At 39.2% G+C, this 112,145-nt stretch overlaps 4 protein-coding genes across 6 annotated transcripts; all 4 read right to left on the bottom strand.

The window, feature by feature from the left end:
• Positions 1 to 642: 642 nt before the first annotated feature.
• Positions 643 to 1,254, bottom strand: LOC111601327. The gene has a single exon (XM_023317856.2). It carries the CDS (start codon positions 1,252 to 1,254, stop codon positions 643 to 645), a length of 612 nt encoding a protein of 203 aa, XP_023173624.1.
• A 4,975-nt stretch (positions 1,255 to 6,229) lies between these two features.
• On the bottom strand, positions 6,230 to 7,969 carry LOC111601315. Its single transcript, XM_023317840.2, has 2 exons — positions 6,625 to 7,969; positions 6,230 to 6,541 (listed from the first exon to the last, which is right to left on the bottom strand). The coding sequence occupies exons 1-2, from the start codon at positions 7,813 to 7,815 to the stop codon at positions 6,440 to 6,442; spliced, it is 1,293 nt and encodes a 430-aa protein (XP_023173608.2). The 5' UTR covers positions 7,816 to 7,969; the 3' UTR covers positions 6,230 to 6,439.
• A 22,435-nt stretch (positions 7,970 to 30,404) lies between these two features.
• On the bottom strand, positions 30,405 to 79,746 carry LOC111601341 (transcriptional regulator ovo). 3 transcript variants are annotated; one of them, XM_023317871.2, is made up of 5 exons: positions 79,113 to 79,741; positions 78,914 to 79,045; positions 36,270 to 36,899; positions 32,969 to 33,103; positions 30,405 to 32,362 (listed from the first exon to the last, which is right to left on the bottom strand). In XM_023317871.2, exons 1-5 carry the CDS (start codon positions 79,684 to 79,686, stop codon positions 30,999 to 31,001), a joined length of 2,835 nt encoding a protein of 944 aa, XP_023173639.2. In that variant the 5' UTR covers positions 79,687 to 79,741; the 3' UTR covers positions 30,405 to 30,998. The 3 variants fall into 3 exon arrangements, with proteins under 3 accessions (XP_023173639.2, XP_023173638.2, XP_023173640.2); XM_023317870.2 differs by having other exon boundaries at positions 30,405 to 33,103; positions 79,113 to 79,746; XM_023317872.2 differs by lacking the exons at positions 78,914 to 79,045; positions 79,113 to 79,741 and adding an exon at positions 43,005 to 43,624 and having other exon boundaries at positions 30,405 to 33,103.
• A 17,062-nt stretch (positions 79,747 to 96,808) lies between these two features.
• On the bottom strand, positions 96,809 to 98,146 carry LOC111601328. The gene has a single exon (XM_023317857.2). It carries the CDS (start codon positions 98,144 to 98,146, stop codon positions 96,809 to 96,811), a length of 1,338 nt encoding a protein of 445 aa, XP_023173625.1.
• Between the last annotated feature and the right edge of the window lie 13,999 nt (positions 98,147 to 112,145).

Genomic DNA, 112,145 nt, shown 5'->3' with positions numbered 1-112,145 from the left:
ATCATGGAAACTGTTCTAAATTTAACATTATTTTATTTTGTAGGAAAAATGTTATTTACTAGAAAATAACAAAATTCTTGTGAGTTGAGTTAGAGTAATTGAACAATGCTCTCCTTCAAGTTAGAATATCTTGAAGAGATCTTTAGGAAACTAGCTAAAGGGGACGTTAAATTCCTTTTAACTGCCAGCCAAATTGTGGTATTATGGAGTCTTATATAGTACATGAACGCCATTTCTTGGTGCTGTTACAGTTACTGTTAGTTGTTGGAGACATTATTAATAGCATACTTTTTAGGACTGATGTTGATTAATGAAATAAATGATTGCATTTCGTTAAGAATTATAGACAATTGCCAGGGGCCTCAGCCTTAAGTTTGCCGCTTTCGGACTGCTCAATTTTCCTTTGGACCACCATATATGAAAGAGTCCGAGTCGTTGTTATCAACGGAGTCTCTATTCATTAGATCGCTTGCATTCGCATTTACTTAATGAATTTATCCATTGGCAATTTTACATCCAAGACTTGTAGAGTCATCCAGTGGCATTATCTTCAGCGACATAATATTGTATTTCTTCGCCAAAGGACGGCACAGACAGTTAGAACTGTGAAGAAGATTTGCCAAAGAATATGTAGTATTTTTGTTATATATGGAAAAAAGTACTGTGGGTGAAGGTCTGGAACCACTCGTATTGCTCCAGTTTCGTTTGTACCCACTCGCTCAAGAAATAAACGCGGACGGGTACATAGTCGCCAACTTCATACTCATCGGAATCCTCGTTTGGGTTTCTGGCGCCTCTCTCGTTGGACAGGAGTACATCGACGACAATGGTGGCATGCAGCAGGTACGTGACGCCGTTGGCTAGAGCACAGACGGCCTGAAAGTGCATATAGGTAAATAATGGATGCACTGGCTTCTCCACACCCAAGGCGTCATTAACATAGGCGTGCAATATGTTGGAGTCCGCAACCTGCAGTGTCTTCAGCGAAATGCTTACGTACAGCAGAAAGCCAACCACGCTGCGGACGATTTCTTCGCACAGCGACAACGGGTGTGCCGTGCAGTTGTTGATGCTCGCGAAAAGGATCAGCACCGTGAAAGCGTAGAAGCAACCACAAAAGAAATAGTGAGCCACTTGCCTCTGGAGTGATAAAGCTTCCAAGGGTTGCGATAGAAAGCCGCGTATTTGAAGGAACATGAGCACCAGGTTTAATACGGTCTCTATTGTGTAAAACTGAAATAGAACCGCCCGCATTATTACTTGATCTTAAATACTCTTCTCCGATACGAAGCACACGTACACATGTATGCACACACATATATATATATATAAATATATATATATGTGAGTTTAGTGTTTTGTATTCGTGTGTAATGCTCGTCTGACAGTTTGCGTACAGTATGTTTGACACGCTTTTGTTGGCTCCAACTGCTAAGGCAGTTGAAAGTGCTTCTCGCTCATCATAAAAAAACCACTTCACAGTTGCCCCGTTGCCAATGTTGTGGCTGTTCTTCGGGTTGTTGTTGGTCCTCGTCGTCGTCGGACTGCTGCTGGTGGAAACAGTAGCAACATTTTGCTGCCAGTTTGATGTTGTTGACGGCCCGTTGACGGCGATTATGTTGATGACGCGCAACACACCAAGACCGCAACGAATTTACGCGCAATTCTCCATCGCTCCGCCAACTCGAGTGGCAAGCGGTAAGCATTTGTATTTAAATATACACAAAAAAAAGCAGCGAAAATGTTAGAACACATTTAGTTGAAACAGTTAATAAATACTATACAAACGCTATCGATCGCATTTCATTATTCCTCTCACATTTCGTCGTCCAATTGCAATGGCAGCCATTATTGAAGTAAACTTGCCATTGCTGCCAGTGTTGCCACCTCTGCAATTAAACTGAATGTTATTTCGACTGTAGACATGATTTTTGTTCCTCTGCTGTTACAGAATTAGCTATCGAATGGGTAGCAAAACAGAGCGGTCTCCAGCGTAGCTTCAACTTATGTTGATATTTTCTGTCCTTGCTTCATTTTAATTTAATTAATAATGCCTCCTCGGTGTTTTTTTCTTTCTACTGTATCAATTGGACAATCGGACTTGGAATGAGTTTTTAACATTTTCGCGCTGGTGTATGTTGATGGCCAAAAACACTGAACCCACACTCACTGCAAAGGCAACAACAACAACTATGCAACGACAGTAGCTGCAGGAACATAACAAATCAGTAGCCGTTCCTGTTGTTGTAGCGGTTATTGGTGTTGTTGTGGCTGGCAGCCGCTGTTTAGCCGTTGGATGTGTGCAAAGTAAAAGGGTTAATTCATTTGGCTACAGTTGAAGAGCCATTCTGACTGCGTCATCTTGCCAAGAGACGTGTCTTGTGGCTTTTGCTGTTGGTGTTGTTTTTGTTGTTGCGGCTGTTATTATTTGCGGTGGCGGCGGCTGCGGCTGCGGATGCTGCAATTTTGACAAGCGTACAGCGCTTAAGCAAGTTAAGTGGTTGCGAGCAGCACAAAAGCCGTTCGGCGTTTGCATTTTGCCTTTGCCCAAGTCGAATTCCAGGGATTAACACCGTCGACCAGCATCTAAGCTACAACACAGTAGTCGACTCAAGCCATTGCCAACGTCATCCTGAGCGTCAGAGTCATAATTAGAGCTGTGCCGCATCGTTCTGAATAAGTTCGGTTGAGTTTGAAAATGAACTAACTGAGTGGTTCAGGGAGAATGCGTTCATTTGAGCTGTTCTGTTTTCGATTATTAATATCGGAATAACTAACGAATAGTAATCGCTCATGACTCACTCATTAGTCTATTAGTCTATTATTCATGCGTCACTAATAAAATTGAACTAGCGAACAATGTTCACGAATCTCAAATGATCTCAACAAATTGAACTAGACTGATCAACACTATTTATCCAAGCCAAGCTTAAGCACGTGTTATTCCCTAGTGGTTCTTCACGTCTCCATCTCTCTCTCTATCTCTGCTTCTTTATTATAATTGTTATTTTGATTTGTCATCGTTTTGTGTACACAGTGCGGCACACGTTACCCAGTCCTTAAAAGGGGCGTGTGTACTTGCATGTAATGTGTATTAATGTGGAATGTGGCTCAGCTTTGGCTGCTTTTGCAATTAAGAGTGTTAAAAACTCTTATGTAATTGTCCGGGCTACCAAAACGCTCCAGTTACGCCCACAACCCAGGGGCCTGGCGGGCCACCTGCCATTACAGTAAAATGTAAGTGCATAAATAACAATTACAGCTGCACCAACAGCACCACCGTCAGCAACAACAACGAACGCTCAGGTGTCAATTGGGGGCCGCGCGTTGTCCGGCGGCCATTTTGCAAAGCGCATTTGCTGATCGCCATATATATATATCGACATATAATGCCCGTTGATTATTATGTTTACACTTGGCTTGCAATTTCATGGGCTGCAATCATATTGGACAACAGTGCTGCTCCAATATAATGAACCACTCGAGCCAAGAAATCTCAATGCAAATCAACGGCAATTAATAATTCATCGCCCGCTGGGCTCCTAGCATGGCGTCATAGCAATTATATGGCCGGGGCTGAGAAGAGAGTGTCAGGGAGAGAGTCTGAGAGAAAAGGTAGAGATATCAGAGGGAGAGCAGTAATGTAAATGTACAACGAGGGCTGCCTCTATAGTGCTCAATGACCAAAAGATGTATTGGTTTTATACGCAAGCAAGCAGATTTAGACTTACCATAACTCATGATATAATATAGCAATAAATGCACGACCATTATTTAATAAGAAAAAATATGAAAGTAAATAAACTTTAAGAAACTATAATAAAATATTTTAAAATTCTTATCAGTCCACTGAATTTAACATCAGCTTGAACACTATGCAACACTGTTCACCATCATTACTTGGCATCGATATTCGATAGTTCGTGTCTATCGCTATTATTACAATGGATAGATAGCAGTTTAATTGCTTTGCGACTTTCTTCAAATTTCAGTACTTTTTAGTCCATGCTCGTTTATCTGTCCATATCTCTGGCTATATTCAATAAAATAAATTTAATATGCAAAACAGCCGGGCAACTGCTGCAGTGGCCGCCTGTCGTTCAATATCAGCAAATTTGCAATAAAATATTTGTCTGGCTCCGGTGTCCATTCAAAGTCTGCGGCTTGGTCTCAGCTCCAGCAGTGGGTCGTCGAGTGTTGGCTACTGAAAATTATTTATTTGCACCTTTCGCCGCCGCCACCGCCACCGTCGTTGCTGCCGCTGCCGCTGCCGCAGACGTCGCTATCGCTTGTCTGCACCGCCTCCTCCATCTCCATTCTGCCTGGATTGCCCCAGTTGGAGCTGCATTTCCATTTGCTTATCAAATCGCTTGCATCGTGCAAGAGAAATGCAGGGCAAATATAAATATTAGTGAGCTGGCACCTACGGCTGCCGGGAATGGAGGGGCGTCAACACATACACCGATATGCGATCGGTCTACGAAATTAGGCGCTAGCAAAAACCAAAAGCCCCTTCGGCTATTCCAAGCCTGTCTCGAGCATGAAAAGTGTGAAAACGAATTAGTGCACAGGCAACAGAGCAGCAGTCGGCATTGCATCGCGGGGCAAAGCGTGTGGGTCGAACATGTAGTAGGGCAGTAAGGCGCGAAGAGCGACAAAGCGGCAAAGCGACAAAGTAGCGGAGAGGGCATTTGAACCATCAACAAAAGCTATAGACAGTTGTGGGTATATAAAGTGTACCGTGTGCTTCTCGAAGTACTTTCTTGAAGATAAATACTGACAGAATTTTCTATGTGAATATTATATACTAGTATCTAATATATAATATATTTATATACTAGTACTAGTATCAGCAATTCGTTCATTGAAATTAGTAAATAAATAGTAAAGAATAACAGCCAGAAGGAGTCGTGGCACAGCCCATTAAGTAATGTATGTTCTTGATCAGTTCGACGATCTGATTCAGAGGCCTGTCAGACTGCCCAGCAGCTCTCCGTCTGTCTCTAGGTATGAACGCGTCAATCTCAGAACCTCTTTAGCACGCGCAGAACAAGCTTACCTAAGAAACCCGACAGCAATTCCCGTTTCAATTTATTGTTTAAAAACGGTATCAAACTTCAATTATTAAATAAATAAATTATATCTCGTACGTCATTGGAACTAGTTTCCCAATTTTGCATTTATTTATTTGCATTTGTTTTAGTTTTGATTTTTATTGTATTTATTATTTATTATTTATATTTGACCACATGGTTCAAACTGAAGCTCAGCTGCAAATATAGCCAACATGTGGAAGGGCTTGCATTTTTACTAGACTGATCAATATATTCCATGTGAATATTTCCTTCAGAAGTTATTAATCAAAACGTGTATCCAATATGCGATCAAGTGGTTTTGGTTGGTAGAGGCGACAGCCAACAAGTTCTAGGTTCAAACTATTGAATAAATATTAAAAAAAAAAGCAGATAGCACTGGGTTTAGTATATCTCCTAGTCGGGCACTTACATGTTTTTAATATGAATTTAGGATTATTAAGCAACAGTTGTCAAATATTTGAAGCTCAAATCTTTTACCCAAAGTCGAACGAGAGATCAAAGAAATACAAATTTCTTAACATGAACAATAGCAAATGATAATGTTAATGATAGTAAAAATGTAATACAATTTGGTGCAGAAAAGCAGAGACGACTATAAATTCGATTTACCACGATTTATTAGTTGCCTGAGCAGTAAAATTTCTGCAATTATGTTTACATTGAGTGACCTGAACTATTAGAGCTATTACTATATAGTTCATTGAAATATCTAAAGTTGGGCAAGTGCCTAGCCTACCTGTTAAGTCGGGCTGCCAGCTGCATGCTTGGAGTGGAACTCTCAACAGCTGTTTGATTTGCCGCAACAACTTATTCGAACACATGTTGCATGCAGCTTGTTCTGCACTGTGCTCCACAAATGCCAATCAAAGTTGAATTGTCACTTATACATGGGCGCCCAATAATTATAACAATGGGTGGGCCATACACACACACACACACGCACACACACACACACACAGACCAGACACACGCATACTCATGCACACACAGCTGTAAACTGTGACATGTTCACAAATTTGTTAGCATTCCACGTTGTTGGCCGCTATGACAAAACGGCCGCCCAAAAGCGATGAAGTTGCCATGACAAATTTCGCTGTTGAAAATCGTGTTGCGTGTTTGTCGGAGTCCGAGTCGTAGATGGAGTTGGAGTTGGAGTTGTAGTTGGAGTCTGAGGAGCCACATTGCGTGGCGCATTGCGTGGAGTCGTGGCCACATATTGACAAATCACCACATGGCGGGCGGCCAATTAGCAATTGAACAGCAGCCGACGCGGATGCCGCCGCCGTGGTCATGGCTAAGCAGTGAAAGCACAAATGGTTGATGGTGCAATTGATCTAAAACATTTATTGCTGGGACTCGGCTTGAAGAAATATGAACTGCATATGCTGCATGTGACTATCCTCGAGAGGCGTTTCCAGCAATTCAAGCGTCGACTGCTTGCTAAACTGCGTGCAGGAGGAGGGGGAGGAGGGAAGGGAGTAAGAGCTCTCTCTCTCTCTGTCTCATATAGCGCATTGATGCTACTCACATTTAGCTCGAACTCCTGATGAAGGGGCTCACCCGCCGGCAGATAGAGCCCTAGGGGCGGAGTACCCAATCGCTCTATGCACCGCATATTGAAGAGATGAAAGAGCAGTTTGCTCGTCAGCTTTGTGCAGCCGATTAAATAGAGTTGGGTGAGCACCGGACTGCCATTGACGAAGTCCACCACCTGCTTGTCGGTGAGATCGGTGCAGTCACAAAATGCCGCATAGCTTAGCATGGGCAAGCTGCCCAGGGTGGTGATATCCTTGGCCCCGAAGTGACAATCGATCAGCATGAGGCCATCTAAGCGTCGACAGCGCTGCAGCTTCAGCTTGACCAGCCATTCGACATGGCCCAGGCGGCTGCCGTTGATCTGCAATGTTTTGATGTCGTTGGTTCGGCGGTCCAGCACCAAGGACATGGCCTTGAGTATCTTCTCGGCTGTATCCCCTTTCTGCTGCAGCTCGAGAAACATTAATTGAGGTAGTTGACAAATCTCCGAGGCGGTGCACTCGGTGATGACTGACACGGGCAGCGTCAGCTCCTGCAGCTTGGCACATTTCGAAATTCCGCTGATATCGGGCGAGCCACACCCTAACATTTGCAGGCACTTCAAGCGGTCACAGCCCGACCAGATTGCGGCGAGCCCCTCAGTGGAGATTTGTTCGTGCAGTGTCAGCCACTTGAGCTGGCCGAACTGCTCGAAGAAGCCCCACTGGATGGGCATGTGCAGCTCGAGGCGATGCAAATGTGACAGCAGCTTCGGCAGCGAGTGCAGCGGCCACTTGGCATAGCAGTCGCCTTTGCTGCTATCCCATTTGATCACGCACTCGTTAACGCCGGGCAGCTCCGAAATGCCGCTACGCTCCAGCAGATTGAGCTGCTCCTGCAGCTGATCGCTGTTGAAGCGCACACTGCAGAAGTGGCGGCGCATCTTGCGCAGAAATTGCTGCAGTGCATCGCCGAGCAATTGCTTTTGAAAATCTTGAAAGTCGAGACACTTGTAGTTCTCGCGCCATATGGCCACCAGCATCTTGGGCAGCTGCCGTGAGTTGCGTCTCACTGCCACCTGCTCGTCGATGCTGAACTTTTCTAGCACTCCGAGCAGTGCTACGGTTGCTTCCTTGCTTGCGCGCTTGTACTTGACCTGCACCGTCTTTGGGGTCGCCGGAGCGGCCAATGTGGAGGTGCTCATTGTGGGTGGGGCTGCTTTATCCTTTGTATGAATTTCTAAATTAGTGTAGTCGAGTGGATTACTGGAGAGGATTATTTGATGTTGTGTAAGAGTATATATGTAAATAGCTCCTTTTTTTTGTGCTTCAAGTATTTAAACGTGATTTTTCACTGCATGCTTTGATAGCCTCTTATAACAAAAAAAAAATAAATAAATAAAAAAAAAATAAAATTACAGCTTATATTTATTAAATATAAATTAATATATTTAATATTTAATTTAAACAAAAATTAACAAATATATAAAATTGCATTTATATCTATAACCCACTGAGAACATGAGAACTGCATAGAAGAGCACTGCTCCAAATTACATTTTGTTTCTTTAATTACATACATTCATACAAAGATACATCAATTTTTACATAAAAATTGAAACAGAAAAGGGAAATCGCACAAGGCTTGATCAAGCAGAAGTTGAAGAGCTTTAATTTTGATATGGATGCAGCTGACACCACAGCTCCACTAAAAAGTCTCCATTCCAGCCATAATCAGCAGCTGGAGTTGGGGCTGCGCCCATGCGATGCCTGTTAAATCAAATCATCGAAGACAGTAGCTCAGTTTGAATGGCTTGCACTTGTTGTTTGCCCTGGGGGTCTTCAAATTACCAGATGGCTGGATGGGCTGAACGGGCTGGCTGGTTGGCTGGTAGTTGCTGGCTGCCAGTTACCTGTTGCCTGTTGCCTGCTGCTAATAAAGCCGTAAAATTAAACGCCAAGCGGCCAGTGATAAACGCCCCAAAGATGTTTTGAATTGTTTATTTGCGTGCAAGTAATTGCAGCTCAGCTGAGGTCGAGTATTACCCCGGCTTGAATCACTAAAATTAAATATTGGGTGCGTAATCAGCGGCTTCTAACGAGCTGCCATTGCGGGCAGCTCAGTCATTTGATGGGCGTGGCAGCCGAAAGGCGGCATTTGTCAGCGTTAATGAGCCGCTAATAAGAACGCGCTGCTCATCAGACATCAGGCAGCAGGTGAAGCATTGATTTCGATAGCATCTAGGCTATGCTGTGCTAGCTGGCTATAAGCTCCACACTCCAAAAGAGGCGTCTTTTGGCTAATGGAAGTATTTAAAGCGCCAGCAAAGGAAACCCAACATCAAATAGAATTGCACCACATTCCCAAAACTAGTTTTTGGCCAAAATATCAACGCCCCAAATGTCGGACTATATAAATATACAGCTAAATATATTTATATTTTGTATTTATATTTATATTTATATTTATATTTGTATTTATATATACATACATGTTTCGTAACTATTTCTGCGTCTGGGCCTTTGTCTATTTGGCTCACTCGACAAGGCAATAAATGCTTGAATGGGCCAAGTGGACAAAACGCGTTTTGCATAAAGCTTTTAAGCCATGGCTAGAGATGCAGGCTAGGCAAAGACAAAAATAGATATACTTTAAAATGTTTTTATAACTAAGCAATTAATATTTATATTATAATAATATTTTACTTTCATGTTACATTTATCAATATTAAATCAAAATTAAATATTTTGGGAGTATTAAAAAAATTGACATAATTTTGATTCGAATTGAAATTCTTGTTCTTGTTCTTGTTCTTCTGTTAGGAATTATTTAATTATTTTTTACATTAATTATTTTAACTTAATGCAAGTATTTCATGCAAGTATTTCATGCAAGTTTATTCATATATTAAAACTTTTCTTTGAACCCATTGAAAATGAGAATTGTTTTGTGAACATGTTTTTAACATGCAGAAGGGGGCGTGGCATGTTGGATAAAAATTCTTCTTTAACCGAGTTGACTGAAGTTATATCAGTTCAAATATAAAAATCCGCGCTTGTGTGCTTTCGTTGCAATTCGTGACCACCAAAAACTTAGAGGTGGTACCTATCACCTTAGATATGGTACATGCATTTATCGATATATCATATCGCATTGTAACAGATGATATTCTCTAACATGGCAGACCCATGTAAATATTCGTGATTGGGATAAAGAGCAGCGTCGAACTAGCCATCTTCGTCTGTCCGTCCGTCCGTTCTTCTGTTCGTCTAGAGACTCTAAATTAGAAATTTATACTAGTGTATATCATATGCACTTTTCGGGTCGGGTCGTCTCGACAAGAGTACTCTGACTTGTTATTGAGTCACCAAGAACAATAAGCTCAAAGCTGAGCTTTGCTTGCATCCTAAAGAAACTCTGATGGAGATAGGCAAATATTTTTCTGATTTCTGTTTAAGCTTTTAAAATATTTTCACTGATTCACACAAATTGTTAGCATAATAAAAAAGTTATGCTTTTATAATTTGACTAAATGGCGAGAGATAAGCCACAATCAGATGAAACGATGGAGAGCTTTAGTTCTTGTGCAGCTAAGATCACGATATTAATTTATTTAGCTGTCAGTTGCCTGCATGAATATTTATTCTTTTCCAGAGGCTGAATAGCCGTTTTCTTTGTTAATGGAAAAGTGCAATTTGATAGCGACAGTTTTGTCGTCTGGCTGGCTTTTATCTCAGCTTAAGGCACATTTGCACATGTGTTCGAGCTGTCATGGACTAAACAATTGCAAAGGCAATGACAGCAACACGAACAGAGAAGCAGAAAAAACATTAAAAAATAAATCCTTAATTAACTTGCGTCAGAGCTGTTGAAAAATATTAATAAAACATTTCAATTTCCCTGTACGTATTTTTCTTCATTTCATTTCATTTCATTTTACCGCAAACCATTTTTCCGACTGACATTTAACGAGTTGACGTCGAAGTTGGCCCCAAACTTGTTTCTCGCTTCGGTAGCCGGGGAGTCCGAGCGTCTCTTAATTGATGCAACAGCAAAATGTTTTGGAAACAAAGCAGAGAGATATGAGCACGCAAGTGCCATAAATAAGAACCAAAATGAACTGTGCGGCTCATTAGCAGACGTCGCCGCAGCGAATGTCCAAAAAGTAGCGCGACACTAGACGCAGAGCTGTTGCCCTTGTGGCAAGTGCCGGCCGCACGCTGGCCTCCTGCCTGGGGGCGCACTAAAAGCGAATCACCTAGGCGCCAATCGAACTCCAAATGAAAACATTGCCGCGTCTCATTAGAGCCGCCCAGCAGGGCTGGCCTGCCTAATAAACAAAAATTTGAAACGAAGTTATTTAAATTTGGTTAACTGCCTCTACTTTGTAGGGGGTACGAATGCCTAGCCTGACATACATATAACCTCACGGTATTCGGAACTAAATTAAGGCAAGTCCAAGTGAACTTTGGATTCCTTTTACATTCCCTTACGCCCGCCAGAGGAGTTGTCTTGTTAGCTGTTATGCAAGTGAACAATGAAGATTCGGAATTATTTTAATTTCTTGTTAATTGCAATAATGAGCGTACTTAATGTTAATAAGTATGATAATGATAATGATAGTGTAAGTCTGAAAATGGGATTTACGAATATGGCATGTCATGAGAAGCCTTGACAATAGCCAAAAGTTATTTTATAAGAATTTGAAGCAAAGGCGACGCTAGTTCTGCATAAATTGTTTCATTCAATTCATCTGGTCCTTCGAGTTGTTACATTCCATTCATCTGGTCCTTCGAGCCACTCAGGTAAGATACTGAAGCTCGCTTAAAATAATAATGTTTTATAGCTCAATTTAAATTAATTTAAATAAATTAAAAAAATTCAATTTTTGAGGTTTTTTATTCGCAGGCTACAAAAACTGAATTTTATCTTTATAGTCTTAAGACTACACTAAGACACTAAGACAATATATAAATATTTTGCAACATGAAAAGTATTTAAAGCACTTTGGAATCCAATTGGAATACTATTAGTGCAAAATATATTAATGAATTAAGTTATTCAATTTTATTATATTCCACTTACACTCAATAAACTTTTTACGCTCTAACAAAAAATAAAAAAATATTATATGAATATTATATGAATGTGTTTTAAGTATTGGAGCTAAAATTCTTGAAGAAGAAATTAATGAGCTCATTTTTAAATTGTAAAGTGCGTTGAAAAGGTAAAGTCGCATGGAAAGTATTATTTTTTGTTACATAAATGGAATGTTTCTGAAAACGCGATTTCATCGAGGTCGTCACACTTCACGCTTCAGAGACTCGCTTCGAATCGCGCTGTTCACGGTTATTGGACACGCCATTTTATCACTCACGTAGAATCGCGGCCATTTTGTTTTGGAGTTTTGGGCAGCAGTAGCGTTACGTGGCTGTGCCTCCAGAGACTGAAACACGCTCCAGATCGCGCGCTCGTTAGCATTGATTTATGCGCCCAATTTGTGGCATATAAAACACGTATTACTGAAGAGCAAAGACTAAGCTCAGCTTGCTTACTCTCATCCAGGATGATGGCCGCAAATTGAATTGAAAATGCGAATTGCAAACATTTTGTAGCTGAGCTAATGATCAACCATTTACTTAGCTAGTTTATGACATCAGCAACAGCAACACCAACAAAATAATAACAACAACAACAACAACAACAGTGCAAGCGCATCGCTCTGTGGTTTTATGATTGCGAACGCCAAGGAGGACAGCGAACAGAGACGCCAATGGCGAAGCGTGTGTGGCATTTATGGCGCCTGTCATGTCAATGAACAGGACAGTCGGACAGACAGAGCGACCAGCCGGCCTTAAGCCTGGTGACAAAGTTGCGACAACAGTGAATGGTTCACAATCAAACAACTTGCCAGGAGTTGCCTCCATCAATACCACCAGCACCACTGGCCCCACCACATGTCCGCTCGCTCGCTCGTCATGCTAATTGCCATTTACACCTAAAACCACAATCAAATTGTAACAAATTCCACGACAAGTCTATGTATTCAAAGCCCCAGACACGACTCAATATATACCCTGTAATAAAGTAATAAAATAGAACAAGATACAAAGTATCAAAATTATTAAAGCTGATCTTTCCATGATGCGACCCTCAGTACGAATATACCCGTTTATTAAAATATATTGAAAGTTCTTAACTATTCTATACATATTCAGAATATTCAATATATAAAGGTTCAATAATATTTGTTTACCCTGAACCCATTGAAAATGGTAATAATTTGGTGCAAATGTATGTAACAGGCAGAAAAAGTAGTGGAGGACCCCATAAAGCATATATATTCTTGATCACGATGACGAGCTGAATTGATCTAGCCATCCAGCCGTCCATCCGTGCTGAGTGTCTGAGCCACAAAAGCTAGAGACTCTAATAAGAAGTGTATATCATAGACATCTTTTCTTTATTATTAACTCATCCTATTTCCTCATTTCGATAACCTATCTCATTTCCTTCTAATCGATCAAATCGATAATTTGGCTTAGTTTTTTAAGCCTAGCTTGAAAAACATAAATGTTTTAGACATCAGATTTACTGGATAGGTTTCTGTAATGACTATAAAAATTTTGTGAATTTTGAATTTTAGATACCTCCCTTTTCCCAAACAATTCACAAAATAAACCTATTTCAAATATTAGAGACTTGTGATTTGGCAAATACTTAGCAACTGAATGCCATAATTATGGCTTTAAAATTTCATTACGAAAATGTATCTATAAGAAAAGTTAATTTAACTACTTAAGTTTCCATTGTAAAGTCTCTACTGAGGCCCAAGCTCGTGCTTATGCATGTGTGTGAGTGTGTGTGTGTTGCTTGCAATGTGTGTATAAAATAAACGTAGACACTTTGCAGGCTTCAGGGTATTTTCTAGTTGAGCCGTCCAGACTCAGGCACTCTCACTTGCTTTAATTAGAAGCTCTGAGCAACATATTTGAATGCAGAAAAAAACCTAAATATAATTATTAAAGTGGTTTGTTCTAGCAGCTATCAAAATGATGTTCTCTGACCTATATCAAAGATAGAACTTAACAGTTGCAGTTGCTTTACGCTTGTATCCGAATGTCACATAGCTTAGATGCTTCCTAGTTAGACTCATAATCAATGCATTTGAGCACAGGCTCAGGCACCGGCACTAAAATGTATATGATAGCTCTGCAAGGTATACCCAACACGGCTCAGCAGTTAACATTTTGATAATAGTCGGCGATTTTACGAGTGCTGTCAGACCTTTGTCAGCGAGCAATCGTAAACTGAGCGGCTACGAAAGATGATGGAGCTTGAGCTTGGGCTGATGTTACAAAGACAAAATACCAGAAAAACGCCCGAGCTATCAATAAAATCGATTTTAATATGTAAATGATAGACAAAAGAAAACACTTCGGAAATTCCTGAAGACAAAAGGCCCCATGGCAACTGCGCCGTCAACAATTAATAACAATTTTGCGATAATATCGATCAGAGATAGTAAACTTTATCGCCAGATTGTAAAAATCAACGGCACGCTGTGTTATTGGATCAATTATTCAAAGCGAGACGGCGATCAACCAGTCGAGTCTCCAACTTTGAGCTGGCTAGGCAACTCTAATGAACACATTACATAAAATGTTGGTTTTATGCCCCACTTCGAGGCATCGCGTCGAGTTTTCCTCTGCTTCAGCGTTTTAGAAGTCGCGCCAATTAGAAGGGCTCCAAGATGCGGTTGCGTTTTAATGGCAAGAGACTCGAGCATCGGTCCGCGCGCTTTGGTTTTATTGTCTAGCTACTGATCTGTATCTGTGTATTACTCATGTTACCCGATGCTGGCCAAAGAAATGTGGCTGCGCCTCATCAGCCTGGTCATTACTTGATTAAGTTCATTTGCGTCGCCCAGTTGGGATGCAACTTGGAACCGTAACTTGTTGGAAAAACGATACGTATGGGTAAATAATATCAGAAAAGGCAACGGCCAACGGAAAGCGGACAGTGGGCCCCCCTTATGTGTGCCAAGTTGCTGTTACTGGGCATCATAAATCGCTGGCTTAGGTTGGCTTACATTTCACCTGCTTTTGTTGTGAATTGCCCATAGCTCACATTTTAATTGCACTCAAAATTCATGACACACATTGAGTGACTGAGTGAGTGGACATTGCACGGGAGTTATTGGCCACTTCCTCAAATTTCACTGGTGGAGTCGTCGTGCGAGCGACTTGTAATCGTCGAAGCTAAGCATGCGATCAAGTTCAGTGGGCTTCGATTTCGATTCAAGTCTTTTATTCGCTGATCTGTCTGCAGTTGAGCAGCTACTTAACTAGCGCAGCATGACTTATGAGCCACTGATTGCTGTTAATCTTAATAAAAAGTGACCAACTAAGTTACTAACTAAGCTAACTAGCTGGGGCAGACTTCTGGCTATGAAGTGTGATATCTCTCAGTCCAGATATTGAAGATCTCTTGGCTATGCTCACTTTTATAAGTGTGCCATCATAAACCAAGCTTAGTTCACTCTCATTGAGCTCTATTAAGAAGAAGAAGAAGATTTGTAAGTAGACTAGTTTTATCAAAATATGTCCATAGATAAAGCGTATCTCTAGCTGAAGTGCATTGAAGTAATTTATAAGATTTGATCTTATGTCTTTTGGTAGATCTCATAGATCACATTGCTGAAGAAACTCCCGCACAGTCTGTTGGCACGGAAGAAACTTAAAGACTTGGCCCTCTCTCTGTTCCTCTGTATCAGCTGCTCCCCTTGGAGCTGGGATCTGTCTGTTTTGGAGTTGTTAACTGTTTCGTAAGCCTTCATTCACACAAGATATGACGATCACGATGTTGTTTGTCTGATGGCCGTTGCTGCTGTCTAACCTCATCAATCATCCAAAGCGCCCCCAAATCAAATCTATTTTTGCTAATATCGCATAATCTTGATTACTCATTTCCGGCGCACATCTCACAACAAATTGTCAAAGGCAATCGCCTGGTAACAACAGCAACAACTGAACTAGTGAATACCCTACACATGAAAGTATATAATACCATAACCCTACATTAGTTATATGCAATTAATGAACAATATTTGCAGGAGATTGCGACATTCAGGACAATCAAGCTTAGAGGACAGAGAGCCAGACTTATGAGCCGACTTTTAATAGGGGCAGCATCAATATCAATTTGCAGCTTGCTTTACTGAGCTATTTGTTGCGGGCGTCTGTCCGTTAGATACTTTCTAAAACAATGGCATCTCAAGGAGTGCGCTAAGTACCACAATTGAGCGAAAAGAAATTGCACAGTCATTACAAACAGAGGCACGGACTCAGCCCGTCAAGCACTCAATAATTCACAAAGTAATAAAAAAATAAAAACTATAAGAAATGGAAAGAAAAAACTAAATGCTGAAAATCAAATGATCAATACAAACGACAAGGGGCAACAAGTAAAAGAGCAAAACGCGACGGGGCCAACAGCAACAGCAACAGCAACAACAACCACAACAAGAGCAATCGGGCAGCAAGACAAGAAATTGAAAAGCCACAAGTCATCTCAGCTGGTGGCTTAAAAGGCGCGTGCTAAGCCATTCATATTCATAAAAGAGCCACAGAGCGTCTGAGAGACCAAGCCGGCAAAAAGGCAAAACAAAAAGAAAAAAAAAACCAAGAAACCAAAAACAAAAATAATAATAATAAAAATTAAGGATTGTCAGAGAGGGCCTGGCGGGATCGCGAATGCGAAGCTGCCACAGATGAGGCTGAAAACTGGACTGCTGCCAATGGAGGCTAACAGACTGCGGCTTAGAATCCAGCCACGGCAACAGACAACAGTCAACAGTCAACAGACAGCAGACAGCGGACAAGAGACAACAGACAGGCAGACAGCGACTGGGACTGCGACTGCGACAGCTACGGACGATCAACTATCGCTGGTTCCAGTTCCGCAATGTCGCCGGGCGACAGCATCAACTCAACTCAACGTGCCCATAGAACATGAAAACACAGAACCGACTCGAAGCAAGATACGAGACTCGAATACTCTTTATAAATTAAATTAAAGGAAGTAACTTTGCTTCGATATGCAACTTTTTGGGGCAACAAATCAGCTTTAACTAAAAATGAGCAGGAAAACAAATAATAATTTTTATACAAATAAGAAGTAAAAGTTATTATAAGACCTTAAAGCAAATACTTGAATAAAAACAAATGCCAAACAATAAAAAATCGGTGACTTTTTTAAGTATTTTAACAAGTCATATTTTTGTCTGTCAAATTAATTGAATTTATTTATTTTCATTTTTAGGTTCATTGTTTTCAAGAATTTCTCTGAGAAAAAAACTGTTTATTTTCAATAAAGTTTCCGCTCTTTTTCTTGAATTTCCAAGGATTGGGCGCAGCCTAGTCAAAGTGTGAAGTAAATATAAAAATATAAATATTCTAGAAGAAAACTAAGTCTAAGGCCGAAGTCTAGTACCCGATGATGATGTTTACTATATGAATTATTTTTTAAAAAGTTGTTTAAACATTTTTGTGCTGTTTTATATAAATTATTATATATTCTTTTGCTAACTCGAAGTTTTTTTTTAGCAATTTTGTCCAACTCAATGACAACGTGTTCATGCTTTTCACATAGGGCATATAAAATCAACAATTCTTTTCTTTTGCTCTTGTCGTATTAATAATATTTGGTTTTTTTCTCCTTATATCGCCCCCTCGCTCTCACTCTCTATCACTCTCTGAGTTTTTAGGGATGGGCATATCCGATTTTTGTTACAACTAAAACTTTACGTTAAGGCTTTTGTATTGCTGTTGCTGTGGCAGTTGTTGCTGTTGATGTTTTTATCTTGTAGTCAGTCAGTCACAGAGACAGCCACTCCAACTGTATGTGGTTGTTGTTGCTGTTGTTGGCTTACCTTATGGATTGGCTTTGGCTCGGCCTCTATGGACGCTGTGTGATTTTACAGCTTGATTGATTGGATTAGGTACTTATGTTATTAATTTACTTCTATTTAGAAACAAGCAAGTGGACAATGGACATTGTTGCTCAGCTTGTGGCTTGTGACTGTGGCTTCCAAAGGCTTTTCGTCGTGGCTCTTTCAGTTTTCATTCAAACAAGCGCTGGCAATCCATGAATGAATGGAGCCCTGCGTCGCTTTGACAAATTGTAATTCAAAGATTGATGCAGCACTTCCGTTTGACCCAACTATATGAATCTATCGCGCTCAGCGAGTCTCAATGGCAGCATTAATTTTAGTTATTCTCTCGAGGTTCCTCTTTTCTAGTCAAGTGTAAACCAATTAATATTTCAGCTATTCGATGTCTTATTGGAACGGAGTCGTGGCATGGGCATTGCCATCGGCATCTCTGCTGCTCTGTTATCTGCGCCGCTTATCGAGCCCCAAGAAACAATCAAAGCATTTTCAACACTTTTCGATAATTGTAAGTTATATCTCGTCGGCATTTGCATTAATCGCTCTTTTGGCGATAGGCATCAAGCAAAGGCTTGCCCAGCTACAGATTTTCGTTAATTGATGCAACGGTACAGCCATCCGCGAGAGACACATCGGCTGACTGATAACCATCAACGGCTACAACAAGAGCTCTGCCACACGGCTGGTGGTCTCGACACCGGGCCAAATGTCAAGCTCAACAGGCCGCATCATTAGTGGAGAACTGCATACACGGTCGACGACAACGCCCCAAAGCAGGTGTAAATGTAAATAATCTCGGCCACGTTGACACTTACACACACACACACACACACACACACACTCACACAGCGAGCGGCGCACTCCACATGGGGCAGACAGTTAGCCAGTCAGCATTTGGCTCAATATCTTGTATTTTTTAATTAATTTTCGAAACGCATTCGACATTTGTCTAGCGCATATATTTCATAAGCTCATTCAAAGTAATTTCAATTAAAATTGGAAATCGAGTTAAATGCAAGTCGCCATTGAGCCATTTACCAGCTGGACAAAACCAGAGCTGCGCTCGACGTGGAGCCCCTGCATGCAGCTCGATGCTGCCTGGAATCCAGTTCCGTCTCCCCCAACACGACTTCAATTTTCAGCCTGCAGTCTCCTCTCATCCTCTTGTCCGCGCAGGCAAAGCGTAGCAAATGCATTTATCCATTTTGGGGACGTGGCTGACAAAGTAGTTGTTGTTGTTGCTGCTGCCTCAGGGCTTCAAGTAGGATGACTGCGCCACGAGCCGTACCCATTTTCCATTTCCGTTTGGGAAATAAAAGCGAACTCTATCTGCAGCTCGAAATCAAACTTTTTGGCAGCAACACGATCGGTTGAAATAAGGCATCTCCCTGCATTAATGATCGCTTATAGATCGCTTAGAGTCCCTGCGACTTAATCTAACCCAGATCTAAACTGTCAAGTTATATGGAAGTCAAAACGCAAACCTTTCAGCCTAGCACACAATAGACCTTTAAGTGTGAAGACGATCAGCATTAAGTATGCCAAATGCTGTTAATATACGTACATCAGCTAACGTAGATCAATGCTTAAGAACTGAGAACTAGAGAAACGAGAACAGACCATGAAAGCCTTGAAATTTAATTGAATTTGTGGGTGCGACGCTTATTTGACTTCATGAGAATCGCAGAGAACGTCGACATGCAATGATTACTTTTTCTATAATTATGCAGCCCTCGCTGATTGAGATAAAACACGATACATGCCTACTTACATATATGTATGTGTGAGTATTATAGCTATAGTAAGATAGTATTTAGCCAAAGCTGTTAAAATTAAGAAAATTATGCATATATCAATAAAATACTGCGCCTATTTAAGATCTGCCGAGCGTCTTTATGGGTACAGCCGGCTATAAAACCATTAATTGTGAGCTTTTACTTTATACCGATCTTAGAGGCCAATATACTTAGCGGTCATTCAGTGGAGTTTCGGTTTCATCTATTGCTGACTCTGAGCCACGAGCTCATTGTGTTTGGTTTGTTCTTTAGACTGCAGTGAAATTTGTAAATGAGACGCAAAAGAGCAGCATAAAATTAAAGGAACACCAAAAACGGCACACGGCAGTCGTAAAGTAAACGGTCGGAACTCAATGTCTGACCGTCGTAGGGGTTTCCATGCTTCGAGTGCCAAACCCAGATACCCAGATACCCAGCTGAACCAGACTCCCCTCTCCCCGCGCCTTGCTTCTCTCTGCCAGCTACAGCGAAGATCAGCTTGGTGGTGAGGGCCTTCTTGCGGGTTGCGTGTCTTTCATTTGGTGACATTCTCGTCGTTGAGTTGTTGTTATGGCCAGGAATTGTTGTTGTTGCTTGTCATTTTGGAAATTATATGTCACACTTTTGGCGTTAAAACAGGCACAAGACCAGCGCTGGAGAAGCAGAGCGACGACCCGCCAGGCGACCCGTTTTTAAAGTCCTGATTTTTATTGTCATGTTTTGATCTTTGTTTTTATTTTTTTTCTGTCCATATTTGTTGTTGTTGTTGTTGTTGTTGTTGCTGTTGTTGGCTTTGGTTGATGTTGTCGTGGAATGCGCATAAAAATTTTTATGCTGTCAGCGCTCGACGTCTGTTCAAGTTCAGCTGCACTTTTTGATGACACGCACACACACACACACACACACACACACACTCACTTAGTTGCTGTTTATTTTTTATGCATTAACTAATTTGTTTTTAAATACAATTCCAATTCGTAAATCTGTGACATTTGCGCACACTGAACGCATTCACATTTTTCTGCTCCATTTACTCAGCGTAGCGTTTAATTTGAAAATGAGAAAATTGGAAAATTGGAAAATTTGTCAGCAGCTCATCAAGGAAATCTGCTGGTCAGTGGTGTGGGTGGCAAATTGGTGCAGCGCGCTGTTTAGGTAGTCCATCAATCGTAGTTTATATGCCCAACATCCCGCATATGAAGATCCGCCCAAGACAAAGAAATTCCCAAACTGTGTTAATTGATTTTTGGTTTTATTTTCTTTTTCTCGTGTAGTTTTGACCCAAAAGCATTTATAAACGCTTCGACTCGGGTTTCTCGTTTTTGTTTTAGTCTTTTCCTCGTTAAAGTTGTCAATAAGTGCACCATTTTCGGCTGCTTATCAGCGAGGAAAAACTAACGAAAATCTATAAATACACAAGCTGGCAGAAACAATTTAAATGCTAATTCGGGTCTGACTGCGTTTTGTTTTCAAATGTTGTGATAATTACCTCAAGTTATTTTCGTATTTTCCTATTTCTGTGATGCACGTGTATTTTGGGTAGTAGTTTCCTTATCTATGTGCTTTACATTAAATACCGTTGGGAAATTTGTAAAGAAATGTTAATTTCGTTGTCATTGGCTGCGTGTGGCCCGGCACGACTAACTAATTGGTTTTCCAGCCAAAAGCTTAAATAAATTTCTGCCTAAATGGTAGATAACTGCAGTCAGCAGCTGCAGCAGCAACGTCTAAAGCTACATCAGCAACTGTTGCCCGCTCGGGCAAGCTTAACCAAGTTATTACAATTCTTGTCACCTGGCATGGAAATTTACAAGGGGCTACAAATAATTGAACAGCAATTTTCCATTTTCGCCAGAAATTGCCAAGGACGTGAGTTGTTCGAGTCGTGAAGTGGATCGTGAGAGGGGCAGCAGCCACAGCAGCAGCAGCAGCGGCAGCAAATCTAAATTGATTTTACACTGCCTGCCCGCAGGATACACAGGTCCACAAATGTTGAGAGAACTTCTCGAGTCGAAGTCGACGCAGATTAGCACTGCGCAACACATGTTGCTGTTGTTGCTGCCGTTGTTGCTCTTGCTGTTGCTGCTCATCAGCAACGAGGCACGCAAGTTGTAGCTACAAGTTGTACATGGCATCAGGGCTGAGCAGCCAGTGCTGCCTGCAAGATTTTTGGCGTTAAACAAAAATTTCTGTTCAACGGCGTGTCGCAATTTTAATTGAACCAGCCATTAATTAATTTCAACACGCCACAATTCAAGGGTGAGCTAAGTCCCCAAAGGAAGCAGCACAAATACGACCTGGACACGTGACCAGTAGCCAGCAACTCCACTGCACATAGTTAATCAGTTCGGGTTTCGCCTGTGGATTGACATAATATTCGCTACTTTAGACTAGCTTAGACTACAAATATAATTTTCAAATTTATAATAATTTACTGAATACAAAAACAGTTAATAAAATAATATTAAATTGTGGCATTGATATTCAACAATTCAGTTAAATTTCCCAAAACTGGAATACACATATAATTTTCAAATTTATTATTAAATTACTGTATACAATAAAAATAAATAAAATAATATTAAAATGTGGCATTGGCATTTAACAATTTTTGTTAATTTAACCAAACCAAAGAATACTTTCATTATAATTTGTGCTATAAATTATAAGAACAACCGAAGACATTATTTTATTCTAATTGGAATCTTGATGTTTGATATTCGATTTTCGATTTTGAATTTTAAATTCTTTATTTTTTCATTTTGGTTGTAATTTTAAGAAAGATTCTTAGCACAATTTGTTGACTAAGCTAGCAGCATCACAATTTTTAGAAATTCAAATGGCTTTTGCTTGTTATATAGAAGCTTTCCTATCTCCGAAGAGAATTTTAGTTAGCTTTAAAAATTACTACTTATGCCAAGTAAAGCTGTTGATTAAGAAGACGTTATTGAAAATAATTTATAATTAATAAATAATAAAATAATGAATATTACATAAAATAGCTTTCAATTTGCATAGTCTACGAAATATCGATTGAATGGAGTTTAGTCCAACGATAATAAAACTTAATCGCATGGATCTCTTGCATTGATAAACTTTATTACATTCACTTTACAGATTACTGATCACGTTTTCCTATCTAGTTAATCAATAGTTATTCGATTTAAGTGCTCAGCAATTTAGCTTAAACGCTTTTTTGAAGAGGTTAAAAAACTGATTTGATTTTATTTGCCATAGAATTTACTATATATATAGAGACAGATACATATATATATAGCAAGGCTCTCAAGACTGCTCGCTGCCCTAGCTTAACTTAAGCGTATTTCATGTGGCGCTTTCTATCTTTTGATGCATGAATCACTAAGAACTTCGTGTTGTGCCCAAGTTGAACATGGATGTGAGTTCTGACTCAGTTGGAGTTGAGTTGCTTAAAATATCAGCGGAAGAAACTGTCATTTCGAAGAGGCAATCTTGCACTTAGGCTCAGAGCTTGCCTAAAAGTCAAGCTCTCAATGGATTTGAGTGCGAGTTACCTTCTATTTGGATGTGCTGTATTCAGAAGTCTAGCGCAGAAATGTGTTTCACGTTGTAAGCAGCTCCACATTCTCGATCAGCTTAGAGCTGGCGTCCACTGCCACTCACTTCTGGCTCAGATGGAAGTGTATAGCGGGCTTGGCTAGCTCCAGCTTGGCCAGTCAGATGCAGATGCAAATACATTGCCAACACGGTCGCCCAATGTGGCGGCAATAATTTCAAGATTGATGACCGCGTAGTTCAGTTAACGGCAACGATCGACAACAGATCCGCTGAACGGGGCGATCAACCGTTGGCAGCCTTTGCATAAATAATAATAGACTTGTAGGCCAATTGTGCTAACATGGCTGGTGGTTAGCGTAATAATTCATTGGCCCCACGATGGGGCCATCATTAGGCAGTCAAAACGGCTACTGAATTTGTGATCGAGCAGCCGAAAAACAAAAAAGTGCAAAGAAAAGAAAAGAAAAACCAAGCCGACCGGCGATCGTCGATCGTCGATCGTCGATCGTTGATCGTAGATCGATTTGAGAGCCTGCACCTGAGCGAATCTTTCGCTTTGCAAATTGGGGCGTATTCGTTTGGGGATCTTGATAATCAACATTAATTGTGAATCAATGAATGCACGCCTTGGTCAATGGGGGGCGAGGCTGACTCCAAGGCCTCTCCTACATAATTGGTTCAAATGTGCGCAAAGCGCGTTGCCAAGTTTGTTTAAAAGACCATTACTTAAAGCGCATAATTGCTGCAAACAGATTCAGAGATTAATTGCAAAATCGTAGATATGGCGAGCTGCAAAATCTCAGCAGATCTTTTAGCTATGCCAAAGAACAGGACATATACAGAGTTGTGACAAAATATTCGAAAGTTTGCCGCCATAAATTGTACCGGCTAATTGCAGCAGTCCAACGCTAGGTGGCGCTAGCCACGAATCGTTAATTGCCGCCGGGACAAACTAATTGATGGCTGGGATCAGGAGGCAAATTAGAGATGAGTGCGTGATGGCTTTTTATTTTTAGCACGAACTGGAATTACTTAAATTAAAATAAATATTTTACCTTGATATTGCCAATATATTTATATATATCGTATACTTAAAATAATGCATTATTTGACAGACTTCCCTAGGTAATAACATAAAAAGATAAAAAGTATCGAATCGATTTTTTCCAATAGTAGAAAGTGCATTTTAAGCCGGTTTAATATGAAAGACGTATTTATATATATATATACATATATATATATATATTAAATTATACGATATGTATGATCTAAACTCCTTGGGCTGCTTTGAGCTTCTTCGTGTCACGATGCAAAAGACGTTATGTGATCATCTGCCATCCACTCGACAGATTCCTGAGTCCCCAGCGCAGACTCCATGACGCTATCTATTTAATGTTTCAGTTTTAATTCTGCAGCACTTCCTGTAATTACTTGGAGAGTGAGCGAGACACTCTCGACCATATCGGGTATATCGATGTTGGGCTTCTTTATGGGAAATTATTGCTATTTTTAATGCAAATACGCTAATTACAAACACTGATAAGCGAGCGGCTACCAATGCCAGCCTATGCATTTATCAGGCATACCAAGACTGTCGACTGGGCCCAAAGAGCGACTAGTTGGCCGGTTGGCCGGTTGGCCGGTTGGCCGCTTGGCTAGTTGAGCCATTTGGCCAGTGTCTATTGGCTGCGACTGTGGCTGGAGCTGGAGCACTGGCTGTGGCAGTGGCAGCGGCGCCTTTGGTCGCCAAACGCCCGCGGCACAATACCTTGACAAAGTGGCACGCTTCCGCAATGTCGCCAGATCGACCAGCTTCGAGTCCCCTCTCAGTACCCTGCCGTTCGCCGCCCAATGCTTCTCCCGATACTCTGGGCCATGCTCCCGTCTGTCTGCACAGCCAACTAAAATAAAACCGAAAATGAATTAAATTGATCTAGTTTCTTTATGGCCATGAAATGCTTCTGTGCGACGACAGACTCCACGCTCGATGCTCGACTATGAAATATGCGCCATAGATACGCAGTCTGGAGCTGGAGCTGGAGCTGAAGCTGAGCCAGAGCTGCATTCGGGCCTTCCACTCGGACTAATGCATTGGCAGCGCACATGATGAATTAGTTTTGATTAGGCAACCCCTCCACTGGCATTTGTGTACTTTTTCAGTGTCGCACAGGTCGTTGGCCATAACTTTCGCTGATCTTGGCATAATGTATCGGAGCTATTCAATTAGTCAAATGTCATACGTGGTGCGATATGCCTCATTATTAATTGCATTTCGGCTACCGACTGGGCATTGTTCATGCAGGCCTACTAACATTTTAGATACATCTCTAATATGCATATCCAGCTATGACTTGAAGATTGTTTTACTTCTTTAAATTCAACTATTTAACAAAGACGTATTATGGGTGATCCAAGTATTTTAAATAATAATTATTTCTTAGATTTCGATTAGATTCTAAATTAAATTAAATAAAATAAAATAACACATATTATATAAATATATTATAATAGTTTAATAATTAAAAAATATTATTATTAATATTCATTAATTATTAAACTATTATATATATATTATAGTATATATTATATATTTATATAATATAACACATATTTTATAAATATATTATAATAGTTTAATAATTAAAGAATATTAAGTAGAAATATTTAGTTTAATCTGCCAAACTGTCTTAGATACATAAATACTTTAAATATTAAAACTTTATAACAAATTATTTTCTATTAAATTGATTCGCAACCTCAGCTTAGTTTAGTATACAAATAAGAAGAAAGCAGTACACGAAGATAAGAAATTGAACAATTTTAAAACTATATGATGAAAAATTGTTAAGAAAAAAAGTTAAGTTTGAACTGACTTGGAAAGGACTTATAAGATTTATGGATATGCTAGGGAAAAGTTGAAAATATGATTTGCAGCCACACTCCAAATGTTTCCTTAGTTTCCTTGTGTGTGTGTTTTTTTTTGGTAAAATCGTGCTGTTGTTATTGTTGCTTCGCATTTGGAGAGCGAAAATGCAATTGTGTCTCGTGTTGCATGTGGCATGCAAAGTTGAGCTGGTAACTGCCAGCAATTCTATTCATTTACGAAATAAATCACTAACGGCCACTCATTAGCTGTTAGGCAAAGATATTAAGCCAAGGCCCACTAGAGATTGTCTGCATGACATTTTCTGCAGGAGACCAGGCCGGTTGGCGCGACTCTCACCCGGTCCGCGTGTGCTGTCTGTGTGGAGAAGAGAAGACTCATCAGTTGGGAAGTGACTGGCGACACCTCGCCCGCTGATAGGCAAAATGTTGGCGTTCCTCTTGGGCTGGGTGGCTGTGACGTTAAATGCTGGAAAGTTTTTCGACCGCCTCGTTCGAATTTTGGGTGCGATAAGAGATCGCACAGGCCGGCCATATATTGGCGCTACCGAACGACAAGTTGGAAATTGTCGCCGCTTATCGAGTCGAAATCAATTTGGCAACCATATCTGTGGCCTGCCATCAAGACAGCTAAACAACTTCAGTTGGCGCACTTAAAGCGACATTATACAGATGCCTGGGATGCGAATGGCTAGTTCATCACCTGTTCGGCTCCAAGGATTACTACTGTTGGCTGACTCAAATAATTTTGTTTACGCCTGTCATAAGCGGGCCAAACTTGGCTAACTGGCCATTGGTAGCCACAGCTCGCGGCTCAAATTGTACCGCAAGCACACAAATCACAAAAACTGCTCCAGCTGAAGCTGTAGCCGAAGCTGAAGCTAAATGTGAAGCTTCAGCTACAGCTGCAGCTCCTCCTCCCGATGCCCGCCCAGCGGTGATTGCTGCGCAGACAAGAATTTCTAGTTTGAAGCGAAGGCAAACCTTAACTGTGGCAGGCCGGGCCAGGCCAGGCCAGGCCGGGCTAGGCCAGCACGGGGCTAGGCTTGACCAGGCCGTCGAAGCTGCTGTGAAAGCATTTTGCATTTTAATACTCTTGCTGACTGTCAGCTAACTTTTCATAAGAAGCGAGGCAAAAGCCAAATGAGAGAGCTCGCTCTGAAGGCATTTAAGAAATTATTCATTTACTTTAAGAAACGATACAAATAAAATGTTAAAGAAAGTCTTAACAAGTAATAAAATATTTGTTTAATATTTATTATTATTGGCAAAATGGAGAATCTTTACCAAACAAAAACCTTAAAGATTACATTAAGAATACCAAAATATTGGAGGAATATATTGTATGAATAATGTAAATTGCAATGTATATAAATTTATTATTAATATTTATTATAATATATAATTATGACTGAAACATTGTTCTATCAAACAATATTCCAAAATGTTACATGTGTAATGAATAGTTTTATATTTTTGTCATGTGCTTCTGGCAAACAATATTAGTAATGTTAAGAAAGGTCGATTAGGGCATTCGGAACACGGCTTGGTTGAAGTTGCTTTCGTTTCTCGGGCATTTTTACGATAGAATTGCGCTCATAACTTTGGTCGGCTAACGTCGCAACGTCGCAACGTCGCAACGTCGCATCGCCGCGCTGCGTCGGCTGCTTGTCTTTGGCTGGCTAGGCAAAGCTGAAGAATTTCAGGCTCGACATGCGCCTGTCGCTGGCGGCTGCCGGCTGCGCAGTCAACGCACGGCACGGGCTCAGCGGTTGGGTAGGGGCAGCGGTTGCTGCTGGGTTCGCTAGTCGGGCGACTTTCGAGCGCGTGTGGCTGCCACCAAGTGGAGGAGCGCATCGTTTTAGAGTTTGGAACATTTCATTAGTTTTGAGTGCCGGCATATATCGTCGATGTGGTCGCTGGTCGCTGCTCGCTGGTCGTCGTCGTCTTCAGCTCGACTTTGGCTATTATTTTCAATTTTATTGCGGGCTTTTATTAGCGCTCTGCATTTCGTTGCTCATACCTGCAATATGGACAGTGCTTTATATGGCACATAGATATGCCTGATTGAAATGTATGTTGCTGTAATTTATATGGCCATAATGAAAAACACATCTGAATCTGAATTTTTCTCTTTTATTTGTTCAAAAAGTAGTTTGTTGCCAAATTTGCATATTGTTATTATCATTTTATATATTTATATATAGTATATTTGTTTTGATTATATGGTAGAATATACTGACACAAAATATAAACTTAGATCGAGGAAGATATATACATTTACATGTATATATGGATCGTACAAGAGTCGTTGATAGCAAAAAACTGATACAGCTACAAGTTCAAGGGAATTGATATATACGTATATGTCGTACATACTGAAGGGCTACCCTATATACACATGTAGATAGTTAGAACTAAATTCTTAAAGTTCTGATTCGGAATGCTTAAGATTAACGCAGGGACAGTCTTTAAAATTAGAGATGAGAATTGAGAGATCTTATTGTAAGTCTTGAAATGTACTTGTACTCGTACCTCTTATCTAATGTGCACACTTAAGACATTGAGAAAAAACATTAATACTGGATTTAAGCTGAATGAAAGAACATATAACATGGCCTTAACTTGACACATAAAAACATTTGCAATGCAACATCTATATAAAAACGCAATTAACTTCTATTCGGTTTTACTTTGAGCTTTTTAACTAATTTAATATATTTGTTATATTCATCTCTTGATTAGCTACAAATAGTTTTTAACTAGCTAAGAATGCATCAATAAATACATTTATCCAAATGTTCCAAATTCTGAATTCTATCCAATCTATATATTTTGTTTATATGTATGGCAGAAAAACTGTCCATAAGCAACATCAATAAATAATTCATTTGTTTCATTATGTCAGTATGTACATGCTACATTTAAATACATACGCACACAAATGTGGGACATATATTTCTTAGCACTTTTCCTTTAGGTTTTTGAATACTCAAGAATTAAATATTTTGACATTGAACCATGCATTGAATAAACAATATAAATCACAACGTTTTTAATTTCAGATTTAAATTAATTAGTTTTTTTTTTAATTTTTTATGTATGTATATTTATATATATATAATTTTTTGTGACAAATATTTTTGATTTTTTTCAGCTTGTTTTTAAAAATTTTTCAGCTCGAATTTCATTTTTGTCTGTTTATTTTTTTACTTATTCGTTTTGATGGCACATACGTTTCGTACATTTAAAAATTTAAATTTAATATTTTTTATATGTTTTTTAAAGGCTCTTTCGACCTGTTTTACTTTTTCATCAGTTTTGTACATTTAAGACATTCAAAATGGGTTTTCTTTTATTGAATATGCACTCTGAGAAATAATATGAATTACCAAAATTTCTTATTTAACTATATTTTGGAACTTGCATTTGTGCTCGATTCCAGGCTTAAAACTAAGTTTTGTGTCTCTTGCCAGCGGCTATGCAAAATATGCTCTTATCATTTAGGCATATTTTACTGTAGAATAAAATATGTAGCTCAAACCATTCGTTCCATTCGTCCATTCGTTATTCAGCTATCGTTGCTTAAGTGGCACTAGAGTTTCATGTAGTTTCTAACTTTACCTGGTTTGTTCGTTAGACTCTTAAGGCTAGATGATTGACATACAAATATAAATATATAGGTGTAACATATATATATATATTCAATATGTATATGATACTGAAAAAAATAAAGTGCTCGGCAATAAACATAGGAAGTGAAAGAAAAAAACAAAAATATGTTTTGTGTATTGTTTTTGTTGATTTTTTAAAATTGTTATATATTTTCGAAAATAAAATAAACTAATTATAAAAAAGGTTTCAACTTAGACTTAAAGCAATTTCAAACTAGAAACTAAAATATGTAACATATATTTTGAAAATTTTTTGTTTTCGGATCCATTGATGATTTCCCTTCAATTTCAATTAGAATTAGATTTAAATTATTGTTGCCGTTGATTTCGAATCAATTAAGGAAGTACAAGAGGCATTTTCAACACGTGATTCACAGTGTAAGTTTAGTTTTTAAAATAATAATATTTAGAACTAATCGTAATTTGTTGCACAAGTTCATTTGTTCTTGTTCCTTACTTAACACACATTCAACTTAAGTTCTTAAGTCCTGTAACTTATGACATGCACAAAAATGGCTCATTTATCTCTTAGCTTATTACAAAAAATGATATGCTAAAGTTTATTTTATTTTCTTTCTTTCGTTTTTCAATGTGTGCGTGTGCGTGTGCGTGTTAAACTTAAACACTAAGACGCTAAATAAGTTAATAATATACTTTAAAATGCTTAACTGCAATAAATTAGTTTCTCGTGTTAGATTCTCATTTGTTTAAGATTTTTGTGTTTATATAATTCGAAATGATCATTAGCTATGCAAAGTTGAAAAAGATTATAATTGTATTAAAAATTAATTGTTTATTTTATGTTTTTAGTTATAGGAAATTAAAATTAATAATTATTACACATGAGATCACAGTATTAGAGACATAAGTTAAATATTTGTAAATATTATTTCTTTTTAGTTTATGTTTTGTTTTTCCTTTTTTTTTAGTTTTAAGACTTTGTTGGGTTAGTAACTATGTTTTTGTTTGTTTATTGTTTTTTTTTTGTTTTGCATTTGTTATTGTTTTTATTTTGTTCTGTTTAGTGTGGCTGCTTGACGACGCTCGAGTTTAATTGTTTATATTATATTTAGGCTATGTTTAACATATATGTCTTGCGTAGATTTTGCTGCTAGCACAACCCAAAAATTACGTCTACAACTTTTGTAACTATTTAGCTAATTGTTTTTTTTCTTCTCATTTTTCTGTTTGCTATTTTTTTTGCATTTTTGTTTTTTATTTTTGTTGCTTAAATTCAGCATCAGCGATTGATTCCTGCGTGAGATAGGTAGTCGAAAGATATTGAACTTTTATTGTATTTTGTTGCAGTTTAAAGGCCTTGGCTGTACGAGTCCTGACTGAACAGTAGCAACTCGCTCGAGTCCTGACTATCCAGCACATAGTTGAACTCGAGCGAGCTGGTCAGCGGGGACAGTGTCTCATAGTCGGATGTCAAGGTGAGGTCAAATGACTGGGGACTTTCATCGATATCGATGGCTAGGCTGAGATCGATGCCCAACTCCTCAAAGTCCGTCGGCCGTCGTCGCTCGATGCTGAAATCAATCGAAGACGTTGAGTTCTCTGTGGCCTACATGCTGGTCGCACTGGAGGTCACGTTGGCCAAATCGGCAGCGTGCAGCAGATGATGGTGCTGATATTGCTGGTGTTGCTGTTGGTGATGCTGTTGCAATTGCTGTTGCTGTGCGGCTGCGGCTGCCGCTGCAGCCTGTTGCTGCTGTTGCTGTTGCTGCTGCTGCTGCTGCTGCTGCTGCTGATGTTGCTCTCGACTTAGCTTGGATTCCTTCTTGATACGCTGCTTTAGATGCACCTTGGCATGGCGCTTCTTCTCATCGGAGCGCGCGAATTTGCGTCCGCAAATGTCACAGCTGAACGGCTTTTCGCCTGTGTGGGTGCGTATGTGGGTGGTCAGATGATCGCTGCGGCTGAAGCTGCGCATGCAGATACGACACTGGAATGGCTTCTGCCCCGTGTGTATGCGTATGTGGCGGGTGAGCTCGTCCGAGCGGGAGAAGCGCCTGTCGCAATTCTCCACGGGGCACGCATACGGACGCTCATGCACGGGCGTCTTGCTCGGCCGATTGGGATACTTGCGCGGCTTGACGGGCACCAGCTTCAATGGCACGCTGCTCTGCTGGTACACTTGCGACAGTATCTCGTGCCCCTTGCTGGTGGATGGACTGTATTCGGCTAGTTGCACGGCAGCCGCAGCTGCGGCAGCTGCAGCAGCCGAGGCGCTCGAGTACCCTGTGCCATTTGAGTTGGGCTGCATATCCGTGTAGGTCTCCTGCTTGGGTATGAGCACGCCGAGCGCTGCATTGCTCGAGCTGGCCGACGAGGTGGGCCCAGGCAGCACCAGGGTTTGCTGCTGCTGCTGCTGTTGTTGCTGTTGCTGCTGGACAACTGCAGCGGCCGCCACATAGTCAGCGGGCGTATCCAGCCACTGGTATTTGGGCGTGCCCACGGAGAGCTGTGAGCGTACCGCATATTGTTGCTGCTGCTGTTGCAATTGCTCGTGGCTGCTGTGCAGCTCGGCGAGGCCCGCAAAGTTAGCAGTTGATACTGTGGCGCCCGTGTAAATCGATGTCTGCTTCAAGGGCGTGCAGTCCATGCTCAGACCCAATAGCTCGGCGTGCTGTGCAGCAGTCACTGCGGTGCGTCCGTCGTCGTAGGGCGATGGCGTGGCGGCGGTTGCTTGCTGTTGTTGGTGCTGCTGTTGCTGCTGCTGCTGCAGGGCGTAGTGGGCGGGCAGACTGAACATTGGCGGCTGGAAGAGCGACTTGTCCGGACTGGGCAGGCCCCAGCTGTTGCCCAGGCTATTTGACGGCGGCGACATCTGACCGGGCAGCACGCTCAGCTGTGGAGACGCCAATTGTTGTTGGTGTTGCTGCTGCTGCTGGTGTTGCTGCTGCTGCATGCAGTTGTTGGTGTTGCCTGTCGTGGTGAAAACGGCACGATATGAGATTTTACCAGGCAGTTGTTGTGATTGTTGTTGTAGTGCATGTTGTTGGTAGTGTTGCTGTTGTTGTTGTTGCTGTTGGTGTTGTTGTTGCTGTTGCTGCTGCTGTTGTTGGTGTTGCTGATGTTGCTGTTGGTGTTGATGGTGATTGTGATGATGGTGATGATGATGATGGTGATGATGTGGCAATTGTTGCTGTTGTTGTTGGTGTAGTATTTGGTGTTGTTGTTGGAGTTGGTATTGTTGTTGGTGTTGTGGCGAGCTCATATGCTGCTGATGTTGTTGTTGTTGTTGTTGTTGTTGTTGGTGACTGTGTTGACAGTGGCTATTGTTATTGTTGTTGCTGTTGTGCTGCAGCTGTTGTTGTTGTGAGTGTGTGTTGCCGCTGGTGCCAGCTGCTGTTGTGGTTGTTGCTGCGGGCGAGCGAACGCTCTCAGTGTTGCTAGTATCGCATGCTGTTTGCTTTGCTGTGGCTATGGCTGTTGTCGTTGCTGTTGTTGATGTTGTTGTTGATGAAGTGTGGTGGCTGTTGTTGTTGTTGTTGTTGTTGTGTAGTGGGTACATGTTACAACTATTATTACTTGATTCTTCCTTGACAATGGTCAACGCGGGGGGCGTGCTGCGCTCCTCCTTCAATGGGCTGCAAGAGGACAACACGGGACTGGAAGCGGAGACAACCTGCGGCTCCAGCGACAGATCTTCGGATGCAATTGAGCCTGCAATAAGGATAAAAATGGATTTCAGTTAGTTCCAGTTATGCTGCTACCTTCTGGTGCTTGATATTATCTAGGCTCGGCTTAAAAGCCCGATAGGAATGATGGGACTACTTTCTGCTTGCTTGCCTCTGCTCCTGCCTTTGTTCGATATCAATCACAGTTCGCTTGAACGGCCCTGGCATTGAAGTTAGTGTTATATGGGCTGCTGCTGCAGCTGGGCGCGCTTTGATTTCGCGGAAATCGAACAACACGGGAGGTCGCATCATCGCTCATCGTTGCTGCTGAAGTTGGCAAAGTTGCAGCTAGAGATGGCAGCCAACCACGACCAGCAATGCACGAGCAGCCAATGCGACTCTCTCAATTCATTCTAATTTAATCTGGTTAAGGATTATCGCATTAAATGTAATTGAAGACTGAAGCTACAGACTCAAATACATTTATTAAATGCAGAAAAATATTAGAATTATTTTTAAAGAATTCTATGAATAAGAAAAAAGCTCGAAAATTGGAATAGTTCAAAAGCAATTAATTTAGACTGCAAAAATCAAGTTGGAATGTTGCTTGAACAAAAGGAAAAACAAAGGAAACTTTGGGCGCTACAGAGAAGAAATCTTAAGCGAAAAGGGGTTTTTGCTTTATAAAGCAGATTAAAGGCTTATTGGGCAACTAGCGTGCTTATCGTGTTTGTCTCGTCACGCGCTCATCTCTAGCCAGGCAAAAGTGTCGGCCAGAAGACTAATTACGCGGCTACCGCTGGGCGCACAGCTCGGCTCGGCCCGGCCCGGTTGGACTGACTCTTGCTGGACGCCTTTTCTCGATGTTGTTGCTGTTATTGTTGTATTTTGTTTTTTGTTTTTTCTTTCATGTGGCCTGAGCATTGCATGCTGATGATGATCATTGTCATAGTCATTAATGCCACTGCCGTTGGCTTAACGTATTGATTGAGTTGCATTGCGCCTAATGTGCTGCGACATCAATCTCGGCCAAAGCTTTTGAGCGGGGTATGCGCTTGAATTCACAGAATTCTTTTTACATATATGTGCACACACACATGTGTATATGTATATATATGTATTTGAGAGGCAGCGGAACAGGCAAATCTAGAGAGAGGTCGCCTTAGTCATCTGCCATAATTAATGCTAAGTTTATTTGGCAGTGGCAACGCAATTTTTGGAGACAGCAGACAATGGCAATTGGTCTATTTGTTGCACCCATATCCCGCTGCTTGCCACTTGCCACTTGCCACATGCCACACGCATAACTCATCCAGTTGGCCATAAGTTATGCCAGCGGCCGCTGCCAAGTTTAGCGATTAAAAGCTGCTTTATCATTGTCCGGCAGCCAACTAGAAAATAAATACGCGTCTCCCCCCATCCAGCTAGAGCCGCCCGCTCGATTGTTTGCATGTATTATTATATTGTTCGATTTTATGTTTTCTATTTGCTAGATATATATATCTATTTTTTGTTTTGCTGACAATTTGTTTGCTGCGTGGGCCGCTTGTCAGGCGACTGCGCCAAATTTATGAGTGAAACTTTTTTCTTGGCGCGTCCGATTTTTAGAATTTTCAGCTACTCAGTTAAATATATTGCACATATACGATTATATCTACATATGTATATATGCATGTTGTCTGCTTTTATGCATTTCCAATTGCTCGCAGAGCTTCTAACCGAAAATCTGAGCCTGGACGGAACTCTTCTTGCAATTTATTTCTGTCTGCAAGAAAAGAAAATAAATATGACGCGAGCAATTAAACTCAATTGTTTTTGATAGTGCTCGGAAAATCTAGTATACTTTATTTGCTTTGCCTTAATTCAATTAGAAGTGTATTTCTTTTTTCATTTGTGCATATGTCATGCTCAGAGCTACACTCTATATATGTATAATACGATATAGTCGTTGATATCGTCTCTGGACTCTGGCGTCGTATCTCGAGCCGAGTAAATTGCGCTCGAAACATTGACACTGAACGGAAATGTTTAATACATGTGCCATTGTTCTTGTTGTTGCTATTATGTATTATTATAGTTGTTCTTGTTGCTGTTGTAGTTTTGTTGATTAATTAAGTGCCTTTTGTTTTATTGTGCAGTCTTAGAAGAGAGCGCTCTCGCGAGCTGCCTCTCTGTATGCAATTGAATTTATTTGCAATTAATAAAAAGCTATTTTATGGCTACTTTTTATTAATAAGTCCACATAGCGCTGAAGTCATTAAATGTCAAAAATGATATTGATTCGAGGCACAAAATCAAAAAATAAATATATATATATATATATATATATATATATATGTGTGTTATGTCTATATTTACCTATTTATGTCAAGCTCTACAGCGACTCTTAACACGGCCCATAATTAATAAAAGAAATCACAAAACACAAAGAAAATGGAAATCAAAATTTTAATAAAATTGGTACTTGAATTTTTGAATGTTTGTTTTTTGATTTTGAACTTGTTTTGCGTTTGTGCTTTTCTGTTGAATGAGTGTTAAAAAGAGAGCCCACGACAAGTGTGCTAGAAAGAGAGTGGCAGAGCGAGAGAGCTGCAGTTGCTGGCTGGCTTTCTGGCCTCGACTGAGGCTGATTTATGTAGCGGCTTAAGCCTGACAACGGATTAGTTGCATATTTAGAGTCCGCACAGTCTTTTCGGTCGACTGCAACTGCAACTGCAACTGCAACTGCAGCATGTAGCAGCTGCATCCATTAGCAGCGCTCAGATAAAGAAACTCCAAGCAAAAGTACGCGACGCACCTATCGCAGTCTTTCACAGACATACCCTTCCATTTGAGCAGCGCCAGCTATGCGAAGGTGTTTGTCGGGAGGGTGTATTATATATGCATATCTTATAGTTCATAGAGGAAGTTTCCTATGTATTTACGGGCTGCTTCTAAGATTATGAATGCGACTGGACTTGGATCTCAGTAAAGCTTCTGATTTTCAAGTGGGATGCTGACTGATATGGTCTAGCTATGTCACTGCTTGCTCCTAGTTAACGTAGCATAATAATCTTGGCAACTGAACAGTCAGCCAGGTTATGCAGACTTCTTTTCTGGCCCGCCATTTGCAAGTAAATGTTTTGAAATTATGTTAACTTTGTGCGCCGCATCAAAGTTTATGTAGGGAATTTGCCGCCCCTCCCACCATATTAGATTTGCGCTTTACTCACCAGTTATTGGCGGTGGTTCAACCACTGTGGATGGGCCAAAGAACGAGGGAATATCGCTTGATGTGGTTACCGGCGTGTTGAGATCGCCGGGCAGAGCCTCAATCAGCTGTTTCGCCTCCACGGCCACGCCGTGCTCCGTGGCTGTTACGGGACTCTGTTGGCTGGTATTCAACAGGCTCAGGTGCGACGCCGAGCTGCGTCCGCTGCTTGCGGCTGCTGCGCTGCCGGCAATCGGCTGCGCTGCCACGTTGCCTGGACTGCCGCCCTGTGTGGGTGTGGCTGTCTGATTGCGTGCCCGCAGCACCGAGTTGTTGTTGCTACTGTTGTTGTGATTGTGACTGACCGCTGTCGTGTAGTGCAGCAGAGTTTGGCCACTGCTGCTGCTGGCAACGGCGGATGAGCTGTTGCTGCTGCTGGCCGCACCGAACTGTGCGGCGCCCAGGTAACTGGCCGAGGGGCTGCCGCTCTGCGCCGTGCTGGTCTTGAACAGGCACGTGTCGAAGCTCAGCACATTGAAATGGGCCGCGGCGGCTGTTTCGGTGAGCAGGAATGCGTGATGCGTGGGCGCCACCAGGGTTTCAAGCCCTTCCATGATCATGGCCGCTGATGGAGTTCCAGGGGCTACGCCGCCTGCAAAGAAGAAGAGCAAAATAAATGTCATTAGGCTAAAGCTTCTCTTAGATACACTAATGTTATACTAAATATTGTGCAACTACCTAAAACTATTCATAGAGCCAAAGAATAACCCTGAGTATAGAGTAGAGTATCGATCTCCAGCTCCACTCCATACTGAGCACAGCTCTACAAATCGATAACAATTACTGATTTTGTGTATTAATTGCATTTCGCGCTGCCACGGCTCAATTAGGCGCATAAATCGAGCAGTGGCAATGCAACTTGTCGCCTGTTTTAATGCGTTGTGAGTTGCTGCTGGATTAAAAGTTGAAAAAAAGAGAAAAACTAGAGTCTGCCGCAGCGGGTGGTGTCGACACCGAAAATCGGGCAAGCTGGCTAGCTGTAAATTGCAGGTCGCCAGGCTGTTTTCAGTTTTGAAAAAATTTTTAATTGATTTGCCATGACAGCTGTTCAATTGCATAACACGCAGCCGTTTACCACAATTTATGAGCCACAAACAGTTTAATTTGCCACAAATTTCATGTCATGCGTGGCATCTTGCTGTCAAGACTTTCGTTTTTAGCCGCTCAAACTGGGAGCTGCGCCTGCGCCCACGCATCAGTGAGCAGTCAGCAGTTAGCAGTTCGCATTCGAGCTAAGCAATTAAATTAATATCGATTAAATTCTTAAGTGGACAGTGAGAAGTAGAACATGCGGCTTTCCCACAGCTGCACACCTCCCAGCAAGTGGGTCACCTAATGGCCACACATTGGGTCAAGCGTTGACCTTACGCAATGGCCAGCAGAAACTTGAGCGCGAAGTGCAGTTGCGCAATGCGTAATTAAATCTAAATATGCGATAAACTTGGCTTATAATTTGGCAAACGGCGCTGATTTGACTGCCCCACAGAAAAGCTGTGGCTGTGGCTGTGGCTATGGCTATGTGGCCATGCCAAGATCTCCAATATATCCAAGATCTACGTCAACCGAATACTGTGGCAACTGTGGCGTCATCTTCGAGTGCGTCTTGCGTCGCTGTTCGACTTGACCGCGTTGATTTGCATTACAAGTGCACTCGTGTTGACAGCCAGCTATGCGCCAAAATAACTACCGTGCCAGCAGTTGGCCGCCGACTGAACCCTCCACACACACTTGGCTGCAGCATCTGCAGCATCTTCGCTCAGCTCGCCTCGTCTCCAGCTGGTTTTGCTGTTTTGGCACTTTTGCTTTTTTATTTACATTTGATTTCACGCATAATTTCCGTGGCAAAGTGCACTCGAGACGAGACAAGCGACGGTCGAGCGAGCGACGGAGCAGTGAAATTACATTTAAGACACACACACACACAAAGACACATAGATACACCTACATATACAAATGCAGCTAAAGCTATAGCTAGAAGGCAGCGCGTGCTGTGTTTCTGTTGTCTGTTGCCTGTTGCGCGTTGCGCGTTGCCCGTTGCCCATTGCCTTTGTTGTTGTTCCATTCATTCATAAAATTATGCGGCGCAGTCAATAATTTTTACAGTCGATCAAAGATTTGTATCTGAATGCGAGTACCACATGAATCATTCACAGCTCGAACGGTGTTTGTTTTTTTTTTCATTTTGGTTTTTCAGTTTGCGTCGAACTGGTCCGCCGGCTGGCTGGCAGCTCGAATCTGAGCTCTGATCTTGGCCTCAGCTTCTTCTTCTTGTGCGCTTAATAACTTGGCTAACAATTGACACTCCCTTAAAAAAAAGAGAGAGAGAGAGAGGAACGAAGCTGCCAACGTTCAGGCTGTGGTTGTTTGTGGCTGTTCGTGCCGCAGACATTTACATTTTAAGTTGGCCTACTACAGTGAGCATTGCCTAAGTGCTACTGCTGCACAGCAAAGACAGAGAGAACAAATCCAATAAGCATACAAGCTAGTGTGCTATAAGATTAACACTTTAGGCGAGATATATATAGAAAGCAAAACATTTGCTCTACTCTTAGTCTAGCTAGAGCTACTAGCTCTATCAGCTTCAGAGTTGTCTAGTCTAGGCTAGTATCTATAGTTCTGCACACAGTCATTATAGATATGATATAGAGAGAGGCAGATACTAGAACAGATACACGAGGATAGATAGATATCGACTGATCTCTTTCGAAGGGGCTAGCCTATGGGAGGTGTATTTAGACCTGCCATGTGAAGCGCTTTAAAGTTAGACTCAATTAAACGGGTATATCTAAGTGTATCGTTTATTAACTAAAGTTCAGCTTAGTTGGTGCTCACTGTGTAAAGCACATACAAGCTTTATACGTACAGTAAGTCTTGAGTGTGTCTGTTGCCCGTTTCTTTCACTCTGCATAATTTTGCATAGCATTTGGGCATAGTAGTCGCCGTCTTAGTCGTCTTTAGACAGATCGAGTCGAGTGTTCAAGATTTTTGCCATGAATGAATATTGGCACACAGCTTCGAGCCGCAGCTCCGATGAGGAAGAAAGAAAGGCAAAAAAAAAGAATAAAAAATCTATACAACAAAACTAAAATAAAAATTGTTATGTTGATATTATTTTAATTAAGTTTTGCCGAACCGGTTGTTGTTGTTGTTGTTGTTGTTGCTGCGTGTCTGCGTGTGTGTGAGTGTGTGTCTGACTGGTGGCGCAGTTTCATTTGGGGTTCTGCTCTTCGAGTGTTAACAATTCGATAGATGGGCGCCAATTTGTTTAGCTTGGCAAGTGGAGCCTGAGCTCGAAGCTGACCCACAGTCAGGCCGAGACACGCAGACAAAGCCAGCGACGCGAACAGCTTCAATGCATCTTCGGCGCGAGCTGGCTGTGCTTTATTGTTGTTTTTAGGTATTTATGGAGGCCTCATTGAGGATTAGGTGGCGACCTTATCGACTTGGCTACTTAGCGGCTCCAAAAATAAATGCAATCTGTTGTCTTTTGGCTATTATTTTATGTACCGAGTTATTTTTATGCTGGTGTTGTTGTTGTTGTTGTTGTTGTCGTTGTCGTTATGCAATGACAGACAGCAGCAGATTTGCATAAAGAGCTGTGAGATTCGATATCTTAAGCTAACCTTGGGCAAAAAGCATCCAAGCAAATGCCCAAAGGCCAAACAATTAACAGCAACAAGAATTGCGGTTGTTGTTATTGTTGTTATTATTTTTATTGTTGTTGTTGTTGTTGTTGTTGTTGTTGCTGGTTATTAACATAAAAAGAAATTGGAGAAACGCCTTGAGAGGCGGCGTCATTAGTCAAAATGCAAAAGACGCGCAGTAAAAGTATCGGGCAGCAAGCATAGATACAAACATGCAACTCACATGCAACAGTGCAACAGTTGTTGCAACAACTCTCTGCCATATCAGAGAGTTGGCAGATGCAGGAGACAAAGACAAAGTCCATCATTCACGCAGCGGGCAGCATCGGCTCGGACAGCCTGCCATGGACAGCTGGACAACTCAGCCAGGCAACAAGTTAAGCAGTGCAGCAACAGCAACACCAACAACAACAGCAACAACGACAACAGCGGCAACAACAACTGCAACATGGAAAATGTATCTTATGCCGACGCCGTCTTTGCATGCGTAACACTTTGTCACACTTTTCATGCCAACAGCTTCGACTGGGCATGTTGTTAGTGTTGGTGTTGCTGCTGTGTTTCCTCATGAGAACAATTAATGAAAATAAACAGCCGCAGGCACTAAGGCAATAGCAACAACTGCGTTCAACCTCAACAGCTCGAAGCTTTTGTACCCTCTACAATAATTCATTATGTATAAAAATAAAAAAATAATAAATATATATATATTTATTATATATAAAGAGATTCTATAATGTATAAAATATAATATAAAATATAATATTTTATTTTATTATTTATTTTACTAGATAAGCTTCATTGCTGGAGAATCGAAGTCAAGTTCTTAAGGCTATCAAATGCACTTGGTATACTTCCTAGTTCATATATAATATACATTCATTTGATCCTAATGAGTTAATCTGGATCAGTTGTGGAGAGCGAGTGGGACACCCGCCTGTTGGCCGCATACAGGGTATTCAGATGTAAAAACAACATCAATGCTTATTTTTATAAAATTTTAAAATTATTTTAGTGGGCACTTAGTTGGGCGGGCGTCGCCTTTGCTTGTTTGGCTTGGCAGCCCCCAAGCACAGGCAACATCATAGCACCACAGCACCACAGCACCACTGGCCACTGGTTGCTGGTTGCTGGCTGCTGGCTGGTGGTGTCAAAGTGCCATTCGCATGGCGAGAGTGTTAAGCGACTCTTCGACGAGCCGTCGGTATTTTGTTTTGATGTCATAATTATTTGGTTAAATACACATAAAAAAGAAAGGAGAAAAATGAAAAAATGAAATGAAGAAGACTAAAGAAAAATTGTTTGTGAAATGCACAAAATGAAAACTGGGAAAATTGAAAAATTAATTTTCGAGAAGGCAGCAAATATTGTTGTTGCTGCTGCTGCTACTGCTACTATTGCTGTTGCTGTTGTTGTCGCTGGACATGGGAGGCTGCGTGTAAATCATTTTGCTAATTGTTTTTCTTTTTATACACACTTTTCTTTTCAATGTGTTTTTGTTTCTGTTTTTGTTTTATTTTGTGTTCCTTCTTGGCTTTTTACGTCTGGCTGCTGCTTTGGGCCGAGCTAGTGCGCTCCCTCTTAACACTTTTGGCGGGCTGTCGACGGAGCCGCCGAGATGTGCCATTAAATTGTAAACAAAAATATATTGTTGTTGTTGTTGCTGTTGTTGTTGTTGCTTGCGCTTCTCAAATTAAGCGCAAAGTGCAATGACAATAATTTAATTACAAAACCTGCAGCTAAATAAACAGCTGATGCGTATGATGCTACACAGCTATACAGATCTGAGGCTATAGCCATATAAATATATCGCTACACATACATAGTTGCAGTGGCAGTTGCGGCTGCGGCTGCGGCTGCGGCTGCTGTCAGGTGTGTTTTTTTCTATCTGGTTTTTATATTTAATAACGTGCAGAAATGTTTATTATGCGTTAAATGAATTTATGCATCACTCGCATGGCGAAAATCTAACAAAATTGCAATCGTTGCTAAGTTCAGATCGTTAAATATCGCCCACATAGAGAGGGAGGGAGAGAGCGAGGGTGAGGGCAAGACGCTGCCCTCTTACTGCCTGGGCATAAACTAGAGAAATGTACCCACAAATACATATTCATCTAAACATTTAGTTATAAATCTCACATATTTCCCAGCCAGCAAATCTGGTACAGTACAGATTTTGTTATATATATTATAAGAATATTTATATTAATATTTAAATACTTTTCGATATATCTTGATAATTTTTTAAGTAATCCAAATCACTATTCAAAAATGAATTTGATATTAAATAAAATAAAAAAATATTTAAAACAGTGTGAAAACATTATTTATTCTTTGGCTACACTTTATTATTATAATAATTCGTGCTTTAATAATTGATTCACAAACAAGACTTTCTGCTTGTTTTTAGATTTATTGAATCTTGATTTAAAGCTGATGCTTTTTCTGATTATCTTGCTGCATAAATAAAACACAGCATACAAATTAAGCTGAGGGTGTAGCACTCAAACTAACCCAGAATATTTATTTGTTTGCAAGTTTCCTATGGGATGCCGAACGAAAAGCTGTGTAAACTAAAAACGAACTCTCTTAATTTATACATGTTTCAATGTAGCTTTAATAGAACAAAGATTTATTGAAGTATGCGTATTTTCGTAAAACAACTAACGAACTAAGCATAAGCCATAGACAGCTAACATATAATAACTAACTCACAAATTCAAGTGGAATATCATAAATCTTGAAGAGCCCCGCCACAGTCTTCCTTTGAGCAGACTATTTCCCTGTGTAAAAGAACTTTTTATTCGGAATAACACACAAGACATTTCCTCCATAAAAATATTATTTCGTTCGTCTACGAATTTTCCATAAAAATTGGATCAAAATTATTGGCGCAAATTAAGAATGCGACAAGCGTTTTATTTTACGACTTCCGCCAACAAAATGATTAAAATATAAATAGAAAATGGAAAACAAAATATATTTTTTAACAATTATCTAATTCGTTTATCTTCAGATTTATTTTCTAGGTAATTTAGGCACTAGTTATTCACCTGGATCGCAATGGCACGTGCTGAAGAATTCAAAGGTTGCTTTCCCTTTAGTTCAGCGCAATCCTATGGACTGCTGCTGTCTCACAGGCACACACACACACGTACGCACACACAGAGAGTCACTCGAGCTGACACACACTTGCCACACTCTGCAATTTTCACAGACTGTTCACTAAAAATGTTGCCCGCTGGCTACGTAAAATCAATAAAAATTCTACGAGTGCCTAAGTTAACATTTTTTGGGGTAACTGCCTTTAGTTAGCGTTGACTGTAATTGTATTTTGTTTTTGGCTTTGGCTTTGGCTTTTTGCGTACGTCACAAATCACTGCGTTGCCGGCGCACAGATTTTGATTCATCAGCTGCCGTGGTAGAGCACAGCGCACAGTCGTCTTTTCTGCAGAAAAATATCCTTTCACTATCTTTAGCTTTGCTGGCGTGCGAGTTGCAACTGATTTGTATTTTTCAATGACACTTTTGTTTGCACAATATTTTGTTTGGTATATTTTGTAGCGACAGATATAGCTATGTGTATATATCTTTCTATGTTGTTGCCGTTTGAAATTATCTTATTAGAATTTTCTTTCTGTTTGCTGTTGAGCTTTCAAACCGCCGCGTTTGCTTGTTCGAACACAACTGAGGCACGAGATGTGCACTCTTTTGGTTTTTATGAATGAAACTCAACATCGGCACAGCGGCGTAGCTAGCGAAAGAGCGAGCGCGTGCGAGAGAGTGAGAGAGAGAGGGACGGGCACACACAGAGCCAGAGACATTGCCCCTACTTGGCAGCAGCTGGCACGCGCCTTAAAGCTAAACGGCGTCAAATTCGATATCGAATCGAAAACGTGTTGAGTACGCTGAGCGCCGCAGCATGGGGAACTCGCACGTCACGGCACACGCACACACACACACATTCGCGCTCGCTAGCGGCCGGTCGGCTAGCGTATCCAATCATGTGGCTCGTTGCCTCCCTACGGCTGCAGCCATTTTCGCGGCGCACGCGCAGAGCAGCCAATCAACAGTTTGCCAGGCCTGTTTGGCAATCACGCTCTGTCGGTGTGTGTGCAGCTGAGCGGTGGTGAGTTTTCTTCGCGTGGTGAGCGATCTCTCAGCGTTGCTCTTTTCAACTGAAGGGGCACTGAGGTAAAACTAAGACAACAGGTACCCCACTTCGAAGTTCTCTCTCACTGCGTGTGCCTGTGTTGCCGTGAGCATGTGTGTCTGTGAGAATATACGCTTTTAGTGTTATGATTTCCCAAAATACGTCATCAACGTTCATACAGCGCTACTGCGGCCCATTAACTTTTCAATCTACGTAAACACAATAAAGGAGCCACCGCCGCAAAAAAAAAAAAAAAATAATAATAACAACAAAATTTAAACAAATGATTCACTTGACCATTTATGGGCAGTTTGCAGCGATCTCCCGAATTTGTTTAGATCGTATCCGCAAATTTCTAAATCTGGTTGGGTGGCTGGGTCAAGGAAGGCGTAGCCGGAAGTTGAGGTACATATTTGGGATTGTGTGGGTCAAGGAAGTACAGCATAAACACGGGGCGTATACAGATCGAGCATTGTCCGATATAGATCAGTCAATTGAATTGATCTATTTTTTAATTTGCTGACCTATGAGGAAAATATCTATTTAGGCTAAAAGTATATGCTATAGAGGGAATATGCATTTTTCGCTAGGTCAGCTGGAATAAAAGAGATATATTATGGAAAATCAATTATATTTTCTTGTAATAGTAATACGTTCTATATATATTTTAGTATTTATGTAAATTTTGCAAACAATTTTAATCTTAAGAATTTCTCAAAATATTGAATTTAAAGCCAAGCCTTTATCAACAGATTTATGTTATGGAAACTTTTCTTAAAAATATCTTCCACGTTTTGTTCAAAAATATAAAAAAATATTTCAAATTTTTAAAAAATTTAATTGATTTTATTCTTACAGTATTTAAGGAGTAGTTAGGGTATTGCAAGCAGAGATACTTTTATACAGATATTTAAAAATTTAAAATTTGTTCATCTAGCAGCCGCAGTCACTCCCTTATAAAGAGACCCATCTTTTGTTTATGCAACAAGGCAGCTCATGTCAAATTTCCATGCAACACACGATTTTTCGCCTTGGCCAATTGACAGACATTTGCCAAATATTTTATTTAGAACATTTTTCCTCAACGGGGACAGTAAACAAAAAAAAAACAGTTTTCATGTGCTAAGGACAAGGTTGCAGATCAACAAAAGGAACAGCAACAACAAGAGCTCAGCGCATTCCGCATTGTTGCAAATACAAAACATAAACAAATGCCACATAAACAAAACAGAAACAAGAGAAAATGAGGCCCGTAAAAGCAGTCTAGTGGGGAGTGCCCGACTAGAAGATACGTTGTTAACTTGCTAACTTTTTAGCGTGCAACAAAGTGGTCCAATCTGAATGATTTCTATCGATGGTTGGTGCTAATTGTTAGGAATATACAAACTTTATAGTCTCGTGCACGATTTCTTCTGGTTGTTAGATTTGACTTAACGAAAGCACAGGAAATCAACCCTCTTGAACAGTCTTCATGGGCTCTGGAGGGTGGCGAAAACTTGAGTAAATCTAAAAATTCTAAAAAGTGTAAAACGGTAATTTATTTACGAGTTGCGTTTGAGCTGTTTATGAACCGTTTCGGAGTGTAAATTAGGCTAGCCGTGACCATGACCCAAAGCAGTTTACCCGGCCGGCTAAACTCAACCAAAACACAGGGCCAGGAAACGTTTATTTTGTTTTGGAGTCAAGAGCAGAACGCCATGGCCTAAAAATAAACGCGATACAATTGGCAAAAACTTTCTGACGTCGGCAAAGTTTTCTAACAGACGGCGCGGAATTACGTGTCGTTATCTCGCCAGATACATCGATACAGAGATAGGTAGCGATAGAGATAGAGAGATATACAAATACAGGCACATCTAGATATATACCAAAAATAGAACTTTGCCTCATTTGCGAAAATTTTTTGGGCTAGTGAGAATGCAAAGGCAAAGGCAAAGGCAAAGGCAAAGGCAAAGCCAAAACAAAGCGTCGAGCACTATTTTTAAAAGCGTTCACATGATGTGCACTACGAGTATTTGTTTATTTGGGCAAAGCGAGTTGTGGGGGGCGTGGCCGGGGCGGTAGGTGGGTGCGGGGCGGAATGCCACCTGTAGACCTCAATGCGCGCTGTTTGTCTAGTGAAAATGAAAACTCATTACGCCAGTGGGCCAAAAATACCGAAGCCATTCACAGACAGAAACGTTTTATGACGTCGTTGCCTTCAACTTGGCCATAAATAGAGGCTGCAATCTATCAGCTACCGGCCCTGGCTATAAACAACTGGGCATGTGCACAACAACTCAAACTGAGGCAAGTGCCTCATTTATCGGGGCTACAGCTTTCAGGACTCTCTTCCCTGGCCCCAGTCTCAGCCCCTCCCACGCAGCAACAACAGCCACAACAAGAAAACACCCACGAAAATGCATTTCGGATTCGCGCACGCGAGCAGCACCCGAAACTCAAAATAAATACAAATAAAGCATTCTGCTGATTACTGCTGCCAGATACCCTGTAAAAAGTTGCACAATGGGAGCGGGGGATTTCGATTCAACTCATCGAGTAAGCTAATTGATTAAAGATTGATGTGAGTCGTATTTATGGCTGGCATATACCCTGTAAAGGATCGGCACACAGCATGCTGTGCTGCTCATAAAATCTTCACTAAGGGATGAGCATACTCGTGTACTCGAATCCTAGCTTTGTAGACTGTCTGGATTTATTATCAAATTTCTTTTATATATTCTACTATACTATGTGAAAATATGCTTTAGTCAAGTCTCAGTTATAAGTATTAGAAGAAAAATAATTAAATCAGAAGACTTCGCTGCTTATGCTTTTTCCGATCGTAGAGTAACAATTAATTAGGAAGCTTTAAGGCTTGAATAAATTTTCAATTACTTAGCCCATTTTAGGCATGGTTGCTGTAGACAATTAAATACCTTTCCTTAAGTACGTTATGGCTCTAGGGTATCTCGAGGTGCTGATTGCTGCTGCTGAAGTACTCTGATTGGATTTGCCATTTTGCCTACCAATGTCTGATGAAAAGCCAAAGATGGACATGAATGAGATGAGCGCACTAGCGAAAACTAAATGGGAAGCCCAGTCTGAGATTGTGCTTGGAGCTGCGGCTTGGAGGCTGTTGGCTGCACCTCTTCCTCAATTGGCAGCGCACCCAGCGACTAATAAACATTCATAAATTTGCTAACATTCATTTATACCTTGCTTGCTGATGCAGTTGTTGTAGTAGTTGTTGTTGTTGTTGTCGTCGTCGCATTAGCAAACTAATTGAAGTTTGCCATGGCAGAAAATAAAAGTACATATCAATAGAAGTGTGCAACTACAGCAGAGGTCAATTAAATAGGATTATTCGAAATTATATATAGCAAAGGCTCAGTCATCAGCTCGCCAAGTGCCGCTGCACTCATCTGATTGCTTGCGACCTATAAATAAATTTGAATTCGCGTGAAATCACAGAAATAGCAAAAGGCATCAACTATAAATAGCAAAAGCTCAATACATCAATTTTACATTCCCAGAGTCTGCGGAAGTGGGTGTTGTCTCTCAATCGTAAACATATTCGGAATGTGCAAACTACAAACAACAACAAAAGACTCAGATACGAAGTAAATATTCGCTAAATATATTACTATTATAAATTATACATATTATTATTATATATAAATATCTACGATTTTTAACAAATGCTTCTAATAAATTAATAAAATAAAAAATAACAGAATTACTTTTAAATTTCATTAATATTAATAAAAACATTTCAATAAAATTTTTAATTGATTTAATCAACTTTATTGCTCGGCAATTTAATTGCGAATTGATTTAGTTAAGTTTGATAATTCAATGTTGTGGAAAAGAAATCAATTTTCTTTATTATTAATATTATTTTCTCTTTATGTATTCTGTATTTGATAATTCAATGTTGTGGAAAAGAAATCAATTTTCTTTATTATTAATATTATTTTCTCTTTATGTATTCTGGATAAATAACACTAATAACGAGCTGCTTAGCTTTTTGTGTGTAAATTTGAAATTTATTTAAGGAATTTTGAAATATAACAGAGTCAAAGTTGCTGAGAGCGAGAGCGAAACATGTTAACATTGCTATATAATATATGTAATATTATTTAATTGTTGATGTATATAATTTATTTATAATATTTATGTATATATAGATTACAATATGATACAATCGCCATGAAATAAGCTTTCATATACATTAATAGTTGTTGAGTACAGAATGCGCATTGCGCTCGAAGTCGTGTTTCTAATCATAGGCGCAGCACTGTGTGGAGCAGACATACACCTATATATTTGTATGTATATCTGCACATATGCCAATTGTGTTTGTCGTGTGGGCTTTCTATGTCGTGTTATCTCTAGTTGAGAACTTTGTTGGACTGTTGTTGCTTTGGCTGTTGCTGCTGCTGCTGGTGCTGGTGCTGCTGGTGCTGGTGCTGGTGCTGGCTGTGCGTGGGTCAGTGGGGAGACGGCGTCTACGTTCGCTGTTGATGAGGCAGAGGCGTTAGATAGTCGCAAGTCGCGAGTCGTAAGTCGTAAGTTGCATGACACATGGCACGCGCCTCAAAAACCCAAACAAAACAAACAGTAAGACAAAGACACAGAGATAGAGAAGGCACGAAAGTGTGAGAGGGAGAGAGAGAGACAATGTGAACGCCAATGCCAAACTGCCAATGCTCGTCCCCCCTCTCTCTCTTTCTCTCTCTCCCTGTCTATCTCTCTCTCTATCTCTCTCCCTCTCTCTCTCTCTGAACACGTTCTCCATAGATACGTCGACCAAGGTCCGCATTGCCATAAATGGTGGCCAGGCTGAGAGTCTTGTTAGGGCAGCGAGTCGAGCGTCTCGTGTAGGCTGCAATTAAAAGCGTATTGACTGTCGCATACTTTAGCTTCGATTGCATTGCCGGGGCAGCTATCTCGGTCGCACGAATTTAAATCTTTAAGATACCATTTGTGTGTTAGCCACTTGATGTTATTGGCTGAGTCTGCCCTCTTAGCAATTGTTTCTTCGCCACCAATGGGCGCTTTGTTAAGGTTTCCCCCTCCCTAACCGGCTGAGGCTGCTGGCCTCTGATTTTGATTGTGAGGCATTTCGCTTGCTCGGCTGCCAGCTGCGCATTACGCAAGTCAACTTCATTTTCTATCGCTCAAATTGGTGAGGCTATATGGGCTATATAACCATAAGCAATCCGGCTATAAACCATTGGCCAGTGGGCGTTGTCATTCAGCGAGTTTTCGAGTCGCTCCATCGAGGTGTGAATAAATTTATGTACACACAAATACAACTTAGCATTGTATACTATGTATATATACATATATATCTGTTGCAAGCGTGTTGATAATGCTTGATATTTATATTGTAAATCTTTTTATATATACACTCAAATATATTCATTTATATATATATTAATATATATGTATATATGTTTGTCTTCAGTTTTATGCACTCATTTTTGTTATTTGTGTAAAATTCATAAATATAAAAAATGTTGTGTTAAACTTATATATTATATTATATTGGATAATTTATGAGCATCATAATATGCTTTATGGGCCTGGCATGTTGCCGTAAATTGCTCCAGTCAACAGAAAATAGAACAACAACAACACTAACAACAACTCGGATACGAATTAAAAATTTAAACAGTCAAATTATAGAAAAATTTCCATTGGTCGAACTGGAGCAATGGAAAATAAATCTTAAAGGTGAGAATCATACGAAGAATTTTTATATATTTTTATAATATTTGTATTTAAATTAAAAGTGTATTAAATATTGGAATACTAATTAATTTCATAGCCAAAATAATTATGGCCATCAAAACAATTCTGAGCAACAGCTAATGAAACAATATTTGTCAAATTTGAAAAAAGTTAAAATATATATTTCGTATATATACCAATTAGGAATGATCAAATTTGAATATGATTTTAAATTTAAGCACTATTTAGTGATGCGCTCTTGAAAGAATAAAAATACATATTTAAATCATAAAAAGTCTCTGTTTCTATATAATTAAATACACTTATTTCAGCGACACAATAATAAACATAAATAAAACAGATCATAAATTAACTAATAAAAATGTTCAAAAATATTTCGAAATAACTAAGTGTGATCTAGAACTGAGTAGCCGACTGGGAGATACTTTAGAAGAATCCAAAGTACGCTCTAAAGACTTGTAAAATAAGCTCAAAGTTTGATATCGATTTTAGTCGATTTCATAGAAAGGCAAAAGTTATCGATGAGTCAAAGCAACAAACTCTGCGAGTGTTACAAGATCTATTACGTGAAAATTGTCGAGCTTTTCTCTTTAGGGCCAGAGATTGATGTACAGGTATTAAGAATTTATGTATTTGATGTGCCATTCGCAAGAGTGTGAATATATAGATATAGAAGCTTAGGCGCCGCATTGTGAGTCTCAAAAATCCAAATGGTCTAACAGTTGGCCATTTTAATAATGCTAATTTACTCGAAGGAACTTTACGTATGCTTAATATAATGGGAAATGCTTCTCTTTGCATAAACGTGACATTGTTTTTAGTTAAAAGACTTCATTTACGTTAGTTTATATATGTATATAGAAGGTCAAAAAATGGTAAAATGTGTGAAATGATGATTCCGGATTTCGCTTTCTTGAGTTGTCAGATTTGTATCAGATTTAGTTAATCGGAAACACTTTAAGATTCTTTTAGACGAAGTTGCGAATTGTTTCAAATTTTATACACACTAACAGATAACTGGAAAACGGACCACCAATATACTCTCCTCACTTCGTCGACGAGCATATATAAAAAATATATAAAAAATATTATAGTAATTTTTTGAATCGCGTTTCTTAATGTAATTGTCCATAATGGGACAGAAAATCTGATAGTGTTTTATTTTGCATTTGCTTTTATATTACTTTGATCATTTTCGACTCTCGATTCGAAAGCTGAGCCAATCTGGCAGGCTAAAGTATTTATCGCCTCCCACAGGCAGGCAGCTGCTGTTATTGTTGACTCTCCGTCTAATTGCAAACTTTGATTGCTGTTGGTATAAAAATATGAATATTCATAAAAATAATATATAAATACAAATGTGTGCGTGCGCATGCCAAAATAGGCATAAGCTGGTGAAAGTGGGTCAACAAATTGCGCCAAAATATCTCGCATGAAAATTAGTGACAAGTGCCCGATTTCTATGCCCCTTAAATAAGGCCTGCTTGCTCTGTCGATCTATCAGTACTCGTTCCTTGTGTCTCACTCTCTCTCACACTCTCGCTTTGTCTCATTCTCTGTGTGGCAATTGGGAGGCCATGGCAATCATCTAAATATAAAACGCGTGCCTCATTCCACTAAATTTAAAAACTTTTTGATGAACATGTTTAGAGGAAAAACACACGCGAAATATTCATAATTATCTTATTCTAATTTTTCCCTCAATTTTTTAATTTTGCCTACGTACATTCAACAAGAAAAAACAAATAGTAGCAGCTGGTGCTATAAACCAATGAAGCAAGTCGGAAAACTTAAATTTGGGTTGGTGAACAATTAATACCCTTATAGATCTATTAATAGAAAGTGGCTGCCCGTGGGCAGGTCTCTTTGGAGGTCAGTACGCTGTAATGAATATGATAATAAATATCAGTATAAATCTTTATCTTTATATTGAATTTAGAAAAACTGTTTAAAACAATTTTTAGATGTAAAGAATCTCCTTTAGAGTAATGTGAGCAATTAATGTTACATTATTTAATATATTGTTTATTATAAATATAGGATTCCTTGAAAATCGTCGCATATTTTTCTATATTGCTACTTTTACTATATTTCCAGGTAATGTATAGATTTTTGCATATAATAATTGAATATTATAAATATCGTTTCGAAAAACATTCAAAAGTAATGGTACACGCGGCTAGCAGATATTTCTGACTGCTAATCAGCTGGTTAATGCGTTTTTGAGAACGTGTGCCAATGTAGAACCTGGCCAAAATCTCTGGGCGGCATCATGCCTAAATTGGAATTACGCTGACCAACGCGTTTGCTTGCTCCCTTTTTCTCTCTCTCTCTCTCTCTCTATATATATATATATATATATAATTATATATATATATATAATTATATATATGGCTAGTACAGATTTGAGTAAACAATTAACTGACTCTTTGTATAGAATACATTTGTTTATAGTTGGGCAGGCTGTGACGTGAAAAGCACCTCGTGCAAATAGCAAAATAATTACAAATTGAATTTTTCACGTCAAGTACATAAATTCTATGGGCGCTTAATCAGCTCGTCTCGCTTTAGATGCTCACGTATGGCGGACAGACGAATGGACAGATGGACAGCTGGGCGTGTGTGTGTGTGCTGATTGTGCGAGCTATTTTTAGTTTTTAGTGTTCTATTTGGGCATCGCCTTGCGCCTCGGTCAAGGTAATTTTTAGGCACTCGCCATAAATGACGTGCAAAGCCTTGCGCTGCCCTCTCTATAAATAGCGCATGCCAATGATTCGGCAAGAGCTGTGCGCTCTGGTGGCAGCCACTTTTGCTGCCCAAATGCAAATATAGATGCATTTTCGTTTTCGTTTTCTTTCTTCTTTTTGTTTTTTAATTTGTTTCCCGATTTCCTGGCATGCCTTGGATGCCGCTTTAATGACTTTATTTACGAGGCGCGCACAGAAATGTGTAGATATTTATATGACAACGACGGCCACAAAAAGTTAATCCCACTAAATGCCGTTTATAGTTTATAGCACAAGAATCTTGTCTGTGTGAGCAAAACTGTTTTTCTTCATATCAGAAGCCTAGCCAAGGAGTATCAGAACTTTGATCTAATGTGAACTGAATCACATATAATAGATTACACATAACTCGTGCGAACTGCGTGATGTAGTTTGAAGTTAACAAGGAGCACTCAGTTCTCTTCCTGAAATATTGGCAATACACATTATATCAGTATAATGATATATCGATTTTATATATTATTTTTATCCATGAAATATCCATATTTCAATTATATTTAATATTTTTCTTCTACGTTTCCAGTTGTATATTACTGCTATACCCTAGACCAGTAGGGTACTCAATTTTTGTGTATCAGTTGTTAAATAAGTATATCTGATCGTTCTATAGTGCATCAATTACAACTAGAAGCTGTGGCATATGGACTGAGTGCGCCACTTATTCGTTTGGCACATATTTCCTTATAATACTAGCATATAGAATGTGGATGCATTTGTGGAATCGTGGTCTATAATATATTTCTATTGATGCTCAGCTAAATGATATGCCTTTAGTGAGTTGCATGGCTACTGTGACATTTTCACAATGAGTTGGCAACATTATTCCATGGGTTTTTTGCATGCTAACTCTTATCGTTCATCAGTTGCCAAAACGCGTCACAGGTTGTGAAAGAGGCATAGATATTTGTGCAGTTAAGGGAGATATCGATAAGCACGTTAGCGTCACACACAATCATAATGTGCGTCAATCGCTTTACTATACTCAGATACTTTTGTACATATGTGTGACAGGCTAAATATAGTCACAGATATTTATATAATATATATATATGCAGATATAATATATCTATGTATATCATTTGATTAAAAAAAGTCGTTGCGGCACGAAAGGCCCGGCTAATGAGCGACCAAAACATTTGAAGGCATCTTCTACTTAAGATCCATGACACACTTCCGCTGCGCCAAGTTACATCATTAATTTTCCGTGTTCCATATGGTTGGCTGGCTGGCTGGCTGGCTGGCTGACTGGCTAATGCTTTTCATTTGACAATAGACTAGGCCAGCAGACGAAAACAAATTTTTGTCGTGTTTGCGCCGCGTTGTTGCCATTAATTTTTTGGTATGTGCCACGTCGAACTATCTGCAGTCTTGATATAGCTTGTAATTTTTATGTTCGCAGCGCTGCTTAACAGGGGCAGTGGCAGTGGCTGGGGCAGGGGCAGGGGCAGGGGTAGAATGTACCAAACGATGCTTCCGCAGCGATAAATGTCTCTCTATCTCTATCTTTATATCTGTCTCTATATCTCTATGCCTAGCTGCATCTTCATCTGCATCTTCTGCTGATCGTAAGTGTGTCACGCACTGTTAGACTTTTGATTTCTGTTCTGGTTTTATTGATTTAGTGGCCCATTTAGCTGAGCGCTATTTATAGAACTTGAAAACCAAAAACTGAATTCAGCTAAAATCCATGACGTGCTCCGATAATTGCAAATACTATATACACCCCCGAATCTAATTTTAGATGCTCCAGACTGAACACTATAGTTAGAAAGTGTTTATTTGTTTTTTCTCCTTCTAGTGTGGGTGGGATTTTCGTGTCTCTAACAACAGCAGCGGCTACTACGTCATTGTTGTTGTTTGCGTATTTGCGAATCTTTCAGCTGAACTTGAGGCGTCAGCGGGCGTTAAATATGTTCTTATTATTTTTTGCTTTTAGTTTTTTCTTTCTTTTGGGAAAAAACATTTTGTTTATAATCAAGAGCTAATATTCGTTACGTGAAACATTATAAATAGCTTGGGCATGTTTTAAATTTAGTCAGCAGCACATAAAATTGTGCACAGATACACAAAATATCTTGTGTCTATTATTTGTTTTTTTTTTTTGTTTTTATCTGTTGACGTGGCTAAGCCAAACAAATGGCAGCGCAAAAAAGTCAACTCAATTCTTTTTTTTTGGGTCCGAATCGTTTTTTTTTCAATTCCCCCTGCGCTGGCTAATACAGTTCTCCAATTCTCTAGTTGCTGTCATTTTTCATAGCAGAAAGTCGCGGGCTGACAGAGAGTCGCTGAGTTTTTTGGGGGCGACTTAAATCCCTTCAAATGCCGCGACACGTAAATATTTTCAAGAGTCGACGCGACAATCACAATAACAACAGCAACAACAACAACTTGAATATCAAGAAGAAGCAGCAGCAGCAGCAGCGGTAGGAGTATGAAGTCACATTGCATTGCATATAAAATATAATTTCATTCTATATGAAAAATGCAAAGTGACAACATAATTCGCCAGTTTATCATAATCAAAATACGCCTACATTGTTCGCTGGATGCATAATGAAAGCGACAGGCGAACACTTTACAGCCACACTTCAACAACAACAACAACGACAACAGCAACAACATCAACAAGCCACACATGGAACAATGACACAGACGACTGTCAGGCCAAGTGGCAAAAATAACTTCAAATAGTTTTGGCTGCAGCAAAAAAGTTTTTTTAAAACAAAAAAAAATTATTTAATTTTTTTTCGTAATTTTTGTTAGTAAAACACGAATTTTCTTTTGCATTTCGTATATTTCCCCATTCCAGACATTTTGCCATTTAAAAATGTTGTCCGAGACGCACGCCAAATTAATGTTGAACACGTTGGAAAACAGTTTTGTAATGCGATCAAATTAATCAACTTTAATGCATTTGATACTAAGCGAAAATCTTTTTCTGAAGTGTTTTAGATATATTCTCTAAAATTAGCTAAGCAGCAGTGAAGCAAACAGAAATTAAAGCAAAATATGTATTTCTCTCTTATGTGTCAAGTGATAATATTATTACACATACAATCAAATTATATGCATATAAAGATATTATTTTAATACACTTAAACAATCGAAATTCTCTTTTAAATGTGTTGCATTGCATATTTTGTATATTTTAGCAGTGAAATATAATATAAATAAAAAATAGTCGAGAACAATTGTTATTGAATTTCGGCTCTGATTGGGGGATCTCTTTGCGACGGAGACTTAGAAATTAGCTTTGATTCTAGATAGCTGATATATTAAATAGCAAAGCAATTTATTGTAAAGAATACTGTTGTTGATCTTTGAAGGATATTATTTTTTCTTGTTCTTTTCATGCCCTAATAGTGATGGCTCACAGATGTAGAAGATGGTGGCAAAAGGGTATTTTAAGCGCTGTGATGTCTGACTGTGAGTATTAAAGAAATAAGGTTTTTAAGGTATGAACTGTTTTCCGACTTGTACCCCATGCTAAAAACATAGTATTTATTTAATAATAATGCAAAATAAGTTTCATTAATTTGAATAGAAATGAAACCAAACTTAAACTTGATGGTTCTCAAATAAAGACTCTTACGCTTACCAAGCTTCAAGAAGGCGAAGTATAGATCTAAGCAAATCTGACCAACGTGTATCTATCGACCTAGAGCATATACTAACAGATATCGATCAAACTACATTGAACCAAGAATCAGTTTGTAACTGCATAGAAAAATAATAATACTTAACTTTAGTTGGGTATTAGAAGATGCAAATAATTTTTAATCATTTGAGTTCAAGTAAATTGTAAATTAAACATTTTATCTGACTTTTAGATTAGTTTAATGTACCCAAGTCTGGATGCTGAAGTGTTAGTCACATGTCACCTCATGAGGCTGGTTGAAATGAAATGTCAAGTGCTTAAATTCATAAAACCCGAATCATTTTATTTGCTTTGGCAGCGACCAAGCAAATTTAAATACAATAAATTCGTGTGGCTTAAAGACAAAAAGCAAATATTAACAAGAAGAAAAACGGGTCAAGGGACAAAAAGCTTTTTTCTGAATGGCTATGGCTATGGGTACAAGCTACACAAGTATTGTATTATACAATACCCAAAAACTTCGAGAAACCAAAAATCGAGCGATAAACGCTCAGCCATATTTGGTCAAAAGTAGGCATCACAAATTTTGGGGCACATCAATGTTGTTTCTCTTGTTTCTCCCTTTTGACAGTCATTGTGGTTGTTGCTGCTATTCTCTTGTTCGTTACTCAAGTCTTAACCAATTTTGGGTAAACTTTGTGATTTGTGCTTAATTGCGGTTTCGCTCGGGTCGCCGCACCAAAAATGGCAACATTTGCTGCCCAGCCACAAAAACAAGTTAATAATTTCATGGGACTGCGTAATCATCACCAGCAACGTGTCGCTGACTATTTTTAACTAAATTCGCCATGCGGGGGATTTTAGTTAGGAAGCCTTCACACACATCGATCCACTCTTCTAGAAAATGAATCGCCAACAATTGTACAATCAATCATATATTTATAAACACATTTCAAAGGTTAATATTTATAATTTTAATATAAATAAAAAAATACATTTTTTATTCATTTTGTATTATAGAATTATGATAATACTATTTACAATTTTTTTAAATTCATTAATTTTTTAATTTGTAATAAAGTTTCTTTAATTAATTAAAACTAATATTTTTTTGTTATATTGTTGTTTATTTAAAAGAAATTTGAATTAATAAATAAATCAATAATTTTTTAAATATTTTTATTTTATTATTCCTATTTTGTTTTTAAATTTGATAAATTCACATTTTATTAATTTAAAATTTTTTACATTTTTAATTTCTTAAATTATAATTTGAATAGTAATTTAAATAAATATTAAATATATAGGAAATTTAATTAAGTTGCAATATTTAAATAATTATTTTATTTTTATATTATAATTCTTCCAGAAGTGAAAAGAGTAAAAGGCTTTGATCAATGGCAGTCTGTCCGTATGAATTTAAACCATTGCCGTTATTCCTGCTAGGGACTTGATCAACCCAAGATAAAAAACATGAAATAGATATATCTAGATCTGCTAGTTCTTGCACCCTGCTTTATATGGAAAGCTTCTCTAGCAATCGCATATTCCTTACATTAAAGTTAGTTTCATGTTGATTAAATTGAGTTTAATATTTATTTATGCTTTATACATTGTTTTATTCAATAATGTGCTATTTTTGCATAGCTAAACGGGCTTCAAGACTAATAATAGTTTTCATCCATTCAAATCGTTGCGATTATTTCGGTGCACCTTCCTGAGAAAGACTGCTCAGAAGTGTACTGTTTGGCTATGAATACTTTTTACTACTGCAATTCGATGGCAATTGTAATATTTCTAGCTGGTTTTATTTTTAGTTACTTGGTTACTTAGTACAAATAGCAGCTTGCATGAAGCTAATGAAAATTTATGGGCGGCATTTTCATGGCTTTGCCTGCGTCACAGACAACAAAAAGCAGCTATTAGAGAAAATTCCACCTGTTGTCACAGTCACAGTCAAGGACGCTTCGCTTTCGTCACAGCACACACACACACCTAATCACATACTCACGCGCCCTTATACGTACCCATTGCTAGGGGGGCAACGCAGGCGCGCTGGTAAGTATGCTATGATTTTAGCATTCATTCATAAAAATTTGCTGGGAAAGTTTACGCAAGCCACATTTGACATCAGCCCAGCCATCGGCAATTTTTAGCTCCATCGATTTTTGCGTTTCGGCACAACAATAGCAAAAGAGCGAGTGAAAGTTGCCCAGCTGCTCTCTGTCTCTCTCCCTATCTCTCTCTCAATGTCTCCCTTTTAAATTTGCGTCTACACCGAGCTATCTCTCACTCGCTCTCTCTTTCTCCCTGGCACCTCTCTTTCTCCTTGACTTTGACTTGCAGCAATGAGACTTCGGTGGCCAGCAAAGTGTGGCCCGGCTTGTCGCATTGCTGTGACGCCTTCAAAACCGGTGCACATTTATCATCGCAGCAGTCAGTCAAGCAGCCAACCAACCCGATTTGTTCAGGTCTCGCCACGAAGGCGTTCAAAATTAAAAGTCGCTCAACTGCAACAACAGCAACAACAGCAACACCAGCAACAACAACAACGGCATTAAGGCGATTGCATTGCGCAAATGCGAAATGATATTAAAATGAAAAGTTTGCCAAGTAATAAACTGATAAAGAGGCGACGTCTGCGCCGTCTGACGGCGACATATCGCAAAGGTAACTTATTAAACAACATGGCGCTGAGCCTTAATGAACTACATAATGCACAGTATACTATAGCTATGAGATGCAGTTGTCCATTTTAGAATAAGTGACACCATCCATGAGTATTCCAAGGGCTGCGGCAGTAAATTTAAAGTTCAATTTCCTTCTTGCTTGCTTATGTTTTGCTAATACTATTGAATTGCATATCCAAAGGCAAACTTGTATTTATAATTAAGCAATCTATAGATGTTCACTTATTGAAATATTATATATAAATCATAATTGTATAATATTAATTTTTTTATATTTTTGCTTTTATAATTTTTAACTGAGTATATATTGATGATTTGAGTGATCTCCAATACTAAGTGATATTATCACTGTAAATTTAGACTGTTGTCAATCAAACTTTTACTTTGTTGGCATAGTATTTGTTAAGCTGAATCTAGATCTGCATGTGGAACATATGTAATAGCTGCAAAGCACAGATTAAAATAATATGATTCGAAATGTTTTAGCTCAGAACTTTTGTAGCTGATATTGACTGATTTTGTGACTGATATTGTTGCTATAATTTTTGGTCTTTTTTGATAAGTAAATATAAAATGATATATAAATTAATCCTTTACAACTAGAGAACTAGTGGATTGCTGAAAACTGCAAATTCTTAGTTAAAAATTTAAAAGAAAAAATATAAAAAATTAATATTATGCAATTAAGATTTATATATAATATTTTGATACTATAAAACTAGTAACTTTATTAAATATAATTTTAAGGTTTTATTGCATTATTTAATTCCTAAAGTGCAAACAGTATTCGACTAGCAAAAATATGTTTTTTTTTGTCTGACAAATAAAAACTAAAGAAAATATACGCACAAATATTGCGATACAGTTTGTTAATGTTGCTGTTATTGTTGTTGTTGTTGTTGTATTGTGGCTGCCTCGTTGCAGCAGATAAATGTAAATTATTATGTCGTAAATTTGTTGACTGCCATGTTGGCCAGGCTCCTTTGACGTGGGGCCCCAACAATGCGCCAAGCGTCGATTTGCAAAGCACACACAAAAAAAATAAATAAAATCAAAATTAAATGAACAGTCACAAAAAAATAAAAACAAAAAAGGCTTATAAAATGGCTTGATTGAGTCCGTGCTTGCTCGCCAAAAATAAATTAAAAGAAAATAAATATAAATATATATATATACAGTCGGGCACATCCGACTGCATAATACTTGTCCACGGTCTAAGAACAGAGGCAGCTGTGGAGGCAAGCCAGACGCAGACAAAGACACTCTTTGCACTTCGTGATCGAGTATGAAAATTAAGAGCTGAGCTGGGCGAACCGGATGCGATAGGCGTGCATCAGCAGCATACAGCCTGCAGCATGCCGCATGCAGCATGTAGTTGATTTATTTGAGCCGGCACACGACCAGGCGACGACCACGTCCAATGCGATGGGCGACAAATGACACGCAGAAAAGTGCAAGTTACGCTTGGCAGAGCAGTGAGAGGGGTATATACATATATATATATATATAAATATATGGCTAATACGTGGGCCAATACGGCAAACAGGCGCGTGCCAACAAACGCCCAGGCAGAAAAAGAAACACATTCTAAAATGTTTGTGAAAAGGTTTGCGATGCCCTTGAACTTATGTTCAGGCAGTTGACCGACATTTTGGCGGTTAGGTGGGTGGAGACTTTGCCGGCCGGCGGGCTTGCTGGCAGCACGAGTGTGCGTGTGTATGTGTGTGTGGGCATATGTGAGAAAAAAGCAAACAAAATAAACGCAAGCACAACAAACAACCCCCGCAATATTCGCGACCAGACGCGACGACGCGACGTCAACGAAAGCGTCCCCTACACTTGTCGATGCAAAACACAGAAGAATTTCTCACACACATCGAATGTGTGTGTGTGTGTGTGCGTGTGTGTAGGTGGCGGAGGATGGTGTTGCCGCTGACGTGAGCCGGTCGCGTGCCACTTTGTCCTACACATGGCCAGGTAGGGGTCACTCAACTAAAACTGAGCCCCGACCACGGTCCATAAAAACCGATCTGAGAGAGATCTTTTGATCTCTCAGTGTAGATCACTTGGCATGGAGGCGTTGTTCGTCGATGTTGCCACGCGACACCGTTTGCCAAATTGGTTAGTCAAGTGGGCTGCACTTAATACTAAATAAGTAGTTGTTTTTAAGTTAATGCTGGAAAAAGAATAATCGATTGTGGCGAGAAAGAAGCTTTGCTGGGGGTAAACTTTTAAAAGTTATATTTGAATTATGTGAAATAAATCGAGTTGACTGTTCATCCTGAATAAGAATAACTTGGATATACACATTTTATAGGATTGGTAGCGCCTCCTTCAGTATGTTTTCCATATCCAAACATACATTTTGAATGGTATAAATATCGAAAATATGAGGAAATCGATTAAATAAACTTATCGATGCTTCGTTCAGTGTTGCTGCGCAATTTAGTTGCGATCGCTTGATTAGTCTAGCCGGGTTGAGTGTGGGAACAGTTCGCACTTGAAATGCATTCTGAATTATTGCACATAAATTTCACACACACACAGAGAGAACGGGTACGCCCACCTCAGTGGAATAACGGGCCCAGAAACTATGTATACCAAACGCGACGATCGCCTTTAATTTAATTAGTTGCGCGTGCGACGATCTTCAGGTTGCATGCCCCAGTGGCTGCTCGGTTGCACGTTATTTATGCGTCGCCTTCTTTATGGCTTCCCATATAAATTTTCATTCTGGTTGTCATCATTTTTGTTTTTCGGGTGGAATCTTTTCGCTGTGCATTTGAAGCTCGTCGGGGCCATAAACATTGCCGCTCGACTTTCAAGACCCGAAACATGTTCATATTCCTATGTGCAACAATGTTTTCCATCTTGATCGAGTCAATAAATGAGCTCACGATTCATATCTGCATCTTCTGTGATCTACATTCGCGCTGTATAAATGTGGTTCAAAGCCCATAAATATCTAATAATGCTAGCTTTATTGCTTTATTAATACTCTGTGCTATGCCTGTCTGATGCCTCTTCTCTAAAGGCTGCCCAACATTTGTGGTATATTTAAATCGCATCTCTACTACATGGGCCTTAAAAAATGCATTTACGGTAATAATATAATAAAACATACAATGAAAAAATGTAGCTTATCTTGATATTATTTATATGCCTCTAATATATTAACTAAAGTATTTTAAACAAATTCGTCTTTCCTATTAATAGCCTATTTTTGTGAATTTCTTATTACTATTCTCAGGTATATTGATTCTATTAAATATATCTTCAGTTACAGCCTGACCAGAGTTCTAAATGCTCTTTCTGTGGAAGAACTACGCAAAAGCATAAACACGACTCCTGCTTGGACTTGTAAGCGATCTCATCAGATTTCCGAATCTAATGAATTCACTAATTTAATTAAATTGAGAATAAAAATATATAATAAAATATCTTTCCATAAAAGGCGAGTCGGTGGTCCAGTACCTTTCACTCTTTTCTTAAGTAAATATTCACTACAAGTTTTATTTTTTAAAATAAGGAAATAACTGTAATTGTAATATATTTGGTATATGTTTGTGTCGATTGTTTAAGTCTTAAGATTTATTAATAAAATAGCATATGCCCTGGAGCCGTTACAAATGTTAAGGCATATATAATGGCTTTCTACAAATATATATATAAACACAAATAGGCAGGAGGAGGAGTGACCGAGCTCGTTCCAGCGACTGGTTGCATATGTCTGCCTTGCGCAGTGCAAGTTTATAATTTTCTTCAATTGGAATTTCATCTAATTTCGATAAACCAGACACTTCGATTTGGAATATTTCAAATTCTTCTTCACATTTGCAAAGAGACGACTAATTCCAAATTGTAGAGTCTCGAGCTTCGCAGCTCATATTCAGATGCAAAATAAGTTTGTTTCATATAACGTTTTCAGTCGAAACTAATTTGTCAGCTTAGCATAAATGAATAATTGTAATTATTTATTCTATGCTAATCTTTAACTTAACACAATACTGATAAATGGTTTGTCTATTTATGGTGTAGACAATTTTGTGGGCAAGCCGTTTCATTTCTCTAGGTGGCTGCTTCGCATTTCCTTTTCATTCGAGCTATGTAGACGGGAAATGGAATAACAAGACATTAAACTAAGACAACCAATCAGAGACACAAGTACTTGGCCGGGTCACATGTTGCCAAACAGCTAAGCTTCGATCTTGGGCTATGGATCGAAGTATCTAATTTTATTTCTCTTTTGATTTTTTTATTTTTGTTTTATGTAATGGACGCCCACCTGGTAAATGTCTTTTGCTGTAATAATTTATTATCACATTCACGGCTTGGCAGAGTCCAGCAATTAATATGAACAGTGAGTAGTAGACAGAGGGGCGCGTAGGGGCGGCAAAATAAATGAATGAATGAATCAACGCAACAGGCAGCTGACACGGACAAGGCAAATGTCAGAGACACGGCAGCCAAAGCAGAAATCATCAATGGAAAACAAGCAGCTTCTAGCCGAGCTAGCTCAAAATGTATCTATGTATTTGTGTGTATCTGTGTATCTGTAGAGTGTTGGCGTAGCAAAAGGCAATCGGCAGCTTTTGAGCTAGCAAAGCGTTTGGAAATGCAGAAATCGAATTAGCCGCAACAAACAGTTTAGACAGACTCTGCTGCTGAGCTGCGTATCTTGAAGATACGTGGCGTGTGGGCTGCGGTCAGTACGTAGGTAGTTGTTAGCAACAGCAGCAGCAGCAGCTGCAGCACCCTGTATCTATATCTACGTCGCAGCATAATAAAATTCAACAATTTATTGCAGTTGCCGCTTTAATTTGTTGTTGTTGTTGTTTGGCTAAAAGTATAAAAAACATTTTCATTCACAAAACGGCGGCCGTTGTATGCAAATTGACCGCCAGCTTTCAAAACTTTGCTCTGCGACACACTTGGCAAGCGATGTTCAGCGATTGCAACAGCAGCAACAACTGAGTCGCCATCAATGAATGAAACTGTGCCCAGAGACGGTGCGACTGGGCCTACGTGTCGTCTACGCAATGGCATATATTTAATTGTTGTGCACTGTGCAGTAACACTTAGACCGGGCAAATATTATATATATATATATATATATATATATACTTGGTATACAGTTTCAAGATCAGGCACTGAAATGAACCTTAACAATTAGAATATATATGTCTTTATATATATATATATATCTTTATATATATCTCTTTAAATATATACCTGATCGCACACAGAGTTGGAAAATTATAAAAATTTTGAAATTGAAATATATTGAAAAATTTGCTCGTGTCTCGCCAACTAGACATATTAAACTTATATAGGTCGATATTAGCTGGAATCCCAAAACCTCCCAGGTGTTGACCTTTTCTGTGGATCGATAAGCTAATAAGTCAAACATTGACCTTCTCTACAGATAAGCCACGACGCATTGGAGCACGGCAAATGGATATTCTATTTTTTGATTAGATTAGTTCAATGAATGTTTTTATTTTCATAGTGCTCCATGTTTCATAGGCTTAATTATCTTCATATCATAGCTAAGGCACACTTAATTGGAGTTTCATTAAATTAAAAAAATTAACAAATCAATACAAATTAACATTTTATATGAACAAAATAAAAACTGCGAATTTTTCATTCTGTTTGTAGAACTTTTCTCAACTTCGACTCTGTCTCTCTATATCCTGAGCTTTTTAAAAATAAGAATTTGATGTTGTATGTTTTTAAAAGTATTTGTAGTGGGCAAAAGAAGGCGTGGCGGACAGAATATAAACTTTTTTCAGGGCGGCGAGTTGAGTTGATCTAACTCCAACTTCTGAAGTCTTGAAATATTCTATATAGATTCATATATACCGTTTGTAGTAGGAGTTTATAATTTTTTCCGTTAACTAATTAAATTTCGCTATTATAGATCATTTGATTTGGTTTAAATTTCTTGTAAAGATTCGTGTGATTAGAAATATTTCAAATTTTAAATGACACTCAGGGTATCTCCGGGTCGGGCACTCCCGATTGGAGCCAATTTTTTTGTTTTGTTTCGGCCAACTTTCGTTGTTGACTTTTGCATTTTGCATTTGCATTTATTTATTTAAAGCATTAAACAAAGACACAGACACGAATGTTGTTGTCGCCGCTGCTGCAGTTGCTGCTGGCGACATGCAACAAATGTTAGACATTCAATTTGTTGTTGACACTTCATTAGCAAACCAAAAAATAGGAAAAAAACTGGGTTAAATGTTGCTAAAATTAATTTGCAGCAGAAGCTGCAAAAAAGTTGAGCGAATCAGCGATCTGCATTCGCAATGGGAAGCAGCTGGCTCTACCCATTGACAGGCTATATTCTTTGCGATCTTCTTCTCTTTTCACCTCCCTTCTCTTCTTTCCTTCTGGTTTCTTCTATTTTATGCCATTCTATTCTCTTCTGAACTCTAGTCTTTTCTCTATATTTACTTTTACTTTACTATCGATCAGGAGCAACTATCGAGTTGATTTAGCCCTGTCTACGTATATAATTAATAGACGGCATTTCCGACTAGATCACTCTTACTTGTAGCTTTTGGTTTTCTGTTTTTCGGAGCTGGAGTAGCCCGCAGCTTAACCTAATAAAATCATCGATTGGGCTTTGGGTGTACGATTACGGTTGGAGGGCAGGGCACGCGCTTGTCTGATAAGTTTTCATGAATGAAATAGTAAATTCGCCCACGTCGCGCACAACATGATGAAATCATGAATGAATCGATGAATGAGTGACTGAATCAAGCCAGCTGAGATCGGTGTGTTTGGAACACCAGGTGCCAAAAGGGCACACGCGACGTGAACGTGGGCAGCAAATGCAAATTGATGGCCATGGCTAAGATGCTCGTCTCCATTAGCCACGCACACCGGAACCGCATTAGCATCTGCAGTTGATGATCACGAGGAAGATGCTGGAAATCCGGAAAGCCACACTTTTAGTGAATGCAAACAAATTAACTGTCAAATGCTTCGACATCATTTGATGCATTCAACGAAAACATTTCGAAATCTTTTTATGAATGAATTTTCTGTTATCTCTCGCTCAGCTTTTGTTTAGCCAGTCGAAAGCTGCATTCGATGGGAAATATGCAGACAAATAGCAGCAGGCAGGCAGCGTTTGTTTACTTCTTTCGCTTTTTGTATGGCTCAATATCATATTTCAATGATTGTCAACGGCTGTCATTGTTTGCCATAGAAAAAGTTCTAATATTTTTCAGCTCGTTAAGTCGTCCGATCGCAGGCATTAAAACTTAAATATTATGTGTTCCCGTTTAGTTTTTATCGTTTTGGGAACTTTGGAGTATGATAATCGTAGAGTGTCTGCGGCACAAAATGACAATGCAGTGTCAGCAGTATTTGGACTATTCATAGTGTAAGTTTATAGCTTTTAACAGCTCCACAACGTCATCACTGGTTGCTAATACTTGCGAGAAATTCCTTTTTTAAATTATTTTAACAATTCAAAAGGGATTTCGTGGACAGCAAGGTATTAGGGTTCCGTTTGAGTTAAAGCTAAGAGACGTTCCAATATCTAAACGGATCGGATACAAGAAGACAGAAAAAAGTCTGTATATCTGGTTATTTTGTTCTCGAGATGATAGTTGATGGGCAACAGGAAGGTTCAGCTTCAGCTTTAAGTATTCTATCACAGGGGAACGCAATCATGCGAAGAGGTCGATTCTTGAATCCTATTGCATTGGTAGCTGAACAAAACATTTTTGCCATAGCTCACGATGAATACTTCTTTTATATAAAGTCAATATTCGCTTAAGGCTTAAAATTCACAAAAAAGAAAGCACAAGATTTAATTATGTGCTTAATATAGTTCTGGTTTTATCATATATAAGAGGTAAGAAACTTAAACAAAAATAAATAATGATTTCAACACTTTCTAATAAATATATTTTTAATTTCCATTTCTGCTTTCTCAACTTCATTTTATTCAAACTGAAGCCTAAAAAGCCTTTATATACTTTTTCAAGCCATTCGACTACATCTCTTATTCTTATTCTTGTTCTGTATTGGCCAATGTGACGAGTTCTTGCAACCCACACACAGATATAAGCGAAATGTACTTAGATACCTATCTACACATAAAGTTTTGAGTGCCAACTTAATTATGGAATGCTTTACACGTATATTGATTGTTGTTAAGTTGATTCCGACAATGGCTTTGCATATTGTGTTGCTGTTATTTGGCTTGGCTTGGCTTGGCCTGGCTTTCAGGTTGCTGTCAAGGCGCTGGCCAAAGCCAAATTCTCACACAGCTGGCGGGCATTACAAGTTTATAGCTGGTAAACAGCGAATAACGATTGCAACCGCTGCAAAGGCTGCACCACTGCACCACTGAACCACAGCCATGGTTACGCTGACGTCATATGTGCATATAAATGCGGCGACGATGACATAAATTGCATTTGAATATTGGCCAACAGCAGAAAGCCATAACTGACTTTATTTTCTTACATACCCTGTGCTCATAGAACAAGCTTAATGAGGCTATATTACGAAGAATAAGGCCAACCAGAGGGGAATCACGTAGATGGTAAAGGAAGAGAAGGAGAATAGGTACCGAATGAGATGGGATCCGAAGATGAAAGAAGGCAGCTGAAGGATAAAAGAAAATATGAGAAAAAAAGCCAAAACATCTGGTAAATTCCAATATTTTTTCCAATATGCTCAACATCGAAACATATCGATAAATCTGACTTTAAATGTAAAGAAATTATAATTTCAACATATTGCAATAAGGATATATTTACTGTTATATGTAAACTCAAATTTTTTCTTAATTTGACTGCAGTGCACCAAAACGAAACAGTTGCCTGGAAGGTCAGGGTATAGCCTAGTCGCGCACTGGCGAGTGGATGACATTAACTTGTTTCTTCGTGCCGCTCGCTTGTCACGACGCGACGTTAACAACGATGTTGACGTCGACGTCGGCGTTAGCAAGTTTGATCGCTTTTTTGGCATGAAAAGTGACAAAATTGCTGCGAACGCTGCGCCTGCGCCTTGAAGAAACTGAAAAGCGTTTAATGAATAGGGCGCAGCAGCAAAGAGAAAAAAATAAACAAAAAAACAACAGCAGCAATTGCTGTCGCAGCGACAACATCCGCTGCTGCTGCTGCCACTGCCAACGTCGACTGCAGCGTCAGTTTTTTCGGGCTTGCGCGTGGGCAGCTTCATTCATAACGAAAATTTCGTAGCGCTGAATGAATTGCAGTTTTGCAGCGCTTAAAGCGCTGGCTTATGGGGCACATAACGGGACAATGCGCTACGCCCGCCACCAGCCGCCAGCTGCTGCTCAGCAGAGCAGCCGGCGTACAAGGAGCTGCAGGAGCAGCACGTAACAACAAATAAAACGACGCGTTGATTGGAACCAAAAATACAAAATAACAAAAAAAAAAAACAACACAGATTTACATAAATCAGCTGCAAATTTGTTCCACTGTTCAAATGCAATGTCGCCAAGTGCGAGCGAGAGGTTCGAGGAAGTCGCAGCAGCTTCTACGACTGAGCAAGCAACAAGTAGTAGGAGGAGGAGGAGAGCGAGATAGAGCGGGGCTTGGCGAGGTTTCGTGTAGCCAAAGTCAACGCGTGTCGGCTTAGAAAACCTCACAGTTGTAGCAAGCGCTCTTTTTTCGGGTTTTTTGTTTTCCTGTATCAGCTTTGCGGGGGCCGCTGCCAAAGTAAAGTAGCTTTGTGTAGTTTTGTTGTCTGCTGTCGTCGTCGTACGACTGGAAGAGTTTTCAAGTTGGAAGTCGTTGCGATTTAGTGGCCTGATTGCAATTGCTGATGTTAGCCATGTGCGCATGTGTGTGTGTGTGTGATTAGAGGATGTGCAGCACAGTGTGGATGCAGTAAACGGCTTTTGTTAATGCACAGCTGAATGCGATTGTTTGCTTAACGAATGTTTAATAAATGCATTCTGATTGCGTGCAACACATTTAGGCAATAAACGCAGCGGTTTTTCTTTACGCTTTTCTTTTTATGCATTTTGCTCATAGGAAGTCGAGGCCAAACTCCTGTTGGTAAAATATGGTCACCCCAAGCCTCTTAAATAATGCAGTCTTCCCAATTGGATATTTGTAATATTTATAATGCTACACATAATTCACATGGGACAGCTCATAGCTATTTAACTTGGCAGCCAATATGGTCACCTTAATCAGCAGCGATGAGCCAATCAAATTAGAAACATTTTCAATTGGAGTGCATTATTGGATTGTATATCTGTACAATCTATTTGTGACAGATATATTTATATATATAACCTTGTGTTATTAAATAAATAATGTATTAAATATTTCGCACTTTAAATCAGAATAAATAGTTTTCAAATATTTTGCCAGCTGGCAACGCCAAAATTTCAGGCTCGATATGGCAGGCTTCAATGAAGCCTATTTTATTGATTTTTAAATACGGTTACCCTGCTGCCAATAAAACCTCAATTTGCCGCTTGTGAAAATAAACTTATTAAAAAAGCCATAAAAAAGTGTTAAACTTTGTGGTAATTTGATTGAAAAGTGTAAAAAGCATTGCTGTGAAATGGTGAAAGCGGCGATTGGTGTGTTTCATTCATTCATTTGTACATTTTGTGTATATTTTGCGACTTATGCATGTGCGGCCAAGAGCTTGGCTAAGTGAAAAGTGCGCGAATGCACATGGTGCATGCACTCGTGCGTACGTATGTGCATATATGTAATTAGGAGTTGTTGAAAATTTACTTTTAATAATCAGCATTTAACCGTTATTGTATGTTAGTTATGTTGCGTGTTTGCACTTTGGGGCATTAGACTTTGAGGTTAGAATTAAAGGATGAACATACATACACTTGCATACACATGTGTGTGTGAGTTGGTGTTTGTGTGTAATTATTCAGATACTCATGATATGAAATTTATTTATTTGTACTTTCAGGTTAAGGCTGAACGACCGAGTTGAGATTGCGTAAAAGACAAAACTTAGTGAATCTGATAAGCTCCCGCGAGTCTTTGTATGTTTTGTGAACACTTATCCCATTAGCCGCGCTAATTAGCCTGCTTTCTGTGTGCTCTAGTCACAAATCGTCGCATCTTTCAAAATTGACAGCAAACAAAAAAAAAAACGCAGTCTTTGACTTTGTGCTAACGATAGCTAAAGAAAAAAAGAAAAACTTGGCAAACGCCGCTGGCACTTGCTCCAAAATCAACACAATGCCCCCTTCCCTTCCCATATGACTATATGCATATAGAGGTTTTCTGTCAAGATGGTTCAAGGAAAACCAAGCATAAATCTTTGGCAGATGGACAGATGGAAATGGATGTTCTTGCTGTTGGTTCAAATGGAAATCTTTTGGCCGTTCCGAATGAACCAAATCGCTGCCAACCATGGCGATCTGTGCTGCTCGTTAGAAAATATGCGTATAATTTGTTGGCGTCTCTATTTTGTACCCTGAAAATTACTAAACAGGCAGAGGAACCCTTGGCTGACTACTTAAAGTATATAGTTCTAGATAAGGATTACTTATCGAGTCAATTTGGCCTTGGCTGCCCATCCCCCGTCCCTCTCTATTATACCTCGTATATAGCTAGACATTTTCCTCGATTTGACTTGACTTTAGTTATTTGAGCAAATCCAGAGCGTTTCATTAGCCTTATTCACAATTGGTCTAGCCTAAATTCATTAAGTTAACTCTGCTTTACTATGGAAAATGGTTGTTAAATAACTTTTGATCTAGTTGGATTTTCTTATTGAAATGCTTAGGGTATAATTATAGCATCCAGAAGCCAAAGTCTCTAGTATTTGAAATACGATTCTTGTGAATTTGATGGAAACATATTCATTATAGGAACACCCATAGGAAATAAGGTGTTTCCATCTTTTGTAGTTTGGTAAACAAGTAACTCACATAAACGAGGTCAGTTTATTGATTTGTATCGATAATAACGAAGTGGGATGAGTTGACGAGAAAAAAATAATAAATGAAAATAGATTTTAAGTTTTAAGTCTCTAGATTTTGTCGCGTATGTGATCGCTGAGTTCATATGAATGGACTGACCGACATTCACTTAGATCTGCCACGCCTCAATCTGCCTCTAATATACATTTTCAGAAAACCATTATACACAGAATTCCTATTCTCAATGCCATAATATCTGTAGAACTTCTATTCACGTGGATGTGTACACTTTGCACCTAGAACAAAAATGATTCAATAGCTAATTTCCAGTGCCAAAGTCCATAGTGCAACTTAAGAGCAGCCGCAGCCGTTGTGTAAGTGCGAGTAAGTGTGTGCTCGCATGTGTGTGGAAGAATAGAATGATTGAAGTAACAGCGAAGTGTTCAGGGTATTTCGTAGTCGGGCACTTGCTTGCCTCTTTCTATTTTTTTATTGGTTGCTGTTGCGACTACATCATTAAAATATGTCAAGTGGCCAGCCGAGGGAAACGCACTTGAAACTTGGCCTAACAGCATTGACCACCAATCAGATTTGAGCAACTGCCTCGGCGGCGATTCCTCCAAAGCGGCACCAAAAAAGGCAAAAGCCAACTGAGTGGGCCGAAGCTGCGCGCGCGTTACGCCCACCCACAAAACTAACTCAAATAACAAAACAATAATAAAAAACTTCAAATCACGCCACAACAACAACAGCAAGCAAAACAATAACTGGCAAAAAGTTGATGTAAATTATTTGACTACCAAATTTAGTTGGAAATCTAGTGAGCTGGCTGACTGCCCCTCTTTGACATACTCTTGGCAGCAGAGAGTCCTATGAGCAAACGTATTTGGTTTGTAACTAAAGTTGAATTATATTTATAAACTTCTTTGCTCTTACTTATTTATTGGAGAATGTTCAAAAATTTATTATTTTATTTTATTTAAATATTAACTTTATGTAAGGAACTTAAAGCTTTTGATAAGTTTATAATTATATATAAAATTTATATATTATTTGTTGATGCTTAAAAATGTGTTATCTTAGTTTCCTCAATTAACTTTAATTGGATTTTTTTTAAATTTTTAATGGATGTGTAAACCAGGTCATATAGGTCATACATAGATATGTCATTAAAATATATGAGTGTTCTATAGGATAATATTTAAATGTACATAATTTGATTAAGAAACATTCGTCTTTTATACTTAAAAATGTTTTTTCTCTCAAGTCGAGCTAGGGTTGGGGTATAAGACAATTCGTCTAAGTTTTAATGTATATAATATTTGTCATATTTTGTAAAGCATCTTAGTGTCCAAAAGACCTCAGCAGCAACCCATGATGTTGAGTTGGTCGAGCGCTCTACAGTGAAGCACTGACACAGTGAAACGAACCAGCTTTTTGAGCACTGACTGACATTTCGCCTCAAACTCAAATGTCAGACGAGACGAGAGACGATTGTGGCAACGACTCCAACTGTGAATGCAACTCCGTTTGTGGCATGACAGTTCAAACAGAATATATATATATATATATATATATATATATATATATAAGCTTTGCTCTGTATGAATATCCATTGAGTTTGTCCCAGAGCATGATAAAGTGTAGCTTTTGAGACTCGAAGCTCGACTCTAGCTTTAGCTTAAGTTTTAGTTTGTTTACCTTGCCACACATTTGAAGCGTCCTGAATGAGAGAAAGAGCAATGTTTATGCAGTTGCTTTTGTTGCTGTTGTTGTACCGGAAACCCGCTGCGGACAGCCTATAATTTGCAAATTTAATTTGCAACACACGCCAACATGTGACCCAAAAAATATACATACATATATAAATAATATGCAGTTGTAGTTGCAGTTGCCAGTCGAAACTGGTGGTAGGTGTGCGCTGTTCGGTGGCTTACCTTAAACTAGAAATGTGCAACTTATGAATGGAGTTGCGGCTCATGAATGAAATCAATTCAGATGCAGGCAAAGATACAGATACTGATACAGATACAGATACATTTGAATCTGCGGCTGAATACCCATATGTATCTGTACTTCCATGTTCCGATTTCTGTCAGCAATTTTTTATGCAAATAGCAGCATAAATAGATTTGCGGTTAAAAACCCAACAAATTTCATATGTAGTTTATGCGCTGCTTGTTTTTAAGATTGTTTTGTGGTTTTATTCATATTTGTTTTTAAGTTTGTTTTGACTAGCAAATATATATACATTTATTTGATGCGTGGGTCGCTGCTAGCTTCTAACAAACGGCGGCGCCAACAGGTTAGAGCCAAAGCGTGGGCAAAACTCTAAGCTGATCTTAATCGCAAGTAGCTAAAAGGCAAGAACTGCAACCATTCATAGATGTCTTCCATTGAGACTCGAGTCATTCAACAAAAAGCTTAGATATTTATCAGCATTCATTATTATACATTACATATATGATATATAAAATAAAGATAGATGTAGCTTTTAGAGATATAGAATTTACGATAGGATACCCAAAGACCAAATACTGTTTTTTAATAACTCCCATCCTCACAGATAGAAATTTGTCTAGTTCGACACAAATGTTTGCAGCAGCTCTTCCGCTGGTAAGTAAGGTATCCAGGAGGATTAATATTGTTAAATATAATATTAAGTATATATATTTTTATCGAAAATAATTATAATCTTCATTTAAGCTGTTATGTGAACGTGTTTCTCCTTTAACTTCGATTTAAATTTATATTAAATTGTGCTGTTATATGACAAGGTTCATATCTACACCCACGAACAATATAATAATAATAATATATATATATATATATATATATTTATATATGTTTGCATGTGCTGATTCGATGGCTACTCGTATTACGGCTCTATTCCATACCAGCTTTTTGGCCACCTGAGCTGTGTCTCTATTTTTAGCTGCATGATGCCGACGACGCATTCACTCTGAAAGCCGTTAAAGCGAGACACAAATTATAACTTAAGTTAAGCCACAGAAAATAAATAAATAAAAACTGCCCACGTGTTGCGGTTTTCGATCTAAGCATTTGATTTAATTCGATTGGATTGGACCGCAGACGGAGTCTGGCTTCGAAGCTGGCGCCAATTTAAATCTTATGCAAACAGGTGACAATGCTAAACAAAAAAGAAACAAGAGCGTAACTGCTGGAATACCCCTATTAAACATACAAAATATACGACACTATGTTAAGTATTCCTAAGTCCTGTGAGCTTGTGTTTTACTCGGTATTAACCATTTGTGGTGTCGGTGTGGCGCAGTGAAAAGAGCTAAAAATTATATAAATATAAGTTCCACCAAAACATATAAATCTTTTATTATGTATAACAATCAAATCTTAGGTCTTCAACCGTAACGGAGCTGATTGATTGCAAAGCTTCTTATTGTGGAATGGAACGGTTATTTTAATTGCTCATTTAAGAACAAATGACAAAATAAAAAAATATAATTTATTTAAATAAAAAACCCAAAAATATATATAAGATCGAATGAAATTTAAATAAAATAAAAAATAAAAAATTAATACAAAAATAATAAAATTGAGATGAAACAAAAATAAATATATTTTAAATTAATTAAATTATATTTTATAATTTGCAATCTATGCACAATATCCAAAATTTATCGGCTTTGGAAAAGCAAAAATTGTTATCAAAAGATAAAATATATTAAATACATTCACGACTCACTTTTCGAATACACATAGTAATTATGATAATCTAGTTTGATTCACTCCGTATAGCTGATCAAATTGATAAGCTTTTCAGGTTCATTACAGCTGATGCTGCTGCTGCTGCGCTCCGGCGGTTCTCGGCATGATGAACTGTGGCAGCTTGGTCAGTCCGACTCTATGCCTGCAATTCATCAGCTGAATTGTGCCACCAACAAAGTAAATACTGAATGGTACATTTGCCCATTCAAATGGCAATTAAGTTGCCCGCAACTCGTGAACTTGTGAACCACAGCTAAAGCCTCAATCACAGCCACAGCCACAGCCAAAGGCGAACGCAAAGCCATGGCCAAGACACATCATCAAGCGGACTGAAAGGAAGTCTGCGCAGTTTCCTTAGCTCATTTCCATTTGCCAAGTCTCTTCGCGCTCTGCAATTAATCGCCGCTCAACTGGCGCACTGATTGCAATTAATCTTCATTAAAGCGACGGCAATCAGTGAGGCAGCTGAATGGGGCGTGGCAATATGTCCTTTGGCCCAAAGTGTTTGAAATGGCAAGGTGTAGCGCGCTTAGAAATCCTTACAAACCAATTTGGTGATCATTCGTGAGCTGTTGTCAGCAAACAACTGCAGTCGCAGCCTCAGCCGTACAACAACAAGGCCCAGGTGACCGCACAGCAATCACCTTAATTAAACATTAGGCAAGCCTCACTGGCTGGGAGGGTGCTGGCAGTCGAAGCTTGAAGCTGGAAGCTTGGAGCTGTGCCCGTGGTGTGGTCCATGTCAACGATTTCCGTTGCACAAGGCGCAAAGGTTGCCACAGTCTCGATTGTCGCCTTAATTATACCCTGTACTTATCTAGTTGGCAAGCGGGGATACTTGGGCTGCTCAAAATTCGAAAACAATCTATCTATATATTTTACTAATCTTCTTGAATATAATTTAAGATTAATTAAAAACTGAGACGGATTAAAAACTATAATTCTTTGTATTCTTTATAAATAAATAAGTGAAATACTATAATATGTAAGTAGCTTATAAAAGATCAGATATGTATATGCATGATAGTCAGAATACCCTCAAAATATTTAATGATTCCACTCAGTTGAATGGGTTTGCATATCTTACAAATTGTAAATCTAGAAATAATCTGTTTCACTATTTCTTTTTCCTTAAATTCTGTTATAAGTTGTATGGATTATTCAATAATCATGTCAGCGAAAATAAATACAGATGTGATGTGATTTGAAAAAATATAATGGTGGAATTGGGGCGCATTAAAACAGCTGCCTAAAAAGCGAAGATCAACAGATACCGTTTACAGGGTATTTTGTAGTTGCGTACAGTTGCTTTCAGCACTCGCGTTTTCTTGCACTTTTCTAGACTGTGGCATCGTGTTGCTGCCAGTTGCTGTAGCTGTTGCTATTGCTGATGTTGTTGCTGTGGCTGTTTTCGTTGCCGTTGCCGTTGCCGTTGCCGCGGTGCCAACGTCGTTGACAAACGCTGAAAGGCTTTGTGTGTGATTTTCATTGGAAACGATCACCCAGCTTGATTTTCATATAAACATATGTAAATATATATATATATATATATATATATATATATATATATATATATATATATATATAAAACGGGTCACGTTATTAATTGGTATACCTTTTGAGAGATAGATAGAGAGCAAGAGAGAGGGAGAGAGATTTATGAATATTGATTGCAGGCGAAGTGCAACTGAATGTGCAAACGCTGTGGCCATGGCCTGTCTGTCTCGCCGTCCGTCTTTCTGTCTTTCGCTCAGATTGAGTCAGCTTCCTGTCGATTAGGGTCACTCAGCTGTGTGGCTACTGTAGCTGCAATTGTTGTTGCTGCTGTTCTTGCTGATCGGTCAGCCGGGGTCATTTCCTGGCTAATTAACTTTGCCATGAGAGAGATTTTGTTTGATATTTTTATTATTTTTTTTTGCTATGCCTCAGCAATTAAACGCCGTCGCTTATTTATGATATTAATTAATTAAGACAATTTGTGTGCATCTTGGGAATACGAATACTTGAAAATGCATTTTGTCTGCTTTTTGCCTTTATCGTTCTCAAAAGGCGTTTGGCTTTGCTGGAATCGTAATACTGAGCAAACGCAGCAGCACCTTAATTCTAACCAATGAAAACTAAAATAGCTCGAATGACAAATGAATAAAGTATATACTATTTCTGAGCAAATGCTTGAAACAGGCAAAAACAGGTGATGAATATCTATAAAGTGTACTTTTTCTGGAGCAGCATAGCAATCTGCGCTGATACAGCCATGTCCGTCCCTTTCGTATCTCGTTCAGCGTCGACTTACATATTTTAGGGTACGTAATTCATTCATAATAAAATAATCTTAATATTAAATAAAATTGGGTGTTTTATTTGTTGTTTGGAGAAAAACATCAAAACTTCTCATCATAAATGTGGATTACTGGACAAACATCCCCCATCTGAAGATGTGAAGCATGTGAAGGGCTGAATCTGTGATAGTGCTTCTTCTATGATGCATGATGCATCAGGTAATTGCATCAATAAGAATTTTAGACAGATTACTTATGCTTTTTAATGTAAATGAAATTCAATTATGCGAGGTTTCATTTATTAGGTTTTTTGATTAAATATGTGCTATTTCACATAAACAAACTGCGCATAATAACTAAACTAAGTGTATAAAATGTAGTATAGAATTTGTTAAAACAGTTCTATGTGATGATCATGCTGTATGCACTCTCGGAGGCGATATTTCCACGATAAGAACCCCGCAATGTCGGGCCATTGACACACTTTGGGTGGTCTTGGCGCTGGCTTTATTTTGGCAAAGCCAGACGAGTAATCGATGGAACGTGTGACGATGACGACGTCGCGTGCATTCGCAAGTGGCATGGAGATCGGGCATCGGGGATCGGGTAACGGACCTCGACCACAGCTAAGCCAACACCTGTTGCCCATTGCCATGATGAAAAACAACAAACAATGTAAGCACGAGCTGGGCGCAACCGACTGCATCATACCCATTCGCTGTCCAAATAAATCTAAATTTATTTTTATAGTTGTCCATACTTTGGAGTTGGGCATGCCCAATGAGCAGACTATATAATTATGCAAATATATAGAGGATGTCAAGAGTGAAACACTTCAGTTTGCTATGTTCCAGGAAGCGATTTTGATCCACAATCTATATGTTGAGCAATGTCCATAGGCGACATATATTAGTTTTAGACTCGACTCCATTAAACGTATATAAAGAACTTCATGAGGAAACAAGCGAACACTGCAGAAAGCCAATACACTCATGTGCAGTTCGTGAGCGAGTATTGAGCAAAAAGAGAATCAAATCGAAAGGGCGCTGCATCATTTGCCAAAATTCAATTTCAAGTTTTTGGCAACGTTTCAAAAGAGTTTTCGACTCTATGAGAAGCGAACGCGTGGCGCCTTAGGCAATACATTGAAGGCGCCGTCCACAAAAATTGCAAGCGAACGGCATCAAAGTGCGCCAAAAATGTATATTTATTGAGCTATTACACGGAAGGGGCAGAGAAGTCGTAGGAGATGTGGTTTGAGTGCGAGAGGGGAGCAACTTTGGCTGTCAGCTCATTCATAGATTAATTTTTTTGGCAATTTATAGACGCTGCGATAGTTTTGAGGAACATGAGCGACCGGCTTGCCAGAGCGACAGCAAATTATGCAATGATACAGGCAAATGCATCATTGAAATAGAGAGAGGCAGAGACAGACGCGACAATGTATGTTTATGCTTATACTCTGCAAACAAATGGCATTGCTGAACACGAACTGAGCTTGTAAAATGTTGTGAATCGGTAAGATAACTGCTATAAACCATTCAAAATGAAGGAATAATGATGTAGATCTTGAGTAAGGTATGCTAATAAAATATATGTTTTAGGAAGTATGAAATATATACTGATATACATTTGTATATCAATAAAAATACATACAATAATTAGAAGTTCTTTATATAGTATTTCTTATGAAATTATTGAGTTTCAGACTGATGTATAGTTCCTAAACTATATCATCGTTGTCTTGCCAGAAATTCAGTTGTATAGGAAAAAATGAAGATTTGATTCGCTCTGTCATTTAAGAGTATATCTGAGCTTTTAGATTGTTTATTCAGATTAAAGTTCCTTATGTATTTGACATATCTTATAAAGAATAATTATCTAATTAGTTAGCACATTAGCTAGAGTATATAACGATTCGACTTTAACTCCCTTTGCGGCATCTGCGCTGCGTCTTATTGGATTTAAGAGTCTGGCTCGTTTTGAGCCGGACTGCGGGCTTAATTATTGGTTAGGAACGAGGCACTTGTTGTTATATGGAAAAGATGACTGCATGACTCACCTGTTCCATTGCTACCAAACCAAAGGGCCACGAGGTCCTCGCTTGGCGGCGTGTGATGATAATGATTGCCGTATAAATAGGGACTCGGATAGTCGAGCAGAACGCGACGCGAAGCAGGCGAGGTTGTCTCAGCTGGTCAAGGAAGAAGATCAGAATATCAGCTCGGCTGCACCACCAACCACAGAGCGGTCGCACTTACCCTGCGCTAATTGAGCGGCATATTCCGATGCCTTCTGTAAATTGATGCGCGGTCGCGGCTTGGCGAGCTGCTGCTGACTTAGTTGTTGTTGCTGATGCAGATGCTGCTGCGGATGCTGGTTTTCGTGGACAGGATTAGCAGTCGCTGCTGCTGCTGCAGATGAGTCCAACAGCAATTGTTGCACTTGCAATATATCCACGTACTCGTCAAGCTCCACGGAATGGCCGGCGGAATCTTTGCCAGCAGCTGGCTGATGGTGTAAATAGCTGAGGGCTGGCGAGGCGGCTGTACCTGGCGCGTTGCTATTGTAGTAGCCAAAAGCGGGCGTTGTGGTGGGCACTGCAATGGGCGGTGGTGCAGGTGGTGCTGCAAAGGATTGCAATGGATTCCGACTAAGCGGCGTTGTCGGCGTGTTTAAAGAATCCTGTGTAATGGTTGAATTAGTGGGCCCCAGGCTCAAGCCGGGAGTAGCAGATTGATTAGCCGTGGGCGGGGAAGGCGTGGCTGAGGTTGTTGTCGTGGAATGCTGCTGGCTGCTTATCACTTCATTCTGTCGCCTCATTGTCAGCAACATTTTTGAGACTGGACGCGTTTGCAACGAGTGAGAACCGAACCGAACAAAATGAAATTGAATCGAAATCAAAATCGAAATGAAAACCGAATGAAAAACAAAAAATTAAATGCATCGACAACACAGTTGACTCCATTTGGTTTTTAAAAACTAATTTTTTACAGCTCAAACAGATTTAAGCATTTTCGTTTTAAGATATTCACACTTAACGTTGAGCACTCTTTATAGGGATCTCACACTTGTCTCCCTTGGCTGAATTCTCTTTTGTCATCAAATCAGTCTTTAATTATATTTTTAAAGTAGGTATTTATTGTAATTAAGTGATTGGCTTTTGCGGAGGCCTGAAATGTGAAAAAGCATACAAAATTAGTCAGAAAGTTTTATTATAATATTTACTTAATTATTATAATTATTTGTGTATTTATAACTTTCGTTCCCGTTCTTTTAAAACTTATTTCTTTTTTTGTCCGCACAATACAAAGTCTTTATAGTTATGTTCTCAAAACTTGTTGCTCGGGTTTTCCAATCGAGTTGTTTTACAAATTTTATCAATTGCAGATGTTTAGTTACCTTTTTCTCTAAATTTATCAAACTATAATTTCATGTTTTTGCACTCATGTATATTTTCTTGCTATTAGGCTGTACATAAAACACGTCCAAAATTTTAATTGAGCCGTAATAAATTCACTAAATAGTCATAAATATTTCATAAACACTATAAAATCGATCATCAAAAGTTTGTAAAATTTAAATATATGAATAAACAGTTCTTCAATAAATATGTCGCTTAAACACTGTCTTGCAATTTGTGGAAGTGCCGCCGGTAGTTACATTATTTTGCTCCTTATTTTATTATATTTTTTGAAGTAACCCCACAGTTTTTGGCACCGAAATTTCGTCAATATATATTTGTTTCTTCGATATGCAAATCTTTATTTTTTTTGCGTTGGCAAAAAGTTTTTAAATTTATTTGTTTTATGAATTAACTGCGCGTCGCGGGTGGCAAAGTGAAATGGAAAGCAGCCGAGACGAGCCGCTGAGCCGTCAATGCGCTACTGACGCGCGCGAGCAGTGAAAATTGAAAATGAATATGAAAATGGAAAACTCGACATCGGTGAAAAATCGTATCAGCAATAGCTACAGCAGCAGCAATAACAACAACAACAACAACAGCTGCAGAAGCGGCAAATCGGCTGCGTCGGCGCCAACATCGGCAAACGAAACGAAATGCCCGAAAAGTGTTTGCGTCTCGTCATCAACGGGAGCAACAACAACAGTAACAACAACAATTTGAGTAAAATTTGTATCAGCGTAATTGTTGCTTTTGTTTCGTCATATTATTACATATAAAGCTATATATTTTAATACTCAATGGCAAATCGAGCAGCTCTCCTCCTTTTCACTCGCTCTCTCTATGTGGGTGGAAAAGTTTGCGATGTGAGTGAGAAACCGGCATTTCCTATTTGTTGTTGCAATAGGCGACGGCAGCTCCTGTCTTGCCAGCAACCGCGTGGGCGAGATATGCCGAGGTAGAGAGCGAGAGTAAGTGCGAGAGTGAGAGAACGAGAGAGTGAGAGTGTCAGAATAAAAAGAGGCCCAACAAATTGTCATCGCAATAAACTCAGAGCTAATTAATTGAGCTAGTGATGAGCTCTCTCTAACATTTAGATACCTTTACCTACGTAATAGATTAGGCCACACATATGGCACATATATATACACTTATATATATATATATATATATATATAAATATATATATAAATATATATATATATATATATATATATATATATATATATATATTTATATAAATCGCGTCATTTGTTGTTTAACTATAAAGCAATTGCTTTCACTTTTCTAACTACTTGAAACATTAACTGATAGTTGGCAATTAGACCATGGCTTGACATACGTGCAGGGCATTTGATTTATCAGTTCATGGTGCGTATGACTAATATTTCATATTAAGTATACGTAAATAGGCAACAGGTCGACGTCCTGCTAGAGTGTACCCGCTCAAAAGGCTATTCTAGCACTTGTAGTGTGCGCATAATATACGAAATAAATATTTTTTAATTTCCGTTGTAAAAGCAAAGAAAATTAATGAAAAATAGTCTTAAATACATAAATTTAATAAATAGTTAAAGAAAAATAAATGTAAATTATTATATAAAAAACGCGAATTTCTGAACAAGTATTACATCAATTTAAATATGCTTAATTATTATTCCGGAACACCTGAATCAAATGTCAAACAAGAGAGCTGCTCACACTCTATGTATGATGTCGAATATTTTGACATTTAGCAACTGCCCTTTTGCTCTGCCTGAAATTCCGCGAAAGCCAAACGCTTAAAATGTGAACTAAAACAAACTCTCTCACCCACAACTAAAACAACAGGCAGAGAGGGAGGGAGAGAGAGAGAGAGCAACAACTATAGCAACGGCAACACCAACAGCAACAGCAACAGCAACGGCAGCAGCAACAAGCAATTAGAGTTGCAGGCAATGCCAAAAAAGCAAAAAAGCGAAAAAAAGACAGAAGAAGACACAAAAAGGACCCACATTCTATTTGACATTTAAAGGTCAAAGTTGAGCATCAATCAAAACGCGGCCAGAATGCGAATGAAACGAGAACGAGATATTACGCGCCTAAAACAAAAACAACGACCGAGTCTCATAAAGAGCAACAACAACATATCTCATCGTAATAATCGCAATATCAAGAAGGGGCCAAAGAGAGGAGTATTGTCCAAATGTTAGGCTTAACATTGAAAATAAATATTGTGCTGGAATTTGAGCATGTTAATTTATGGCAGACGTCCTGACTGACTGACTGCCTGTCTGACTGACTAACTAGCTAAATGTTACTGTGGGCGTGGCCAAATATTTTACTTTTCTTTTCAAAGGAATTGAACTCGAACTTCTTGAAACCCACGAGTGGGCATAGCAGAGCATAGCAGAGCATAGCTGTGCTTGTCTATGTTGCTAATAGATGCGATTAAACGCCTACACTTTCACTATAATTGAGAGCATCGTCCCTCAAGACGATGTTCTAAATAAGATAAAAATGCGAATACCCTGTAAAGTTGTCCACTATTTCGTTTGCAACCGTTATTGGCTATCGGTCACCCTACAGAAAATACAATTGCTGCCAGAAATAACAGTAAACAGTTTATTTGCAGCCGCAATTGAAGTGTAGTTAAAGCACCATGGTCAGCTCTTAAAGCTCTTTAAAGCTCCAATGGCTTCATGTAATATGCCCTAGCCATGCGACACAGTCCTTTTCGACTGCTTTCGCAACTAAAATGTGTGTAGCGTTGACATGGACACGTTTCGATTGCCCGCAGCAAATGAGAGCTAATCACGGTTAGGTGGCTGACTAGCTGCTACCCTGTAATTGAATAATTTATTAATAAATTTCTTCCTATTTCAATTGACAGCAAATGCATTTTCTCTCAATAAGACTAAATATTTAAAGATAACTGCGGAATCTGACAAACGGTGTTTCTAGTCAGACACTTGCTGTATTTTCCTAACACACTTTTGCTATATATATATATATATTTTCCCTTCTGTTTCATTGAAATCCAAATTTTGATAAAATTGTTTTGTCTTTTAATTAAAATAAAACTTGACTTATTTTTGTTATAAAATGAAAAAGGTAAATATATTAGACATTTATCTCTGACCCGAACTGTTTCGCCTTTGAGCCATGGAAAAGCTGCGATAAAATTTGCAGGCTCCTTTGTTGGATACACACACACTCGAATATCTGTGGATAGCCCTTTGCCCTTTGCGGTTGCTGCTAGCCTGGCACGTGTGTGGGCTGTTTCTGCTACAGTGTGTGTGGGTGTGCCTGGGAGAGTGAGTGTGTGTTGCTATGACAACAGCTGCTTGGACTGAATGGAAGCTGTAGCAGGCGACAAGGCAACTACTGTTGCTGCAAAATGGCGGCAAATAATGCCTTGAATCGAATAGCTGTCTGCGATGAATGAAATGCAGCCATCAATGAATGAAAGCTCACGTGACGTCATGCGGAAAAGTTGTTTCAACTTTCAACTTCACGCAGCTCCATTGAGCAGGGCAAATCGAGTAAACGCGAGCATGCTTCGGCCGACTGCTTCAACTTTGATATTTGGCGAAGCATTTGTGTATCCGCAGAACACTCTGCTGCAGCTGCAAACAAAGTTTAATTTATATTTGACATAATTGTCAGTCGAAGCGAGAATATATGTTTTAATTAGCCGCACTTTTCAACGCCTGGAGTTGTTCTTGTTATTGCAGTTTTGACCTTTAATTCCACGTACGAGTTGCGTTTGACATTTGGCATTTGGCCATTGTGGGTGCGAATGCGAGGGTTTCACACAAACATTCATATGCACACACACACACGCTCACACACACGCTCATACACACATGCGCATGCGAGGTTTTGCCAAGCTAATTAATTTGTTACACCGTTATACAATTGTATTTAATGAGCTTCATTTTGATTCTGCGGCAACTGTAAAGTATTTAGCTGCGCTGTTAGCTTCCGAGCTCACTCTATCGGCTGTTAAATAGAGTATGCATATTCGTGGTCAGCTTTTGCCTAAGTCGTCTAAGCACTTCTACTCGCTATTGATTCATCTGTCTATGCAGATCATTTCCAGTCTGCTCCCATACTTTATATTGTAAGAATATTGTCATTTCCTTTACATATTCCTATGTTCATGGCAATAGTAGTGAGGCCATCAAGATAGGGGTAACTGCTAGTATATAGACTCAAGATATTCCTGAGCAAACGTGTTAAAGTGATAAAACTTCTTAGCGCCTTTCTATGTGATTTTCAGAGTTGTCAACATATCTAATAGAATAAATACAATTACAGAACTTGTTAGACGTTCACATACAAATTTTTTCCATGTTTCTATTGTTTGGTTTGAAAGCACTTCTCTTTTATATAATGTAAATCTATAGTTAGTTTCTCGCTTATATTTCTTTAATATATAATATTCTCGCTTATATTTTTCTAATATATATAGATTTTATATTAAATAATGAGCAAAGCTATGTTGATCTCTGAGTATTTTCTGTCGTATAACTACACATGGTTTTAGGTATCCTAATTTAAAATTATTTTTTTTAGAAAGAGTAATTTTAAAATAGTTTAAATGTGATCCATTAGCCTGGAGTCATCCAATGAATATTAACATTAATATACCTGGTAGAAAATGTATAATCCGGCAAATAAAATTGCCATAAACAGCCACAAAGGAAAACTTTTAAAGCTGTCTGTCTGTCGGTCTTTCGGTCTGTTCGGCTGACTATTGTCCCATTAATAGACTTGTTTGGATGTCAGCTAAGCCTTGGCAATAGACCCCTTTGAAAAGTGTGCTGGGTTAAGCTACTTACCCGCCATAAAAAGGCAATCAGATGTCGTCGATGCTGCACGCGAGGCACAACAGAATCGAGTCCCGGGCTACAGCTGGAATCAAGATATAGCGCGTAAATAAGAAGTTTTCAGCGGCAAACCAGAGTGAAAGAGCGAGCGGCAGAGGAAGAGGGAGTGTGTCGCTGTGTGTGAGCGAGCTAGTTGCAAAGAGAGAAGTTGCAAGCGATCTTGCGACTGCGTTTGTAATTAATTACGAGGCGCGCGACTCCAACTACGACTGCGACTACGATTCGAGCTCCGACTTGGTCTTCACGTAGTTGACTACTACAAGAGATGGCCAGGTAGCGATAAGGCGGGCCGGGCAGCTAGTCAAAGGATGCGCGCCGGCTACTGCGATTACGCGACGAGGCAAACGCGAGATAGCGATAAGCAGCTAAAGATGCTGCAGCTGCTGCGACTGCGGCTGCTGCGAGATGATGCAATTTTGATTTGAAACACGCAATTTGGATGGGGTACGCTGCTTAACGATCTCATGTGCTTGGCGCGTAAATCGAGAGAGCGAAAATGAGATTTTTAACTATTTAGCCGATAATTTCCTTCCGGTTGCGTTTTTGCGTTTCAACTGTGGCTGAAAAACTGTTTGCCGCAGTTTCAGTATTTTTTGATCAGCAGCAGCAGCAGCAACAGCAGCAGCAGCAGCAGTATCACAGCTGCGACAGCGACGCCAACGGCGCATCGTGGGCCGATCATCGCCTTACTTAGACAGTTGACTGTCGCCCAAGTGTTGACTGTGTGGGCAATTGTACACACACACACACATGTATACATATATAAGGAGAGAATATGCCTGCGAGCAGCTAGCTGTCTCTGTTTGACACATTGGCCACAACAACCCCCGCAATGTGTTTTTTGCTTTCAAATGCTTTTCTCTGCTCAAGTCTAAAAAGACGGAGCTTCTAGCTAGATACACCAACACACACACACACACACTCAAGGGTTAACCCGTCAGTTTTAGCTTGCAGTTAACTGCAGCTCGTGCCAAGTCTGCGTGTGTGTCTGTCTTTCTATATCTATGTAGGCTTTTAGTCATGGCGTCGCAGCCCACATACACACACACACATACACACGTAGACAACAGTACACAGAAATAGCAGCTGATCTCAGACTTTCGACCAGTGCACGGCCTGCGCTGGCTTTGCCTCCGCCTCTGCCCCTGTCTCTGCTGAACTTGCGTCATTTGCTGTATTCATTAAAAACTTAAGCCAAGTGCTGCTGAAAAGTATCCTTGCAAGCTTTTTGACACAGACACACGCACAAAGCGCTGCAGCTAAAAATAACACCCAACGAAAGCTTTACAAGCAGCCGAAAGTTGTGCAAAGCTTTTAAAGCTGTCGCAAGTGTTGAGAAAAGCTTTCGATTATTTTTGCCTGCTTTGCGACTGCCCACCAGCTAAAACGTACTCACCTACGCGTCGCAGCTGGCGTCTACGTTGGCAGCGCTGCTAATGTGGGTGGCTTCATTGATAAATTTGCTGTGTGGCTCTGCTGCGGTGACTGCTGCTGCATTTGCAGCTGGGCCAAGATTAACTGCAAATTGAATTGCAAAATGTTGCAGCTGCGCGCAGGAAAAACAGCAAAAAGAATGCGAGAGAGACAGAGACAAAGAAAGAGAGATAGAGAGAGCAGGCTGCGCTCCACTTTAAACAACGTCATGGCTGCCCTGTTTGTATGTGGGTGTGGATCATACCCAGTATTAGACGCTTGACAAGGCTTTTGTGAATGAATTCCATTGCCGTCTCTCTCTGACAAAGGCAGCTGCCGACGCCCACTAAAATGACAATTTTCTCACACACCAATTGGATTTTAATCATATGCATAAATACGTTGATATATGCAGACATATATATAGTCATATATACAAACATACACACATACACATAGAGTCGATCTTCTATTGTTCGTATTGTTCTCTAGACTTGACTTCATTCACAAAATGCTTATATAAGGAAACTTGTAAATTAGTTCAAGTGCCCGCCCTCCCCTTCTTCATACACTGAGCGAAACGAAAGCTCTTTGCGCACTCGAGCAAATTAATTGCACTTAACACCCACAGCAACAAACACATGGATTTGCCATTTGTACTTTGGCATTAACTGTAATTGCTCATTCACACAAGTCACAGCTAGAACAATAATAATAACCGAACAAATTATTTAAAAAATATATATATATATTTTAGAGAATAGGCAAAACTCAGACATTATATAAATGATTAATGGACAGCTTTTTGTATATTATGACTAAGAGAAAGTGAGAAGCAGGTTTGTATGTAATTTGTCTTTCAAACTTGTTTATCTGCTAAATATAATAATAAAGATGCTAAAACGTTATATTTCTGTTCTAAATTAGATTGGATAAATATTTAAGCTAATTGCCTTGATTATAAAATAAATTCTTACAACATTAATTTAAGTATAAAATATTGAATATCAAAGTCCAAGTCAAAGTCTGCGTCATAAAGTCGAATTTACACATTCTGACTTCAAATATTGCAATTGAGAAGCTGAGCTTAGTTTATATATTTCGTAAGATTATAAAATACCTAAACATTTGTCCACAGATACGCATTAAATTACGATTAAGTAAGCATCACCTTCAAAAAAAAGCGTTTTACGGACGTAAAAGCCCGATCGCGAGACACCCCGCACTCTGCTTTGAACACCTGTTCCAATCATTGCGGGTCATCGGATGATCTACTAAGTGCACTTTGATTGTTTTATATAGTATTCCAATATATAGTATTCCAATTATATAGTATTCCAATTACACAAGCGTAATATCATCATCCAAATGCATAGCTGTGTACTATCTAAAAATAGGTTATCTAATTTAGGGTCGAATGGAAGGAGGTATCCTAAATAAATCTGAAATATTTAACATTAAAAGTCCTTATCGAATATAAATTTCAAGCTTCTACGTGGCATACCTGTGGCTAACAGGACTCAGCAGATTGAGCATGTCGTCCTGATATATGGCGTTTGCCACGTCCCCTTGTGTCTGTTTCATTATGTGCACTACTGCAGCATTCTCTGAAGTCCTATTTTCAATGGGTTCAGGGTATAAAAAACCTTTGGGGCATATTTTTCTGCTGACCTAAAAGCATTTTGTGAGTTTTGAATTATAATTAATAATCATAGTCAAATTAAAATTCTATATATTATATTGAGGTATTTTAAAATATAAATTTAAATTGACAAAACTCAGAAATGTGGCGTCTTAACACTTATGTAGACTCCTAATAAGAAACTTATACGTTACGGTCCTTAAACATTACTATTCTATATAGCTTTTAGTAAGTACTATTCTATATAGCTTAAGTAAGCATAGAGAAAGGACACAATAAATAACTTCCAGTTGGGGAGCTGGGAGAGGGAACATGAACTCATTTAAATTAGCTCCTGACTACGATTGTTGCTTTGGCTTAGTTGTTGTGGCTGCCATTCGCCTGTCACTCACTCATTCATTTATTTCAGAGACATTTAATAAAGCGCGTTTCATTCATTTGCATGCGTTTTGCTTGAGCTAGTTTTTGTTGTTGAGTTGCAGACTTGTCCAGGATGCCAGGGCTATATTTAGCTTGTTAACAAACTGTTTAGGTTTTAATTGAATTGGATTTAATATTGGTGCCGTCGCCTCTAGACAGCAACTCTCGCCAACTCGCCAGCTTGGCTGTGACCCCTATGCTAGCTGACAATTTATCTAGATACACACGTATTCGTTAAAGTTGTCATAAATTTTCAAGACTTCTATTGGCCAGCAGCTTTTTAGCGTGCATGCATCATCATCGAGTTTCGACATCTAAAATATATTTACATAAATATGCTTATGCAGTAGGTATATAGATTTTATTTGGCGTACACAGTTGATTTATGATAACGCGCTCCATAAAAGATCTCTGCACATCTTATCGTACGGAGTTTCATTGGTTTTATTCAAATTCGTTCTTCTAGCCGGCACGTCTCGTTTTATATACCTGACATATGTATCTTTATTGAGCACTTTCTGAAAGTTTTTTTGTTTATTCTGTTTTATTGGCTTTTGATATGGCAGCCACACAAGTCGAATATATTTGGTTACTCTCGATTATCGTATATCGCTTTGATCTTAAAGATCTTTATGGCATTGTTCATATGCCACTGCTTGAAAATCTTATAATTCCTCAATTAATAAACGTCGCTCGGCGACGCGCCTCCCTTTTGTTTTGACATGCGTGCATTTTCAGAGCCCAGCCCTTTTCTTGGCCATAAATTTGTTTTATGGGCCAAGCGAAATATTTCCACCCAAAATACGAACTGCATAATACTTCTATCAATTTGTTTTTTTTTTCTCAGACAACATTTGCAATTTCAATTAATGCAACGCCCCGAGAACGAGAAAACTATGTCAAATAAATCATGGACCTGAAGCCAGCCCAGATCCGCTCAGATCAGACCAGACCAGACCAGACCAAAACTGAATATACCTTTGAGTTCTGTCGCTTTGTAAATGTCTCAGTTATGCGAATGCAAAGACTTACATCAGGTTGCGCACTTCCTCTGAGATTTTGGACTTGAACGCGCTGGGCTTAATAAACAAATGGAGTTGATCGATTTCATGCTCAGTTCATCAATCTAAAAACATATGAATAAAAGTATGCATGATGAATATATAGGCAACTTGATGAATACTCTGAATTAAATGTCAATTGTTTTTTGGATGCGCAAATCGTAAAAAAGCATAACTTTATAAAGATATTATTTTCTATTTGTAGCTACAAATTAGGATCATCGTGGGAAAATATCTAGACATTATATTTAAACATGTATTATGGGAGCGACTTGTAGGGCTTTCAAACTATCTGCCTAGAAACTGCTGTTATTATTTAAAGATAGACATATGATACATTCTTACATTTCTTGAGGTACGATAGATAAGAAAGCTGTATATTCTACTGTATTTGGACTAGGATCCCCAAGTATGGCAGGAACTGCGTTGACTTTTACAAGTTGACCAAAAAATATCTTGTAAGCCGTCTTACAGCTATATGGGACGTGCGCTGCTATTGGCCTCCGCTACAGACCGAGGGGCGTGGCAAATCGGGGATGACTATATGCTATTTTGTATAAATTATGTTATATTTAAAGTGCTATCGGCTCTAGTTGATTAATATGAGGAATAAAAGCTCGAGTGGACTGTTGACAACTGAGTTACTCTTGACCTCGTCTACTGATTATTACTATAAGTATAAATATTTGAGAAAACTATAACTGGCACAGCAAATTTGACAAGTAGCTGACTGTAGGCCGTTTGTTTTTTTAGATTTACCATTAAATATACCCGCCTACTGCGGGTTCCATAGAAACAATTATAAATTATTTAGTGCCTATTGTTCAACAGTTGAAACCTTGTAATAAATATAATATTTTGTAATTTAATGCCAGATTATTTCTTCTAAGAATTACGCCTATTGATTTCCTGAATGTTGTTTTTGAACATATTACCACGTTCTCCGTTAGCTCATAGAAGTAAGAGAGTATCTACAAGCTGTGCTATGCCCATTGCGCTGGCCTTGTTGAGTTACACTTATTTCGCACAAATTTAAATAAATAAATTGAGTTACCACCTTAAGACTGAATCTGAATCTGCTTGTCAGCAAGTTGCATATTTTTGGTGTCATGTAGTTGGCAGTTGTCGTGCGCAGATGTAAGAAAGAATCATAAAAGCCAAGCCAAGGGCCAATTTAGGAAAATTTCAGCATTAACTCAATTGCCAGGGTCTATGCAAATGAAATCCCCATCATATTTCCATAGTTAACACAGAGTTCCATAGAGAGAGGCTCTGTGTGATTGCCCCAGCGATTTCTCTATTAACTATAAGCAGGGTAAATAGGCAATTGACTTGAAATTGGCAATTATTTTTTTCTTTTCCATTTTTGACAGAGAGTTAGAGCTCAAGGTAAAGCCAAAGCTACATGCAGACAGTCCACATGTGAATAGTTGTGGCTGTCCCTCATACGCCGTTCGAGTTGTTGTCGTTGTTGCTGTTGCCGTTGCCATTGCAGTTGTCTAGGTTGCAGAGTTCCTCTCAACCCAAAGCACATTATGAATGAATAATGTATGAATGAAAATTGCATGCACGTGCCTTTAAGCTATAAAATGTTGCACTCTTTCGTTCGAGTTCGAGCTCTGGCAGTTGTTGAAGATGCGTTTGCGTTTGGGATGGTTGTACTCAAGTTACTAGAGCTTGACAGATCAGATTTTTATCGCGTATTTGACTACGTCCATCACCTAAGTCAGACAGTCAATGGGTACTATACGATTTCGCAAGCTTTACATTCCCAAGAGATCAATGATGACGCCTTAAAAAGTGGCTTAACTTAACTTCATAAAGATGCTAATCGTTTACTGTATATTTAATTAACTTTAAGATACATTTTCCTACTTGACTCTAACAGCAAATATAAAATATGTAAGTAAAATTGTATTTAATATGGGAATAACAGTGCATAGCCACTTTCTATATACTTCCTCTAATTAGAACAATACATACATATCTTTTATATCTTTCCAAGCTTTTTATTTGAATTTGAAATTTAATAGTTATATTAAAAGAAAAAGAAAATCTTCTGGTGTTGCAGTTTTTAGTTACTGTTGAATTTCCCTTATATGTGTATATGAATATTCTTTAGGTATATTTTTTATATTTAATACAGTTAAATATAAAGCACCTTACTCTTCAGTTAGATTTAAATGTGTTAGCTATAAATGCTGCAGCACAATCAAATACTTTAAAATAAATGCAGACCTATTAACATTTTACTTCAATCTGTGTCTTACGATTTTGTTCAAGATAATGTAAGAGTAGTATTCTAAATTGTTAGAAATTATTTTTATTGTTATTTAAGGGCGCCTACGTTTTTTCTCTATTATGATGCAAAGCAAGTTCGTCACCTAAGTCTTTTGTTTGTCAGCACCTGCGCTGACATCTTCATTAGCTATTGCTATGTTGACGATCAGTTACTTGTATATATAAGTGTGAGTGTGTGCGTGTGATGGAAATTGGTTTTTAATAACCCAGCCACGGTCTTTTAATTAATTGGATGAAATAGTGGGTAAAAGTGGATCGATCTTTTGTCAAATTTAAAGATCTTCAACGTTCGCCGCAGTAGCAATTTAAGCAATTTAAATGCAAATCTTGATCTGGAGTGCTTTGCATCGTTAAGTTGGCGGCAAAGAGTAAAAATTCAATTTAAGCACTATTCTTTTGTTAAATGCAGTTATTAGATTTGACAGTTTACAGTTGGGCGATAGCTTTGAAGAGTTGCCGCCGGCTACGGCTGCGGCTGCGGCAACGGCTACGGCTACGGCTACTAAATTACTTACCGCTCGAGGAATTATCAGCAGCTTGTTTGGTTTTCTGGTGCAGCGGCGGCTGAAGATGAAAGGCTGTGCAGCCATTTCAATTAGCATTTTGATGGCACTTACAAATGAGCGGCTAGAACGAAAATCGCGGCCATTTGATAGGCAATTGATAGCACTTCATAAAGCAGCCGATCGTTTGTAGACCGAAATTGACATACAAGGCGGGCACATTATTAAATCATTCGGAATTTATGAAATGTCACGCGATTTTCGAAAGACTCGACTCGATTCGACCAATCGGACTGGCCTCCAGCATCGCCAGCGACGCCAGCTGTGACAATCTTATGGTAATTAAGTTTTTGCAATTTTTTTGCTTAAAAATCGTTCGGCATTAATCAATGCTCAATTTGCCGACAGGGATGAAGTTTTTTTTAACAAATGGTTGCATGCCGGCCAGTCAAAGCAACCAAAATGAAAAAGCGCCACACTCGGCATTCGACATTCGACATTCGACATTCGACATTCGGCATGCGACATTCGACAACCGGCGACAAGACGTCAACTTGTTTGGCAATAAAATTGTAAGCATTTATCTTGTAAGCCTTTTGTGTTGCATTGTCGCTTTTTGTGTTGTGTTGCTTTTCTTATGCGTAGACAAAAATAGGCTTTTCTTTTTTGCATTACAAAAGTATTGAGTTACCAAACGATTTGTCAACGTTTAGACCCAGCCGTAGTCGCAGCCCCAGCCCCAGCCTCAGCCTCAGCCTCAGCCGGCAAACAAGTTAAGGCCAGGCATTTTGTTAGCTCGTAAAGATTTGTTGACACTTGCGTGTTGATGTTTTTCCGTTGGTGTTGTTGCTTTTGGCCATGCAAATCAAACGACGAGGACCACCTGCAAAGCTCCACTAGAGTTGTGTTCAAAAGACAAGTTACAGCAAATGTTCACACATTGATGTTCTGTTATCATGAATGAATACTTCATTCATTAATATACTTGTGGGAGTTGTGCAACTATTGCTTAGGATTGTCATCGATTTTGATTGTGTGTTTGAACAGCAAATTTTCACTACACGTATGAAAAATATTCAATGATATCAAAATTTATAAAATAAAAAATTACTAAAATTAGTATCAGCCACTTTATCGAAGCTCGTTCTCATATTGATATGTTTCGCTGCCATTGGAATATCCTGAAAACAATTGAAGGCTCCTTTCGATTTTAATATATATAAACCAGATTAGATATGCTTTCTATAAATAATTTAAATTGTATAGTAAACTTTTCTTATTTTTATTTATTTTATTTGAATTCTTTATTAAAATATTTTATAATTTATGCCTAAATTTGAAATCAAGTACATTTCTTATAATTGATTATACATTTAGAGATAAAATTTAACTTTAACCTTTGAAATAAAATCTTTGAAATCACACGTTTTGAGTGAATGTCCAATGAAGGCGACATTAGGGCTTGGCAAACAAACTAATTACATGAAAATAATGTGAATATCCGAATGACTTCTATGAGAACAAATGTAATGTAATTAAAGAAGCGGAAACCAAAAATAACTGTCAGTAATCTTTTGTCTTGAAGGTGTAAGTGGCTGGCTTTCATACTTTCTTATTTTTTATTATTATATTTTATTATTTTTATATTTAGTTTGTCGAGCAGTTCAGTTCTTCAGAACTCATAGTTTTTAGTGCTGTTGTTTCATCGCTTACTAATTATATTTGGGTTTATTGTTCATTGGCTCAGCTGAGCATTCGTACCAGCGAGACATATAGAAAAAAATTAATATCAAACGGGCCGCAGCGTCTTATCGCACTATTTATGAACCAGGGCGATCGAATTTATCGAACACCGTGCACCACTTAAAGCGATGCTCTGAACCGAGCTATGCTTAATTTCATTATGCTAAAATGAATTAATTTAATTTGATTTTGGTTTTCTGTTAACATCATCCGCAAATCCACATAGTTATGGCTCTGAACGAATTGGAAGTTCAAAGCTTGGAAGCTCGTTCGAATTTCACCTCGAAATTCGTTACACATTTTGGAGCCCATGACGAATTGGCGACCCTTTTTGTTCATGTTAAATAAAATTAATAGAGAAATTAGGCAACAGTTAGGCACAGATGAGGCCACTCTTATTAGTTTCGTGCTTTAAGTGGCGCAGTTTAGCTGCTACCCGTTCTGCCTGCAATTAGTCAATTAATGAAAAGGCCATAAATATGCGGCTAACATTTATCGATAACCGGGAAGGTTTCCTCTCGCCTTCTTGCTTGCTTTGGCCAAATGGAAATGGCAACTGGCAACGGCCAACTGGCAACTGGCAACGGGTCTCTCACTCACTTTGGCTGCTGACCATAAATTAATAGTCCATTATTTCTAAATTTTGTCCACTTCAAACTGTCGTCGCGCAGTCCAGCGACTGCTGCTACACCGTGGTCTGTTTCAGCCGCTTCGTATTTGCATTTTAATCTCTCGGCCACAAATTAGTTCCCTGCTTGACTTTGTGTTGACTTGTCAGTGCGGTCAATAAAACTTAGTCAGTGCCGTGGACGTTGTCACGTAATAGAAAACGAAAGCAACAGGAGTGCTTTTTTTTGGTAAATATGTAAATCATTTTGCGCTTGAACACATTTCAAAAATTGCCTAAATTTCTCTATATCTGCTCGCTGAAAAACCAACAGCTGTAACCAACAGTTGCACGACAAGTGGCTCCACATCGTTTATAGCTAAGGAATCAGATATATATAATTTCAAGCTGAGGCCATTAATAGACATAAAAGATAATTCAGGCTTAAACTTATACTTAATTTAAAGTGAATAAAAGTAATTATCTGACTGCCATTGAATTAACTTCAGTTACTCAGTTGGATTGACTTTTATAATATTTGTTCAATTCTCTCCATCTCGCTGTTCATAGCTTAATGGTAAGTATATATTGTATATGCAACTATTTTAAATTAGATTTTTACAGTTTATTAATATTTATATTAATTTTTTATTTTATTTTTATATTTTTAATTGAATTTTCGTGCATTTAACATTTTCACAGTTTAAATATATTTCAAATTTCTTTAATTCTTGCCCTAATTATGCAGCTTAAAAAACTTGTTAGCAGCCCAACTATTTCATTAAAAGTTGTAATAGTATTTGCTCAATTAATATTTCAATTTATAGAATCAGTTTCGTTAATACTGTCTGGTAACGGAAGCTAAAAGTTATCAAATTTAGTAACAAATAATTAGACTATTCGGAAGGCGGTAATCTGAATCCTGACTTTCGACTGTCTATAAAGAGACATGATTTTTTAATAAATAAAAGTACATCAAAAATAAATGTTTATATGTAAAAACTCACATTTGTATTATGCATCATTATATTATATTAATAATTCATGTTTCAGCCAGTAATCCAAAAGTTTGGTAAAATTTTCCCTTTCTTAAATTCATTTGAATTATGTATGGCCGTTTTCTTTTAAAGATATATTTGCATATATTAGAGTAATTTAATACAATATCTGAAACAATATCTGTTCAGTTTAATTACTATCGTATGGTAGCTCAGTTTGGCTTGCAGCTAATTTGCAATGGCAGCTATAGCTCGGCGCTGTCTATTTCACATTCTCCATATATGAGCGCAGTATTGACTCAGTGGCAGCCTTACCCAACCCTGGAGTAAGTACGTGGCCAAGTGGTTGGCAGTCAAGCAAAGTTTGCTTTGGGCACTTTGCGAACTCATTTTCCGACTCAATCAAATCAAATAATTTATGCCTTGCAAAACGAACTGGCCAAGTGAGTGGAGCTGGTGAGGTCATGGCGTGCGCTGCCATTGCCAATGTGAGAGAGCGAACTGGGCCCAAAGCACAGTTAACTCTTTTAGTCTGGCCATAAAATGTGTTGATTTTTCCATTTGGCAAGCTGCTGCGACGGGCCCTGAAGCGCTGCAATGAGCATAAATAAGAGAATTCGAGAGACTCCGAGAAAATTGCTAGCTAAGTATAGAGAGAGCAGAATCCAGCAAAGCCTTTGTTGCTTTTCATTTAAGCCAATGCGTGTGCCTTCACTGCAAAATACAAAATTCAAGGCTTACATATATAATTGTAGAGTTCTAACTAAATTAAGTCCACATTGGCCAAAGTCGAGGCCATCTGTAAGAGAGGACGAGCCATGATTGTGCAAGTGTCAGCTAGAATCAGGGGAAGGATCAATAAAAACTCTTGGTGGCTTTTCACTTTTGCCAATGCTCTTTTATTACCATAATATATACAACAAACACACAATACAAAATACAATGCTTATATAGAGATATATGTACAATTATTTTTTGATCTCCGACTAAGTCTAGACAAAGTCAAATTCGAAGCCGTCCTCCTGGTACTCGTATTCGCTGCCATCGCAGGTCACCTGCACATGCTTGTTGCACCTCCAGTAGTGATATTCGTTGGGATGCATTTGCGTCCACATCACCTCGCTAAACACCTGCAACGGCTTGGCATTGCGCTCCATGCTGCGTATGCGTTCCAGCTTCTGCAACTTGTCCCCGTTGCTGTGGTAGCCGTTGAGGGCGAGCTGTGTGAGCTGGGTACACTCGGCCACTAGCTCGAGCAGCTGATGCTCCCTCACAATCTCCCAGCCACTGAAGCTGAGCACCTTCATCTGAGAGCAGGGTATATGACGGTTATCCAAGAAGAATACATCATGGTACCAGTTCTCGCAGACCAGAGCGCGCAGCTTGGGGAGCTCTAAGAGCAGGCTGTGCTGCCAGCGAGCAGGCAACTGCACCACTTCATTATTGAGAGCAATGCGAGTGATTGACTCACTTTTGGCCACAATAATTTGTTGGAATATGGTTTCCTGATCGGCATGCAGTTGGCGGGAATCGTCGAAGCGCACGGCCAACTTACGTAGCTTGGGCAGCTGGAGCACCTCGGAGAGCATGCACTCCACGCTGCTCAGGTTGATCTTCAGCACCTCCAAATTGGGCAGCTTGATGTCGTGCAGCCGCACACTGCTGTCAAAGGAGTCAGTGATGTCCAGTACCCTCAACTGTGTCATGCTCAAGCAGATTTCCTGTATCCATCGGCTGTCCAGCGGCACCGAATGGTACATGGACTTGAACACCAGCTGCTCCAGTTTCCTAAAGCCTCGCATATACAAGCCCGACAGATTCATGCAGCTGGTCAAGCGCTTCAAATTGGGCAGCATTGCAGTTAGATCACGTATGTCCTCATCGACCATGGTATTTGGATTTCCACCCAATACGCAGCTCTCCACGCTGGGAAATCTCAAAATATTGATATCGCACAGATGTCTAATGTAATCGTAGAATTCGGCAAAGGAGCCCACGCCGTCCTCGTGCACGTGCAACTCGGTGAAACGACTGGCCATGTTCTCCATGAAGAACACATAATCCTCGATGTCTAGCAACCCCAGGAACGGAGTATTCGGTCCAACGATGCGAAAGTGCCAGCGTTTCTGCCATATGCGCAAAACCTGTGGCAGAAACTGTGGATATGCACGTGCCATTCGCACCTGATCGCTGATGTAGTCGATTCGCTCGAAGATCTGCTCAAAGAAGATCTCGTGCAAGTTGTCAATATAATTCGGAGGCAATGGCTCCGGCAGTGGTACACGCTGTGCCTCCAAGGCGTGCTTGTAGAACTTCGTGTTTTGCAGCATGTTTCAATATTCAATATTTGATTTAAGAATAGTCTTTTAAGCTTTCGTTTAATATCGCTTAGATAATGACAGGTTAAAAGCGGATCTTTAATTTTATTATAAATTTTAAAGGTTACTTCTTCGACTTATGGCCCTTTCTTATCTCAGTTTTAGCTGATCTTTAAACGAAGAATAATTTCTTAAAGATTGTTCTCGATGTTGCTTGCTTCGCAATAGAAAGCGGAATGTGCCGAAACTGCTATGTGACTAATGCTTATATTTGAGCACAGGTAGTCCCTTTGGCCCGCCCAACAGGTAGTCCTGGCGCTTAACGAACTTTGACTAATCCTTACAGCAGCTGCGCGACAACTGCATAAAGTTCGTTTTTGGGATTGCGATTTGGGCCGCGATGCAGGTACGGCCTTTTGGCCTGTTAGGATCGTGCCTAGAACATAAATTGCAGTACAGTGTCTGCAATTTGTACACGTATACAGTGCCGTCTTATCTGTACAGTTATCGCTCGTCTAGTTTGCATATTACACGACTCCAGACGTGTACGTTTTCAGTGCTCCTTGGCCGGATGCGTGTGCAAACGTGGTCAAGAGTTTTGTTATTTGGCCCTTGTGTTTGGCTTTCCTAGGAAACTGTTGATAACAACAACAAGAGGAGCCACAGCAGCAACAACACATAGAATCTCGAGTCTTTCATGCCGTTGTGCTTTGTCTAGTCGCTGCTACGATCTAATAATCAAAACTGTTGCCTGCTGTTGCTTTTTCAGCAGCTTAGCGAGCGATTAGAGCACCGAATGACAATGCCAACGAGATTTAGAATGAGAAGTTGAATGAGAATGGCGTTGCCTGCAGGTTCACACCACGAAGTGCTATACAATAACCATTGATAACTAAGTATTTTTATATATATATATATATATATATATATCTACGTATATGTAGGTTGACACTCTTCCTAAGTGTATTTCAGCATTGTTAAAGACTTTGTAAAATTAATAGTTATAGAAATTGAGCTGTATAAACAACTAAATATTTTTTTTATTTAATTTATATATTTGTATTATAAGTATTTAAAGATGTTCTTATTTGTTAATAATATATAAGTTAATAATAATTATTATTTTTTCTTTGATTTATATTTTTTTTATTTAATTTTAATTGTTTGCTTTTATTTAATATTTAAGCAGTTGTTAGTTTAAATATATTTTGTATAGTTAATTTTGTAGATAGTTTTACTTTATTAAATTATACAATATATCTATAATAAATTATAATTTTTATAATTTAAATTAACAGAACTCTTGAACTTAAGGGAATTTGCTCTTCGGCTTACTCTGCACTCCTTCGGGTTACCCATGCCTCCAGCTTGTCAATTGTCGCTGTGGAGCTGTCTTTGTTGGAGCTAATGGCATTGTTGTCAACTTGTGTGTGTGTGTGTGTGTAACGCCTGTCAAAGTATTAAACTGTTACTAGACAATGGCAAGCCCCTTCCTAACCACCTCCGACTCGTTTGTCTATGCACATAATGGACATTTATGTCCGGGCGCTGGTGAAAATATTTCTTGTTCATAATTTTTCAACAATTTTCATTGAGCAAAGCGCGCAAAGTATTCTTGATTTGGAGTTTTGTTGGTTGGGAAAGCAGTTTCACACGGCTCGTGATGCAAATGCACTTGTCCCTCGACTCTGAGCCCGGTCTGCAGTTGGTTATAGCGATTCCAATATGATTTGAACGTTTTTCGTGTTTTTGGTTATTTGGGTCTTGGGTTGATTTGGTTATTTGGCTGTCTTATCTGAGATCAGTGTCGATCAAAGTGCGGCAGACGAATTGTGAAACATGACGTACATGATATTATGATATACGTAGCCTGGCAGCTTGAGTTCGACTCGGAGACTGTTTTAATAATTTTGACGTAATCACATCACAACAATCTGCCTTCAGAAACTTAGCTTTTTGTCTTTTGTGCTCTTTGCGTCTTGAGTCTGGAGTCCCGCTCAAGTGGACATTTTTTTGTTGGTTTTGTTTTCACCAAGATTTCTGATTTGTTCATTTAAATGAATTACAATATTTTATCTTTAAATGGAGATCGTTTTGGCATGACGCACAAGCATGAAGCTTTCCAAGAGTTGTTCAGGTAAGCCTCGCCAGAGAACTTTCCAACCAGCTGCGGTTTTTGGACGACCTTTTCGGTAATTCCAATGGTCATAAAAAAGCAGACGGCAAGCGGCAGCCGGCAGCCTGCAGCCTGCAGCCTGATCCTCGACGGCTGTGGCCGCTCTTTTTGTGCAGGTAAAGTGCGCAGTCGCCGTATAATTTTTACACCTTCGGCCAGACATGGTCGGAGCAGCTGCGGTGCACGTTTTTAATTCATTTGTTCTAAAACTTAATCAGACCGAAGTGCGAACTGCACACGGCTAACAACACTCCTCCAACACAACCTCTTGCGGCTCCTGCGTCGAGTAAGCAGCAAGACAAGAAGTCGTGATTGCGCAACTCATAACTCACAAGCCAGGCTCCAAGTTGAACTTGACTAGGGCTCGGAGCTGGGGGCAACAGGCAGCCAGGGTACGGCACTTCACACCGAATGGTGGCAAGTTTCTTATTCTTTTTCTGCTTGCTTTCGCTTACATTGTTTAATTAAAAACGATGCCGTTGCCACGTACTGAAGACCATGTCCACGCTGACGATGAGACCTCGACGCGAGCTGAGTAGTCTTGGCCTGCCCGCTTGCCCGCCTGCCTACTCGCTCGTGTAGAGTGGAGGCAGCCTCTCAGCCTCTCAGCCTCTCAAGTGGCTCAAAAGGACGACACGTTTTGGCTTCTGTGCAAAGCTGTTTGTTAGCTTGTGCAGTAGCAACTACTGCTGCTGCAGTCACAAGAGGCTGCAACTGTTGCAACTGCAACCACTTGCCACAATTACTGCTGAGGGCCGTAAGAGCTGACTACTGCTGCTTAATTTTAAAGTCTGCTGCCTGCGATTATATTGCTCTAGAAATTTACGAAAATGTATTTGGCGCTTGTTCCAATGAAGGGTGTTTTGGCTTTGTCATACGCTTTGCCAGATGCTAGCTTCACATACTCAACTCTTCTATTTAATATATATCCTGAATACCACATTGATCTCTGATCTTGATTCTTATTGATTGATTCAACTTGTAAAACCAATGAATGAATTTTATAAAGCTTTAGCTTAGGCAAAAATATTATTTTATAATAAACATATTATTAATAAGTTAAAGAAATATATTTAAGTAATTTATAATCAATAATAAAAATATTAAAAATAATTAGTAATTAATTAATTAAATATGAATAATAATAATAATGTAATGAATAATGAATAATGAACTTAAGCATTTAATATTTAATAGTAAAAATATTAAAAATAATTATAATATGAATAATAATAACATATTGAATAATTATTAATGAATAATGAATTTAGGCATTTAATATTTAATAATAAAACTTAAAAATAATTATATAAATAATACTAACATAAATAATATTAAATTGTCCAACTAATTGTCTACTTGCTTTAACTAACTTACAGTTTGCTTCATTATTATCTTTATTCATGCTATCAATATTGATTAGTTAATTGCGGTAAGTTAGCCTGACAAGTTAATTTTTATTTCCATATTCCCAAAATCTTAAAAACTTTCAAGATTTATTTTCATCTATGAAATATTATAAATGACATTTGTTTTTAAATGATAAAGTTGGTATACATTTGAACTAATAAAAGCATTCGCAATTGAGAGGCTAAAAGGTTTAATTATATTCGTATGTGTCATTCGATATAAAGTTATTGGTTAGCTTTTTGTTTGCTTCCATTTAAGGCGTAGTATTTGTAGAGTATTCTAGGCTGATGCCATTTTTTGGCTGATCTACTCAGCGCGTGTATTTATAATTCGCGAATCATGTTGCATTGTTCAGGGCAGGGGCGGCTGCCGCTGCTGTTGCCGTTTCTCTTGCTGTTGGTGATGATGAGGAGCTTCACTTTTATGGCCAGTCGCAATGATGGGGCACATTTTGGGACGTCGCTCTCGACGTTTCGCGTTCGGAATAAGATGAGGCTGTGGCTCTGGCAGTGGCTGACGCTCGGCTCCTGTATAGCTCGCCTTTAACAATGACAATTGTTAGCGCTCTGCGCCTGATTATTTTGACTTGATAACGAGCTAAACAATAAAAACAAGCGGCTGCCAAACAAACTCAAGTCAACTTTTGCCAAGTCATGTTTAGCAGAAGACGACGACGATGACGGCGAACAGGACTCTGTGGTCCGCTGTTTTGTAATCAATTTGAATGCAGCGTGAGTTTTGAATCTCGGAGAATCTCAATTTGAGTTTTGAGCTGTTTGTTGCTTATTTGTTGTGATTTCTTAAGTTGTTGCAATTATGTTCGGGGTGTTTGTCCATTTGTTTGGCCGATGTTTCGACCACAAAAGCGAAAACAAATAACATCTCTTAGATAAAAACAAATTTACATACACTTAATTATATTTATTTTGCTACTTTAATGCGTGTTGTTAAGGTCACTTTTGTTGTCAGCACTTTTCACGGCCCGTAAATTGGCCAAACAATACTCGACTAACTATCGCTACAAGACATTTGCCTGGCCCAACCCTCTGCCTGGAGCTGCTGATGATGCGTAACAAAATGTGGAGCGACTACCATTTGGCTACCAAATGCTTCCAGCTTCAGTCTAGGCCCGGCTTTTATGATCTCTTAGTCTTGCTCCATTGTTGGCCAGCGATTAGCATAAGAATGCAACCTGCGGCAGGTATCGGCTGGTAGCCTTTTCGTAGCTGCACCCATAACAAATGTTCCCCAGTCGTAAAACGGCGGAGTCAAAGAAAATGCAGCCAAGCACTTGATGTCTCGAAAACGTAGTCGCTCTATTGTTTACCAGATGATGATATAGAATTCATTTAAATGGGTTTTTATTGCAAATAGTTTTTTTGGTAGCAACTAAAAGCTGAGATAAAGCTTCTGAATTCCCAAAAAACACTTTTGGATTAGCTTTATATCACTTAAATCTTCTCTGTTACTTAGTTTATCAGTTTCCGAACTCTTTAGCTTGAATAGGAGGCGCCTTAATTATAAATAAATGTGTTTACAGTGAACTTTTCAAATAGGCAGATTATTTGCTGCTCTCAAAGACCATTGCCAGCTTCAGCTCCAAATGTCTTTAGAACTATTTGCTTAATATATAATATTCCATACTTTATCTTTCTTTTCAATCCTTGACGGCATTCTCAGAGTCCTGTTTCTCTACTCAAATAGAGCAGAGTTAGATCGCTAAGCTGAGGATATTTAGCATTCAGAGCAATAATTGTATCTTTAACTTTATTTATTTTATTATTATACTGCAGAACCTTACTTTTTTTTACTATTTGTACTCTAAATTAGATCTCATGTAATTCTTTCTTACCATTTATTTGAGTTAGTCTTGCCTTATATGCCTTACTATTTCCTTATCAACCATTAACAATCTCTTTTGGTCATCCAGCACATTTCGAACGCTTTCAATGCACTTACTCACAGAGCTATCGACAATCTCTAGGGACCGCACAGGCCGTTAGCCCAGCAAGCAGCGCTCCACTCATCAAAGTACACTTGACTTGAACTTTGAGTCAATTCATAAATCAACAAATCATTAATTCTTAACTCCTACAAGCCGCTCTACACGCCTCATTGAGTAGAGAGCTGGCTAGCTGGAAGATGCCTCCATGGCAGACCCTATTTCTTTTGACAAAGCCCTATTCTCACAGTGGGTAATCTACGCTCCCACAATTAATCAATTCGGTTCGGTTGAGCAATGAGTTGGAACCTCCACACAGATTCGGACAGCACACACCCAGTTAATTTGTTTATTGAACTGCATTGTGCAGCATTCTGTGGCCAATAACTTAACATGCTAATTAAAATGGCATCAACTCTGGGCAGTTCACATGGTAAATCACTCGACGCAGCGATTCACCTGTGACCCCCACACAAGTGGATTATAAATCTTCTTTCGTTCGCTGCTCTTTTTATATATAAGTATTATTATTGGGTATCCTGTCGGTGTTTGTAGTTGGCATTCAAAAGAAAAGGTACGCGGCATGCAAAATAAGATCTCTTATCGTTGTCTCTTCATAAATATCTGTGCAGGCGATAGCGCTCACACTATTTATTATACAAATATATTGTAGCTGGCTGGCTGGTTGGTTGGCTGGCAGGCTGAATGGCTGGCAGGCTGGATGCTTATCGTTGCATATGATCAGGTTGCAGATTCCGATACTCGCCAAGACGTTGGCAAGTCGGTCGCTTCGTTCGATCTTCGATCGTCGATTGATTGATAATAGCACGAAATGCTGTTGTAAACGGGTTAACTGAACAGAAAAAAAGTAAACAGAAAACTCATTAACGCAATAATTAAGACGACAACAAGGTTTTTAAGATAACTGGCAAACGACATGCCACGGCTGAGGGGGTTTGGTGGGATTACAGCTTCGGATTGTTTGTGTTTCTGTTTCTGTGATCTCTCTCGCTGGCAGACTCTGTGACGCTGACGGGCTGCTTAGGCATTTATCCTGCGCCACGAGTCGAGGCTCTGTGTACCTGCTCTTCAGTTCCAGATGTGATAATGATAAAGGGCTGCTACATCAATCGCTGACAGTTGGGCTACCACACTTTTCATTTGGCTGACTGCCTTTCCGGCCTGCCCCTGTCCTGTCCTGTCCTCTCCGTCTCCGTCTCCTTCTTACTGCCTGTGCGTCTGCTTTTGCCTGAACCCCTAACTGATCTTCAGAACTCTTCTGCTGCGATGCGTAAGTACCACTTCAAGCTCTCCGATGCCCGGCTGTGATAAGATATACTCGTTTTTGTTTTTTTTTTTTTCGCTTTGCAGCCGCGAGATATTTATTGTGAAATTGATTTTTTATTACGCTGTCACATTTGGGCCCCGGCGTGTACGAAAGATCGGCAGAAAGGCGATCGCACATTCCACCAGGCAGCCAGCTAGCCATCCGCTCTGTCTCTATCCCTGTCTCAGTTACAATCCCAGTCGCAGTCGCAGTCGCAGTCTTTGGCTCTGCCTCTAAACGGCATTCAAGACCAGCAGCAGGCGGGCAATTTTACGCTTCATTTAGCGTGACGTTTAATTGGAAGTTGCTACGTGCCATTTGAAGATGGTCAATTGATCAGAGGTAGGCACATCGGCGATCGCCGGTTCTCAAGATTCAATTGATCGATTGTTGCGGCTGTTTAATTGATTTTTGTTTTGACTCGACTTATGGATATGAATATGAATATGAATATGCACAATGACTCTCGAAAAATGTGGCTGAGAGAATCGCCTGATCATGGCAATTAAAACTACATGATCACCGATCACAGCTCAAATTTAAAAGGCAAATTGGGAGAGATAGAGGAAGGGAGACAGAGCGAGAGGGAGAGAGAGAGATAGAGCTATTCATATATATATTTCGTATGTTTTAGAGTCTCGCAGAGTTGTCTTGTTGCACCTTCTGGCGTTATTTAATTATGGCGCTGATAACATTCCGCGTAGATGGGGGCAATTATTCATCGAGGCAGCAACTATAGATCGCTTGGGCAGATCGGTAGCAATCCGCCAGCTAGACGCAATAAATAAACCAACATGATAAATGGCGCGCCCGTTTTTTAAATGTATTTTAAATGCAATTCGAATGTGGCAATGGGCCGACGGCAGCGGCGGCGCCTGTTGCAACTCATTACTAGGATAATTTATGACGTTCAAGTGTGAAGGACGCCGCTGGACAAGCAACAATATAAACCTGCTAGCTATAAAAACAACAACTTGGCTGCAAAGTGACAAAATCAAACTAAAAATTGAAAGATCTGATTAGACATAAAAGTCACAAAAATAAATTAAGAAACTAAGCAATTAGACGGCAAAAGAGGTTAAAGCGGAAGTGTAACATAATCTAACGATTGGTAGAAGAATTGACCCCGAAGGGCGACGCTTTTAACTAATTTTTTAAATATAAAATATCATTAAAATATGTTATTTTTAGTCATAAGTGTAACTTAGGTTGTGGTAAAAGTAAGCAAAAGAATAAATCCTTAATCCAAATATATATTTTTTCATTTTGTTTTGAGTAGCTCTATATACATATAAATCATAATAAATTATCATACAGCTTAAAATATAAGATATCAAAACTTTCTGAAACAGCTTAAATATATGTCTGTATCAATGTTAGGAAAAGTCATTAACAGTCGATAGTTTGAGAGCTTTTTAGAAGGCTTTGCTTATCAAGCTCCTAAGTTCCTTACTCAGCACAACTCAATTTGAAGCAATTTTTGAAATCCAATTTAATCGTTGCAAATTTATGACTTGTTTAACATGCGTCACATTTCATTAAAGCAACTTAATTAGATTGCAAATAAGTCACCCAGTTGTGGCACTTGCCACCGGCCCTGATATTGGTGGCATCCACTTGGCGCCAGCGATGACAAATGCCTGGGTGGTAAATGCCACGCAATGGGGCCGACTCGAAATGCAATTCTTCCCCTATTTTTCTTACACATAACACTGTATGCTGTGTATATATATCTGTAGTACAGAATGCCAGTCACTTATAATGTAATTAAAATGATATCAATGGTATCAAAAGGGGGAATACTCAAGATTCCATGGCCGAGTGGGAGCTCTGGAATTTGTTGGGGTTGATTCGCAATGTGGAAAATACGCTTAAGAACATTAAGTACAAGAATTGAAACAAACTGCGGAAAGGATAAATCCTATTGCAATTTGTATTTTTCTATGAACATTTTTCTAAGCCTTGCACAATTTTAGTTGACCTCTCTTGTGGTTTTGGGCAGATCTTTTTGACAACTGTCATTCATAAATAAATATTCCGAGACTTCTTACCCTATATTTATATACTCTATATGTGTATATGCAACATGCAAAGGACAAAGGACATTTTCTGTTTTGTTTTCTTAAACTATCTTTATTCTGGCAGGAATTTTAAATTACAAATAGCGGACAGCCAAAAACCAAAAATTGGTTGGATACCTCAGATTTCACTATTAAGCCTAACTTTTATAATACTTTTCCATATTATGTATACCTTTTTGCTTTTGATAATGCAAATACAATTTCAATCATTGGACATCCCTTACAATAATCAATAAAAAAAATGATTAAGAACTTTGTAGTTGGGAGCGATTGGCTTAATTATACTTATTCACGGTTCAGCAAAAGCTAAGTTTATTCGGAAAGTAATGTTTTCAGAGAAAAGATGATTCGTCCACAAATTAAAGATCCTTACTCAAGAACTCAACTTGAGTTTATAAATTAATAGAGGAGGTATATGTAATAAAAATACTTTTGTACGTGGGTTCTCCCCACTACTATCTTAACTAATCACTTTTGTGTTATATACCCCGCTCGATTGGGAATGCTATCAGTGAGTACTTATTCCAAATTTCAGGTCAGAGGTAAAGAGAAAACCAAAACGCTCCTTTCACTTTTATCACTTGTTACACATATTGAATAGAAAATACTGAAGTTATTATAATGTTACTCTAAAATACCTTAGGAACGCCAAACAATTTCCAATAAATGTTTTGTTTCGCCAATAGGTGGCGCCCAGGCGCGTGTGTGTGAACCTTTCATTGCTGCTGTTGCCTGAAAAGGTTTTCTTTCAAATCAGCTGACAAGCAATGTAATTTAGCATTTGTATTTACGGACAGCTTTGGTCCATGCTGTTTACGATTTTACATATGCATGGAACTGCTCATTAATTTAAGCTTTTATAGCTTTATAAAATATGCATTATTAGCTAGATGTTGTAAAGCAACAGTATTTTGTTGTCACCTGCTGCTTATGTACAGAAATCAGCATCTAATTGTGAACTGCCCCGTTGCCGCCCATTTTCCAGCTCTCATTTTAGGTGGCTGTCTCTGCTGCATACATAAATAACAGACGCTTTGCTCCAAATAAACTGACATAATTGACGTTGAATTTATGGGGCTTGGGCCCCAGGGAGTATGTTTTGCTGCTTGATTCCGTAGGTTAGTTTTTTGTCTTTGATTTTGTTTTCGTTTTTCGTCGGGCATGTTAAGACAAAGGCAAAGTGTCAAAGCAAGTCATTAGGGCTACAAGTTTTTCACTCAGGCTGGACGCTGCTGGCAACAAGAGAAGTCCGCAATTAATTAAGCATTCCTATGCCACTTTGAATTGTTTTAGTTTTTTCTTTTTCTCCTTTATTTTTTTGAATATTTTTGGAAATTTTTCACTTTGTCGCCAGTAGATGAGCCCGAGATGCCGACGCGCAGATAAGGCTTAATGCGATAAAATCTGATCGGAAAAATATAAATATTTCTCTTAATTTCTAGCCTAGCTTTGGAAGTGGAATAACAAAAATAAATTGCCCATATATTAGAAAAAAAATGTACAAATTATGGCTGTGGCAATTTTAGCAGCCTAATTTGCCAATTTCGAGGCACGCCACAAGTGAGATTGATCATAAAAATTGATTTTCGTAAGATCGTGACGCCAATTGAATTCAATTTGCCATGAAGAAGAAGGTGTTGGTTTAATATACGCCTAGATCGCTGCGGCCACAGCTAAGTGATTTGCTTGTCATATAAATATGTTTGATTTAGAGATTTATGAGTGCCAGGCCAGGCCAGGCCTAAAGCAGGCCAAGTAAATTCATACAAAGGCCATAGATCAGCAATGGAACTGCAAAGCCTTTCGAGTGTCACACCAATGCTCGAGGAAGGCAAAACCTTTATGATGCTGGCATAGTTAAATAGATTTCATCCCAAAAGCCAAGCAACAGCTTACAGTATGCTGACTCGGGAATAATTAAGTTCTGGACATGTGTAAAAGACTGAATTGTTCAGTTTAGTTTTGTTGCGTCTGATCATTAACCTGATGTTGCTAGCTTGTTTTGTCTTTTGTTTGTTGGGGCTGTGCCCGTATTGTAGACACGACGGTTAACAAGCGTGTTATAGTTTTCTAATGAAGTCATTTGAGGTTTTTCTAATTAGGAGCTGTCGCACGGTTAGTATCTGAAATTGCTGGGATTGTTTGGCTATAGCCTCGATGACTCGTTGGCTCGTTGGCTCATTGGCTCGTTCGCTTGATCGCTTTCTAATTAATGAACGAACATGTCATCGGCTCTCTGCTACATGAATGCTGCCTTTGGGCATTCATATGCATTTATTGCCTAACGTTCTGTGTTATATTTTGAATTTTTATGGGCTTTTAACAAGACGTTCGGGTCTACCAAAAAGACGTTGCATAAACTGCACTTTTATGTCAGTTAATAACTTTATTAGCGACTGGCTGTAAAGAGTGCGAGAGAGGGAGAGAGGGGGCTAACGCCCGACTCGTTCATTTTATGTGCTGAACGAGTTTTTATGGTCCAGCCAAAATGGAATTTATTATTACTAGAAATGAGTTTGAACTATATTTTACAGTAGTTTGCCCAGCTTTATGGCCCCATGTACCGTAACGAACACGTCTTTCGGCAGATCCTAGCCCTAGCTCTTCAGCTTCAACATGAACTTCATCAACGATGGCTCGGCCTGGCTCGACTCTGGGGAGTGCAGCTAATAAAAAATCGTAACTGACATTTTTCGTTTACGAAAATGTCACAAATTCACAGCGGGACTGTTGCCAATACAAGTGATTTAAATTCAATAAATCATTGAAAATGCAGCGGCCCAGCACACATATATAAATGTATATATATCGATGATGATGAGGAGCAGCAGCGGCAGCAGCAGCAGCAGCAGCAGCCGCAGCAGTCGATGCGGCTGGGCATTCCATATCGATCCGGAACCGGCTGTTGTTGCGATCCTCGTCGACTCGCAGGTAAAAGTTGTCTGGCGATTTAATTACAATTGCGACTCGACTTTGGCTCTGCTCGTCCGCATCTCATTTAAATTGGCTATTAGTTTGGCAAGCGCATGGCAATAGCTAGACCACAAAAAGAAAAATGTTGCCTTTATCCAAATTTAAGCGCGCTTCATGATGATTTGTGGGTGCTCTGGAAATTATGCGGGCTTTGATTTGAATGCCCCTCCTTAGAAAACTTTATTACCAAAATGCGCCTATTATGCGGAATGCAATAAAAAACCATGATATATTTTAATGTGGCTTAGCAAAGTGTTCTTGCTCATTTAAGGCAACTGCCACGTTCGGTTATAACGAATTTTTAGCTACGATCTGATTCAAATTAAGTACCTTCTAGATTTCAGAAGTCGAGGTGAAAAACGAAATTAAGAACATAAATTTATTAGCTAAAAGTTGTAACTGAGAATTAATCTCGTATTGACTTTCTCAAAATATAAATCTCGCTATCAACTTAGAAGTTTTTACGCATATTCGATACTAATGCCACTTCCATCTACTGCCACTTTCCATCTTTTTTAATATGATTATAAATTAAACTTATATCTTTGCAGTTCAGTTGTTAGTTCTCAACACCCAAAAGCAAACTCATTTTCTGACTGGTATACTACTCTGAGCTCCTACACAGCCTCAGCCGTCTTATGCTTGGCAAGTCCCCTGCGTTGATCAGCTTCTATTTGATCTCATCTTTTATACTCGTTTATATCCATATGCAGTGCATCAGGATTGCAATCTGTAACATTTTAGTTTCAGTTGAAGTCACATTTTTGACCTTTTCGAACTCTTTTGGCTTAATGAGAAAGTTGGGTTATGTACGCCATACTGAAATGGAGGCAGAATCCGCAACACTTTTGACTTTGACTCTGACTCTGACTCTGACTATGAGTCTGACTCTCAGTCTGACTCTTAACATATTTATGGGTTTTTGTGTGTTGCCGCGTGCCAACTCAGGACGCGATGTCGTCTGTGGATTGGGTAAGGGTACAGAAAACGGGATCAGGAGAGCAGGAGGGAGCGCGGCAACACAGTCAACTCAGCCAGACAGAGTGAGGCAGCCTTTTTGGCATTCATAAATTTGTAACTTCACTTGGCGTGACAATTGCAACACATTCGTGTGTACATTAGTCCGGCCCTCTCGATCGGCCCTCGGTCGTGTTGCCTGCTGGATATGTGGGTAAATAGACGTTTCATTGTCGCCTCGCCTCGCCTCGGATCGGATCGGATCGGATCGGAACGGAACGTCTGGGGCTGGGCTGTGGCCGCTTTTATTTATCGGGGCTGGTGCGCAGCGTGTCCAAATGGATGTGGCCATGATGAGGGATGCAGCTCGGCGAGAGGGTGAGAGGAGGATGTGTAGGGCAGGCGCGTGTGTGGCGTCGCCTGGTTTTGGCCTGTCCATTATAATGTTGTAGCTGCTCTCATTGTTGGCTCGATAAGCCGCCAATCTGGCATGGTGTCTTGACTTCACAAGCTCTAACTGCTCGCTCCTCTCGTTTCTGCTGCTCCTCTTCCCTCGTCTTCAGGCCACGAGCCCTTTCATGTTCACAACATGTAGCTTTTGCTAGTTTTACAAGATGTTTCCTGTCGTCGCAGCCGCATCGAATTGTTGTCAATAAGCGCGAACGGACAAAGGAACCAACGGACAGACAGACAGCCAGACAGCCAGACAGCCAGACAGCCGGGCAGACAGATAGACAGACAATCTGGACAGCTGTACAGACAAAAGCTGATTTCTTGGCATTTTAACATCGACGACATTCTTAATCATTGATTTAGACATTCGGAAATTGATTAGATGGTTGCAAGTAGGCATGTGTGTGTGTGTACTATGCGCTGCTGGCAGATATATTTATAGAGCATCTTGTGATAAATAACAATTTGCGCATGCGAATGCCGCTTGATGAGGCGCTGTGAGGACAATTTTTATAGCCATGGCGCTGATTGCGCGATTCGCAAATCACATCATTTTCATAAATTCCAGAGCAATGGACACGGCCACTTGGCTGGCGAGTTTATTCGCCAGTAATTGTTGCACCTACCTCCCTCGCTCTCTGTCTCTCTCGCTCACTAGACGAGAGGCCACCGTTTCTCAACGGTGTTATCAA

The sequence above is a fragment of the Drosophila hydei genome, unplaced genomic scaffold (assembly GCF_003285905.1).
Source record: "Drosophila hydei strain 15085-1641.00,03,60 unplaced genomic scaffold, DhydRS2 tig00008139-arrow-pilon, whole genome shotgun sequence".
Taxonomy (NCBI): domain Eukaryota; kingdom Metazoa; phylum Arthropoda; class Insecta; order Diptera; family Drosophilidae; genus Drosophila; species Drosophila hydei.
This window is presented reverse-complemented; position numbering and strand designations above follow the sequence as displayed.

What these genes read in the sequence shown, in the direction of transcription:
- LOC111601327 (XM_023317856.2), bottom strand. Translation starts at nt 1,254, where the DNA reads ATGCGGGCGGTTCTATTTCAGTTTTACACAATAGAGACCGTATTAAAC.
- LOC111601315 (XM_023317840.2), bottom strand. Translation starts at nt 7,815, where the DNA reads ATGAGCACCTCCACATTGGCCGCTCCGGCGACCCCAAAGACGGTGCAG. An exon ending in ATCAGGAGTTCGAGCTAAAT is followed by an intron (nt 6,542 to 6,624) that starts GTGAGTAGCATC and finishes TCCTGCACGCAG; the next exon opens with TTTAGCAAGCAGTCGACGCT.
- LOC111601341 (XM_023317870.2), bottom strand. Translation starts at nt 79,686, where the DNA reads ATGTTGCTGACAATGAGGCGACAGAATGAAGTGATAAGCAGCCAGCAG. An exon ending in TGCCGCTCAATTAGCGCAGG is followed by an intron (nt 79,046 to 79,112) that starts GTAAGTGCGACC and finishes TTCCTTGACCAG; the next exon opens with CTGAGACAACCTCGCCTGCT. An exon ending in GTTTGGTAGCAATGGAACAG is followed by an intron (nt 36,900 to 78,913) that starts GTGAGTCATGCA and finishes TCTTCTTTGCAG; the next exon opens with GCGGCGTAGCCCCTGGAACT.
- LOC111601328 (XM_023317857.2), bottom strand. Translation starts at nt 98,146, where the DNA reads ATGCTGCAAAACACGAAGTTCTACAAGCACGCCTTGGAGGCACAGCGT.